We start from the raw sequence: 125,749 nt of genomic DNA, 5'->3' as shown, positions 1-125,749 counted from the left end.
TGAAAAATACATGCCAAGTATGACCAACTTCCTTAATCCAGAGTTTCTGTATTAAACCAGTGATTCTTGGTTGTAGGTGCATATGAAAATTTCATGCAGTTTTTAAAAAAGTGTACGTGAACCATGTGTGAAGCTTTTTCTAAATGTGCCCCTACCATTGAAGAGATTCAGTAAAGCTAGAGTGGGGCTCAGACACCTATGTTAGTTTTGAAAGCTTCCCAGGTTCTTCTGTGAGAATTCCCAGGTGGTCCAGTGGTCAGGGCTCGGCACTTCCACTGCAACGGGTGCGGGTTCAATCTCTGGTACCCTGGTCAGGAAACTTAAGATCCCAGAAAGTTGTGAGGCTTGGCCAAAAAAAAAGCAAACTTCCCATTATTCTAATAAGGCTAAAATTTGGGCACCACTGTGCTAAATCCAGAACACATTTACATTTTCCCAGGCTTTATTTTTTCCTGAAATGCCACATCCCACAAGTTTACTGTCGCATAAAAGAAATACTATCTTTTATTTATATCCCACCTAATCTTAGATTTTATTGTTAAATATTGTGGTAAATTAGGGTTCAGAGTTAACAGGTTCTATCAGTTGTAGGAAGGAGGTAATAGCTAAGACTTTCTTACATATAAGCCAGGCAGAGTTCTAAGTGATTTGCATAAACTCAATCTGATTTCCCTGAAGCCCAGGTTTTAGGTCCAGGGTTAAGGTATGAAAAAGCCTTGAATGTTGAACAAAAGAATTCTTCCTACAGACACTGGGCAAAAAGAAAGTTTTTGAGCTGAGAGTTATATCTGCAAAAAAACATGGAAGATTATTTTAATTGCAGTATATAGGATGGAATGAACATAGGTAGGGGACAGGAAGCTGGGAAACTACTTGGAAACTAGACTTTAAAAGCAAAGCAACTAAGACTAATTAGGTATGTACTGAAAGAAAGGTAATAGAATTGAAAGAATTTCACAGGAAGTGCTAACATCTTAGTGACTAGAAGTGATGAACAATAGGAGAAATATAGATGGAATTAGGGGTTTGGAGTTTTTCTAGTATGGGTGCCTGTAAGAAGTTATCTAACACTTCTAGAACATATTAATTGTCCTATGGTCTTTGGCAGAAAGGCTTTGCTTTCCTGATCTGTCCAGCTGATCTGAGTAACCTCAGTTTGATAATGTAAAGGGTATGTCTGCATCAAATATATGAACCCAGACTTAGAATTTTTTTTATCATTTATCATATTATTTCAGGATGTGAGAAAGTACAAGGTGGGGCTTGAAGGATGGGCTCACTTCTACACGGGCCTAAGAGAGTAGGCTAATGATGTAGAGGAGCACTGTATATTAAAACTATAATTCAAGGGACTTCCCTGGTGGTCCAGAGGTTAAGATTTGGCCTTCCAATACAGGGGGTGCATGTTTGATCCCTGCTCAGGGAGCTAGGACCCCACATGCCTTGCAGACAATAAACCAAAACATAAAACAAGCAATCTTGTAACAAATTCAATAAAGACTTTAAAAATGGCCCACGTCAAAAAAAATCTTTAAAAAAAGTATTCTTAATTAAAAATAAGTGGCTCAGCAGTAAAGAATCCATATGCAGTGCAGGATACATGGGTTCGATCCCTGGGTCAGATAAATCTGGAGTAGGAAATGGCAACTCACTCTAGTATTCTTGCCTGGAGAATTCCACAGACTGAGGAGCCCGGCGGGCTGCAGTCCTGGGGTCTCAAACTCATACACAACAGTGTCTAAGCATACACACATACATATAAAATGCAAGCCACATACATACATTAAATTTTCTAGAAACCCACATGAAAAAGTAAAAAGAATGTGAAATTAGTTTTCACATGGGGCATGGGCTGGATCCCTGGTCAGGGAACTAAAATCCCACACATTGCACCAAACAGCCAAAAAAATAAAGGTATCCAAATGGAAAAATACAACATCCTCAGGAGGTAGGGAGCAGCCTAATTTAACTGGAGCAGTGTTTATCCCTGACAACAGTGGGAGTGGCAATTGGAAAGGTAGGTTACAAGCCAAGGAGGGCCTTGAATGCCATGCTCTAAGGAGTTGGCACTTTCACTAAGTTAACAGTTGAGTAGCCTTAAGGTTATTGAGTCCTTTACTGTAACAGTTAAAGAAGAGCTTAAGGAGTACCAAGCATATAAACCCCCCACTGGGTTTTTAGGAGGACCCAAAAGCTCTCAAAACTCGGAGCATGAGTAATGGGTCCTTGATCAAAAGCCAGTGAATTCTTGTTGAATCTGAGATTGATGTAGACAGCAACGGGAGTTGTTGAATCCTTCTTGATCCTCCATGCCTTGGAGAGCTTCTTTATACCTCTTAGAGCTATGTGAAACAGATTTTGCATTAGACTGTGAATACCAGCCATGTTCCCAAATTCTAAGAATTGGTCCCAAAGATGTCTTCTTGTCACGTCTTTTTAGAAACTACCCCCTAAAGATTTCCCTGGTAGCTCAGATGGTAAAGCGTCTACCTACAATGCAGGAGACCTGGGTTCGATCCCTGGGTCAGGAAGAACCCCTTCAGGAAATGGCAACCCACTCCAGTACCCTTGCCTGGAGAATCCCATGAATGGAGGAGCCTGGTGGGCTACAGTCCATGGGGTTGCAAAGAGTTGGACATGACTGAGCAACTCCACTTTCACTTTTCCCCTAATGCAGCCAGGGCTTCCCAGTTGGTGTAGTGGTAAAGAATCCACTTGTCAATGCAAGAGATACAAGAGACATTTCAATCCCTAGGTCAGGAAGATTCCCTGGAGGAGGATATGGCAACCCACTCCAGTATCCCTGCCTGGAAAATCCTATGGAGAGAGGAGCCTGGAAGACTATAGGCCATGGGATCACAAAAAAGTTGGACACGACTGAGCATGCACATGGGGGCACACACACTAATGCATCCAACATTTACAGACATACCTCAAAGATGTTGCAAGTTCCACTCCAGACCACCATAATAAACAATAAAGCCAGTCACACAAATTTTTTGACTTCCCAATACATAAAAAAGTTATTGTAGTCTATCAAGTGTGTAATAGCATTATGTCTTGAAAAAAAGTATTGATACACATCTTAATTTAAAAATTATTGTAGAATATGTTAACCATCACCTGGCCTTCAGTGACCACAGTAGTAACCTCAAAGATCACTGATTATAGATGACCATAACAATGGTCATGTATGGATGTGAGAGTTGGACTATAAAGAAAGCTGAGTGCCGAAGAGTTGATGCTTTTGAACTGTGGTGTTGAAGAAGACTCTTGAGAGTCCCTTGGACTGCAAGGAGATCCAACCCGTCCATCCTAAAGGAGATCAGTCCTGGGTGTTCATTGAAGGGACTGATGCTGAAGCTGAAATTCCAATACTTTGGCCACCTAATGCAAAGATCTGACTCATTTGAAAAGACCCTGATGCTGGGAAAGATTGAGGGCAGGAGGAGAAGGGGACAACAGAGGGTGATGGTTGGATGGCATCACTGACTCAATGGACATGGGTTTGGGTGGACTCCGGGAGTTGGTGATGGACAGGGAGGCCTGGCATGCGTTCATGGGGCCGCAAAGAGTCTGACACGACTGAGCGACTGAACTGAACTGAACAAATACAACATAGGAAAAGTTTGAAATATTGTGGGAATTATCAAAATGTGACACGGGGACACAAAGTGAGCAAATGCTGTTGGAAGAATGACACCAATAGACTAGTTCAGTGCAAAGTTGCCACAAACCTTCAATTTGTAAAAACAAAAGCAGTACTACAAAGTGCAATAAAATGAGGTATGCCTGTGTTAGAATGATTGTAAATACTACTTTGTGCACCTCTCACCCATTTCACTTATCAACTGAATATATTTCGCCTAACTTGGAGGGAAAGAAAAAAAAAATGCCAATCTCCAAACTAGGCTTCAAATGTTTATTTGTCCAGTGCCTTACAATTTATAAAATACTTTCACATATATCTCATTTAATGATAAGTAATGACTGCTTTTTACACACCAGAGAACAAAATTAGATGCTATGGAATTAAAACTGCATGAAAAAGTATAATTTAGGCCTAGAACTTTTAATGTAGCACTCACTAGATTAGTATGGAGTAATGGAAAGAACATGGGACCCGTCAAGAGAAAACAAAAGACAAGTTCAAGTTCCCACTCTACTATTTCTTTTATTGAACTATAGTGGATTTACACTGCTGTGTTAATTTCTACTGTACAGAAAAGTGATGCAGTCATATATATTTATTCTCATATTCTGTTCCAGTACAGGATACTGAATAGGTTACCCCCACCCTCTACTTTTTAACATCTAGTGATCTTGGGCAAGTGGCCTCTCTGAAACTTAGTTTGATGTACCAGAAAATGATGATGATACCCCACAGAGTGTAGTGAGAGTCTAATGACACATGCATGTGAAAGGCATTAATAAACTGAAATTTATAAATAAAGCAATAAAAGTATTTCTACTAGTAGCATCTGGTCTAACCCTGCTCCATGCTACTACTAATTTGCTAACTTGAGTTATGCTAATTTAAGTTATGCTAACTTGATCTTAGGCTGATAGTTTAATGCCCCTTAATTCCCTCTTTTGGGCTTTCCAGATGGCTCAGTGGTGAAGAAGCCGCCTGCCAGTGCAGAAGATGTAGGTTCGATCTCTGGGTTAGGAAGATGTCCTAGAGAAGGAAATGGCAACCCACTGCAGTATTCTTGCCTGGAGAATCCCATGGACATACATGGATATAATTGTGTACACGTGGGGACTTTCTATAGAAAAGGTGTACGGGTTCATTACATATTCTAATGTATTATCTATAGATTATAAGATAAAGTCAAGCATGTATCTGCTGATACTTTTTAAGTTGACCTGTCTTTATACTTAGAAATGTCTCTTAAAAGTAGGCTTCCCTGGTGGCTCAGATGGTAAAGAATATGCCTGCAGCACAGGAGACCTCTGTTTGATCCCTGGGTCAGGAAGATCCCCTGGAGAAGGAAATGGCAAACCACTCCAGTATTCTTGCCTGGAGAATTCCATGGACAGAGAAGCCTGGCAGGCTATAGTCCATGGGGACGCAAAGAGTCAGACACAACTGAGCGACTATCACTTGCTCCAAAGTCATCCAGCTGACAATCTGGAGACGGAGATGGCTAAGGTATTGTTACAAGATTTGTCCAGGAGAGTCCCAGGTGTCTTGGTATAATTATGATTAGTACATTCTTTTACTCTCAACACTGTCCCTTTTTGGAGATATATATATATATATATATATTCACCTATGTAAAAGTTTGACAGGAGGAAAAGTCACTTTCTGATGAACAGAAGGTCTTAATGGAAATAGTAAGCTTCTTGACAATGATGCGCCAACTTGGTGGAACATTTTGCAGGGAGGTTTGAGTAAATACATATGTGAGTAGGAATGGTGGCCAGATAGATGACCTTAGATTGCCTTTTCAATGTTGAGATTCTAGTAGCCTGCATGATACCAGGAATTTAGATACTTTAAATCTGAACAGGAAAACAAAATTCCTCCAACTCTGCATTTTATTTCCTATCTACATTTCCTCCCTCAGTGAATCCTCATTCATTCCCATGGGTTTGTTTTGGTCTGGTATTTTAAATTATTTATTTTTGGTTGCACTGGGTCTTCTTTGCTGTTCTGGGACTACTCATTGTTGTGGTGGGTGGGCTTGTTGTTGCGATGGCTTCTCTTGTTGGGGAACACAGGCTTTAGGCATGCTGGCTTCAGTAGTTGTGGCATGCAGGCTCCAGGGCATGCTGGCTTCAGTAGTTGTGGCGCACATGGGCTTAGTTGCTCCATAGCATGCAGAATCTTCCCGGACCAGGGATTGAACACATGTCCCCCACACTGGCAGGTGGATTCTTATCCACTGTACCACCAGGGAAGTCCCTCGTGTGTTTAAATGTCATCCATGTTGCATCAATGTGTACAGACCTAGAGACTCTCATACTAAGTGAAATAAGTCAGAGAAAGATAAATACATGATGTTGCTTATAGGTGGAATCTAAAAAAAAAAAAACAAAAAACGAACTTATTTATGAAACAGAAACAGAGTGCCAGATATAGAAAACAAACGTATGGTTACTGGGGCAGAAAGAGAGAAAGAGGGTAAATTGGGAGACTGGGAGTGACACATACATGCTACTAAATATAAAATAGATAAGGAGCTACTGTATAGCACAGGGGACTCTATTCACCACTCTGCAATGACCTTACGGGAACAGAATCTTAAGAAGAGTGGATACATGTCCATGTATAACTGATTCACTTTTCTGTACAGCAGAAACTAGCACAACATTATAAACCAACTATACTTCAAATTAAAAAAAAAAAAAGTATCACCCATATACTGATGACTCCCAATTTATATCCCCAGGCTTGACTTTTCTCCTGGGAAGCATCCTTCATTAGCTTTTCTTATCCAAATCTAATGCATGAGTTAAGTCCTGGCAACTCTACCTCTAAAATATGCCCAGAATCTGTCTACTTCTTTCTGTCTCCACTGGTCCTAACCACCACCAACAGCCTTTGCATTAATTGTTGGCTGTCCCCCTCCCAGCCACAATCTGTTATCTACAAAGTACAGTGAAATAGATCAAGTCACTCTGTCACTTAAAAACCTTCATTATATCCTTTCATCACACTTAGGGGAAAAAAAAGAATCTAGGCCCTTTCCAGCCTACAACACGTTCTGAAGTTCAGTTCAGTTCAGTCGCTCCATTGTGTCCAACTCTTTGCGACCCCATGGACTGCAGCATGCCAGGCCTCCCTCTCCAACACCAACTCCCAGAGCTTGTTCAAACTCACGTCCATTGAGTCGGTGATGCCATCCAACCATCTCATCCTCTGTCGTCCCCTTCTCCTCCCGCCTTTAACCTTTCCCAGCATCAGGGTCTTTTCCAATGAATCAGATCTTCGCATCAGGTAGTCAAAGTTATTGCAGTTTCAGTTTCAGCATCAGTCCTTCCAATGAATATTCAAGACTGATTTCCTTTAGGATGGACTGGCTGGATCTCCTTGCTGTCCAAGCGACTCTCAAGAGTCTTCTCCAACTCCACAGTTCAAAAGCATCAATTCTTTGGCACTCAGCTTTCCTTATAGTTCAATTAGTAGCTCTAAAGTTACTAATTCAAATATTTACTATTTGACCTACTGCTGACCTTGAGCCTCATTAAAGGAGGTTGGGAGCTGACAAGTGAGCATATAACTCTGTGTTGAAATCAAATGTTATTCAAGAACAGAGGCCTGGCATGGCCAAGTTTTTTGGTTTTTTTTTTTTTTCCAAGAGAAATTGCAAGTCAGAATCATTTTTTTTAGTGAAATCTCAAAAACACCATGTGAGCTAAAGGTGATCCGAGGGACCCCCACTTTGTGAACTACTTTCTAACTTCATGTGCTACACGCTCCCCTTTTATTCTCTGTGTCCCAGGTCTCAGCAGCTAACCTTCTCTTCCTCAAACATGCCATTTCAGGACCTGCGCCTGGCCCTCTGCTCAGGACCTATCTCAAATAGTATGGCAGTCCTCTCATCATTCAGTTCTCAGTCCTAATGTCCCTTTCTCAAATGATGTGAACAGCCATCCCACCCCGCACCTCCTGTCATTTTAGCACATGTTCCCTATGAATTCAGTAAACTTGTGTGCTCAGTCAACTTCAGTCGTGTCTGACTCTTTGTGACCCTATGGACGGTAGCCTGCCAGGCTCCTCTCTCCATGGGATTCTCCAGGCAAGAATACTGAAGTGGGTTGCTACTGCTATCTTAAATTAGCTTGCTTATTGATACATAAATCTATATCTTCTCACCGGAATGTAAACTCCACAAGGGCAGGGAGCTCATCTGTCTTATTCACAACCTAAAATAATGCCAGGCACATAATAAGGCTCAATAAATATCTGTGGAGTGAATAATACTCATAAGGCAGGAAGTGGCTTGGAAAAGTGGTCAAAGGAGCAAACTGACTCATGGACATTGGAACCCAAACAGAAGTCAATTCAGCACTTAAACGAAGGGATAAGAAATCTTCTTTGGGACTTCCCTGGTAGTCTAGTGGCTAAGACTCCATGTTCTCAATGCAGGGCACCAGGGTTTGATTCTCCGTCACAGAACTGGATCCCACATGCTGCAACTAAGAGTCCATAAGCTGTAACTAAAGATCACACATGCCACATAAGACCTGGCACAGCCAAATAAATACTTGAAAAGGAAAAAAAAAAAAAAAAAGGAAAGAAATTGATCTGCCTCATAGGTAATCCCCTGGTGGTCCAGCGGTTAGGACTCTGCACTCTCACTGCTGAGGGCCAAGGTTCAATCCCTGGTCAAGGAACTAAGATCCCACAAGCCACTCAGCATGGTAAAAAGAAAAAAGAAAAAAAAAATCTTCCCTGTGTCTCCTTTCTCAGACATATGAAAGCCCTTATCTATACTGAGAGCGGCACCACAAGGAATGTATACACCATAGCCCCCAGAGTGTAATGTATCATCTCCGCATTTAGCAACTAAAACAAATTCTTCCTGGCACCAAACAAGCTAAGGGGGAAAAAGAATGCCCATATGGCAGCGGGAGCGGGCGGGCAGCCCTGATGGCCTGGAGGCCTCTCAAGTGGAGAAAAGGAGGAATAAAGTGATTCGGCAGCAGAGTTAAGACCAAAAAGTCAGCAAGTGCTCATTGTCTCCCAGCTGCTCTCAGCCCCTTCCCTGCTACCATCTCGTTTGGCTCACCCCTGTCACTTGGCAGTCAAAGCTCTTTCCCAGTGAGTCTTTGCACCAAGCCATCATCGTGCATTGAAAGCACTCCCAGCCTCAGAGGAGGAACAGCGTTCCATCTGGCTGCACCTCATTTGCCACGGCCTTTGGTGGGCTTCAAGCACCTGGGGAGCCAGCGGTCACCTTTAGGGGAGTTCAGAGGACCATGCTGGTTGGGTAGCTGATGCTGGTGGTTGTTGCTTTTGTTGTGTGTAAGTACTGTTTGTTTGTTGTTCTGCCAATGTGGTGATAAGAGAATATCAAACCAGGTTGTCAGGTTATTTATTAATAATAGTTACCATTCACTAGATTCCTACCATGTGTTTGGCATTGGGCTTAACATACACCATCTCTAACCCTCCCAACAACCCTGTAAGGCATACAGTATCTTCATCTTACAGATGGAAAACTGATGCTCAGAAGTGGGATTCAACCCTGCATCATTTCCCTGGTGGCTGAGCAGTAAAAAATCCACCTGCCAATGCCTGCCACTGCAGGACATAACGGGTTCAATCCCTGAGTCAGGAAGATTCCCTGAAGTAGGAAATGGCAACCCACTCCAGTATTCTTGCCTAGAAAATTCCATGGACAGAGGAACCCGGCAGGCTACAGTCCATGGGGTCGCTAAAGAGTCAGACACGACTTAGCGACTAAACAACAACAAATTATTAAATATTACCTTGTATTTGCATAGTGAGAGGTTTATTTACTTAGCAACCTTTAGACCGTGCAAAGTCACTTCAATCATGTCCAACTCTTTGCAACCCCATGGGCCCCCCATGGACCTCCAGGCTCCTTTGTCCATGGGATTCTCCAGGCAAGAACACAGGAGTAGGTGGCCATGTCTTCCTCCAGGGGATTGTCCCAGTCTAGGGACTGAACCCAAGTCTCTTATGTCTCCACATTGGCAGGTAACCACTAGCACCACCTGGGAAGCCCAGGTTTCTTCCAGTCTCAACACCCCCTAGAGAAAACAACTATTTTCACCTCCATCTTAAATGTCTAGTTATTTGTCTAAGGTAACTCAGCAAGTTAATTGTTAAAGTAAGTGTAGGTGTAACTTGATTCCCAGTCCAGTGTTCGCTATTTAATGATAAAATGTGGGAAATGGGAGAGGGTACCTGCAAATAGCAACAGATAAGATTAGGAAAGTTTACAGTCAAGGTTAAGGGAACTTGGTGCTGTTCAGAGACCTTGGTTGGGCTGGGAAGCCAGCGCTTTTTTTCTTTTTTCTTTTTTGCTTTGCAGGCTCTTTGCTGAGAGCACAGGCTTAGTCGCCCCACAGCATGTGGGATTTTGGTTGCCTGAGCAGGGTTGAACCCGAGTTGCCTGCAGTGGAAGGTGGATTTTTAAGCACTGGAATACCAGGGAAGTCCTGGGAAGTTCAAATATTTTGAAGTTTGCTATCACATTCTCTCCACATTGCCCTGTCTTACCTGCCTCCCCTTTCACCTGCAATAAATTGTACTCCTTAGTGGTCTCTGACCAGAGCAAGAAGGATGACTTCAGTTCTCAGACATTCCAACTAGGAAACAACAGATACACCAGGCCCGAGGTACACTATTTTTACAGTGGGTGACCTTGGTTAAGTTACTTCAGCCTTACTTTCTCAACTACAAAACACAGAGAATAATAGTTTCTATCTTCTGGGATTATGGAGAAGATTAATTTGACCTAATGCATGGAAATGTTTTTAGTACCAACACTCAAATAATGTTAGTTGAATAAATAAACAAAGACATGGTCCTTGGACTTGCCTTGTGGTCCAGTGGTTAAGAATCTGCCTGCCAATGCAGGGTAAACGGATTTGATCCCTGGTCTGGGAAGACTCCACACGCCACGGAGCAACTAAGCCCAAACAATGCAGCTTCTGAAGCCCACGCCTTGAGCCCGAGCTCCACAACAAGGGGAACCACCGCAATGAGAAGCCCTCACACCACAAGGATAGAGTAGGCCCCTCGTACCACACCTAGACAAAGTCCAGTCACAGCAACAGACCCACCACAGCCCAAAATAAATAAATAAAGTAATAAATAAAATTTTTAAAGTAAATAAATTTCAGACATGGCCCTGACCATCAAGAAAACTGCAACCTGGCTGTATTGTAAACAGTATAAGAAATCCAGCAGTTATATGTGGAATCTAGAAAAAAATGGTACAAATGAACTCATTTACAAGACAGGAAGAGAGTCACAGATTAAAAATAAACTTGCAGTTACCAGGAAGGAAGTAGGAGAGATAAATTGGGACATCAGTATTGACATATACATACTAAATATGAAATAGATAACCAATAAGGACCTACGGTATAGCACAGGAAACTCTTCTCAGTACTCTGAAATGACCCATACAAGAAAAGAATCCAAAAAAAGATTAAATACATGTGTACATATAACTGATTCACTTTGTTGTGCAGTAGACACTAGCACAACATTATAAGTCAATTATACTTAAAAATTTTTTTTAAAAAGAGAAAGATATCCGGCAGGACTTTGATCAAAAGTCTAGGGTCAGATTTCTCCCATTCACTAGTCATGTGCATCTGTGCGTGCTAAGTCACTGCAGTCGTGTCTGACTCTGTGCCTCTGTGCGACCCTATGGACTGTAGCCCTCCAGGTTCCTCTGTCCATGGGATCCTCCAGGCAAGAATACTGGAGTGGGTTGCTATTTCCTTCTCCACATTAGTTATGTGGTATCGATTAATACCTAGTCAGTTTCCTCCCCCGGCTTCCTTTTACTCTCTCTGGGTATTGTGCTTCACTCTCTCTGAGTCTGAGTACTCCCCGAGGACAGCCTCGCCTTTATTACTGTGATATTGTGATTTACAGTAAGAAATATGTATGTTGGCCTTCATCGCCATTTCTGGCACAGAGCTCCTAAAACCCTTGGAATTTCCTGTGATTAGAGAGAGAAGAGAGACAATGGTGTCATTTAAAAGTCCCTTTCAACCACAGCTAAGTTTATATTAATGAGGCCCTCAAGAATGGATTGGAAAAGAATGCACTAGAAAAAAGTTTGAGCAAACTCTGGGAGATAGTGAAGGACAGGGAAGCCTGGCACGCTGTAGTCCATGGGGTTTCAGAGTCGGACACGAATCAGTGACTGAACAAGAATAGATGCTATTTACATGGGGAACCGACCCTGATTAGAGGGTTAAAGCTTTCAGTCTCACTACCTGACTTCCAGGGAGGGGAGGGGACGGGGGACTACATTCAATCACCAGTGGCCCCTGATTTAACCTATCATGCCTGTATGATGAAGCCTCCATCAAAACCCAAGTATGGCATTAGACAGCTTCCGGGCTGGGGAACATAGGTGCTGGGAGGGAGGTGTTGGGAGGATGGTGTGCCCAGAGAGGGCATAAAAGCTCTCCACCCCTTCCTACATACTTTGCCCTGTGCATCTCTTTTGTCTGGCTATTCCTAAGCTACATCCTTATGGATGTAGGGGAATCTAGTAAGTAATTTGCTTTCCTGAGTTCTGTCAGCTGGCCTAGCAAATTAATCAAACCCCAAGGATGTGGTCTTGGGAAATTCTGATCTATAGACAGTCAGAAGCACAGATAGTAATCTGGATTTGTGATTGGCATCCAAGTGGTGGGAGGGGGCAGTCTCAGGTAACTGAGCCCTTAAACGTGAGATGTGACTCTAGCTCCAGATAGAGAGCATCAGAACTGAATTAAGCTACAGGACACTGGGAATTCCCTGGCAGTCCAGTGGTTAGGACGCTGGGCTTCCACTGCAGAGGGCGTGGGTTCAGGTTTGACCCCTGGTCAGAGAAGTAGGATCCCGCATGTTTTGTGACTCAGCCAAACACAAAAAATAAACAAAAACAATAAATTTCAGAACACTGAACTGGTGTCACAGGATTGCTTGACGTTTGCAAAACCCACATGTCTGGTGTCAGAATTAAGTAGTACCCAGAGAGTATTGTGTATAAAGTAAATGTAAAGAATAGAATTTTTTCCTTTACAATCTTACAAGGCAAGACTGAAGGCAGGAGAGGAAAGCACAGCAGGCTGCTTGGTCAGAAGGCTTCGGTAGGAGAGCTCGGGGGGAACCTTCCAGAAAAGAAGAGAAGAGAGCCTGGGGCTCTCCTGGTATGAAGGAAATGCCACAAGGGATAAGAGGGAAAGAACCCAGACTTCAGCCTCTGCTGCCCATCAGCACTGGAAAACGAGGGGTCTTCAGTGCCTATGGACCAGCCCACCGTCCAGTGGAGGAGAAATGACTTCCCAAACAGTCTCTCTTGGTAAAATCAACTTTCCCCTTGAAAATTGTTAACTTACCTCTTGAAAAACACAACCCCCATGACTTCATACTAGAAAACCTAACCAAAAGTTCAAAGAGGATGGGAGTAACTTTGAGTCTTCCTTGTTCTATATCTGTGATCTCAGTCCTGCCTAGAAGCCCTGACTCTGTGCAATGGATCAGCTTCCACCAAAGGCACTCTTGACTCCTCTCAGTTGTCCGGCTTCAACCTGGCAGCTGCAACACAGAGATGTTCAAAGGAAAGGGGGAAAATAAAAGCCCTCTGATTAAGAACCAACCTCCAGACACTCCCCTGGTGGCCCAGTGGTTAAGACTCTACGCTTCCACTGCAGGGGGCACAGGTTTGATTCATCCCTGGTCAGGGAACTAAGATCCTGCATGCCCCATAGTGCAGCCAAAAATAAAATAAAATGACTTCCACAGTCTTTATTGGGAATGAAAAGCCATGGGCCGATATGAATTATTACATCTTTCTACAGCTGTTCCCTTTTAAATATTTATCCTGGCAAACACCACCACCGTTTTTTACAACTTATTTTAATTGTGTGACTATTAAGCAAACCAAACCGTAAAATCAGCTCTCAGTGCTGAGATTTATGTGATTCATAGACCAGAGCTTATTAAAAAGAGAATCCAGAGAGAGTGCAAACTAGCTTCACGAGTGCCCCCACGCTGTCTCTAGGCAGGTGTGAAGCCTTTTCCCTGTTACTGCCTATAGCTTCCAAGCTTCCACAGTGGGTGGCATAAAAAAGAACAGTACACATTTCCCTGTGACTTTTTTTTCCCTCCTTCTGAACAATCCTGATGGGTGAAAACCAGAGGTCAGGGATGCTACAGTCCTAAAGGGGATGGCAGAAGCTTTAAGAGACTCTCAGACAGGATCACTGCCCTGGAAGATTCAGGATCAAGGTCTCAGGGAAGGACTTTAAGCATGGGATTTTGAATCACCAGCAAGCATCCTGCATATTGGGGCTTCCCATGGGGCTCAGAGGTAAAGAATTCACCTGCAATGCAGGAGATGTGGGTTTGATCCCTGTGTCGAGAAGATTCCCTGGAGGAGGGCACAGCAATCCAGCCCAGTATTCTTGCCCGGGAAATCCCATGGAGAAAGGAGCCTGGCGGGCTACAGTCCATGGGGTCGCAAAGTCAGACTGGACCTAGCAACCAAACAACAACAACAATCCTACATATTTGCTACCAAGGTCCTTCTTCTTTTTTTCTTTGACATGCTGCATAGCTTGTAGGATCTTAGTTCCCCCACCAGGTATTGAACCCACGCCCTCAGCAGTGAACGCAGAGTCCTAATCACTGGACCTCCAGAGAATTCCTGCAAAGTCCTTCTTGATTTGGATCATGGAACTGCTTTGAGACTCCAGTAGAAGTTCTCCCTCCAAAAAATGCACTACGCGCAAATATTTATATAAAACTGCAAGGGGTTCAAGGACACCCTTGAGCCTATCCACAGATCCCCTATGGGTCCATGAGCCTTCAGGTATTATTGCTTTCACTGTTTCCACCCAAGCTGCCCCCGTTTCTCCCTTTTACAGTAGAAACTAACTCATTTTCCAGTTTCTCAACACAGCAGGGAGAGTGACAGCAATGTTGTTAAAACCTAATCAGATCACGTTACTTCCCTGCTCAATGTTACCCACTAGTCTCTCCTTTCACCTGCAATAAAACAGCTTCTTTACAGTGGTTTACAGGCCAGGGTCTGTCTTCAGATCTCCTGCTGATCTCATCTCCAGTACTTCTCAGCCTTAACTCCTGATGCCCTAGACACATCCATCTCCCTGTGATCTCTCACCAGGACAGGCACAAGCTGGCCCTGGGCCTTTACTTGCTACTCCCTCTCCGCCTGGCTCACTCCTTCATTCCTTCCAGTGTACCCATCACTCTGTTGGCAAGGCTTTCCAGATTAAAACTCTGCAGTGCCATGAATGTATCCAGGCTGGGGAGTCAGGGGGAATGTACATCTTCTGAAATACCGCCAAGCGCCGAACAGTTTGCTGTGTCTGAAACACTGTACTTGAAACTGCGACCTGGAGGAACTCCCTGGCAGTCTAGTGGTTAGGACTCTGTGCTTTCATTGCTGAGGGCCTTAGTTTGATCCCTGAGGCCCTAAGGTTGGAGAAGGAAAGTACCACAAGCCATACTTCCCTGCTGGTCCAGTGGTTAAGAACCTGCCTACCAATACAGGGGACACGAGTTCAATCCCTGGTCCGGGAAGATTCCATGTGCTGTGGGGTAACTAAACCCCTGTACCACAACTACTGAACCCACCCTCTCGAGCCTGTGATCTGCGGTAAGAGAAGCCCCCACAACTAGAAGCCCCCACTCTCCAGTTAGAGGAAGCCCACAGGCAGCAAGGAATACCCAGCACAGCTGGGCATATAGCACTAATAATTGCTTATTAACTAAATATAATAATGATAATTTAATAACTATTAAATAATAAAATATTGTTAAAATTAATAATAATTCCAAAAACAAAAAGTCCCACAAGCCTACGCACTGCACAGCCAAACCCAGGAATCAAACTGGGATCTCCTGCATTGCAGGCGGATTTTTTACCAGTTGAGTCACTAGGGAAGCCCAATTTACAATATCAATAATATTGTAAATCAAAATATAATAACTTATAATATTAATTAATGATAATTTAATAATTATTGAATAACAAAATACTGCTAAAATTATAAAAAGTCCAACAAGCTGACACAGTGCAGCCAAAAAAAAAAAAAAAGAAAAAATAATAGTAATAATAAACGTGCAATCCCTATCCTACCCTGCCTGACACTCCTGTCCATCTCTTCTTTCTTTTTCTCCATAACACCCATCATCGTGCCCGACTCTTTTTTTTTTTTTTAATTTTTTATTTTATTTTATTTTTTTTACTTAGTTGGAGGCTAATTACTTCACAACATTTCAGTGGGTTTTGTCATACATTGATATGAATCAGCCATAGATTTACACGTATTCCCCATCCCGATCCCCCCTCCCACCTCCCTCTCCACCCGATTCCTCTGGGTCTTCCCAGTGCACCAGGCCCGAGCACTTGTCTCATGCATCCCAACTGGTGCCCGACTCTTGTGACCCCAGCCTGCCAGGCTCCTCCGTCCATGGGATTCTCCAGGCAAGAATACTGGAGTGGGTTGCTATGTCCTTCTCCAGGGGATCTTCCTGACCCAGGAATTGAACCCAGGTCTCCAGCATCCTTACTGCTGAGCTACAAGTGAATATGAACGTGCCTTTTCCTTTCTGTTTACTACCTATCTCCCACACTAACCAGTTAGCTCCAGGAGGGCAGAGATTTTTGTCTGCTTTGCTTCAGTGCTACATTCCAGTTCTTGGGATAGTGTCTAAGCCAGAGTAGGCACTCAATCAATACTTGACAGACTGATGACTTACTGAATGATTAAACTCTGCAGCACCATGAATGTATCCAGGCTGGGGAGTCCAGGGGAATGCATATTTTCTGAAATACCTCCAAGTGCCAAACAGTTTGCTAGTTAATATATGTCATCTCGTTTAATTGCGGCACACAATCCTAAGAGATAGTTTTATCCCTATTTCACCACGAAAACTGAGCCCCTGAGAAGCTAAAATAAATGAAAGTTACACAACCAGCAGTGGAACATAATTCAAACCTAAGTCTGGATGACTCCAAAGTCCCACTATTCCCATCACACATCACCTCCTTCTCCTTGGTGGCAGCTCCCACTTCTCGAAGGTCAGGCAACTGCCAGCTTTCACACCTCATTCAACTCTATGGCTGGCGTCTGAGTCAAAAGATCATTAAGGGGTTCCTTGGAGCTCTAATCAAGCTTAATATTTATTTTTTTAACATGTTCACATATTTATTTTTGGCTGTACTGGGTCTACATTGCTGCCAGGGGGCTTTCCCTAGCTGCAGTGAGCGGAGGCTGCTCTCTAGTTGCAGTGCATGGGATTCTTATTGTGGTGGCATTTCCTGTTGCAGAGCATGGGCTCTAAAGCTCTGCTGCTGCTGCTAAGTTCATCAGTCATGTCCGACTCTGTGCGACCCCATAGACAGCAGCCCACCAGGCTCCCCCGTCCCTGGGATTCTCCAGGCAAGAACACTGGAGTGGGTTGCCATGTCCTTCTCCAATGCATGAAAGTGATAAATGAAAGTGAAGTCACTCAGTCGTGTCCAACTCTTAGCGACCCCATGGGTTGCAGCCCACCAGGCTCCGCCATCCATGGGATTTTCCAGGCAAGAATACTGGAGTGGGGTGCCATTGCCTTCTCCTGGGCTCTAAAGCTCAGGCTCAGTAATTGTGTAACATGGCCTTAGTTGCCCTGAGGCATGTGGGATCTTCCTGGACCAGGGATGGAACCCATGTCCCCTGCACTGGCAGGCAGATTCTTAACCACTGGACCACCAGGGAAGTGCAAGCAGAACATTTACAGCCTAAGTCTTTTTGCACATTTATATCCAACATTGTCAAAGATACAACATAATGAACATCCTCCTGAGGGAGGTTTATTACTCTCAGACTCATTCACTCACAGGTTTCATTCATGTACTCATAAACACTTGCACAGTGCCTACTATGCACCAGCTCCTGTTCTAGGCACTGAGGATAAAAAGATGCATAAGGCACCAATGTCACCCTTCACAAACAGGTTTGTGAAGTCTGGGGTGGTGTTCTATTGGATAGCACCACAGAAGTGGTGTTGGGGCCACTTGCAATTTATTTTTGGCCACCCCAAGACATCTTAGTTCCCCAGCTAGGGATCCAACCTGTGCCCCCTGCATTGGAAGTGTGTAGTCTTAACCACTGGACCAACACGAAAGTCCCCCTCTTTTGCAGTTTTATATTCTCTCGTCACTGCATTTTCAAAAAACTAAACCATTAAAATTAATGTGAATAATATATCTTACTGGACCCAACATATCAAAATATCATTTCAACATGTAATTAACAACATATCTTACAGTCTTTTTTTGATAATATGTCTTCAAAATTCACTGTGTTTTACACTTATAGCACATCTTGATTTGGATTTTTTTTTTTTTTTTTTTTTTTTTGCCACACTGCTTGCAGGATCTTAGTTCCCTGACCAGGAATTGAACCGAGGCACAGCAGTAAAAGTGTCGAGTCCTAAGCCACTGGACTGCCATGGAACTCCCCATGGATTTTATTTTAATTGAAGTGCAATTGATTTACGTGTTTTGTTAGTTTCATGTGTATAGCAAAGTGACTCAGTTATAGATACGTGTTTTCTCAGATTCTTTTCCATTATAGTTCATTACAAGATATTGGGTATAGTTCCCTGTGCTATACAGCAGATCCTTCTTGGTTATCTATCTTATATATACTGTGGATATGTTCATCCCAAACTCCTAATTTATCCCCCCCCCCCACCCCCCTGCCCAGCACATCTCAAAAAGGACTGGCCACATTTCAAGAGCTCAACAGTGATGACAGCATCTAACAGCACAGGGACAGGGAAAAAGTCAGACGCAGTCTAGTGGACTTTCAAAACACTGTAGTAAATGCAGTGACATTATGTTCAGGATTGCTCAACCTCCAGAGTTGGACTTGAACCTCCAGTGACCTTCCAGCCCCAGACCTGTTCATGCTGCCAAACACAAGAGACTTTGCCCACTTCAAACAGTGACCTCATGGCTGGCCTCAACCAACCAAACAATACAACCAAAATAAAATTCATCCTCTTACTCCAAATACCTCCTGCTCTCTCATTTTCTCTCAGTTGATGGCACCATTATCTACCTGTTCATTCAAGTCGTCTATATTACATCTTCAGACAAATGAGCACTTTACCTAGAAATTTAAATGCTTATCAAACGATGCATCCATCCCAACTAACTGAGCTTGTCCAGGGCACTTACTTTCACATGCGAGTGTATGCTCCTCTGTTCTTTGTCTCGTCACAACAAGAGGGGGAGGCACAGAACCGAGGAGCATACACTCGCCTGACATCTATGGTGCCGTGACTCGGGTTTAACCTGGCTGAAACAACCTCCACGCGGAAGAGGCCAAGTGCAGCAGGAGCCCAACTCAGTGAAGGTCCCGCGGTAGAAGCAGAACGCGAAGAAAACCCAGCGCAGAGGAAGGCCCGTCGTGCTAGAAACCGGGGCAGCGAAAAACGAACTCAGCAGAAAGCCCACGCGGCTCAGCCTCAGATTCCAGAAGACCTCCGGTTAGGGTAGGAGGTCCTCGCTCCTATGGCTGGAAGGACATGCCTAACAATTACAGTCTCTTGTTTCTCCTTTCCTTGAACTCCCCCGCGAACAGGCAGGCGGCAGGGGGCGCAATTGAGGGACTCTGGAGAGGCTACTCTTCGGTGTGTTCCAAAGGCACTATCTGCTGAGCCCCAGTAGCGGTTACCCAAGCCGGTGGGCATTCTTCTGTCCTTACTCTTTGTGCCAAAAATCAGGCCAATGAAAACTGAGCACAGGTCAGATATCTAGCAAATTTTCCAGCAGGCTATGAAGGGGATTCCTTGGCACATTCTTCCCACTGCTTTTTCCTCCTGTCCTTCAGCTCTCTATCCCGGGACGCAAGCCCGACCAAAACCCAGGATGCCCGACTCAGGCTCTGAGGTCTTATTGCAAAAATTCAGTAAGAGACAAAGCGGTAAGTGGGAGGTGCATTTGTTAGGATTCAGAGAGAAGCACATGCTTCAGGGTGTGGGCCATTGCTGAGGGCAAGGGTTCGGGTCATGGAATGCAGCCTAAGTTTTGCAAGAGCGAGGTTAATTCATATACTAATGAGTGGGAGGATCATCCCAGCTATTGGGGAACCACCCACTTCTCCCTCTGTTGACAGTGCCTTAGGGCTGTTCTGCCACCTCTGGGTGTGTCTTTTGGTTTACAGATTTCATTGGACCCAATTGACTTTAATCGGTTTATGTTATGCCCTGGTGCTATGTCATTCTTTCAAAGGTTGTGCTCTATCCCCACTTCCTTCCTGTTTCATGCTCCTTTCCTCAGCCCCATCCGGGCCCACAATGTTGCCTCTACAATCTACTAGAGGGATAACCAGAAAATAGCTGGCCTTGGGAGGGAAGAACTGTATAATATCCAACCCCTTAGTCCTACCTAGCATTGGTCACACTGGAGATCTTGGGGACGCCCAAACTCCAGTCCGGAGGTCCCAGGAGGTCATCACGCCTTGACCTGCCTAGGGATCTGGTCCTCGAAAGGTTGTCACGCCTCAGCCTTTCGGGGATCCTCTAGTCCCAAGGGTCCCAGGAGGTCGTTATGCCTCGACCTGCCCGGGGATTCGATCTCTAGGAGGCTGTCACGCCTCAGTCTGCCTGGAGATCTGCATCCTGACCTGGGGACGCCTAGCTCTCAGGTTGCCACAGTACTAGGTAGGATGAGCTTACATCACGGTATCTATTCCCATCCACAGTGGACAAACTAGCAATGAGTTACAACCCCTTAATTCTATCCAGCACTGGTCACACTGGAGATCTTGGGGACGCCCAAACTCCAGCCCGGGGGTCCCAGGAGGTCATCACGCCTTGACCTGCCTAGGGATCTGGTCCTCGAAAGGTTGTCATGCCTCAGCCTTGCGGGGATCCTCTAGTCCCAAGGGTCCCAGGAGCCCGTCACGCCTCGACCTGCCCGGGGATTCGATCTCTAGGAGGCTGTCATGCCTCAGCCTGCCTGGACATCTGCATCCTGACCTGGGGACGCCTAGCTCTCAGGTTGCCACAGTACTGGATAGGATAAGCTTCAAAAAGCCTATTAGTTTTTTTCTTTTCCTTTTCCTCCCTAACATGACTGTTTTTCAGATGGGAAATAACCAATCCACTTCCCGGCAGACGCCCTTGAGATGCATCCTTGATAACTGTTCGATCCTCTAACTCTGAGGAGGAATCGTTTAAAATTCTTTTGTGCCACTGCGTGGCCACCGTATCCACTGGGGGCAGAGGAACACTGGCCCAAGGATGGGACTTTAAATTACAATACCATCCTGCAATTAGAATTCTTCTGCAAAAGACAAGGGAAATGGACAGAGATCCCCTATGTCCAAATTTTCTTCAGACTGAGAGATATGAAGGAACTTTGTCTTAAGTATGGGATTGTTGTACGCCCTAAAAGTGACCCCACTAGGCAAATGGTGTTAGGCACAGGCAACCAAGAGAAGGAACCTCCCCCCCCACCCCCCACCCCCACCCCGTGAAGGCTCATCTCCGACAGCTCCTGAGTTGCCTGGTGCTTCTTCCTTGTATCCAAGCGTGCCTGCATACCCAGGAGCACCCCCTCCACAAAAGCCAGCTCAAATATGTCCCTTAGTTGAAACTGGAGGAGAATTCGGACCAACCCGCATCCATAAACCCTTCTCCCTCTTAGAACTAAGATCAAACAAGACCTGGGAAGCTATACAGATGACCCAGGCAAATATATAGATACGTTCCAACATATTACCTTGGCCTTTGACTTGATGTGGAAGGACATCATGGTCATATTTAGTCAAACTTTATCCGACCCTGAACACACTAGGATCTTAAAGGAAGCCCGGAGGTATGCAACAGGGCTTCACATGTCAAGCGATAGATACCCAGGAGGGGAAACTGCAGTCCCCTCCTCCGATCCTAACTGGAATTATAATGACCCTGAGCACATCTGGGAAAGGGATCATTTTCTAATCTGTGTAAAGGCAGGACTGAAAGCAGCCCAGCAAAAAGTAATCAGCTATGCTCGGGTCTCAGCAATAACTCAGGAGTCCAATGAGAACCCCATTGCCTTTCTAGAAAGGCTAAAAGAGGCCCTCCAAAAGTTTACCAATTTGGACTTAGACTCTTACGAAGGACAGGTGATTTTAAAGGACAAATTCCTGTCCCAGTGTGCATCAGATATCAGAATTAAGTTACAACAGCTGCAGCAGCAGGACCCTGCTGCCTCTCTAGATGAGATGATCCAGCCAGCCACCAATACCTTTTATAACAGAGAACAGGAGAAGGAGGCCAAGGCCCAGGAGAGGGAGAGAAGGAAAGAGACAAGGCATGCCCAGATGCTGGCCGCCCTCCAGGGAAGCCCTATGGCACACCCCGAGTCCCTGAAGGACAAGGCAAGAGGCAAATGCCTAATCTGTAGACAGGCGGGGCATTGGGCCAAAGAGTGTCCTAACCTGACAAGTCTCCTAGAACAGCTTGCCACAAATGCCATCAACTGGGACACTGGGCGGAACTCTGCCCTCGGGACCCAAGAGCCTCAAGATCAAGCGCCAAGCCTTCCTTCACAATGGTTCAAGAGGACTGAAGGCCCGCTCCAGCCAGCCCGCCTGTCACAGATAACCATCACGGGGCTGGAGCCAAGGGTGCAACTGGATGTGGCAGGTAGGTCCGAGAATTTCTTGGTTGACACAGGGGCTACCTACTCTGTCTTGATCTCCTACTCCGGAGCCCTCTCCTCCCAAACCTGTACCATTTTGTGTGCTACAGGAAAAGCAACTACTAGAAGATTCACCCAAGCACTTCTTTGTTGCTGGGATGGACAGATATTTTCCCAGCAGTTCCTGATGGTCCCTGAGCGTCCTACTCCCTTAATGGGAAGAGACGTACTCACTAAACTGGGGACCACCCTTGTGATGGGAAGCTTTTCAGCCCCTAGGGCCCTATAGCTTCTGGTTACTACTGAGGAACCCATTACACCTCCAATAGAGAGAGAGCAAAGACTATGGGAGGACAAAATTAACCCCCAGGTGTGGGACCAGGGGATCCAGCCCACCAAGCTGAATCGGTCATCATTGTCCTCCGAGATCCCACTGGGTTTCCTAACCGGAAACAATATCCTCTCAAATGTAGGGAGGGACTACAGCCTTTAATAAATAAATTCCTTGCTTGTGGGCTATTGGTCCCCACCAGTTCGCCATGTAACACCCCAATCCTCTCAGTAAAGAAAAAAGATGGAACCTGGAGAATGGTTCAAGATCTCTGGATTGTAAATAAAGCCGTGGTCCCCCTCCATCCCACAGTACCCAGTCCCTATGTAATCTTGGGAGAAATCCCACCCAGTGCCAAGTGGTTTACAGTCTTGGATCTCAAAGATGCATTTTTTTTGCATACCACTAGCTAAAGAATCCCAATATCTTTTTGCCTTTGAGTGGGAGGCCCCAGGAGAAAGACACCAACAGATGACTTGGACAGTATTACCTCAGGGGTTCAGAGATAGCCCCCACTTGTTTGGACAGGCCCTTAGCCGGGATCTCCTAGATCTGGACCTGGGACCTAATGGGAAAATATTACAATATGTAGATGACCTACTAATCTGCTCTCCAGATGAGAGAAGTGCCCAACAACATGCAATTCGGGTTCTAAACTTTTTGGCAGAAAGGGGATATAAATTCTCCCGTGCTAAGGCACAGATGGTCGAGACAAAGGTCACTTACCTGGGAGTTCAGATTATACATGGGTCCAGGAGGCTGTCCTCTGATCCCGTACAAGGAATCCTCCAGTTGCCCTCCCCCACGACTTGAAAACAATTGTGAGCTTGCCTGGGACTAACTGGGTACTGTAGAATCTGGATACCCAACTATGGTCTAATTGCCCAGCCCTTATATAAAAGCTTAAAGGGACGAGATGATTCAATCCCACTAATTTGGGGAACTCCTCAAAAGAAGGCAGAGGCTACACTAAAACAAGCCTTAACTCAGGCACCTGCCTTGAGGTTGCCAGATCCAAAAAAGCATTCCAACTTTATGTCCATGAAAGAGAGGGAATAGCCTTGGGTGTGTTAACTCAAAGGTTGGGATCTGAGCCCCAGCCTGTAGCTTACTTATCCAAGAGACTTGATCCAACTGCCCAAGGCTGGCCCCCCTGCCTTCGAAATCTTGCAGCTATTGCAATCATGATAGAAGACTTTTTGTTTATGTCAATGACCTCTTTCTAGATCCAGAGGTTCAGACCCTCCAGTCTTATACCATGGCCTTTGGGCAATTCCAACAGGATATATGCTTGTGGGGTATGAACCAGGACCCAAAAGACGCTAAGGAGTCACCACTATATGCTCCAGGGACTCAAGTCCTAATTAAAGTCTGGAAAGATGGGTCCCCAAAGACTCAACTCCAGCCCACATGGAAGGGCCCCTACCCTGTAATACTTTCTACTCCCACAGCAGTCAAAGTGCCAGGACATGACTCCTGGATTCACTACTCACGAGTCAAGCAGTGGAAGAAAACAGAAGAGGACACTCAATACACCTGTGAGCCCCTGGGAGATCTCAGATACCTATTCAGAGCTACAAATGAGTGCCATTCTAATAAACAATCCCAAAATCTGGTCTCTGGGGATAAGATTTCTCAAGACAGCTCTAAAGAGCCAACACAGCTTGGCAGAGATTGTACTCCAAAACAGACAGGAGATAGATCTTCTCATCCCTGAACAAGGAGGGACTTGAGCCATCCTGGCAATGTGAATTTGAAATTGGCTAATGCCCCTACTAGTCCTTGTTATGCCATACTGACGCTGCTAGTGATTGTTCCATGTACTGTCAATTGTCTAACCTGTCTTGTCTCTGCCCAGGTCAAGCTACGGCATGCAGCGCCAGTTCAACAAAGATAGAAAACTACAGCCAACCACGGAAAATATCAGTCACCCTTAGATGGCCACCACTATAAGGACTCTGAGGCCTGAGACTAGCAAGAGGGGGAGGCCCAATGCCCCTTGCCATCCGAGTTCAGCAGGAAGTATCCAGAGAGACTTCGACGCCCCTATTCCCAAAGAATTGGGCCTCCCATCCCTTAAGGGGGGAATGTTAGGTAGTTAGAATAGGGAAAAGGAGTCCAAAATGGCGGTGGCTAAAAGACCTGGAAGGGAAAGCCCGCAAAAATAGAACAAAGGAAGGTCCAAGGACCTCTCTCTCTCCCTCTCTCTCTCCCTCTCTCCTCTTCCCGTCTTTGGATCGAAGTGCCCTCACACCTCGAAGATGGATTTTCCTGCTATCATCCAAATAAAAAGAGCTGTAACACTGAGCTGTAACACTGATTTATTTAAGAGCTATAACACGGTCTGTCCTCCGAGAGCTGTGACCCGTCGAGGGGCTTTAATGTCCGTCACTCCAAATCTTTGTTGTGACGAGACAAAGAACCGAGGAGCATACAATCGAGTGACACTTGTATCGTTCAGGCACTAAGTCTTTCGACTCTTTGCAACCCCATGAACTGTAACATACCAGGCTTCCCTGTCCTTCACCACCTCCCAGAATTTGATCAAACTCAGGTCCACGGAGTCAGTGATGCACCCTTGTATGGTGCCATGCTGATCTCTGTGTCATTCCATTTTCATGTTCTGCCCAAGCCAGCACTGGTTGACTAATTCCCTCACTGCTTCCTAAGGCCCTTAATAGCTCTCCATCCTCTATATAACAAAGGGCATGATCTTTTTAAAAAATTTTTTGGCTGCACTCCAGGGCATGCAGGATCATAGTTGCCCAACAGAGACCCAACCTGCACCCTCTGCTGTGGAAGCCAGGAGTCTTAACGACAGGATCTTTTTTACAGAGCACAGAATATTCCCCAGGGTCTGACCTTTGCTTACCTAACAATGCCCAGTTGCTCTACCTTTCCTAGACTGTGAACAAGTTCTCTCACCTCCTCTGAGTCTGCTATCCTTTTGTAAAAACAGCCGTTCCAATCTCTCAAAAAGTTGACCTTAAAGTTAACCTGAGGTTTAAAATAAATACACTTAAACAACACACCATCAAGGGTTTACTGTACCCATGACTCCTTAATACTGATACTGATTATCTGTATCTATCTGATACTGATACTTTATCTGTATCTATCCAGTGTCCCTTTTCAATTCAGTAATATTTACCAAATACTTACCATGTGCTAAGCACTTTGCAGGACACAAGACAGAGAGAATACAGAAAAACAGAATAAATCTTTGCTTTCCCCAAGCTTATTACAATATAGTCTCTCAACCAGTACCTTTCAGTTCAGTTCAGTTCAGTTCAGTCGCTCAGTCATGTCCGACTCTTTGCGACCCCATGAATTGCAGCACGCCAGGCCTCCCTGTTCATCACAAACTCCTGGAGTTTACTCAAATTCATGCCCATCGAGTCAATGATACCATCCAGCCATCTCATCCTCTGTTGTCCCCTTCTCCTCCTGCCCCCAGTCCCTCCCAGCATCAGGGTCTTCTCCAATGAGTCAACTCTTTGCATGAGGTCGCCAAAGTATTGGAGTTTCAGCTTCAGCATCAGTCCTTCCAATGAACACCCAGGACTGACCTCCTTTAGGATGGACTGGTTGGATCTCCTTGTGGTCCAAGGGACTCTCATAGAGTCTTCTCCAGAACCACAGTTCAAAAGCATTAATTTTTCGGCACTCAGCTTTCTTGACAGTCCAACTCTCACATCCATACATGACCATTGGAAAAACCATAGCCTTGACTAGACGGACCTTTGTTGGCAAAGTAATGTCTCTGCTTTTTAATATGCTATCTAGGTTGGTCACTTTCCTTCCAAGGAGTAAGTGTCTTTTAATTTCATGGCTGCAATCACCATCTGCAGTGATTTTGGAGCCCCCCAAAAATAAAGTCTGACACTGTTTCCACCGTTTCCCCATCTATTTCCCATGAAATGATGGGACCAGATGCCATGATCTTAGTTTTCTGAACGTTGAGCTTTAAGCCAACTTTTTCACTCTCCTCTTTCACTTTCATCAAGTACCTTTAAGGACTAGATAATCTCTGACATAAAGAGCAAATGAGGTAAATTGGCAGGGGGTGGGGTAAATGCCCAGAAGTTGAGAACAGTATGCGCCTCAGGGCACCCCCACATCCTGGCACCTCTGCTTTCTCCAGTCGCAGTGGCACTTCGCGAGCCAAGCCCATGGCCCAAGACCTAAGCCCTGGGCCTCATTCAGAGCACCCAGGCCACCTCCCACGTGGCAGGCAAGGGGCGGGGACGCGTGGCGCAGCGGCGAGGTGGGGCGGGGCCTGGGCCCCTGCGCCTGCGCGCTGAGGCCAGCTCGAGGACCCGGATTTAAAGAGACAGGCACTACAACCGTCGTGGCTGCGCGCGGCCTGTGGGCGCCTGGTCCGAGGCCTGAGGTGGCGCCGGAGCCGGGAAGGCAGGTGAGGGGGCGGCGCGGCGGGGCCTGCCTGCAGGAAAGGGGGGCGGCCGGAGTGCGGGGCTCGGCGCGGCCCGGGAGCCAGCCCCCGGTCTCCTCCCCCGCCCGCCGGCTAGCAGAGCCCCGGGGCACACCCTCCGTGACGTGGCGGCCCCCCGGGAGTCCGCGGGGGTTGGCTCCCGGGACCCCCGCGGCCCCACGCCGGGAAGGCAGGGCGCCCCCGCGGGGCTCCTCTGGCCGGGTCCGCCCAGCCGCCGCCCGAGTCGGGGCGCTGCGGACGGAGCTCGGGAGCCTCTATCTTCCCGTCGCGTCCCCTTCAGCCTAGCCCGGGGCTGTGCTCTGGCCGCCCCTCCGGCTCGCGTCGAGGGCCTCGCTGCGTCTCGCTCTCCCCGCGGCCCCGGCGGGTAGCCGGTGTCCCCTCCCGAAAGGGGAGGCCCCTCCGGGAGCAGCGGCCGCGGGGCTCTCACTTCCCGGCCCGGCTGCGTTCAGGCCTCAGCGGTTTCCCTTCTCGGGTCCCTCTGAGGAAATGCTGAGTGGCGGCCGAGGGGGGCCTGTGAGCCAGGCGGAGTTCCCCAAACGGCTCCGTGCCTCCTGGTGACCCAGCGCCTCCCGGACCCTGCGGAGGGGAGGGCGCGGCTAGGTGCCGTCCCCCCGGCTCCTGGAGTCCTGGGGGCGGCTTTTCATAAATCGCTTTACAGGAAGGTGGTGAACCCTAATTGTTTTGTTTTTTTTTTTTCTTGAGCGCCTCTTACGGGCCTGCTTACTTTCACATACTCTGTGGTTCAGCTTCTAGGGGTTTACAGAGCCCTTTGTGAAGTTTCATGAAAACGCTGACCGTTTCTCCCCCAAAACGAACAAAGCTGAATGCGCACCTTTTGTGTACATTTGCAAGGGAGTTCAGAGCCCTCCCCCCCCCCCCCCCCCATTCACCCATCCACAGACCCATTGTCATTTTCTCCCTTCTCTTGAGGTAGATATTTTGCCTGTTTTAGGAATAAGAAAGCGGACTCGGGAGGTGAAGGGAAATTCTCAAAAGATAACATAATCCCAGAACTGCATGGTCACACTTGTGCTCGCGTTTCTGATTCCCAGTTACCTGCTGTTCTCTGCATCACGTTTCACTTCAGCAAGTAAAGCCTGCTTTTCATTATCACCCACAAGCAATTTGACGACAAAGCCGGGTGCAGGCTGAAAATAACTTCCAGTCTGTTGAAAGTTGGAACTGGGAGGATACTTTAGAAAATAAGGATAAAAGAAAGTGGGGGATACTATGTGGATATGGTCCTTGTTTCCATGTAGACTGAGCGTTTCCTTTGATTCTTGCTGTCCAGTTACTTGAGCATTTCCAGATTGAATTTGCTGAGTTGTAACCCGGCTTATTGCACACAGGGAGCCTTTGCTTAAAGGATAATCGCTTCATTGACTATATAAGGGCTTTATTCTTAGAATGACAACTCTGAGTTAGATACTATTATTATCCACATTTTACAGTTGAGGAAATTGAGGAACTGAGAGATTAAGGGAATTACCAAGGTCTTATGGCCCGTGAGCTAGGATTTGAAACCAAGGGGTTAGGTTTTAGGCTCCATTTAATTGCTTCTCAAAATAGGGCTTCTGATTAAATCCCAGATATATATAGTGGCTTAATTATTTTCTGAGGATAACAAATATTTTATATTTCACATTAAAGAGTTCCTGAAAATAATATCTTTTTTTTTTAAGCTGCACCACTTGGCTTTCAAGATCTCAGTTCCTCCTCCAGGGTTTGAACCCTGGCCATGGCAGTGAAAGCACTGAGTCCTCACCACTAGGCCACCAGGGAACACCCAGTGTAATTTTTCTTGATGATTAAAAAGAAACTTCAGAATCTTATTATGCTGAAGGGTCACCATCCATTTTAAGGCTTAGGGTTTGCTGATGGCCTGAGAAAGGGTTTTATGTTACTTGAATTCTCTTGATTGTGATTTACTAGATATACTTTAGAATATATCTAAATGTTCAATTAGGTCATTGAATGTCCTGTTGTAGACTGAATTTTCCTGTACAGGAATTCTTCATCCTGTAGGCAATAAATCTTTCATACCTGGCCTTCCCCGGTGGTCCTGTGGTTAAGACTCCAGGCTTCCACTGCAGGAGGCGCAAGTACAATTTCTGGTCAGGGATCGGACAGCAGCCAAAAAAAAAATCCTTCATACTTTGGGAAATGTTTGGTTGGTCAGCATGGATTATTGTGTTAGGATGTCAGCCTTTGAGGAAATTAGAGGCCTAGCTCCTCTGTAACTCACTTTTCTGCCTCTCCCCCTTCCATGCAGCTCTATGACTTTGGCTTTTAAGATCCTCCTCCCACCAACCCTCCGTGCACTCAGGAAAAAAGAACTGTTCCTATTCCAAGAACATCACCGGCCTGACATAAGACACTTTGGCCAGTGGTCAGAAACAGTTCTTCGTGGACACCACCTCCTCCAGAGAAGAAAGCCTGTTCCGTCCTTCCAGAAAAGCAACCTAAGCCCACGTGCCACCTGCCTTGTTTTCTTGTCAGGATCGCATGTGGGACGCTGCAGTGGCCCCTGTGAGATGGCAGAGCAACGCTTCTGTGTGGACTACGCCAAGCGTGGCACCGCTGGCTGCAAAAAATGCAAGGAAAAGATTGTCAAGGGCGTATGCCGAATCGGCAAAGTGGTGCCCAATCCCTTTTCAGAGTCGGGGGGCGATATGAAAGAGTGGTACCACATTAAATGCATGTTTGAGAAACTGGAGCGGGCCCGGGCCACCACAAAAAAAATTGAGGACCTCACCGAGCTGGAAGGCTGGGAAGAGCTGGAAGAGAACGAGAAAGAGCAGATAAGTCAGCACATTGCAGGTGGGGTGGAGAATACTGCTTTCTCATCTTACTGGCTGTGAGAGGCAACGAGATGAGAGTAGAGCCCAATTTCTTTCTTCCTGTCTTTTTTAAGTTTATTGTTCAGAAATAACTTCAAACTCACAGGAATGTTGGAAGAATAAAAATAGCACATAGTACAAAGAATGCTCATGTTCACCTTTTTTTTTTTTTTTTTGCTGCGCTGTGAGGCTTGTGGGATTTTAGTTCTGTGACCAGGGATTGAACCCAGGTCCTCAGCAGTGAAAGTGCAGAGTCCTAACCCCTGGACCTCCAGGGAATTCCCTCAGATTTACCTGTTGTTAACATTTTGCTCTCTTTGCTCTATCATTTGTGTTCATGTTTGTGCTTACTCTTTTGCTCTCTTTGTTACTCTCTTCTTCCACACAGGTGACTTTTTTTCCCCCAGAACCATTTGGGCATGCATCATGGTCCTTTGCCTTTAAATACTTCAATGTGTATATCTTAAAAATAGGATATCGTGACTGTAATACAGCTATCAACCAGTAAATTTATCTTTGATATAATGCTTTAATCTACTATCTGTATTCTAGTTTTGTCAATTGCTCAGATAATTTATAACTTTTCTCTCCCTTCAGTATGAAATCCTGATACAATATCAAGTATTGCACTTAGTTGTCGAGTCTGGCCTCCTTTAATCTGGAACATCTCTGAGGTCTTTTTTTTTTTTTTTATGACATTGACGTTTTTGAAGAAAAGAGTACCTACACTATACTACTCCCTTTTCTCTCTCAACTTATTTTCTGTGTGGACTCAGATTACTACTTTTTCCTGGTGGCTTATCATTATCCTGTACTTCTTTATTAATTTGGTACTAAATTGTCTAATATTTGGTCAGTTGGGAATCCCTTTGAGCTAGTTTTTGTCCTTGATGTCCAAATCACTTTTTAAAAATTGTTTTAAAGTACTTCCTTGCCTTCTGGCCTAACAGTATGCTCGCTCTTAGGATTACCTATCTCAGCCGTGAAATCAGCCATTTCTCTGAAGAGTCCTTGTTCCTGTTAGTGGGGGAAATGGCATTAGAGACAAAAATGTTGATACTCTATGTCCTGGGTGCCATGAGATATCCTTGCTTTTGGGCCCTTTCAGCAGACAGAACTAGAAAATACATGTTTGTATATTACACAAAAACATATATGTGCACATACATGTGTATTCAAATGTATGCTATTTTAGAAATCTGACACTGATAAATCCAGTTAGTCCTTTCTGACCTTTTATGTCTTTGTAATATTCATGTCTTCAATTCGGTTTAATTCTAGTTAGTATAGGGGGACTAAAATGGACATCTGTCCTTTTTCTCTGAGAGGAAAGTTACTTCAGGGAGAAAACTAATACATTTTTTTTTCCCAGCTCCCCTCCTGCTCTGCCTAGCCTTAGCCGTTGGCTTCAGCCTTTGTTACTTCTGGACCCAGCTCATTCAGAGGAAGAAAAATGCAAGGGAGAGTTAAACTGTCACACAGCTCAAATAACTCAGCAGCTACAAGTTTTCCTGCACGTACCAGATCAACATGCTCTGTTTATCCAGCTTCATTTTACTTTCTTGTTTATCTTTAAATTGGGGCTAATTCCATAAGCTGAGGTCCTCACATTTTATCTGTTAACCCATAATTTCTGACTTCCTCTGAATAATCTGAAGGTTTTATGTGAGATAAGGGGTGGAGAGTATTGAGGAATATTTAAGTTACTAATAAAAGTAAAGAATAACTGGGTCTTTTGTCCCTAGAACACCCTCTCCCCAGTACCCTAATACCTACTACTTCCAGTCAAGAAGACCAGCCAGCCAACAGTCACCTTTAGGTTAATACCATGGTGGTAACTTAGCTAGCCAGGCTGTAAGAGCAACTGATAGAGTCTTTGAAAGCTTTCTCAGGGATTTTTCACTGAAAGATATTTCCCCTTCTTTTTGGGGCCCTACAGATCTGTCTTCCAAGGCAGCAGGCACACCAAAGAAGAAAGCTGTTGTCCAGGCTAAGTTGACAGCCACTGGCCAGGTGGCATCTCCGGTGAAAGGTGCCTCATTTGTCACCAATTCCAATCCCCGGAAGTTTTCTGGCTTTTCAGGTAAGATAGGTTAGGGCTACGTGAGCTGTTGTAGCCCTTCTTTTAATTAGGTATCCCAGGATACCAAAATTTGGTACTCTGGTTAAGAGTGACCATTCTGTGCCATCTAGCCTCCTTAATACAGTTGACTATTAAACATCACGGGCATTAGGGGCTCCAAATCCCCTGCGCAGTTGAACTTCCAAATGTCATTTATAGTCTGCCTTCCTTATCCGAGGTTCCACTTTATGCATGGTTCCACCATGCCCTCAGTTCTGCATCCCTGGGTTCAATCAACTGCCGACTGTATAGTACTTATTTGCTATTGAAGAACTCTGCGTGTAAGTGGACCCATGCAGTTCAAACCCATGTTGTTCAAGAGTCAACTGTAATTTGCTTTCATCTGAGCAGAGAGGTAATGGCCAGCTAATTCTCAGCACCCCACATGTATAGCACTTCTTTGTATATTTTAATCTCTGTTGCAGCAAAAAGATGTTTGTTCCGTCATGACTTTTTCCCCTTGAAGTAGTTTACCTGGATCAGACATTAATACAATCTGCCATTGACTTCCTTGTTTTGGGGTTTTGGTTTTTTTTTTTTTTTTTAATATTTATTTATTTATTTGGCTGTGCCAAATAAATAAGGTCTTAGTTGTGGCACACGGGATTATTTATCTTTGCTGCAGAATGCAGCATCTTTAGTTTTGGCATTTGAACTCTTAGTTGCAGCCTGTGGGATCTACTTCCCTGACCAGGGATCAAACGTCAGCCCCCTACATTGGAAGCATGGAGTCTTAGCCACTGGACCACCAGAGAAGTCCCACTTCCTTGCTTTTTGATAATGGAAGAATTGTGAGAAATTGCATCCCTCCACTTGCCCAAATTGGAGATGAAAGTAGAGAAGGGAGATGTCCTGCATGTCCTTGTGTAGCAGACAGCGTTGGGCTGGGGGCTTTTGCATGTGTGGTTTCATTTGTTCTTCATTTAACGTTGGGGAGTATTTTTATTAGGCCCATTTTATGAATGAGAAAACCAATGCTCAACGTCATTATGGAGTTTTTAATAGTTACCCTGAAGTCTGTTTAACTTCAAAACCTGTGCTTTTTTACTCTCCAACCTGTTACCTGTTTTATCATTCTTATGACTGCCTCAGCTAAAGAAAATAAAATCAAAACTCAGGGGCTCAGAAGTTGTTCGAGGAGGTTGCTCTGTTTGAGTAAAAGAAGCCCGGACTTGAGGTCAGAAGACCTCGGTCCAGGTCTGAGCCTCTGTGGCGTCATCTGTGAAGTGGGAATGGCAGCACCTACCTTGTGGACCCCATGGTATCTCACAAGGAATAAAGAAGAGAAAGTTGCAAAAACAATGCCTGACTCTATGATTTTTTATCATTTTTAAACTCTGAGGTGTGCTTGGTTTTTGCCTAGTGGTAAACCAAAGATAGAAATATGGAAGAGTTCAGGTGACAGTAAGGGCAGTGTATTTCTGGAAGAGCTTGGTTCTGGGGAGGGAATTTCAGGGAAGGCAGGTGTTCCATTTCTTCCAAGCTGCCGAACAGTGACACTTTGGAGATTTTGTCCCTTAAAGTCCTCTTTAAATGCCAGGTCAGAGATGAGGATAGATTTCTAATTTATAAACTCCAGGCAAGAAGATGCTTACATCAGCAGACAGCGTGGTAACGACTGTCTGCTGCAAGCTTTCAGGGTGAAATTTACTTTGTAAATGGTCACAAGAAGGTAACAGGATCACTTGAGAGTTGTTTGGGGTGTCTGGAGAAAAGTCCTCCTTGTTGCCTACCTTTTTTTAAGAAATTTTATGTATTTATTTGTTTGTGTTGGAATTAGCTGCAGCCTGTGGGATCTAGTTTCCTGGCCAGGGATCAAACCTGGGCCCCTGCACTGGGAACTCGGAGTCTTAGCCACAGGACCACCAGGGAGTTCCAAATCTAGAACTTTTTGTTATTGTTGTTGTTAGTCGCTCCATCGTGTCTTAACTCTTTGTGACCCCGTGGACTGTAGCCTTCCGGGCTCCTCTGTCCACAGGGATTTCCAGACAAGAACACCAGAGCGGGTTGCCATTTCCTTCTCCAGGGAATCCCTTCTGACCCAGGGATTGAACTCACGTCTCCTACAAGTCCCCCGCATTGCAGGCAGATTCTTTACCACTGAGCCACAGGGGAAGCCCCCTTTCGTTTTTGCAGGAAGAGAGAAGAAAAAGTGGTGCTGGGGGTGGTGGGGAGGGGCAGGGGACTAGTGATAAGCGACTGAGAATGCTTCTGTCCTCATGCCTCGGTCTCCTCACCAACAAGAAGAGGTTGAGCTAGATCATCTTTAAGGCTTCTTCCAGTTCCAACAATCTGCAGTAGCAGTAGTTTCAGAGTAACTAAGGCGTCCCTTGATTTCTTTTTCCTTCCTGATTCCAACTTTTCTGGGTTCAGCTTTGCAATTGCACTGAGATCATCCTGACCACTCTTGGCTTGAAAATGGCCCTTGTTCTTCGGTAAGCACTCATATAAAGAAATACACTTCAGCTGGTCCTTTGCTTCAGTGTGAGGCAGTTGTTTCTTTACTCTTAATAGCTGTGAGATTTGAGGAAATCACTTGACCTCTGTTTTTTCACCCACAAAATATGTATAATGATATCTGCTCCCAAAGGGCTCTTTGGGGAGATTAAGTAAAGCTACACATAGAGAACCAGCAGAGTGCCCATTAGTTTCTCTTGCTTCCTTTTCAGCAAGGCAAAATGAATTATCTCTCCCTTTTTCTCTCTCCAACAGCCAAGCCCAACAACTCTGGGGAAGCCCACTCCAGCCCTACCCCCAAGGCCCCTAAGACAAGTCTGTCCTCAAGCAAATGTGACCCAAAACACAAGGATTGTCTGCTGCGTGAGTTTCGGAAGTTGTGTGCCATGGTGGCTGAAAATCCTAGCTACAACACGAAAACCCAGATCATCCAGGACTTCCTTCAGAAAGGCTCAGCAGGAGGTGGGCCTCGAGCACCCTGGATGGGCTTCTCTCAAGAGCTCAGAGTCAGGGCCGGCTTCATGGGGACGTGAGCTGTACAGTTGCACAGGCCTCGTGCTTGGTTTGATGCTCTGCTATTTTGCTGTCTTGAAATTCATTGTGTAGCCAAATCTGTTCCAAACACATGGGCATCTTTCTTCCTTCCTTTCTCTGGCCCCTAGGAGGCCAGAAGAACCTCTCCCATTTGACCAAAAGGAAAATTCACTCTCCTGTTTGATTTGGGTTCTGTGAGCCACTTGCACAGCTTGGAATAGAATCTCCCAACTGTGTTCCTTTTCATTCGTCTGACAAATGATCGTTGAACATCTGTGATGTGCCCATCACTGGGAACACGACAGTGGAAGTCATGGCTCTGCCCTGCAGGAGTTCATCCAGGGGCTAACAGGGAGGCAGACTCACAGACCCCCAGCTGCTGAATGCCGTGGCCTCTGCCGTCATGGTGAAACACACACCCTCCCCTGAGGGCCTGTGCGGCGAGGGCAGCAGTGCAGACATCTCTCTTGGTTCTTTGAGTTTATGTATGTATTTGTTTAAGCTCCATGTCTCAAGAAAGGTTTCTTTCTTCTGTCTCCTCCAGATGGTTTCCACGGCGACGTGTACCTAACAGTGAAGCTGCTGCTGCCGGGTGTTATTAAGAGTGTTTACAACTTGAATGATAAGCAGATTGTGAAGCTTTTCAGCCGCATTTTTAACTGCAACTCAGATGACATGACACGAGACCTAGAGCAGGTCAGAGAAAGGGGAGGGTAGGTGGATTCCAAGTGGGGTTCTGCTGAGCCAGTCACCTGCACTCTCTTTTTTTCTTGGTGGAGCAGATACTGTTTCAGAAAACTGAAACCCACTTGAGCAAGCTTTCATTATGAGAGGAGTTGAATGGGAGGCTACAGCTGTTAGTTTCACAAGGTTCTGAAGACTGGACTTAACATTACTGCTGAGCCTGAGAGAAAGACCTAGACTTTGAGAGTGGATCTTGGACTTCGCACTCTCTCTCCAGGGACTTTTGTTCTAGACCTTTATTTGGCCACACCATGTGGCATGTATTAATAGGGTCTTAGTTCCCTAAAAGGGATCAAACCTGTGACCCCTGTGCTGGAAGCTCTGCGTCTTAGCCATTAGCAGGGAAGTCCCTCTGGGCCTTATTTTTTCCTTGCTTTTATTTCCCTTATAACTTGGGCTTGCCATTCAGTTTTGGTTTGTCCATGACTCCAGCCTTGGCACCTAGAAAGTTGCTGTCCAAACACCCCCATAATCTGATGACTGTGTCTGTCTCATAATTCACATTCTAACAGGACTCACATTGGCTTGGCCCTGCATTAGTTTTTACATCATTTCTCAGCTCAGGCAGGTGGCCAGATCCTGTGGTGGATGGAGGTGCCGTTTCTAGGAGCTGTGGGTGGGATAGATTCTCTAAGCAGTGAAATCAATATTTGTGAGTTTCGGACAGGAGCAGTGATTGAAATCTCTAATTCACCTGTAGTCATGAGGGCTTGGGGGTTACACACGGCCACTTTGGGGTTGTTGCATGGTATTTTGGTTTTTGGAGACAGGGTGACGTGTCAGAGACAATCAGAGTCTTCTTTGAGCAGAGCAAGTCTTTCCCTCCAGCTGCCAAGAGCCTCCTTACCATCCAGGAGGTGGATGAGTTCCTCATGCAGCTCTCCAAGCTCACCAAGGAGGACGAGCAGCAACAGGCCCTGCAGGACATCGCCTCCAGGTGGGGGCACTGCCCACTGAGGATGGGCCTGGGGAGATGGAATCACTAGGGAAGGAAGGTTTGGGAGCTTTTTAAGTTGAATGTGCCTCTTCCCTCTAGGTGTACAGCCAATGACCTTAAGTGCATCATCAGGTTGATCAAGCATGATCTGAAGATGAACTCAGGTGCAAAACACGTGTAAGTACCAGGTCCTCTGATGGTGGAAGCTGCCCATTTCCTGTGCTGTCAGCTGGTGTCAGGACTTGGAAGCCCCAATTTGGGTTTGAATCCTGATTCTGCTTTCTTCCTTCCTGTGGGACCCATCAGTTAACCTAGCTCAGCCTCCATTTTCTCATGTTAAATGGAGATAACAGTACCCTTTTCACAGAATTGTTAGAGTCAAACATAGGGGATATGTTCAAAAAGTATGGTATGAGTTGCTTGCCTACTCCAGCCCCCTCTTTGCTCGGGCAGCATCCAGGTAGCATGGTATCTCAAAAGAGCTGAGTTTTCCAAGATCTTTTTCTCCTGTGAAAGTCTTTAGACAGTAGGACATAACCACTTCCCCATATATTGGGATCCCAGCAGTTATGTCCTCTTGTTGCTGGACATAACATGTTGCAGCATATTGCTACTATCCAGAGCAATAAGGTCAAGAACAGTGGTGTTTGTTTCCTTGCTTCTATTGGCCTCGGCAGGTTAGATGCCCTAGACCCCAATGCCTATGAAGCCTTCAAAGCCTCGCGCAACCTGCAGGATGTGGTGGAGCGGGTCCTCCGCAACGAGCAGGAGGTGGAGAAGGAGCCAGGCCAGAGACGAGCTCTGCGTGTGCAGGCCTCTCTGATGACCCCGGTGCAGCCCATGCTGGTAAGGACCTTGCTCTTGCCCTGCTTCCTGCTCCTGTGTGAGGCTGCTACCCTTCCCTGGGAGACCTGAAAGGGTTTGATGCTGAAGGCCGTGCAAGAAAGATGGCTGGAAGATTTCGGGGAGGGAAGAGTAGAGTTGCAGCGGGTGTTTCTCCTGGGGGAGATAGCGTGAGCAGTGGAAAGACCTGAGAACTCAGCCATCTCTGCCCTCAGCCAGCTGTGGAATCTTGGGTGAGGTCCTCAGTCTCTCTTGATCCTTAGTTTTCTTAGTAAATGGTGTCTGAAGTGTCCACCCTGAGCGGTTCATCTGTCATCTCTCCTGAAGTCAGGTGGATGTGTGCAGTAACTCCCGAGTCTCTGTGACTTGCCCTAAAGTAGCTCTGAGAGTTGGTGACAGAGCCAGCCTTCCTGTGAGAGGGTACCTTAGGTCTCCTTTTTTTTTCCTGGAAAGAGAAGACGCTTAAGGAATGCAGACCAGCTCTCCTTGGGCCTCTGCTTGTTCCATGATAAATGGGATTTCCTTCCTGGCGTGGGTTTTCCTGTGTGACAGGACAGGCCACGCCTGCTGCTGTGCCTGCTCCGAGCGCCTTGGATTGTCTCAGTGGGGTGCACTGCTCTTTTTGGAAGCCTTGTGGTGTGTGCCTGAAGTGCTGGTCTAGGGTTCTGTGTTGGGATAGCCAGCACCAAAGTAGTAAGATCGCCACTTGAGGGACAGGACCAGTCACCTCCATTAGTAGACTTTCTGATTTTTATAAGAATTTTTTTTGGAATCTGTTCCACAGTCTCATTTGAAGCATGGCATAGCTTATACTGGGCTTCCTTGGTGGCTCAGTGGTAAAGAATCCACCTTCCAATGCAGGAGACGCAGGTTTGATCCCTGGGTCGGGAAGATCCCCTGGAGAAGGAGTTGGCAACCTACTCCAGTATTCTTGCCTGGGAAACACCATGGACAGAGGAGCCTGGTGTACTACAGTCCCTGCGGTCACAAGAGAGTCAGATACAACTTAGTGACTAAACAGCAACAATAGGTTACACGCTTACTGGGTAACCACCCAGGCTTTGGAGTTGGGTCTAGATTCACATCTCATTCCTGCCCTTCACTAACTGTGTAATAGAAAGTGAGCACTTAACCTCTGTGAATTTCAGTTTTCTCATTCATAAAGTGAAAACAATATATCGGAATATGACGCTGCCCAGCCTTTTCACTCCCTCCTGCCCTGAGGGCGTGCTCTGGCTAAGGGGCCCCGGGCTCCGCGCTGTCCCTGCCGAGCCACCTCTCTGGGAAGAGCACCTGTAAGTCTCCAGGCTTGTCCTCCCCCTTCCCCCGCCTCCAAGGCTGAGGCCTGCAAGTCCATCGAGTACGCCATGAAGAAGTGTCCCAATGGCATGTTCTCTGAGATCAAGTATGACGGGGAGCGAGTCCAGGTGCATAAGAAGGGGGACCACTTCAGCTACTTCAGCCGCAGTCTCAAGCCCGTCCTGCCGCACAAGGTACAGACCCCTTCCTTTCTGCCAGGACTCTTCTGCCTGTCTCTAAGGATCTCAAAGCGTGTATTCCAGTGCCTTTCCAGCTCTGGTGCAAAATAGAATCTGTTTTGTATTTGAATGGAAGGATGAATTGATTTACTCATTTTTGGAATCTTCGAATACCGTGGGGCTGCTCAGGAGGAGCAACCCAAGAGCGTAGCTGGGGGTCAGCCATCGTGGAGCCTAGGGGCAGTGACGCCAGGACAGCGAGTTCAGCCGGTGACAGCTTGCTGTGCTTGTCCTCTGCCGTTCTAGGTCCTGTGTGCTCGCCCTGAGCTGCGTCACGGCTCAGGTACAAAGAGCTGTTAGGCAGCCAGTCATTAATTCGTTCAGCTTCTTTTATTTTTACTGTTTTAATGTTTTGTCTGTGCCACACAGCATGCAGGATCTTAGTTCCCCCAGCAGGGAGCAAACCCGTGCCCCCTGCAGTGGAAGTACAGAGTCTTGGCCACTGGACTACCAGGGAAGTCCCCTGTTCAACAGATATTTATCAAGGGTTGATGCCAGGCACTGTCTAAGAGAGTGGGCATCCAGCATTTAATGAAAAATTTCAAAAAAGAATGGAAGTTCTGTGCCTCCAGAGGCTTACATTCAGACATAAACACAATCCCATGGGGGCTTCTGAGACCCCAGCTCCTGCCCTTAATCAGGGGGCACTGAGAACCTCACCCCTCGGCCCTTCTCAGCTCCCGGGGCCTCTGGGAGCCCTTGGGGGTTGCCCAGGGAAAAGCAGTGGGGACAGCTGGCTCCAGTAGCTGTGGGGTGGGTGGCCCTCCTGTCCCTGCTCCCTCTTCTGTCTTTGCTCAGAGTCCCAGGGGAGGGGACGCCCACACCCTTGCCTGGCCTCGCCTGCCTGGGCAGTCAGGCCAGGCCGTCAGTTTGGAGTGTTTCTGAGAGCTAAGCACGACCTCCTCGAGCGCACTTGGGGAAGACCCGCCTCATGTTTTCTCGCTGTTCCTAAGGGAGTTCATTTCTCTTTTTCCATCCTTTTTCCCACTGGTCTGTTCTGCACAAATCCCACCTGCCCACCTTCCCTGTCCACCTTCCCTCCCTCTGTTCCATGTTTGTCTGCCTCCCTTCTTCCCCTCATTTTCACTTTCAGACTGTTCCTTTTTCCTGCAAATGCGCTGCAGCCAATAGAAACTGACCCCAATGTGAGCTTGATCTCTTCCAGGGTCTGGGCAGAGGTCTTGAAACGTAGCTGATTGTTCTTGTCTGGCCAGCTGCCAAGACCTAAGTTTGTTTTGCACATCAGCTAGGCTGGCACATATTGGTGTTCTGTGTTCCCTCAGGGGCCCGGCTTTTGCTTTCTGTGTCCTGGCTCCCTCCTCTGAGTGACCCTTCTGCCTCCAGGTGGCCCACTTTAAGGACTTCATCCCCCGGGCTTTCCCTGGGGGCCACAGCATGATATTGGACTCTGAGGTGCTCCTGATCGACAACAGGACAGGCAAACCACTGCCCTTTGGGACTCTAGGAGTGCACAAGGTACTGGCTCAGGCCCAGTGAGTGAGCGTGAGTGTGTGCAAGAGTGTGTGCTTTCAGTCCAAATGCAGAGGAATGTGTCGCTTACTTACGGTCACGCTTATCTTCATCTTTGAATTGGTACTGACTTTAGCCCTAAGTTTAGACGTGTTTTGTTTCTGTGTTTTGCATAAAAAGACCTTATAGTGGCACCTGGCTTATAACTAGGTCGGTCTCCACTTAGGACTTGTCTGCCAAGCGCCCTTATGGCCCAGGGGCTCCACAGCACAAACACGCGTTATGCACCACACGCTTCAGAGGGTCTGGGAAGTGGGCTGCTTCTCCCGCATTCCATGCCCTCTTAGTTTTGTCCCTCGTGTACCTATGACCTCCTTTTCCCTTACAGAAAGCTGCCTTCCAGGATGCTAATGTCTGCCTGTTTGTGTTTGATTGTATCTACTTCAATGATATCAGCTTGATGGATAGGTGAGGAGTCTGTTTTTGATTCCTGAGTAGGGAGGTGGGGGCTTCAGATTTGAAAGGAGAGAGGGCAAGGGGCTGGTGCTGCAGCTCTGGGCCCAGGAGTTGCATCGGGAATGAACAATTACTGCACAGCCGGCTCCCCATTCAGTGTTAGGAAGAGCCAGTGTGTTGACTAGATCTCGACTCTGAAAGCTTAAGTCACAGAGGAAACCCTGCCATCCACAGCAAAATGGACTGTTTACGAGATACCAACTACGAGCACTGTAGGGTTTCAGTTTATTTCTTCAAAAGCATCTCCGGGTGCGTAACGCAGATGAATTTCAGTTCAGAGGCTTTAGTCTTGGGAGAGGCTGACAACCAGAAGCTTGCCATTGTCAGGCTCTGTGGTTGGGACTACCTTCGGGATAACTCACAATCTTGACCTCTTGAGTCCCAGAAACCATTTTGGCCCCCTCCTCCCTTAGAGAGGCATCCCTACCCCCACCCCAGCCCCCAGCCCTGAGTTTGGAAGGGGAGGGAGATGGAAGGAGACAGAACTGCCAGGGGAGGAGCTGGGGCTTGGGCTTGAGGTCCTGAGGCCAGTCAGCCTGCTGACCCACACACCGCCCGCCTGGGGCCTGGAGTGAGACAGTACAGCCAAGGAGAGTCAGGGCTATTCTTCAGAGGGGACCAGGGTTTATACAGTCTGTCTGGGCTGATGAGGTAGAGACAGGACCTATAGCAGTGAAGTGACTCTGTGCCGCAGCTCATAACCATCCATCTTTGGTCCCGATGGAGCCCTGGTCACCCTGGATGGGCAGAACTGAGACACGAGGGCCCGGAGCCATGGCATGCGTCTCAGGAAACCAGTCCATCCTTGTCCCCGTCTCTCCTCAGAACTCGGGGGGGTGGGGGAGCATCCAGGCCTGACCTCAGCTCTCCTGTCCCCCTCAGGCCTCTGTGTGAGCGGCGGAAGCTTCTTCATGACAACATGGTTGAAATTCCCAACCGGATCATGTTCTCAGAAATGAAGCAAGTCACAGTGAGTGAGGATCCCACCCTCGGCAGAGCAGAGTGCCCCATGGGTCAGACGTGGTTGGGAGAATGGGTATTAGTTATTTTCTTAAGAGGGAGGCTGATGTGGATACGAGCAGAAATTGGAGATATTGTGGGTTTGGTTCTAGACCATCACAGTAAAGCAGTATCACAGAAAATAAGTCACGTAACTTATGAATTCCCAATACATAGAAAAGTTACATTAACACTCTAGTCTGTTAGGTGTGCAATAGCATTATGTCTAAAAAAACAATGTACATACCTTAACTAAAAATACTACTAAAAAATGGTTACCATTATCTGACAACATTTTGTCAAAAAAAAGAAAACACAATATCTGCAAAATGTGGCATAGCAAAGCACAGTAAGACAGGCTGTGCCGGTGTTCATGAGTCCCACCGGGGAGGGCGGGGCGTGAGAGGTCCGTGCCAGGTGGGCGCCCCATCACAGCGGAACTGGCTCTCTGGTCGTCCCTGCTCTGCCGGTGTTCATGAGCCCCACCGGGGAGGGTGGGGCGTGAGAGGTCCGTGCCAGGTGGGCGCCCAGTCACGGCTGAACTGGCTCTCTGGTCGTCCCTGCTCTGCCGGTGTTCGTGTGCGAGCCCCACCGGGGAGGGCAGGGCGTGAGAGGTCTGTGCCAGGTGGGCGCCCCGTCACAGCGGAACTGGCTCTCTGGTCGTCCCTGTTCTGCCGGCCCTTTTGTTCTTGTGTTCAAGTCAGCGTGTTTGCAGCAGGCGCTTAGCTGGCGTGTGAAAGGGAACCACCTCCACCTCGCTGCCAAAGCCCTTCTCTGTTCTCCCGCAGAAAGCTTCCGACTTGGTGGACATGATCAACAGGGTGATCCGGGAGGGGCTGGAAGGGCTGGTGCTGAAGGACGTGAAGGTAAGGTGGTCAGGTCCTTTGCTCTCTTCGGCCCTGGCCAGGACGTGGCTGTGGCAGTTTGAGGTGCTCGGGGGGGTGCCGTTGCAGGATTCTGGTCTAAAGGCTGGGTTGGTGCTCGTCGCCTGAAGGGCCCTGATGGCGCGGGAAGGCACTGCTACAGATGCCGGCTGTCATGTGAGCAGGTGAGACGCCCCCGTCTCAGCGCCTCCATGCCCGTTTGTGGTCTCTCTTGCCTCCCCTCAGGGAACTTACGAGCCTGGAAAGCGCCACTGGCTGAAAGTGAAGAAGGACTATTTGAACGAGGGCGCCATGGCCGACACAGCTGACCTGGTGGTGCTTGGGGCCTTCTACGGGCAAGGGAGCAAAGGTCAGGGCAGCCTCTGGCCCCTGGGGTGGTGCGTCTTTCAAAGGCACCACTCAAGGCACAGGCCGGCCTTTTGCTGGCTGGATGTGCTGGCATGGCCAGTCGTGGCGTCCGGAGCTCATGAGCCGGCCTCGCCCATGCCGCCTCAGGCAGGAACAGAGGGCGCTGCAGACCCAGACAGGGGGAGGTCAGGCAAGAGTGCCCTGGGCTCGCCGGCCCAGAAAGACACCAGCCACTGTTTCTTCAAGGCCTGGTGGCTTTCTCCTCAGGGAATATCTCCATTTCCTAGTTGGAGGGGAAGCTGTGATCTGAGGAAGTAGTACTCACAGCATCTTTCTGGGTGCCAGGCACTATTCAGTTCCTTTTACCCAGCATTCAGTGTGATTGTCCCGAATGCACTGAAGTTGGGACTCCCAAAGGTTAACCTCACATGGCTAGTAAGAAGTGAATCCAGGAGGTGGTCTCCAGCACTCTGATGCCAAGGCCCGGGCCCCTTCCTCCGCAGGCTGCCTCTCACAGGGCCGGCGGGTGCCCTCCACCCCCAACCCAGTCCCTCCTCCCCCCAGGTGGCATGATGTCCATCTTCCTCATGGGCTGCTATGACCCGAGCAGCCAGAAGTGGTGCACGGTCACCAAGTGTGCAGGAGGCCACGACGATGCAACGCTCGCCCGCCTGCAGACGGAACTGGACATGGTGAAGATCAGCAAGGTGAGGGGGGCCCTGGGGCCCTGGCCTCTGGACCAACCATCATTTCTGAGACGGGCAGTGTTGTGGGGGGTGGGGAGGAAGCTGTAGGTCTCGTTTGTCTCCACAGAAAAGAGAGCTGCTGCTTGCATAGGAGCAGTGTTAGGCCCTCAGATCCTCTGAGGACCTGGCCTGTGTGCCCTCCAGGCCACAGCCTCTCTGGGCAGGGAGGATGCCAGGGGTGAGGGGCAGCCTTTTGTGATAAGTCACCTCTTCTCACAAGCCTGCCACCAAGAGCACATTTAAGTCCTGTTTTGGCAACAGCCCAGGACAGCATCCTTTCTCCTCTAGGATCCCAGCAAGATACCCAACTGGCTGAAAATCAATAAGATCTATTACCCTGACTTCATTGTTCCAGACCCAAAGGTATTATCCCATGGCCTGGGGTTCTCCAGCCCCCAAAGTGAGTTTGTACATTGTCTAGTGCCACAGAGACGTCATCTCAGCATCACTGACAGTCCACCCCGGGGTGGGGAGCCAGGTGACAGGCACAGAGATGACCAGTCAACACTGAGGGGTCATCCTCACCAGAGAGGAAGGGCCTCTCCCTCCTCGAGTCACAGAGGGTCTGTTCGAACGTGGCCTGGCCCAGTCGTCCTCAGACAGGGAAGCTGAGGCCCGGGGGAGAAGCGGGGCTCTCGAGGCCACACGGCACCAGCTGCGGGGCTAGAACTTGTCTCGATCCTGTTACCCACTGCTGTTTCGGTCCTAATTGTGCTCTGTTGCTTTTAGCTGGGCTTCCAGGTGAGGCTCAGTGGTAAAGAACCCGCCTGCCAAGCAGGAGACACAGGTTCAGTCCCTGGGTCAGGAAGATCCCCTGGAGGAGCATATGGCGACCCACTCCAGTATCCTTGTCAGGAGAATCCCATGGACAGAGGAGCCTGGCGGGTTACAGTCTGTGGGGTCACAAAGAGTCAGACATGACTTAGCAGCTAAACAGCAGCATCACCATTGCTTTTACCTGATTGGAAGGTGTTTTCTACTTACCCATTGAATGACCTGACTTCTCCTGACAGAAAGCTGCCGTGTGGGAGATCACAGGGGCTGAATTCTCGAAATCTGAGGCTCACACAGCCGATGGGATCTCCATCCGATTCCCCCGCTGCACCCGAATCCGTGATGATAAGGACTGGAAGTCTGCCACGAACCTCCCCCAACTCAAGGTGCCGGCGCCTGGGCTACGCGTGTGTCCTGTTCCCCCCTCCCAGCTCTGGCACCCAGGGCACCTGCCCTCCTGTGTCCTCGTCTTCTTTCTCCAGCGTGCTGAGAGGGGCCAGGAGGGCAGTTACTGGAAACGGGGAGCAGCACGTCCCCCAGGAGAGCACTCTGCCTGCATCAGGCGCCCTGGGCAGCCCTGGGCCCTGTCTCACAGCCTCCTAGGGGGGACTTCCCTCTAGGCTTCAGGCTCCACATTGCTGAGAGGGACTGGGGAACAGAGAACAGTGATCTGTGCAGATTACTGCAGAAACAGGGCCAGAGCTAGAAAAGCCCTGAGGAAGCCAGCTGCCTTTGCCTGCTGTGTGTCCTCCCGTCATTTTCCTCAGCCCCGGGCACCTAAAACAGACCACACAGGTTGCCTGAGCCCCGAGGCTGGGAAAGGAGGGATAACCCGACATTCTCCCCCCTCTCAGGAGCTGTACCAGCTGTCCAAGGAGCGGGCAGCCTTCGCCATAACGGCAGGGGATGAGGGGAGCTCCGCCACAGGGGGCAGCAGTGGGGAGAACGAGGGCACCTCAGGGCCGGCTGTGCCTCACGCGGCCCCGAGAGCCTCCCCCAAGCAGCCTCCCACCAGCGCCAAGAAGGCTGGGGGCAAGCCGGGCGGCTGCACCAACAGAGGTGGTAAGGAGGGAGGGAGGGGGCTGGGGCACCGAGGAGTGGGCGTGGGGACGGGGGCCCGTCTCCCAGCACAGCCCTGAGGCCCTGGGACCCCCTGTCCACTGCAGCCGGCGTTGGCTGTGTTCCTGCTGTGCGCATCCGACGGCCAGCCGCTGGTCTGCAGGTTCCCCTCCTGCTCTGCACAGCTGACAGACAGGGCCCCTGAGAGCCATGGGGGCTGGGGGTGAGCGCCTCTGCTTAGGGCTCAGCGGACAGCCCCTCCTGTCTCACCCGTGCTGATCGCAGAGGGGCCTGACTTCACAGCTTCTGCCCTCTTCTGGGTTCTCACCCCGAGCTCTCGCCTGCAGGCAACCCGCCAACTGCAAAGCCCTCCCCTGTGAGAGTGGGAGTGAAGCGGAAGGCTCCCGATGCGACCCCGTGCCAAGCCAAGGTGAGGGTGTGCGCCCCGCGGGCCCAGCCCTTTGCACTTGGCCTCTGAGCCATGAGCAAGGTGTGGTCGGGCTGACTGCCCACCCCCGCCCCTGCAGCTCCCCTGGCCTCGGGCAGGGCCGCAGTCCGCTGGCTCCACCCTGTGCCCTCTTGTTGCCTTGCAGAGGCAGCCCGCCAGCAAGCAGAGAGGAAGGAGAGCTGTGCCCACAGGCAGGAGATAGAACAGCGGGCCCAGCCGGCAGGCTGCAGGGACCCACCCAGCTGCCGGTCCCAAATCCCAGTTGACATTAAAGGGGAGAAAGCCCAGCCTGGGTGTGGGAGTGCAGCCGTGTGAGTTTGTGAACAGGGCCAGCCAGTGAGGAGCAGGAGAGGGCGCTGTTTCAGTGACCATCCTCCTCTCCTCTCCTACTCCGTGGTCAGTTTGGTGTGACAACCGCTACTGAGCGCTTACCAAGGCCAGTGACTCAGTTCTACCCTGGAGGCGCTGCTGGCTCAGAGGCAGACAGAGGTGTCGGCATCCGGTCAGGACAGGGAGGCTGTGCCACCCCGCCCCCGCAGTCAGCGTGGAGGTCGCCGTGGCACCCGGGGACCTTGCTGTCCTTCCCTTCCTGAAGCCCTGGAATCCATCAGTCTCGAGCAGGGCTCCTGGCCCCTCGGCGCGCACAGGGCTGCTCGTGGGTCGGGCAGCATCACTTCGAGCCCCACAGGCCCTGCCCACCAGTCCTTGGGTGGTTCCTGAGACGTGTGCTTCCCCTTTTCCAGGTGCCTGGTGGGGACCCGTCCCCTCATCCCTTTTCCTCTCAGCAAAGATGGAAAGGCATGTCAGTCATGCGTAACCTGGAGTGGCCGGAGGATGGGAGTTTTTGGTTTTTTGTCTTGACTTGGCTGCACCAGATCTTAGTTGTGGCACATGGGGTCCTTGTAGTATGTGGGACCTATTTCCCTAACCAGGGATCAAACTTGGGCCCCTTGCACTGGGAGCTCAGTCTTAGCCACCGGACCACCCAGGGAAGTCCCAGGATGGGGGTTTTAGGCCGTTACTTTTTCTCCTGTAAACCCTTTCCCCACGTCCTGACCACTAGTCTCCATCTCTCAGCTACTTCCCAAGCCGGGTCAGAGCCATCTGCCCCAGCCCAGCCCGGCCCTGACTGCTGTGCGTTTGCAGGTGCTGCTGGACATCTTCACTGGAGTGCGGCTCTACCTGCCGCCCTCCACGCCAGACTTCAGCCGCCTCAGACGCTACTTTGTGGCATTCGATGGGGACCTGGTGCAGGAATTTGATGTGGGCTCAGCCACACACGTGCTGGGTGGCGGGGACCGGAACCCCGAGGCCCAGCAGGTCTCCCCGGAGTGGATTTGGGCGTGTATCCGGAAACGGAGGCTGGTGGCTCCTTGCTAGGACTGCCGCCTGCCCCTCCCTCGGGTGTACTCCCCACTGCACTGCTTCTGGACTGGGCGCCGGGCGGGCGGGCGGGCAGGCGCCGGCCGAACCCAGGGTGGGGGCCGCTCTCTCCACCAAGCTATGCATCTTCCAGAGCCCACCAGCCACGCGTGCTGTCTTCCAGACTGGAGTGAGTTGCTGTGTACCACCAGTGAAGTCAGGTTCTCCTGCCAGTTTACATAGGTCTTTCAGATCTGGGTGCTGGTTTTGACCTTTTTTTTTTTTTTTTTCTTTGAAAAGAAGCTTTTTTAAAAAAAGAAAACTGGAACCCCCTCGGAGTTATCTTTGTCCTTCCCCAAACACCTCCTATAATTCTGGTGATTAAGGAATGGAGGGGAGGCTGGCTGTTGAAGTTCCCCTTCTACTTCCAGGCTCCTTTTAAAGTTGTATTTAAAAGAGTATCCTCAGAAATGCTTATAGTGGGCAAAACTTGTATTCAGCCTGGCCATTTTTGCCAGGAATGAAATTGCATCTGAAAGAAAACAAAATGGATTTTTATGTCTCGCTTCTCCGTGCTCTCCTGTTAAACAGTGTGTGGGTCCCGGTTTGAAGGGAGGGGAGCAGAACCAGGAAGGATGGACAGGGAGGTGGTGTGGGCTCCGGGGCCGTGGGCTCAGGAGCCCACCCCATCTGCAGACAGGACCGCTCTTTAGAAACCCACCTGAGGACAGATCTCCGCAGCCTGCTTATAGAGAACGCCTCCTGTGCCACTTGAGGTGGACTTACGTGAATAAAGGGAAACCAGCATAGACGAGTCCGGTTCAGAACTTTCTACGGCACCAGAAGCAGCATCCTGGCAACCTCCATTGGCCAAGGGGAACCAACCAATTCAGCTGCTGAGCATGTAGAACATGCTGGTGACACAACCGAGAGCTGGACTTACCATCTTCAGCTTCAAGTAGTCACGTGAGGCGAACGACGCTCACAGTGGACACTGCAGGTAGACAGAGCTGGTTCGAAGCAAGCCCTGAAAACTAAACGGCTGTCACCCAGAGGCACACGGACCGGAAGTGCACCTGAATCACAAGGTTGCTGAAAAGAGGAAGTGGACTGAAGGTGCGGCCGCGCACATGGTGATCGAGAGTTGGGGAACTCAGCCCAGGTGTGTGGGCCCTGGCCTCTGCCTTCAGGGCCTGCGAGACACCACCACAGCCTCACGTCTGTGCATTACTGTGTGCACTCTGGTCTGAGTGCAGGCTTCTCATGTCAGCATCTGGTTCTGAACTGGCTTCCATCTAGTTCTGAGGGGCCATCCTGTTTTTCCTTATCAATAGTCGGCAGGCTGCTTGTCCGACCCCTGGACGTGAGGTGACTGTGGAGTATACCTGAGTAAGAGGCTAAGCAGGGGCCACTGCCTACCCCCTGCCTTCCAGGGTAATCAGCTAAGGTCACTTCAGCCTGCCTGACCTGGGTTTCCACCTGCTGCTTGCAGTGTGTTAGGAGGAAGGGGCAGGGGGAGGTGCCCTGACGCTAGGCCAGGACATTTGGGGTTTCTGAATAGGCACCATTCAGTCTGGCTTCACTGTTGAGAATAAGACACTTTTTATTCTATCCTCTGTGGAGACAAAAGCTGCTGCTCCTCTGAGCACTGACCTACATAAATTTTCACCCCCTCTCCAGCCTCCTCAGGCCAGGCAGCTGGACAGAGCTCTCCCCTCAGGATTTTGCCTTTGCTTGGCTGGTCTCCAGAGTGCACCCACGCAACAGAGGGGGTCATTTCAGTCGTGAGCTCGGCCCCTCCCCACCTCGCTGGGTATGTTGCTTCAGCTCAACGTTCAGGGTGTCGGTTTCCTTCCCGTCTTTCTGATCCGTGTTCCTCTTTGCTGCTGAGATTATATACGATTTTGTATCTCACAGACCATAAGCAACATCATTTTAAACCTCCCCAGCAGGGTGCTGGAGGCCTGCCCTCCTTTGAGCCTTTGTTTACTCGCTGGTTGGCAGCAGGCAAGAGGTCACCCTGAGTGCTGAACGGGTCAGCCGCCCAGAACAATGAGGACAGAGTGCTGTGGCTCAGCCTTGAGCTTCTACGCCCTTCTGGCAAGATCCCTTCCTTCTGCAGTCACAGGGCAGATCTGCGCTCAGTCCGGCTCTCCCAAAGGCTGTGCTCTCAGGAGTCCCCTCCCCTGCGCACTGGTCAGACAGGTGTACCCACCTGCACGGAGACAGGGCACGCTGCCCTCGAGGAGGGGCCGGCCTCTGAGCCGCAGTCCAGCCATCTCCCGGGGTTGCCTGAAGACACCTGCGCACCCCACCCCGGCTGCCCTCAGACTCCTTTCCACCCACATCTTGAAGGTCTGCTCCTACCAGATCAGGGTCCATGTCTGAACTCACTTGATGCTGCTCTCTGGGCTTGGTCCTTTTTCCTGCCCAGTGCCCATCCTCTTCTGGGCTTTCCCATGCCCAAGGCCACATGACCCAAGCATCTCCAAAAACAGCAGTCTTGCAAGAGCAGGCCTGTGTGCATACAGCCTGGGATTAGCCTGTGGCTTGTGAACTCAGGTCAGTCTTAACTATGACACCTGGCGTCCTCACACCAGATTGGACAGGCATCTATGTTGAAACTTTATTACAAAATTATAAAGCAGAGCTCTGTAACAAAAAATACACATTTGGGTTTCGTCTAACACCCAAGTAAGTCTGAGAAAAATCTTAATATAAGCCACTTGAAATAACACATTCACGTCCAAAAGATTTCAACAAATTTATACAATATACATTGAGCACTAATTCCTGTACAGCTTATTCTTTCTTGTTTGGATCCAGCTATTCCAATGTATTATGAGCCAGTCAGCTGTCCTGTCTTTTAAAACAAGTCGCAACTGAAATCTCAGAACAATCAGCAAAAGCCATGGGATAATGGAAGAATTAGATGTTTCCATGGTAATTAAGACCAAGGATCCATGAGGGGCAGAAGAGAGTATCCAAGGATAAAAATCAAGTTTGCTACCTAAGTTAGATAGTAACTGAAATGGGATCTTAAGAATTCCCAGCCTTTATTTGGTGTAGTAATAAAGAAGATACAAAGCAGGAGTGGGGGGGGCGCGCTTAGGGTTAGGTTGTTTTAACACCTTTTCTCCTAAATGGAAACCTTCACCAAAAGGGATTAGAAGACTTAAAGGCAAGTTCTTTCTCCAAGATGAGTAAATGACATCAGTTCTGATTCTTACTGAGGTTACAAACCAACCATCAGGATATTGTTAACTCATGTCTAAGAGGGAAACTGGGAGGTAGGGAGTGGTAAGGCCTCAGCAGAGAAAGCAAGTTTTAAGCAGGGAAACAGCCAGCTTCTGCCCTGAAGTTATTGCTAGGTTGTAGCTGAGCTGCTATGTGCAGACCTGTTTCACAGTGGAACTAAGGAGTAGCTGAATTCTTTGTTAAACTGGTAGGCACCGTAAACTATAGTATTTACTGTCCAGCAGAAAGATGGTGTCTTTACAGGGAAATCTCCATTCCCCCCAGTTCCTACAAAGGCTGTAGCCCAAAATCAAACTATCTAGGACTTGATATAATGTCAAGGTAGGTGGTTTAGTGGTTGATGGAGAGAAAGCATTAAGTATATCCTGTACCAACCAACAGGTGCCCTTACAGGTTTCCCACTGCTTTCCAAAGTCGTGATTGGTTCTGGTCTGAGAGATCTCAGCTGTACGGGGTGGGAATAGGGGTGACTGCCGAAGCCCTCAGCTGTCTGAGGGTTTGCATGGCTCATCCAACGGTAATGGCGGCACACGCAGCTCTCCTGATAGTGCACAGAATGTATGTTTGGGCTTGGCTAAGCTTCTCCAGCAAACTTGAGCTCTTGCAGTGGTGAAGAGACCCTGAGAGGGCTCAAGAACAACACTCACTCATTGCACGGCCCTTCCTCAAGAGCCAAGGGAAAGCTTCTTCCTGACCTGCCCCTAAATCAGCAGGGTGAGAAAGGAAATGGGATTCGGGAGTCCCTCCCAACCTGGGGAACAGACACGGGCAGCTGTCTGCTCAAGGGCTGATACCTCTGAGTGCTCAGTCTTACATGCTTGTCTGACGAGTAGAATACGCCCTTTGCCTAAGTCTCTTCAGTGAGACCTTCAAGCGAGACCATGTTTAAAACCTCCATGGGCAAGAGGGACCTCGTACTCAGGGGAAAATGGTTTAAGGCTGTCCGCTGGAGAAGTCAAAGCCAAGCAGAGAGCCACTGCTTCCACCCAACGCTTTCCCTTTTTCTCATCAACTAAAACAGGATGGCACAAAGTCAGACCCCAGGAGAAGCAGCAGAGGTGACCCACGTACTGTCTTTCACAGACTGGAATCTCCCACCAGTCTGAAAGTCAGATGCTTTGCTGACTCCCAAGGTCAGCTCAGGAGAGGGAGAGCTTCCCAATCCAGCACTTCAGGAAGCAACTCTTAATGACTTGAGGTTTTCCAATCGCATTTGTGTTTCATTTCTCACCAGAAATAAGTTTACTGGTTCAAATTTCTGTCCCTAGGAGGATCACTATTGGTCTGGTAAGCTACCATCTTTTTGGTCTAAAGAAACAAATGAATTTTAGGTTAAGGTATCAAGATACTTTAGCAAAGGTCGGTTAAAGCACAGGGAGCCAGAGAGACCAGAAATGAATCCAGGTGTGCCGGGGAGGAAGAGAGCTGTCCCCACCAGGACTCCTAGTGGGTCAAACAGAGGCACGCTGCTCAGGGGGGTGGGCGGGCTACAGGAGGAAGGGTGAGACTGTTTAGGTTCGCAGAGGAAGGGAGGAAGATATGGTCGAAATTCTGTAAAGTCCTCTCCATCAGTTACCATCGTCACCCCAAGATCACCAAAACAGGGACTGGCCTGTGCGATCTGTACCAGTTTCCACTGGCCTGGGGCTCGGCCAGCCGCACGGTGTACCTCTGAAGCAAGACAGGCATGCCCAGAGGTGACAGCATCTTTGCTCGCCCTGGTCTTGGGAACACTGCACACTTTCTGGTTAGCTTGCCGTCTGCAAGCCGGCCCACTGTGGGCCCAGACACCTGGAGCTCTGTCCCCTAAGGCACTGCAGAAGCCCGCGCGAGCCCTCAGGACCGGAAGACGTGCACGGCTCGGATCACGTACTGCCGGCAGATGGGGCACTCGTTCATGCGCTTGCCGCACTTGGTACAGGTGACCATGTGGCCGCACTCCAGCAGAACGCAGTCGATGGGCGAGTCCATGCAGATCCGACACAGGTTCTCCTCCAGGCTGGACGGCACTGCTCCCCCTGGACACGGCAGAGGGAGAGTAAGGAGACTAAGTGTGTGCACCGGAGGCACAGCCCCCCAGATCCACACACCCCACTCAGGGACAAGGAACTGCCTCCCTAGGAACTAACTCCACCCGCTTGTTTAATCTGCACCTCCATAGGTTAGGCTATAGATATGAAGAGTCAAGTACTTATAGATCAAAGACATCCCAGAACATGAGAGTAAGGCAAAGGCCTCAAAGCTTAAAAAGAAGTAACGTTCAGACAACTGAGGCTGCAATAAAGCCAGGGAGTGCCACAGAGGGACTCGATATTCCCTGAGGCAGAACATGCTGAAAAGATATAAAGCTGGCTGAGAAGAGTTTAGGCATCAACAGAGTTGTAATGAACAGCTCGTGGAGGATCATGAGGCTCTGTAAACATACCCCCAACTGAATAAAGCAAGCCAAGGACTGCAGGGCCCCAGCTGTGCCACGGCCTGCTTCCTCAGGCTTCCTCGGAGGAGACTCCATGGTCCCAGAGCCCAGCAGAGACTATAGCTCCCTCTTCTCTGCTTCCCACACACACTTCACCCACACCCCGTGACTGCTCCTCAGCGCCTTCAGGATTGTGAGTTTGCCTGCTTGTCTCCCCACTAGATACGGACTCCTAAGTCCAACAAACAGAATCAATTTCTACTGAGGTAATAATATACTTAGCATCTGCTGTGTGCTCTGAGGTCTGACAGTCATCTTGAATCCCTGAAACCAGTCCCGAGATGAAAGTGAACGTGCTAGTCTGACTCTTTGTGACCCCATGGACTAAAGTCTGACAGGTTTCTCTGCCAATGGAATTCTCCAGGCAAGAATACTAGAGCAGGTTGTCACTTCCGCCTCCAGGGGACCTTCCTGACCCAGGGATTGAACCCGCGTCTCCTGCACTGGCAGGCAGATTCTTCACTACTGAGCCCCAACAAAAACTATGAAGTAGGTACTCTCGTTACTCATTTGATAGGTGAGGCAAGTGAGACCAAAGGGTTAAGTAGCTTGCCCAAAGATTCAAATCCAGGTAGGCTGGCTTCTAGGAAAGTGGCCTGAGGGCAGGGACTGCGAAGACAGTACTAACTGCTCAGCACACAGTTCTCAACAAGGCTAACCGGCTTATGCGAGTGGGAGACACTAGGCCTGAGCTACATCCTAGGTCAGCTGCAGGAACAGAACCTTCGTGTCCCCAAACCCAAGCCTTCCCAGCACGTTTTAAATGGCAGCATGAATCAGGCAGCCATAAACAGGGAACTGCTCTTACCACAGCCACCTCTACGGTCCCACAGGGGATTCTCATACTCCACTGCTTCTGCACTTCACCTGTTCCTTGGACTATTCATAAAGTCAAATCACTTCAGGTGGGCGGGCTGTGAGGCAGTGAAACCTATTTACTCCTGTGAGGAGTTGATGGCCCTAACAGGGAACGCTTGGAAACAACTGAACAATATAAACACCTATATATATAAATAGGAATACCTGTAGATATAATAGATAGTATGGGCTATATAAATAGCTCATCCGTAAATATATAGATGAGCTGGAGTAATTTACAGAATTTCATTACAGATTACTTCTGTCAAGATTAACAAATTTAACTCAGTTGCCAGCATTCTCCCAGGGAATCAGAAAGACCCCAAGTGGATGGCCAAACTTTGGTATCAGGTGAGGGTCTAGAACTCCAAATGCTCAACTCTCGGGAATGTATCAGCCAGAAGACCATGCCCCATCCTGAGCAATATGGTGAGAGCTCTTCCCCAAGAAAGGATGTTCTCAGAGTAGTGTAGGGGCCTGAAAAGCACTTTAAAACTTTTTCAGAAGACACTCCAAATTTTTCACTTAGTAAAACGGATGTATAGCCTTGAGGCTTTCACAAAAAGGTCTAGCATGTTTCAGAGTGATTGCATCTGCAGTCAGATTCCTGCAGTGCATTCTGGGGGTGCCCAGAGACCTGTGGGTGGTCTTTAACACACAGGTTGGTACATGGCAGCTGAGTGCCACGAAGTATGCTATACACACAAGGCTCTCAGCTCGCCACTCCTGCTTTTCAGCTGGTACCAGAAGCTGACGAACATCCCAAGTGATTTCCCTGAAGGTACACACAGAGACCCTCCCATACAGACCAAGACGGAGTGAAAGCTATGGTTCCTTAACCCCAGGACTACGGGCAATGCACCAGAAGTGCCACCCCTTGGCTTTGCTGAAGATTCTACAGAGGCTGGCTTCTGAGCTCTGACAACCAGAGGCCTGCAGATCAGGCTGCCCGAGGTGTCCGCCACTCCTGCCTTCACAGGGACAGGGATGGGAATTTTCAAAGATGCTGAGAAGCCCTGGTTCCCAGTGAACATCCCCCCCAGCACCGCTCCCCCGCCGGGATGTGGATATGCTCAGAGTTCTCAGACGGCTAATAGGAATCAGGGCTGAAGGGGAGGAAGAAGAGTGAAGGGCCTCAGCCCGACACGGAACAGTAACAGCTACGTACCGTTTTGGTCTTCAGCGCTGCACACTGCAAGGGAAGGAAAGAAGGTGTCTGAATACATGATGACGAGGAAAGCCTCCAGCCACCCTGGCTTCACTTCCGAACTCTGACCGCTCTCCTGCTGGGAGCCAGGCCACCCTCCTCAGACCCTCCACACATGGGAGACTCACCCACCGCCCCTGCTGGGGTGTCTGGTCTAGTCTTAGAAAAAGGGCTTCCACTGCTTTACCATGAACAAAACTGCCAGGCAGGAAGGAGAGTGCACAAGCACAGTGTCCTTTTTCTCTGTTGCCTCGGAAGCCGGCGTTAAAGCCAAGAAAGGAGAAGCAGCCTGTCCCGGTTGGCCAGGGCGTCTGGGTGCGACTCCCCAGAGGCTCCATCTCCTAGTCCCAGGCCCTTGTCCCTCTTTTGGGGAGGTTCTGGGGACCGTCCCAAAGGGAAGAGCCTGTGATCAGGTGACCAGGCAGATGTCCCCTAACTCTGATGAATCTAAGCTCCTGGGAAAGGAGAACCCGAATCTGACTTCAACTACTGTGAGCAGGCAAGTCAGCACAACATGGACCTGCAGGACCCCAATCAGCTGGGGAACGAATGGGTGAAGTCATTTCAGGAAATGCGGAGTTCCAGACAGCTAGACTCTCTCCTGCAGGGCTTTTCTGCCTTGACTGGTACAGTCTTCATCTTACCACGAATCGGCAGCATGGACATAACAGCAAGTTTTTTTCTTCCCCAAACTCATTTGACTACAGACCTTGTTTTACTGTGCATCACTCTAAATGATACCATGGAAAATGCTTTGGAAAATGAACAGCCCCAGGCAGACAGGACACACACAGCGTGCCAGCACCTGTGTACAGAGTTTGAGTATGTCCAGAGGTAGTGGTGAGTCTGACGGGGCGACCTAAGGCAGGAAAGGCCATGGACTTAGATGCAGAATTCCTCAGGGCCAATCTAGGCTCTCCAGTGAAGGGAAGATGCTAACAATGCCTATTTCACAGGCTGCCCTGAGGATTAAATACATATACATGATGCCTGACCCCCACCCGGGGAACTCAGCTCCAAAGGACCGTTATTATTAGAGGATGCAAATGCGTAAGGTGGCTCCTTCCTCAGCTAAAAGCACGGAAATCGAGTCAGGTCGATGTGGACCCTAAAGCGAGAGAGCAGGCGCTCTGGAGCTCTGCGCTGCTGCCGCCCACACGGCCCCTCACCCAGGTGCTGGAGTCCCTTCTGGTCCTTGTACAGCCGCGTCACCCTCTCCATCAGTTCCCACTTCTCACAGCAGCCCTTGTAGTTGACGAAGTTGCGAGCCAGGATCTCCTTGAGCTGTCGCACAGTGAGACCTTCGATGTCCTCCAGGTCGGTCAGGTCAGACAGCGAGGCCCTCCGGCCTGGGACAAAGCTGTCCTCTGAGTCGACGGACTGCAAAGGCAAAGATGGGATGGATGGGCTCCCCGCCCCCGCCCTCATCACTCCCAGGACCCCAGAGCTCTCATCACCCTGTGCTTTTGGTGACTGGCCTCAAGGCAAGCAGGAACAGGGGCACGTGGAGGATTATGTGGCCCCAGGCTCTGCATCGCCAGACAGACCTCCGTCTCTTCCTGCCCCGAGGGCTATGCTCAGGCCCAGCTGGCCACAGACCCACCCCCAGGCCAGGCAGGAGGAGCAGCAGCAGGCTGAGGCAGGTGGTTTTGGATCCCGATTCCTCCTCTGACTGATGCTGAGCAGTATCAAGCATGATGCTCACCCCTCTGAGCCCATCTGCCCCCCGTAAAGAGGCGGCAGCAGTCCCACCACCCGGGCTCCCCGTGGAGATGGAACGAGGCAGCACGAGAGACTGCTGCGCTCGGCCTGGGTCTTTCTCCCCTGGAGAGTTCTGCTTTCCCACAGAAGAAGCCCGCTTCCCAGGCAAGGATCCTCTCTGCACACCGGAGACCACAGCTCTGCGGCCCCACGGCAGTGCCCTAAATGCCCTCTCATTTTTCCTCCCGATTATCTGACCTCCTTCCCCTGACAATGGCCACCGTGTGCTAGAAGCAGAGGAAAAGAACAAGACTGGCACAGCGGCACCAGGAGCCTGCCCTCCGGCTGCTCCCCAGTCTCCGTTGTGACACGGACCGCTCCCGAGGTTCACCAGGAACGCTCACTGAACACCACCCCTGAAGACAGGACTTCAGAAGGACTGTCATCACAGCCTGCTCCTCCCCTCTCCCCCGTGAGGCCACCCAGAGGGTCCTGACGAGAACAGCAGCGGGAGCAAAGGCGGAGGCACAGGCGCCGCAGGGCCCACCTGGGTCTCGTCCTCAGCAGGGGCTCCAGCCGTGCGCTCCAGGTAGACGGGCTCCTCTTGGTCCTGAGACACATGGCCATTGGCCTGCGGGGAGAGAAAGATGGCGTCACATCCGCAGAACGGTCCCAGGGATGGCATGGGGCTCTTGCCAGCTCACACCATATCCAAACGCACTCCTGTCTCCCCGGGAACCTGGAGTCTCCCTTAATAGCATTTTAGAAGCCTGACTCTGTCAGGCAGGGAAGCGATACGCATAGATTTCAACTCTAGAACAGGATGGCATTAATTCTGCCTACTGCCAGGATGGCATTATCTGCCACTCACCATCGGTGTCGGCTCAGCTTGCACTCAGCTTGCGCACTCCGAGTGGAAGGAAGATCACACGGCCCTCCTCTGCCAGACCGCTGTCAAGTCCGTTCCTGACCCACTGACGCCAAAATGCCAACCCTACAACTTCCGCCCGCCATCCCTGGTTTTGCCCCCAGATCAGTGTCAACTCTTTTCTCCCCAACTGTTCAAACTATGTCTTCACTTCTGCCACATGAAATCTCCCCGGCTTCCTCATCTGGCCCAGATAAGATAAAAGTTTCCAGACCCTCACCACGCCCGCACCCCCCGCCTTCTGGCTAGTTACTGCTCTCATTAGAAATTCTAGAAATATGCTCAAAGCAGCAGAGTAGACTGTTACTAAGAGCTATCTTAAAACCCAGTCAAAACTTATTTTAAGGCATCAAAGAGTCTATTAACCTGAGACTATATAAGACTAATGCCTATGCTTAAGAAGTTTCATTCAGCTCAGAAGTCTAAACTCTCAAAAGGTTTCCCCTAGGTATTCCTTCAGGTTTTGCCACAGAGTAGTCAGAACTGGGAGCCACAAATCCCTCACCTAGATCGTTTCCACTCACAGCCCCCAAACAGGTGATGGGTCTGGTGTGAGCCCAGAGCAAAGAGGTGTCCGAGCTCACAGGCCTTTTCCACTGGACTCTTCAGAGAACCAGCAAAGGGACCACCTGGGAAACCAGTCACTCACTGCCCCCGCTGCTCACCTCAGGTCAGAATGCATAATATGGAGCTAATTAAGAAAAGGCACGCAACCACAACAGAAATGAAGAGCAGAAATAACTGTCACCAAAAATGCCAAGTGACAATAAGCTCCTGTACACAGCACACATGGACAGAGATGCTTCCCAAACAACGCCCAGATTTTTCTTGGCTTTACGTCAGCGTGGCACCCACTGGCCTCCTGGTGTCACCTTGGAGTTCCAAGAAGCTGTTAGGAGCCTAACCTCTTCCTAAGTAGCCAGTTTCTGTATGTCTTCTCTTTTCCACAAGAGAAACACGGTCTTGTGCTGCAGAGTACGCGCCTGTCTTTCCAGTGTGCCCACTGGCTGAACCCAGGTCTCCAGTGAGTGTCTGTCCGCAGCTAGCTCTGGTCCATGCGCTTCCTTCACTAGCAACTACTGCCGGGGCGTTACAGGCGCAGGGAAGGGCCCCGGTGGGCGAGCGTTGCCAAGCAGACGCGCAGCCTGTGTGCGGCTCGCTACAGACTGTCAGGCCGCCCTGCACAAGCTACTGCGCTCGCCCTGTTTTTCTGGCTGGCAAAATGCAGGCCTCACCAGAACAGGGGACGTGAGCTGACCTGAAGGCCTTCTGGAAACATCAGAGGAGAAGCACCCAATGAAGCTCTGGCACATGGTGTGACCTATGCGTGCAGTCTGCAAACTTCTGATTAATCAAAGGAACCCACTTGAAGGTTCTTTCAGGGAAAAAAAATTCCCTCGAGGCACTCTACTGGCTCCCCATAAACAGAGAGAAAACCCTGGACCAAGCAAAGGGAGGCAGTCAAGACAGGCGGCCCTGCCTGTCCAGCAGGCAGAGCAGAGCCGAGAGGCAGTGGCGTCCCAGGGCGCGTGAGGGGAAAGCCCGCTCAGACCACATGCGCTTCCTGCAGGGGAGCGTGCGGTCACAGCAGCCTTCATGGCCCAGTGCCCGTCAGGGCTGAGTCAGGGGCCCCGTCCCAGCAGAGGTGGGGGTCAGAAACGAGAGACGGCAGCCCCGCACGTCCTGTGTGGGGGACGACAACACTGGCATGCCTGCTCTGGGCAGCTCAAAGCCCTTCAGACGTGGGATCACGCCGCCAGTCAGTCCTCCCCACATCCTGGCAGGAGCCAAAGTTGTCTGGATTACTAACCTCATTGCCTTGTTAAAGGCTCAGACCTCCTGGAAGTGACCCGAGAGTCAGTGACCAACAGGATGTGGAAACTGGATCTTCTAGGTCCGAATCCTCCCACTGTTGCCCAAGTCAGATGACTAAAAGGCTCACTGACATACTGAAGGATAGCTACAGGACGTCACCACGCCCCGATGACAGTGATCCTGGCACTTCGGAGGTGGTTAATACATGCTCACTGAATAAACAAATGCATGGAAAAATAGCTCCTAGAGACCCAGCACCTGGAAGCTAGAGGCTGCCTCTTCACCCAACCCTCCCCTCTCCCCACCATGAGCACCTAGTCTGCAGAGCCGGCCCTCTGCTCACGTCCTGGGAGCCCACTTCCTGTCGGTCCTAACCTTACAGGGTCCCCTGGGGCTACACACACAGCTTCCAGCTACCTCCCATCCTCTGTCCAGTGCCTCTGCCACTGGAGGCGGGGGACCACTTCCCCCGTCCCCACCCCAGACCTCTGGCTGAAGCCTCCTGCCTTCCCGGCGCTGGGTCCTCCCCCGCTCCCCACCGAGTGTGTGGGTGTTTGCTTCCTATCTTATAACTTGACACCAGTCTTGCTGTCTGACACCCTATCCTTTCCTCTTTCACCCACCTCAAACCTCTCCTCAGTGATAACCACCATTCAGAGCATTGTTATTGTTTAGTCACTAAGTCATGTCTGACTTTGCAACCCTATGGACTGTAGCCCACCAGGCTCCTCTATCCATGGAATTCTCCAGGAAAGAATGCTGGGGTGGGTTGCCATTTCTTTCTCCAGGGGATCTTCCTGACGCAGGGACAGAACCCAAGCCTCCTGTGTCAGTGGGCGGATTATTTACCGCTGAGCCACTGGCATCACTCGAATCCAACAGTTGGTTTCCACACCTACTTCCCCCTCAGAGGGCTTTCTCAGCGTAGAAGCGACATAATCCTCGTTTCTGAGCTTTCCAAGCCTGGTTCATAATTCAGTCCAGGTGCTGCTCTGAGCCCACCACCCCCAGACCCTGCTGGGATGCTGACAAGGCTGCCTACTGTTCAGTAGCCCTCCAACCACACCCCAGCCCAGACAGCGCTGGCAGGGGCCATGCTCGTGTCTCAGTCACAGCGTTTCCCTCCTCTGCCTTGCCTCCACATACTCTTTTTTTTGGCCTCACCACACGGCTCGCAGAATTTCCCCAACCAGGGATCAAACCTGTGCGCCCTGCACTGGTAGCTCACAGTCATAACCCCTGGACCACCAGGGAAGTCCCACGTGGTCCTTTTTGCTCCCTTGCGCCTTGTGATGATCACTGAGGAACCGAATTCCCCGTTGGCCAAGGAAGACCATAGGGTGAGAAAGCAGGAGGGTAATCTGATCAGAACCAAATGTGGAGACCTAACAGTGAATTTTCTCAAAATGTTTCTAGAACAACCAATTTTTTTAAACTCTCTAAATGGGATAGGAACCTATTACAAAGAAACAGAAAAACACAAAAACCCAGTACCGTGCATCCATCTAAGAAAAGCCCAAACGTGAGTCTGCAGTCCAGAAAACACCCTCCGTCGGCGGTAGGCAGAAAGGCGTCCCGTGACCCACGCACTGAACCCCCTCCCATGGTGCGGGGAGAGAGGGACCGGAGCTCGCCCTGGAGAGATGGGAGGCCGCGCGTGGCTGTACCTGCTGCCGGCCCTGCGCCTGGCCGGGGGGTGCAGACGGGAGGCCGGGTGAGGTAGGCGGCACGGTGCTGGTGTGGGGCCGGGTGAGGAAGGCCTGCTGCTCGGGGAAGTCGGGGCCCAAGGGGGGCGCCTGAGTCCTGCCCTCCTGGGAGATGACGGGCTGCTGGCTGAGCACCAGGAACACCAGCTCCTCCTTCTCCCGGCACATGTCGGTAGAGATGTCGTGGAGGCTGAGATAGTCCCTCAGGTCCTTCACCTTCATCTTCATGAGCTCCTCCCGCCGGAAGCCCGTGGCGCAGACGCGCTGGCAGAGAAGGCAGAGCCGGGGACCGGCCCCCACTTGGCTCGAACAGGTGGTGCAGAAGTTCTTCTTACAGTCCAAGCAGGTCTGCTGCTTAAGAGCGAGAGGCAGAGAAAACCACATCAGACAGTGCAGACAAGACAGCATGACAAGGGCTGGGCACGACCGCCCATGACTCGTCCTTTCACTGGGGGGTCGGGCCACCGGGCAGAGTTTGGGGTCAAACCCCCGAGGAGGCAGCAGGGCCCGCGGGCAGGATTCCACTGGAGGCTCACGTCACTCATGCTACTCACTGGTAGAGAAACAGGCTGTTAAATAAGAGTGACAGCTTCAGGATAAGAAAAGCCCTGCCTTTTATGAAGTCTCCCTCCTCCGCTTCTTGTGGAGTCAGTCACCTTGGGGCTGTAACTCAGCCTCTCTGGCCCTCAGTTTCCTCATCTGTAAAGTAGGGGGTGATGAAAACAACTACTTCATGGGACTGTTGTCAAGTTAAGAGATAATGCGCTTAGCATATCGGACATGTGAGTCTTCCATAAGTGTTTAGTGTTTTAATTATTATTTCTAGGAAATACAAGCCAATGATGAGAGTCAAGATTCAAATCAGTATCATGGAGTAACTCTCCTCCAATAATTGTATTTTGTTCTATACTTCTCAATACTGTACAATCTTTGATAATTACTACTCCAAATATATATATATATATATATATAATTAAATGACTAAGGGGCTAATATGTGCCAGAACTGGACTTGGCTTATCATTTAGTTCTGAAAGCAGGTATTTTCCTACCTCCCTGCTTCCGGGACAGAACATTCGAGGCCTGGAGAGACGAAGGCACATCCTGAAGGGCAGGCAGGGGACGATGGGTCTGGGATTCACAGCTGAGGTGGGTCTGGGTTTGGTGCCCACACTCGTGCTCTTTCCACCCAGCCGCAGGACTGACTCAGCCCCATGCCAGACCCCGCCGTGCCTGGCCAAGGGCCTGGCTCTCCCTCTCGGAACTCCGCAGACACTGGGGCCCAGGCCCCCGCCCTGCCCCGGGAAGGCCCACTCCGCGTGCTGGGAGCACGAGGCTGCATAAGAGCAAACCCAAGACAAATATTTAGTCAGCGACAGGAGGCCCTCGGACACGAGGGGGGAGCTCTCGTCTGTGGAAGTACAGGGTGTCTCGGGCGGCTGACGAGAGTGCCGGGCAGGCGAGCTGGCACCGCCTGGCAGCAGCTACTCCCGGCATCACAGACAATACAGGGCACCAGGGCGTGCTCGGCCCCCAGAAGGCAGCTTCCGGCCCCTCGCCCCAGAGGCTGAGCAAGCGCAGGGACAGCCGATGAGCCCTGTTCCGGCCACGAGCAGGCCACATGCCACCACGATGGTGAGCCCTGGGCCCCCCGCGCTGGTCCTGAAGAGGCGCTCACTAACCCTTTAGAGAAATGAACAACTTTTCATCCTGGGGTGACTTCAGAATTAACCTAAATCTTTCTGCCCTCTCTTTTCTAAGTATAGAAAGCTGTTCAAGCAAACAAGAATGCCCAGGAGACTCAGATTCCCAGAGTCGAAATCACAGGCCCTCTGGTGTGGCGCTGAAGAAGTCTGCAGAGCGGAGGGGGTTATATTTAGTCTTTTCTAAGTGTCGTTTGAGCAGTAAAGGGAAGCGAACGTAAGGCTGTGACTGCTGACACTTGGAAAGACACATGTCAAGCTCCCTCACTCTCCACCCAGTGATAACCACACAATACAACGTTCACATGGCTGCACGCACTTTAGAACAGTTCTGGGACCAGTCACGCTTGGGTGGAAAGGAGATGTTTTGGAGTACTTTGGGGGTTCAGTCACATCTAAAGCTTTTCTAATGGGCGATAAGATGTGTTTAGGATGACACAGTGAAATTACAAGGCTTCCATGTCATAAAGCTGTAGGTCCTGACATGGAACACTGCTTACATCGGTACAGTTTGACAAGACCTAGCCTGACACAACTGAACAGCCCCGAGTTGCTCCATCAGCCAGATCTAAACAGCTGTCTTCTACGGTGTGCGGCGCACTGGATACCAGATCAGAAAGCAAAGACAGCAACCCACCCAGCTCCTCCGCACCCCCCAGGGGCTCTGAAGCCTGAAACACACCTGACAGGAAACAGTAAGTCAGTGCTCGCTTGAGGCTAAAACCCCAGTTTGAAGAGTCAGGAGAGAAGAAAGGAGAAGGAAAAAGCAACTGTCAACAAATGCTGGCAGAACAAGTAAAGGAAACACGTAAGTATAAATTCCAGCAAATGGTACACGCTGAGTAGCGAGGTGGCAAGAAAGATGACCGAGGGGAGCCCGGGTGCCCGAAGAGACACCCGGAGCACCGGCAGGAGTGCCTGCGTGTGGCTCCCCTCTGCCAATCCACCCTTCCTCTGCTACCCCCCACCCCAGCCCCGTTCCCTGGCACAGGCCAGGCCCATGTTCTCAGCCCTCCTCCTTGCCGTCCTGCCCAGAGGCAGCCCCTCCTAGGAGGGAAAGGGCAGCAGGGACACGGTAGGATTAAGTCCTGGCTGGCTGCATCCCCACAGGGGGAACTTTGCAAACAGACAACTTCCCAGAGCATCAGAGGCTCACCTGCAAAGTCGGTGCTCAAGACTTTCCTGGTGGCTCAGTGGTAAAGAACCTGCCTGCCAATGCAGGAGACACAGGTTGGATCCCTGGTCCAAAGAGATCCCATGTGCCGCGGAGCCACTAAGCCTGTGTGCCTACAAGTACTGAGCCTGAGCCGTAGAGCCAGGGAACCGCAACCAGCCCTCACGCCGTAGAGCCCGTGGTCCACAAGAGGAGCCACTGCCGTGAGAAGCCCAGGCACCGCAACTAGGGAAAAGCCCTCGCAGCAGCAAAGACCCAGCACAGCCCCAAACAAGAAAAAAACAAACAAAATGAAAGTCGGATGCTCAGCCTACCTCAAAGGACTACTCAGGTACTACATGAGCTAATGCACAGCGAACCTCAGCATGAGGTAGGCACCCCACCCAGTAAAAGGTAACACAGTCACCTCTAGTTCCCTTCCCCTTGGGCCAGGACCAAGGAGCCACTCCCTCTTTCTACTCTGAGACTTGATTATCTCTTCCATGTCTAAAAACACAACCTCCCTGCCAGGCCACCCTATCCTCCCCTTCCTCCACCTGGTCAACTAAAGAGGCTGGGCGCCAAAACCCCTCCAAAACCGTCAAGGCTGCTGCTAAACCACATGCAGGTATCACCAATACAGACAGGATATGTCACTTCCAGCTAGTCCTGTCCTGCAATTTCCAAGACTGGAAGCTCTGGGAAGCCAGGGCTCCATATTTCTTACGTCCTCTCTTATAAAGTCCTTAGTGCTCACTGGGTTTTGTACCAGTGAGCATTCAGCAAATACTGACCACAATGAAGAAAGGAAAAAGAGACAGGAGGATCCATGTCATCATTTCAATTCAAACACTTCAAGAAAAGACATTTTGAAAGCTTGCAGCTGTTAAATGCCAAACCCTTGAGATAAGATGCCGATCCACTCAAGCACGAAAGTACAAGTGCAAAACTCTCATAGGAGAAAACATCCTTAATATTCACAGAATTCACTGTGAATTACACAAAATTAATCCGTCCCTTTGTGGCAAGAAAATATTGTACCAATAACCATCTTTTACCTTCCAACTGGAACTTCCTTTCCGCCTACAGAAGCTCTTCTTGGGATTTGCCTGGTGGTCCAGGGGTTGAGAATCTGCCTGCCAGAGACACGGGTTTGATCCCTGCTCCAGGAAGATTGCACGTGCATTGGAGCATCTACTGAGGCCACGTGCTGCCAACAACTGAGCCTGCGCTCTCGAGTCTGTGCTCCGCAACAAGAGGAGCCCGAGCAACGCAACTGGAGTCGGTAGCCCTCCCCCAGCTGCAACTAAAAAAAGCCCAATCGCAGCAACAAAGAACCAGTGCAACTAAAAACAAACAATTACTTTTTTTTTAAGTTGTTCTTCTTGGTACAGAAGCTTTCTTCCCGTCTCCTCACACAGCTGCGCCTTTGCCCTCATCCTCCTGTCAGACTTTGAGCTCCCTACTGTGGAGGGATGACTCTCTTCATCTTTACCTTTCCAGCCCAGGCAATGCCTAACACACCTAACACGCTGAATATTTTTCACTAAATAAGAAAAAAATTACTTTATTTTTTAATTTTGGCCACACCAGGCAGCTTGCAAGATCTTAGTTCACCGAGCAGGGATCGAACCCACACCCCCTGCAGTGGAAGCTCAAAGTCTTAATCGCTGAGCCACCAGAGAAGTCCCCAGAAGTTCCTTATTTTACTCAGTGCCATGCCTCATTTTAGACAAGACTGATATCCTGGCTTCTTCGGTTTGACCTCCTCCTCCATTTCATCCGTCTTCGCCGCAGTCCCCTGTATCTTAGTAGCTGAAGTGCCTTTTGTGTCTGAGTCTCTTCCTTTTCATCTGTAAAATGGGTTGACAACCACTCCTTCACAAGGTCTGGCACAAAGAGCCGCTCAACAGATAGAAGCTACCTGGATCGGTCTCGGCCTCCCCCAGACCAGGCTCTGGGAACTTCCCACTGGTGTGCAGAAGTTGCCTCAGTGCCTCTCCTACGGCTCCGGCAAACCACCCTCCCCGTGAAGCCATGTCCGCCTGAAATACAATCAGTCCGGCTGTGGCTTTGTTCAGAATCCTTCAGCGCTTCCTTGTGGCCTGGTGGCTACAGGCTCCTCACTGTGGAAGCCCTGGGCCTTCACTACTGAGGCCAACTTTGCTGCCCTCACCTCCCCAGTACCCTGCATCCTGGTTGAACAGGCCACGCGCTCTTCCCAGGTCCAACCTGCATCTGCTCCACCTCTGGTGCTGTTTCCTCAGCCACTGCTTTGCAAATCAACAAGCCTTTCTCTGTGGCTAGAATGATCCCTTTACCAACAGTGCCTGATGCCCTCATACTTAACTTATGCAACTGACTCTTGTTAGTTCTTTGTAAATGGAGGCCTCCTTAACCAGACAGTAAGCTCCCCAGGGGAATGCCCTATGTCTTGGCCCTCTCTCCACAAAAGCATGACCTCTAGCTGCTACCACGCTGCTGGGACAGAACCGGGCCCTCAGTGAAACTCTTCAGCATGGAAATGCCAGCCATAGAGTGATGAAAGTAGAAACTCTCTGATCTACTTCCTCTTTTGCAAATTCTTCTCAACAGTCCATTCATTCATTGGAAAAACTGTATTGCCCACCTACCATGTCAGTCTAGATAGACACTGGGAAAAACTTGTAGGCAAAACCGACAGAATCCCTTACTCTGTGTACCATCTGAAAAGACAGGCAGTCCACAAACACATGTATGTTGGGTGGTTAAAACCACTATGAAGAAAATATAGCACCTTCCCATCCCCACCCAACCATCCCTCTTTCTTCTGGGGCCGGTTCCCTCATCCATCCACTTTCCCTCTTCTGGCTGACCAATGTCAAAAATGTGCTGGATCTCCTGATTCTCCCAAGTTGTTTTTTTTTTTTCAGTTAGAAGATACAGAAAGAATCAGGGCAAAGGCTAATAGAGTTCTGCCAAGACAACGCACTGGTCATAGCAAACACCCTCTTCCAACAACACAAGAGAAGACTCTTCACATGGATATCACCAGATGGTCAACACCAAAATCAGATTGATTATATTCTTTGCAGCCAAAGATAGAGAAGCCCTATATAGTCAGCAAAAACAAGACTGGGAGCTGACTGTGGCTCAGATCATGAACTCCTTATTGCCAAATTCAGACTTAAATTGAAGAAAGTAGGGAAAACCATTAGACCATTCAGGTATGACCTAAATCAAATCCCTTATGACTATACAGTGGAAGTGAGAAATAGATTTAAGGGACTAGATCTGATAGAGTGCCTGATGAACTATGGACAAAGGTTCATGACATTGTGCAGGAGACAGGGATCAAGACCATCCCCATGGAAAAGAAATGCAAAAAGATAAGATGGTTGTCTGAGGAGGCCTTACAAATAGCTGTGAAAAGAAGAGAAGCCAAAAGCAAAGGAGAAAAGGAAAGATATACCCATTTGAATTCAGAGTTCCAAAGAATACCAAGGAGAGATAAGAAAGCCTTCCTCAGAGATCAATGCAAAGAAATAGAGGAAAACAATAGAATGGGAAAGACTAGAGATCTCTTCAAGAAAATTAGAGATACCAAGGGAACATTTCATGCAAAGATGGGCTCAGTAAAGGACGGAAATGGTATGGACCTAACAGAAGCAGAAGATATTAAGAAGAGGTGGCAAGAATACACAGAAGACCTGTCCAAAAATATCTTCATGACCCAGATAATCACGATGGTGTGATCACTCACCCAGAGCCAGACATCCTGGAATGCAAAGTCAAGTGGGCCCTAGGAAGCATCACTACGAACAAAGCTAGGGGAGGTGATGGAATTCCAGTTGAACTATTTCAAATCCTGAAAGATGATGCTGTGAAAGTGCTGCACTCAAGATGCCAGCAAATTTGGAAAACTCAGCAATGGCCACAGGACTAGAAAAGGTCAGTTTTCATTCCAATCCCAAAGAAAGGCAATGCCAAACAATGCTCAAACTACCACACAATTGTACTCATCTCACACGCTGGCAAAGTCATGCTCAAAATTCTCCAAGCCAGGCTTCAGCAATACGTGAACCGTGAGCTTCCAGATGTTCAAGCTTGTTTTAGAAAAGGCAGAGGAACCAGAGATCAAATTGCCAACATCTGCGGGATCATCAAAAAAGCAAGAGAGTTCCAGAAAAACATCTATTTCTGCTTTATTGACTATGCCAAAACCTTTGTGTGGATCACAATAAACTGTGGAAAATTCTTCAAGAGATGGGAATGTCAGACCACCTGACCTGCCTCTTGAGAAACCTATATGCAGGTCAGGAAGCAACAGTTAGAACTGGACATGGAACAACAGACTGGTTCCAAATAGGAAAAGGAGTACATCAAGGCTGTATATTGTCACCCTGCTTATTTAACTTATATGCAGAGAACATCATGAGAAACGCTGGGCTGGAAGAAGCATAAGCTGGAATCAAAACTGCCGGGGGAAATATCAATAACCTCAGATATGCAGATGACACCACCCTTATGGCAGAAAGTGAAGAGGAACTAAAAAGCCTCTTGATGAAAGTGAAAGAGGAGAGTGAAAAAGTTGGCTTAAAGCTCAACATTCAGAAAACTAAGATCATGGCATCTGGTCCCATCACTTCATGGCAAATAGATGGGGAAACAGTGGAAACAGTGTCAGACTTTATTTTTGGGGGCTCCAAAATCACTGCAGATGGTGACTGCAGCCATGAAATTAAAAGACGCTTACTCCTTGGAAGGAAAGTTATGACCAACCTAGATAGCATATTAAAAAGCAGAGACATTACTTTGTCAACAAAGGTCCATCCTTTGTTGACAAGTCAACATAGTCAAGGCTATGGTTTTTCCAGTGGTCATGTATGGATGTGAGAGTTGGACTGTGAAGAAAGCTGAGCACCAAAAAATTGATGCTTTTGAACTGTGGTGTTGGAGAATACTCTTGAGAGTCCCTTGGACTGCAAGGAGATCCAACCAGTCCATCCTAAAGGAGATCAGTCCTAAAGAGTTCATTGGAAGGACTGATGTTGAAGCTGAAACTCCAATACTTTGGCCACCTCATGCAAAGAGTTGACTCATTGGAAAAGACCCTGATGCTGGGAGGGATTGGGGCAGGAGGAGAAGGGGACAACAGAGGATGAGATGGCTGGATGGCATCACCAACTCGATGAACATGAGTTTGAGTAAACTCTGGGAGTTGGTGATGGACAGGGAGGCCTGGCGTGCTGCGATTTATGGGGTCGCAGAGTCGGACACGACTGAGTGACTGAACTGAACTGAATTACTTTACAATACTGTGACTGTTTTTACCGTACCTCAGTATGAAGCGGCCACAGGCATACATTTGTCTCTCCATCCTGTACCCCCGCCCTTCCACACCCCAACCCTCCAGGTTGTCACAGAGCACCAGCTTTGGCCGCCCTGAGTCATGCATCAAACTCCCAATGGCGACCTATTTTACACATGGTAATGCATGTTTCAATGCTATTCTCTCAAATCAGCTCCCTAGTTACCACCACTATCTTCTCTGTGCTCTCTCCGTTTCCACTCCAGAGTATAACTGACTTTAAAAATAAGGCGGGGAGGGGGCAGGTGGAGGATCAAACAAACCTACTGCAAATTCATGCTGCTGCTTTTTTTTTTTTTTTTTGTCTGCACTGCATGGCTTGCAGGATCTTAGTGCCCCAACCAGGGAGTGAATGCACAGTCAAAGTGCAGAGTCCTAACCACTGCACCACCAGGGAATTTCCCATGCTGCTTCATTCAGACAAGGGTTTTCCCTATTCCTTTCTTGCCAGTTACTTTGCCACTTCTACTGATTGTTCCTAGCATTGCTCACAATGTAGCGATGAAAACAGCAGGAGCTCTGACCATCCAACAGACTCCTGATGTGCTTAAGGAGTCCTTGAAATGACTGCTTTAGATAAAGAGGACAATTCCTTCATCTGTTATATGGGAACACATAACAGTAGCACGTACGTCACAGAGTGGTGTAAGGATGCAGGGACACCACGCATCTGAAATGCCTAGCTTGGTGCCAGGCAAGTGAACAGGACCACACGGCCCCGAGTTCCTCCTCCTCTCCACCTCAGCCTCCACCTACGGACTGAACCCCTCAGTCCACGTGTAAGAGAAGGCCACCTGCCCACGCACCCACAGCGCCCTGGCTCTGGCAGCCTCTCCGGCTGAGTCCTCAGCGACTGGGGCAGCCCAGCGAATCACAACAGAGTTTGGCTGTGTGCTCTCCTCCCCGCACGGCAGTGAGGGACAAGCAAAAACCACCCACGAGGCCAACTGCCCGCCTCCCGTCTCACAGGCACAGAGGGTGGCTGGCCAGCACTTCGGGCTGCAGAAAGTCTGACACGCCGTCTTCAGGGAGAGGACCTGAGAGTCAGAGACATGTGTCTGAATCCTGGCTCTGCCTTTTAATAACCACGCAGCTGTGGGGCACCACCTAAGCGGAGGGGAAAGGACGAGTATTTTCTTTTTTTTTGTTCATTCATCTGTTGTTTTTTTTTTTTAATTTTTTTATTAGTTGGAGGCTAATTACTTCACAACATTTCAGTGAGGACGAGTATTTTCATGTCTCAGAAGCTATTTGTCAGGAACTTGACAGATACAGTTTCCTTTTTCTGTTAAACTTTAAGCCTTAGTTTCTCATATTTAAAGTGGGAGTTTAGGGCCCCTGAAACCTACATCATAGAACGTCCCTGGGGGTCCAGTGGTTAAGACTCTGTGCTTCCAATGCAGCGAGTGCAGATTCAATCCTCAGGCAGGGAATTAACATCCCACATGCCATGTGGCACAGCAAAAAGAAATCCAAAACAAAAAATCTACATCATAGAGGTATTGCGAGGATTAAATGAAACCAAAACTCTACAAATTTCTTAAAATAGTCCCTGGCACACAGCAGATGGTTTAGAAAGTATTTTTTCCTCTCAAATTTCCCATTATCGTCACTGGAACATCACATTCTGGGCTGCACACTTCTCATTCTGCAGAGTCCTTTCCCGGGTCAGGGCTCACCTTTGGCCCCCGGCGTGCTTGCCCAGACAGAGGGGAAGCCCACACCCATGCACACCATCGGCCGGCCAGCAACTTCACCTCCTGCTCACTAATCTGGAAACCGCTATCATGCATTTTAAATGATATGGCTACAGGACATAAACAAGCTCCAGTCTTCACCTTGTCAGGGTCCTGATGTATCTGAGATGTTCCTGACACTGCCTTCAATTAAAAGAACAAGATCATCTCGAGTCAGGCTTTTTACGACGGCAGCTAATGAAGGAAACAGCAAGTGCCTGCTGCACCCAAAGCACCGCGCCAGGCCCCCTGAACAGCTTAGCTCACTTTATTCCTAGGACACTGTGGGATGTGATTTACGTACGACTATGATATCCCCACTTCAGAAGCGGGAAATGAATCTCAAGAGGTGAAGTCATACAGCAGGGAAGTGGCTGAGCTGCCATCTGAATTCAGATCTAGCTGTGTCCAACTCTCTGCAGAAATGCTTTGATTTTGCTTGGTCAGTTTTCCGGCCATACCTTGCAGCATGTTGGATCTTAGTTCCAACTCTTTGCAAGTTCCAACTTAGCTCCAACTCATGTGGGATCTTAGTGCTGACTCTTTACGACCCCATGGACTATGGAATTTTCCAGGCCAGAATACTGGAGTGGGCAGCCTCCAGGGGATCTTCACAATCCAGGGATCGAACCCAGGTCTCCCACATTGCAGGCGGATTCTTTACCATCTGAGCCACCAGTCAGGGAAGCCCTTAGTGCCCCAACCAGGCATCAAACCCATGCCCCCTGCACTGGAAGCGCACAGTCTTCACCACTGGACCACTAGGGAAGGCCCCGGCTAAGTTAGTTCTAATACTCATGCGAAAGGACGGGTTGGGTCTGGGTTGCCAGCTCTGCACCGGCAAAGGGAAGGGCAGGCATCAAGGAGGGGAGGCCTGCCCGAGGGCCCTTAGCTACAGTGGCTGAGCAGGCCCAGAAGTCGACACTCACCTTCCTGGCCATGCTTGCAAAGTGGGCCCCACAGGCCTTGCAGCTTGGTTCTGAGCCTGTGGGGGAAGGGAAGGAGCTGTACCCAGGGTTGGAATAGGCCTGAGTCCTGGCACCCTGGGGCGGTGGGGCCTCCTCAGGCTGTCCATCCAGGCAGAACCAGTTGCAGCAGGTTGCCCACATGATGAGATCTGATTTGAGGAAGAAAGGGGAGAAAGGTCAGAATTAAAAAGACACACCCTGACTGGGTTCCCACCCCCCGAGGGCACAGGGGAACGGCCAGTATAGGTCCACACCTGCAGCCAGAGGCAAGGTGAGGACGGGCTTTCATGGGCCACATCCTGCACCTCCCCCCGGCTGCCCTTCTAGATAAAGGCGCACACGGACAACTGACTCGCCAGGACAGGCCAGCTCGATCTACTGAGACAACTTGCCATCCTTTTCAAAGGAAAGGGTGCTGATGTCTCTTTGGGTTTCTTTTTTTTTTTTTTTTTCTCTTTGGGTTTCATCTGAGATCTTCACTTCAAATAACATCTTTTGTCTTAGCGATTACACCTGGCCTGATAGCTCTGTCATTCAGGAACATAACCTTGCCCCTAGAGCTCAGACAGAAAGAACTCTATCCTACATTTCCACACTCAGACTGACACGGGGCAGAGGGATCAGTATTTCCTTTACTCAGATGAGGCAACCCAGGCCCAAAGAAATCAATGTCATATCTAATTACAGAGAACTGAGATTTGGAAAACCCAGCTCTTCTGACCCTTAACCTAACGTTCTCTTCCCTGTATGACGGTGCTCCCTGGTTTCTGCTCCCATCAGCCAGCAGAACTAGCTGACAGCTCTTAACATGTACCTCGGACTCGACATCAGCTTCTACCACGGCACCTGTGATACCTGTAATACTTGTGCTTTTTTCTACACCTAGGCCACCCGTTCTTTGAGGACAGGGACCACTTATTCACATCGGTCCTGTGCACACAGCAGACACTCCACAGATATTGGCTTCCTTGCTGAATCAGTGCCTCTGCGGACTTCAAAAGAACTTCTGGGTTATTATTCCCATTCTAAGTATTAAATATAGGAATTAGGGGCAAGGAAGTTGATGGTTTTTTTAAGATCACCAAACAAAGAGGATCCACTCTCTCAAATGTCAGAATAAACTAAATGCTACAAGGGGTTCCACTCAAATGCCAAGCGCTGCTGCGATAAAGTAAAATGCCCTGTTCTCAGTAGACCGAGGCAGTCAGGGTGACCTTGTAGGCCTGAACTCTCCACTCAAGGGGGTAATGAATGAAACATGTAGCGTATTCATTATCAGCTCACACAAAAGAATGGTACTTTCAGTTCTGCCTCCTTACTCACTGAAAGTGCCTTTGTTAGATTGGAGTTCAAAGACCACAGTGAGCTGGAAGGAACTACGAAGCCACTGGTTCCACCTTAGTTATTTTTTAAGAGGAAAAGAGGAAGGCCGAGCACAGTGAAGGTCGCAGATATGACCTTCGACCTCAAGATTACTCCAGAGTCTTTCCAGCTTCCTAACACTGCCTCCAACACAAGCATTCACTTCTGCAGGCATGTCCCATTAACACCTGTCTCAGCTGCCTGCCTATGACCCCCTGGGAAAGGGGACCATGACAGTCATACAGTGCCTGGCAGATGGGTGGCTCAACTAGGACTACTGAATGAATGACTCGCACGCAATATTTAAAGCTTAACTAACCACACATGCATTGTTTCCTGCACATCAAAAACATGTCTCTCTGGCTCACTGTGACTCGTCTGAAGACTCTCAGTTCCCAGAAAACAGACCTAACCTGCCTTGTGAATTCACATGGTATAAAGCAGCCAAGAGTAGTTAAATAAGCAAGCTATTTGTTGGCAAGAGACTGGAGGCAACAGCAGAGTATTGGCCCTTTGAAAGAGGAAGTTTGTAACTCTTCAAAAAAAACCACCTGTTGGGCTTCCCTGATGGCTCAGGGGTAAAAGTCCACCGGCCAATGCAGGAGAAACAGACTCAATCCCAGATCCAGGAAGATCCCATATGCCTCAGGGCAACTAAGCCTGTGCAACGCAACTACTGAGCCTGTGCTCTAGCGCCTGGGAGCTGCAACTACTGCAACCTGCACAGCCTAGAGCCCGGGGTCCACAAGGAGAGAGGCCCCCGCAGAGAGGAGCCCACGCACAGCAACTAGAGAGAGAGCCCGGGGTCCACAAGGAGAGAGGCCCCCGCAGAGGGGAGCCCACGCACAGCAACTAGAGAGAGAGCCCGGGGTCCACAACGAGAGAGGCCCCTGCAGAGGAGCCCACGCACAGCAACTAGAGAGCAGCCCCTGTTCGCCACAACTGCAGAAAAGCCCGCTCAGCAGGAAAGACCCAGCACAGCCAAAAATAAAAACGAACACATAAAATTACTTCTTTAAAAAGTCTAAGAAAAAGACCTAAAAAACATCCCAAAACGAGATGTTGACGGAAGCATCTGAAACAGTGTGGAATAATACAAAGATCATAAAACCTGGAACCAGAAGACCTGAGCTATTACCTACTGCCAACAAGTCACGGCCTTTCTGCGCTTCATGTTTCTCGTCTGGACATTCTTCAGTCTGGAACGCACTAAAGGAACCTCAGTGACTGCTACTAGCATTGTAACGATGCTTTCACTGTGATCTCTCTGGGAAGGCACAGGTAAAAAGTAAGCCTAGAGGGACTTCCCTGGGGGTCCAGTGGCTAAGAATCCGTGTTCCCAACTCAGGTGGGCCCAGGTTCAATCCCTGGTCTGGGAACTAGATTCCCCACACCGCAATGAAGATCCAGGATCCCATGTGTCACAACTAAGACCCAGCACAGCCAAGTAAATAACTAAAAATAAATATTTTTTTTAAAAGTTAAACCCAGTGATTTCACCACAATTACCATTTGGCTTTCCAGGCTTGTCCCAAATGTGGACAGATTTCTGACAGAGTCAGCAGGATGTGTCAGTTAACAGAATGAGGTGTGGGCAGGGGAGTAGCAGAACAGCCTGGAGACAAGGCTGTGGGTGGTTCACTGAACTTGTCAGAACTCTGCTCATTTGTGCCTGCCGCCTTTAGAGGGGCCAGTGCTTTGCTATGCTAGGTGAGCATGGTCGAGCGCCTGCCCTCATGGAGTTCATGTCTAATAGGGGAACGAGAAATGTAAAACCAAACACGGAAACTTCAGGGTGCTTTAACAGAGGTCTGTGTAGTGCAAGGCGGTGTGTGCATGCTCAGTCGCTTCAGCAGTGTCTGACCCTATGGACTGTAGCCCACCAGGTTCCTCTGTCCCTGGGGTTCTCCAGGCAAACCCTCTTTACTCAAGAGTAAACCCTCTGGAGTATTTACTCAAGAGGGTTGCCATGCCCTCCTCCAGGGGATATTCCTGAGCCAGCAATCAAACCCACATCTCCTCTATCTCCTGCATTGCAGGTGGATTCTTCACCCACTGAGCCACCTGGGAAGCCGGGGGGTGGGGGATTGAGGGGAGCAGGGGAAGGGTGACAAAGATAAGAACAACGATCAGCTCCTTCCTCCGGGGTGGAGGAATGACCAGGGAAGAGAGACCCTGTTGAGACAAGCTGGGACCTGGGACCCTGTGTCGCAATGCCTGAACCAGGATAAACATCTCCTTGAACCACAAAATACAAAGAAAACTGTAAGGGATTAAAAATAACCTTGTGCATGTATTGGGGCAAATTATGGACAACAAGACACAAAAAGACCAAAGACACAACTGCCACTTCTGAAAAGCTGGGAGCAAAAGCAGGGCACTGCACATGCCCTCTGCACACAACACCACCACACGGGTGGGCAAACCACCTAAGCCACCCCTCCAGCCCAACCCCAGGATCCACCCAGCCATTTAAGGAAGAGCTCTCATCCCCCTCAGCAAGCAGGCAAGGTAACCTGTTGCCTGTTCTCGCTCCCTCCTGCTGCAGCAGGGGGCCTAATAAAGCCTTGCTCAGATTTCTTGCCTGGTCTCTGATCAATTTCTATTAAGGAGACCAAGAACCCTGCTCAGTAACACTGTTACGGGCCAGAAAGTCAAGAGCAAAACGACTTTTGAAAAAAAAAAAAAAAAAACCAACAGCATGGACCAGGGCATCAAAGAAACTACAAAATGCTTGGTTGGGTCAAAGGTAAGGGTAGGGATGGATGAGAGTACAGTAAGTAAACAAGCAGCCACGCAAAACCTTGTATTCCAGGGCTTCCCTGGTGGCCCAGTGGTTAAGAATCTGCCTGCCAATGCGAGGGATGCAGGTTCAATCGCTGGTCGGGGACGATCCCACCTGCCGCAGAGCAACTGGGCCCGCGTGCCACAACTACTGCGCTTGCGCTCCAGAGCCCGCGAGCCCTAACTACAGAAACCTGCGTGCCTAGAGCCCCTGCTCCGCAACGCGAAGCCACTGCAAGGAGACGCCCGCGCGCACTGCAACTAGAGAGTAGCCCCCGAGCTCTGCAACTAGAGAAAGACCACGTGCAGCAGTAAAGACCCACAGCAGCCAAAAAAAAAAAAAAAAAACCCCACAAAACTTTGTATTCCTTGGTAAGGAGGCTGGAATGGTAGCGGGACACCATTAAAAGTTGAGGCCATACCAGGCTTTGTGACCTTACCTGCATTTTAGAATGGCCACTACAGCAGTCAGCAGTGTGGAGGACCAATCTGTGAGGGGCGGGTGGGAAGTGAGATATGAGGATATGGGTAGAAGAGAAAGGGACAGAGATCTGCGACAGACTCAGCAGGATGTGGCCATGAACCGAAGAGCTGGGGGCGGGGAGAGAGACCGGCTCTCTGAGTGACACAGCAAGAGCGAGAGTAGAACCCCTGACTGAGCTGCAGCCCTCAGGAGGAGCACACGTCTCCGGGAGGAGGGGCAGGTTAAGACTGAGTTGAGTTTTAGTACTTGTGGGGGCCTGCGGATGTACGCGCAGCACCGCGTCCGCTGAAGATACAGGCTTGGGGATCCTCGCCTACTGGAAAGTACCTAAAGCCAGAGAGGGGCAGGAAGATGGTTAGACCGTCTGGGGCAGGAGAGAGGACGGCCTGGGAGAGCTCTCAGGAACATGTGATCTAACGCGCAAGCAGCAGAGGACCAACCGGCGCAAAGGAAGGAACTATGCTCAGAGGTGGGAGAACTGGAAGACTGTGTGGAATTTCAAAAAGAAATGTTCGATGCTGGCAAATGACCCAGAGAGCAGAATGTGGAGAGGAACGTGATGGACCTAATTTTAGGAAACTGAGTGTCCTCCATGCCCCAGCCCTTTAGGAAGAGAGAAGCTGATGGATAACCATAGGTTGGGAAGCAAGTGAGAAGTGAGGACTTGCCAGACTCTAAGGATAAATTATTCTCTCTCGAAACTTTTGACAGTGAAGGGAAGAGAGAAGGCAGCAGGTCTCAAGATAAGAGAAAGGCAGACATATTCAGAGACCACAAAGGAAACCCAACAAAGACTCAGAGCTGATAGAGGAAGGGAAGGGAAGCTGGCAATAAATATAGGAACAAGGGCCATGAGGGAGAGAAAAGTGACCAAGACATAGGGGTGGACTCCCCCAGGGCAGGAGAAAGGTCACCTCTTTCCACAGAGACTGGAGCAGAGGTGAAGGCAGATGGAATCAAAACTAAGCTGACAGCACTAGCAGAGAGAGATGGAAGAATGAAATATTTAACCACAAGAAGAAAACAAAGGGTGGGACAAATTGGAGACTGAGATTTATATACAGTATTGATATTATGCATAAGATAGATACTTTGGCCACCTCATGCCAAAGAGCCAACTCATTGAAAAAGACCCTGATGCTAGGAAAGAGTGAGGGCAAGAGGAGAAGGGGGCAAGAGAGGAGGAAGGAGATGGTTGGATGGCATCACTGACTCAATGGACATGAGTTTGAGCAAACTCAGGGAGAAAGTGAAGGACAGGGAAGACTGGTGTGCTGCAGAGTCGCACACGACTTAGTGAATGAACAACAAGACAGATAACCAAGAACTTACTGTAGAACACAGGAGACTCTCCTCAATGCTCAGTGGTGACAAAGAGGGCTTATATGTACACGGATAAACGATTCACTCGCTGTACAGCAGAGACTAACATTGTAAAGCAACTACATACTGCAATAAAAATTAACTTAAAAAAAAGAAAACTTTTCTTCCGCACAAGGAATGCTGTAAAGTTTGTGCACAAAATTGCACATGCTACATTTTTTTCCTAAGAGGTAAGGACTTGGCCACATCATGGGTAGACCCCACTGGGTAAGGTACCATTGGGAGGGAAAAGTGGAAAGGTGGCCAGCTGTATAGTGTTTCAATTCCTGTGCTTTTACAAGTGCTTGGGAAGCACCAGAGGTGCTGGGCCCCAGGGAGACCAAAAGTGATTTCCACAAGGTCCTTGCCCCCTGGGGACTTGGCCCCATCAGGCATGATATATATAGCTCAGCTCAGCTCTCTGGGTACAGTAGCTAAGAAAGCTCTTCCTTTGCCGGGAGTCAAGAAGACCTGTCTTCCTCAGCACTATTTTCATCCTCTTAACTTTGGCTCTAATCTCAACTGCCTCCTCTGAGCAGCTCTGAAAGAAAAAGCTGTCAGCCCGTCCGGGTATTTGGCTGCACTTACAAGGAACTGCTTCTGTGGGAAGATGTGAAATTTGCCCCGTGGTTACTCCACAGGCCCCATGTGTGGGTGGAGAATGTGGCCTCATCCTGGGGACGTGGACGTGTGGGCAAGGGGTCACTGGGGAAGAGCCTCCAGTGCTAAAAATAACTGAGGCCTGCCTGGCCTAACAGAACAGGTTCACCAAGGTTAGCAGACAAGGCCTCGACTCTCTGTGACGTGTATTTAAATATCAAGACACATTTCTTAATGAGAGTCGTGCCAAAATGGAAAGCCATATAAGTCTAAATAACAACTATGATGTTGTCTACTAAGTCTCATCCGACTCTGCAACCTCATGGACTGCTCTGCATGGACACCTCCCCATGGACTCTGTGACCCCGCCAGGCTCCTCTGTCCATGGGATTTCCCAGGAAAGAATACTGGAGTGGGTTGCCATTTCCTCCTCCAGGGAATCTTCCTGACCCAGGGATAGAACCCACATCTTCTACATCCTGGGTGGCGCTAGTGGTAAAGAATCCGCTTGCCAATGCAGGAGACTCAAGAGATGCAGGTTTGATCCCTGGGTCAGGAAGACTCCCTGGAGGAGGAAATGGCAATCCTCTCCAGTATTGTGGCCAGGAAAATTCCACAGACAGAAGACCCTGGTGGGCTGTCCACGGGGTACCAGAGAGTCGGACATGACTGAGCACACACACACTCCTGCGTTGGGAGGCAGATTCTTCACCACTGAGCCATCAGGGAAGCCCAAATAACAACTATATCCAGGGTTATTTCAGAAAGGGAAAGCAAAAGGTTTATCATTTTAACACTGCCAAACAAAACAAACACTTTTCTCTGGGGAATATGTTTCATCCTTTAGCTCTTAACAGAGACACACATGTGGCATCCAATTATGTTCCTTAAGGACAAAGTGGAACCACCTGTGGGGTGTACAAAGAATTTTCCCCCAAAAAATAAAAGTAAAAAAGAATTCTCCCTGAATGGATACATGTATGTGGTTGGCTGAGTCCCTTCGCTGTTCCCCTGAAACTAGCACAACACTGCTAACCGGCTATACCCCTACACAAAATAAAAAGAATTTTCCCTACATTGACAACTTGAACAATTTCCCTCTGTGATCTGCAAACATCCTCCTGATCTGCAAAGAAAATTACCACCTCATCTTTGCCAAGGGCTTGAAAATCCCTCCCCCAACTTTCCTCACCCTCCTCAGAAAAAAAAGGACTTGGCAATTTAATTTTCAAATACAGTCTGACTGCTCTTTTACTAAGTTTGTTTGAAACCTACCAGGCTCTCCTCTTCCAATATGCCTAAAGGGTAAAAAAGGTGGGAGATGTAGGGCTGGGGTGAACAAGAAAATGTACCATTCCCTGTGGAAGAACCCTGTGGTCTGAGGCCAGAGTGGCTAGCTGGCACATGGGATTCTGTCAGCTTGGTAGACCGAACCCTGTTGAACAGGAAAATAACAGTGCTAATAACAGGGTAAGAGAAATGACCCATTCCAGGTAGGCTGAGTACAGCCACAGTTAGAGGTGAGAAGGCAGATAATGTGATTTGTCCCTGTTAAGTCCTAGAATCCTAAGTAATTTGAAAACAATCACTTCTCCACTTGTCCGCCCACCCAACACAAATGATTTTAACTGGATCAGGGGTGGCCATGGACTTTCCCATGGAAAAGAGAAGGGTCAGAATGTCAGTATCTCAGGAAAATCTCCAAGTTTGCAATGCAACTTCAAAACTATTTTGCTAACCCACCAAAATCCAAGGCACTAAACTTGAGGTCCCCAAGGTTCTCATCCAGTTTCTTCGGAGTTTAGTTAACTGCTCTGTGAGCCAAGGTACTTCTGCAACAACAGGCTTTACCCCGATACACAGACGGCAACATCTTGGAATTAAGATACTTACAGTGAACCCACTGTATGTTGTCACCACTGTTTAGTCACTAAGTTGTGTACAACTCTTTGCGACTCCACAGACTGTATCCCGCAAGCCTCCTCTGTCCATGGGATTTCCCAGGCGACAGTACTGGAGTGGGTCTTCATTTCCTCCTCCAGGGGATTTTCCTGACCCAGGGATTGAACCCTTGTCTTCTGAACTGACAGGCAGATTCTTTACCACTAACCTACCAAGAAGCCCTCTCGAACGCACTATAGAAGACATCGTAAAAAACCCTTTGAAAAAAAACCTAATTAAAATGCCCCCTATCCTCAAAGAAGTATTTTTTATTTTTTTCAATACGTACTTTTCTGACATGGCTTCCCTGGTAGCTGAAATGGTAAAGAATCTGGCTGCAATGCAGGAGACCAGGGTTTGATCCCTGGGTCAGGAAGATCCCCCAGAGAAGGAAACGGCAACCAATCCAGTATTCTTGCCTGGAGAATTCCATGGACAGAGGAGCCTGGCAGGCTACAGACAACGGGGTCGCAGAGAGTCAGATACGACTGAGCGACTAACACTTTCACTTTCAGACTCAGCAAATGAGAAAATGGCTAGTTGCAAGCCTTACAGAATCATCTCTTGTTTTCTGAGGGTGGTTTGCTTCCTATCACTACCGTAACGCTAGAATTATCAAAAGCATCTATGCTATTAAGTGTAGAAAGGAAAGTACCCCCACGTTCTGCATCATTAATATAGAATGGGCTTTGCTTCATCTTGTATACCATCCTTAAAAAGCAATTAACATACAACCGCAATGACTTTGAAAGAAAATGCTATGAAAAACCTGTCAATATGGCTTAGCCATACCTCTTTGAAATACCTGTAGAAGTAATTACATTTTCTAAGAAGTAAAGAAAGTACCATTCTCCACTGGAGGAATACTTCTCATCTCCAGGCACTGAGCTGGGTTAGGCAGTGCCTGGTGTTATCTCATATGGTCCTCACAAGAGTCTGGCAAGGCAGGTTGTGTTTTAGTCGCTCAGTAGTGCCCGACTTTGTGACCTCATGGACTGCAGCCCACCCACCAGGCTCCTCTGTCCATGAGATTTTCCAGGCAAGGATACTGGAATGGGTTGCCATTTCCTTCTCCAGGGGATCTTCCCAACCCAGGGATAGAACCCGGGTCTCCTGCATTGCAGGCAGATTCTTTACCAACTGAGCTACAAGGGAAGCCCATAATTAGTCCCATTTTCAGGTAAGAAAACCAAGGTTCAGAGAACATAAGTAACTTGCTTACCTAAAGGTCATACCCAGAAGGTAGAAAGCCAGAATGTGAACCTAAGTCGCTTAGACCCTAAAGCCCACACTCTGTAAATCACAAGGAAAGTTTTCTCAATTCCACCCCACCCCCGCAAAAAAAAAAAAAAAAAAATCAGGGCTTCCCTGGCGGCTCAGTGGTAAAGACTCCCTCCACCTGCCAATGCATGAGACAGAAGTTCGATCCCTGGTCTGGGAAGATGCCACATGCCAAGGAGCAACTAAGCCTGTGTGTGACGACTATTGAGCCTGTGCTCTAGAGTCCAGGAGCGGCAACTACTGAAGCCCCCAAGCCCTAGATAGAGCCTGTGCTCTGCAACAAGAGAAGCCACCGCAATGAAAGGTCTGCACACTACAAACTAGAGAAAAGCCCACTTTTTCTAGAGAAGAACCACTGCAACTAAAGAAAAGCCCACACAATAATGACCCAGCACAGTCATAAATAAATAAACTTAAAAAAAAAAATCAGTCTGTCTGCCCTGCTGCCCATTCCCCTCTGAGCGTCTGTTTTCTACGTCTACTGGAGATTTCGCATTAGCATACAGGCACTTTCCAGGACCTCTCAGTTTAAAAAACTCTTCCCTGTCCTAAGTAGAGATTACAATCACAAAGTGTTATCACCGAACACCTGCTGGAATGGCTGAAATGGAAAAGACAGATACTAGCAAGTGTCGACAAGGATACAGAGTAACTGGAACTCTCACACTGCCGGCAGAAAAGTGAACTGGCACCACCACTTGGGAAACACACACATTTGCACACACAGGGCTTTGCAATTCCACTTCCAGGTATACACCCAACCGGAAACATGTTTCTTAAAAGAAGTGGACAAGAATGTTCGTAGCAGTACTGTTGTAAGAGTCTCAGGCTGGAAAAGATCCAAACATCAATCCACAGTAGAAAAGACACGAAGGTCTACTCAGACAGCAGTGAGAGCAAAACCACTGCTGTGTGCAGTGGGCTGGAGATGAATCTTATAATGCTGAGTGAAAGAAGACAGGCACAAAAGAATACACATTAAGTGATTTGATTTACATAAAATTCAAATACAGGCAAGGCTTTCAGTTCCTCAAGGGCGCCAGGCTCGCTCCTGCCTCGGGATCCCCACACCTGCTCCCCTGCTGCTGCTACTCTTCCCAACCTCAGTCTTTGCTCAAATGTCGCCTGTTTGGAGGCGTCCTCCTCAGTCACCCACTTGATCGGTGCCCTTTCAGTTTCCTTCAGGAGAATGATCACAAGCTGTAATTACATCCGTCTGTCTACAGTGTAAACTCCAAAGGCAGGAACCTCATCTGCCTTCACATTTCTATCCACGTCAGCTAGCACAGGGCTACTTTATAGTAGGCCCCCAAATAACTTGCAGAATGAGCAAATGGGAGAAATAATCCATACTTTTATCAATACAATCTGAGAGACAAGGACTAGTTATCTCTCATTAGGGCCCAAAGCATTCTGCCAATATTTATAATGATATAAGGTGACTACAACAAAGTCCTTTATCAATTACAAAGGTAGCTTTTGGGCTTCCCTGGTAGCTCAGCTAGTAAAGAATCTGCTTGCAATGCAGGAGACCCTGGTTCAATTCCTGGGTCAGGAAGATCCCCTGGAGAAGGGATAGGCTACCCACTTCAGTATTCTTGGGCTTCCCGGGTGGCTCAGCTGGTAAATAATCTGCCCACAATGCAGGAGACCTGGGTTCTATCCCTGGGTTGAGAAGATCCCCTGGAGAAGGGAACAGCTACCCACTCCAGTATCTCTGGCCTGGAGAATTCCATAGACTGTATAGTCCGTGGGGTCGCAAAGAGTTGGACACAACTGAGCAACTTTCACTTTCATGAGACTTCCCTGGCAGTCCAGTGGTTAAGACGCCACACTTCCACTGCAGGGGGCACGGGTTCAATCCCCGCTCGAGGAACTTAGATCCCACATGCTGCACAGTGCGGCAAAGAAATTAAAAAGCAAAAAAGAAACAGGACTTCCCTGGCAGGTGCAGTGGATAAGAATCCACCTGCCAGTGCAGGGGAGATGGGTTAGATCTCTGGTCCATGAAGATTCCACAGGCCTCAGAGCAACGAAGGCTGTACACCACAGCCACTGAAGCCCGTGTGCCTAGAGCCTCTGCTTCTCAATGAGAGAGGCCACCGCGATGAGAAGCCCACGCTCACAGCTGGAGTCGCCCCTGCCCTCCGCAACGAGAGAAAGCCTGAGTGTAGCGATGAAGACCCAGTGCAACCAAAAAATAAGTATTTTTTCTTAAAAAAGAAACAACAAAAAGGTAGCTTGCCTTGGACAACAAGCTTCTTAAGTTTTTTGAGTCCGTTTTCTCACCTGTATGAGATGGGTAACACCTCCCCGGCTGGCAAGTGCCCAACCTACAGTATGTGCTCCACAAACAGCAAATCAAAATAAATGGTCATTAAACTGCACGTCATTACAAGTCTAAAATGGCAACAGCCAGGCTGTTCAATGGCGATTGTTGGCTGGCAATCCCAATGTCCCTCACTCCCTCTGGTCATACAAAGCCTGAGTTCCCCACCGCCCAAGGGACCGGGCTGGATGGGGCCTCTGACACAGCTGATCACATCACCCACACAACAAAGACATAATCATTATCTGGAGAACTCACCTGAAGTTTAAAATCATCTCTCAGCTTGGAAGGCTGCTAATTTTTAAAAAGAAGTTAGTGTAGAAAGAAACTCGAATTCCCTCAAAAACTGTTTAATGTAAAAAAAACTGGATCTTGGAGTTGCAAGTGGAATTTTCCAGGAAACCTGCCTGACCAGGGTCTATCTCAGAAGGGGAAGATTTAAAATGCTGGTGACAACACAATGCGCATAAAATAGGGTGACTGTGGCACTTGTAAGCAGGCAACCTGTGGGGTTAACCACGCTACAGACTGTCTGTCTCCCTTGCTGGGTATGGGATGAGGAAGCATGTTCTCTGTGGTACTGGGACTATCTCTGAGATGTTTATTTCAGAATGAAGAACTCAGAACACCTAAGTCACAGAGGAGACAAGTATCCTGTGCAACTTTAGAACTCCAAGATCTGAACGGGAGCAACAACTCTGCTGAGGTGGTGTACAGGCTGGTCGTAAACAGGAGAGACTTCAAGGCTGGAACATTTCCAAAGCTAATAGGGGTCTTCCATCCTCCAAAGCAGTCCTTTAGATGTGGGTAACAGAAAATGCATTTCCTAGATAAGAATTTTCCTTTCGGGCTGAATTTTTAGAAAATAGAAGAGTAAAAGTATATATATGAAAAAAATAAAATTACCAACTCTGTTTTACTTTGGTTTTAGACTCAGTCAGTGTGTACGTGCATGCTCAGTTGTGTTCAACTCTGTGCGACCCCATGGACCGTAGCCCACCAGGCTCCTCTGTCCATGGGATTTTCCAGGCAAGAATACTGGAGTGGGTTGCCATTTCCTTCTCCGAGGGGATCTTCCTGACCCAGGGATCGAACCCATGTCTCCCGCATCTCCCACACTGGCAGGCAGATTCTTTACCACTGGACACCTGGGAAGCCCAGACTCGGTCTGACCTTAAACCCTAGCAATAAGGAAAGGAAGAAGCTTGAGGAAGCTGCTTCTCTGAGTGTCACTGCAATGAATACACTTGCCTGAACCTCACAGGCTGGACAAAGAGTAGGTGCTCCATGTGGAAGGAGCAGACCTTATTGGGCTTTCAGTTTTGCACAATGGTGGAAGGCGGCATTAGCCATTCACTGAACGGCAGACACTAGAGTAAGGCATGAACTAATGGGGATCGCGCCTGTGCCTCTCCCCAGACCACTTCCGGAGCCTGCATCCACACAAGTCCTTCCAAGGCACCTGGGTCTGGCTCCCCTCTCCTCCAATCCCCACGCTACCCTTCAATACAAAATGATCGAAGCTTCCGGTGAGGGGATTCCCTGGTGGGTCCAGTGGTTAGGACTCTGCGCTTTCATTGCTGAAGGCACAAGTTCAATCCCTGGTCAGGAAACTAAGATCCTGCATGCCAGCACCACACAGCAAAAAAAAAAAAAAAAAAAAAGTTCGGGTGGGAGAGAGAATCTCCTGTGCCGTTATTTGAGGCACAGGCAAGGCACAGGCACAGGCCTGGGGGGAGGTATTCAGATTTGAGGGTCCTGAAGTCCCTTCTCAGATGATCCTAGAAATTTTTACTTTTTAAGGAAAAGGTAAAAACACTATAGAATACTTAACATGAACCAAGTGAGTTGTTATATTTCCATCTAGCGTCTCATTTAATATAATAATGCAGCCAAAAACATCAGAACTGAAATGCTCATTTTGTAAATGAACACTGGGCTCAAGAGGGACCAGGGTCGCACCAATGGAGGGCGATCGCATGTAAGTTCAGGTCCTTTGAGTTCTTTGTGGTCCTACGGAAAGTGGGGTAGAGGGGCTGCTTTCACCATCCACATTCCCCACCCTGAGCACCAGGGTTTCAAGGGCCTCTGCACTGGGAGAGGGAGGTGAACAATCAACTGACGACCAACCGGGAGAAGATTATGGACAGCCTCTCAAGGGGGCGGTGGGGAGAAGTCCATCACACTACATCCTGCCCCCTTCCAGGGACGCCCAAATGGGTACCTACGCACGAAGCCAACCTTCAGCACTCAAGGGCCTTGTGAGAGGCACTGTAGACAGAAAAACCCTCCCTGGGAAGCCAGCATTTTAATTTACACGTCCAGAAAGTCATCTTCATTTCCTGCTCACTACCACCTTTGGGGACCACTGCGTCACACAGACCTCCACTTCCTGAAGATAAAGCTCTTCCTTGACATTTGGAATGTGTTTCAGTTCCTACTCTTGCCCACCTGTGCTGTTCCCGTGGAGGACGGAGGGCTTTCTGACTTAATTGTCTCAAGTACAACCAATGCTCTATCATCTTCCCTTTTAAGAAGTGCTTTCACTGGTAACCACTGAATAAATGAAAACCCCTCATTGGTGCTCTGGGGCCTTCATCCCCCAAAGGCCAAGCTTACTGCGGCCTCGGGAACCTGCCCCCAGCTCCTCTCTCAGCCCCGGCGACCCTGCTCGCACCCCGCCTCCTCCAGTGGCACTTACTTCCTCGGGGGAACCTTCTGGGCCCCGTCTGTGCTCTCACAGAGTCTTGAACGCCTCCTGACAACTATCACGCGTTCATCTGCTCAGCCCTCGTCCAGCAGCTAGTGATTCCAAAAAGACAAAACCCAGCGCGGTCCCCAGGCGACACCGCGAGTGCATTCTCAGAGGGTGAGCGTTGCGGCAGCGCCGCGTTGAAGCACCTGGCTGACGATTTGTATGATTCTTTCTAGACTGTTCATCTCCCGTGATTAGGGAGTAGAAAGTGAAACAGGAAACAGAAGCGAGTCACTTTATAGCTGTATTCCCAACCTCAGTGCCAGGCAAATGTGATCATCAGGTATTTGTTGAAGTCTGACTAATGATAACGGCATCAGAGCTTTCAAAACTGGGGGGAAGGGACAAACATTCGCTCCTGAAAACTCCACCATCATAATTCCAGGGTGATGAGCAAATTATGGGTTTTCAACCCACAGAACCACAGCAGTCCCTTTAAGGAAAGCTCTCATGATAATGTGCCTACCTCACACATGCTGAAGATAATTTAGGCGTCTGCTAAGATTACTTGAAAAAAAGAAAAAAGAAGGGGAACAGACTGACCTTCGAAAAGTAACAGAAAAATGTTACAACTGGCAGTTATTACAGCATTAAAAAACCAGAAAGGGAGAGCCTGGAAGATAGACAAGTTCCTCACTTCCATCCCTCCCCTGCATCCCAAGGCACAGAAGGCATCAGTGCCCTCCTGGAGGCTGTGGTTTGAAACGGTGCTGCAATGAATCGGCAAAGAATACACATAAAGATGAAAACAACACATGGAGAAGATAACAGAGAAAAGAAATGAGACAGACTTTGACCAGACACGGTTCAAGCAGACCTCTGCCTGTCACTACTGAGCGCACAGCCTGAGCCAGGTGGGAGAGAAACAGAACAAAAGGCAGGTAAGAACCAGAAGAGCACCGGGTCTCAGGGGGAGAAAGGGTTACAATGACAACAGGAAGGGAAGAAGGAGTGGGAATTCACTTTCCACCAGTAACAAATGAGTTCTTTTTCTGAAGTGGTAACTGTCTGCTGTAAACAACAGAAAAACATACATAATAACCACAAGTTATAAATGTTCCTGGAAACTCCCTGGTTCCAACTAGTGGATGACACATATCTGCAGAGGGACCTCAGCAACTGCTCTGAAGTTCAGGGGAAAGTAATTCTAACCAATGGAGCTGCGCCAAAATAGCACCCTTGGGGTCTGACCGATTAGATGGCTGCTTCTCCGCCTGGCTTTCAGGAGAGATGACAGACTGAACAGTGCAACAGAGAAACCTATGCATTTAATTTCAGCCCAAGCATTCTGCCCCGAAGGGCGAGTCAATCAGGGAAGAAAGCAGTGCAGAGTGAAGTCTTCGACAACACTGAAAACAGAATAAACGGATCTGCGGTTTAATTACTGAGGATCCTTCTTTCCATCAAAACTGATGAAGACTATCAAGATGAAAAAGACTCTGCTTCTCCTTGTTCTCTCAGTGCAGGGGACAGGATTTACCAGATAAGCTGTTCTGCACCTTCTGACTGAAGAAGCTGCTTTCACTAGATACTGGGACAGCCACTGACAAACTGGTAATCAAGTTGAAGAACATTCACAGAGGGAGGGACCTCTGTAACTATGTATTGCACTCAAGTCAGATGGGATTTGGGGATAAAGGCAGGACGAATTCAGACCAACTCCTTAAGACCTTTGGGTGGTTCGATGTATATAATCTCAAACTGAAAATTATGCCGACTTTCTGAAATGTTGTCTGCTCACTCCAGGATGTGAAATGCCCAGTATCTATCCCAAAAAGCAGAAATGGAGATTTCCAGTTCACCTAGGACCACAAAGAAAACCTTGTATTCACTCCATACTATCTCCTTGTGAAGAAAACTGTGCTTACCTGGCCTTCGGGTTTTACTCTGCCTATATATCCCACAACACAGTACAAACTGCCTCATGTTCACCACTCCTTGACAGAGTGAAGAAACTGACATCCGTCCCGATACCAGGAAGAGATGCTGTTTACATGGATGTTAGGATGTGCTGCTACTTTTATCCATCTGCTCCTGGAATTATCAGTACAAAGTAGGACAGTCTTCTTTGCAATGTGGAAAGGATACAGGTTACACAAAATAATATTACCCAAAGCTTTACCTGCCCTGAACTCATTAGTTCACCAGAATGGTGCTGCTCTAAAATAACTCAAGCATTTTTTAATAATCCACAAAGACCCCAAAAGAGACATAATAAAGCAGATTTCACAGTGGGAAGCAATGAGGAATGGAGAATCAGAAAACAGGAGTTCCGAAGATTGTTTACCAGCTGAGTGACCCCCAAGCAAATTATTCCAGAAACTTGCTGAGGTGTAAAACAGTTCAGCAGTTACAATTAGATCCAGCCTCCACACTCAAGGAAATTTTGAAAGACTAAAAAGACCCTGGGGTTATTTGTAAACCACCTAACTCAGGAAACACTCAAAAGGAGATTTAGAAATCCTGGAATTCAACAAAAAGAACCTGTAACTTAAAAAGTGACTTAGAGGCTAAAATTTCCTATTGTTATCAAAAAATAAATAAATAACCAAATATAGCATGAATCTTGCATCTATCAAAAGTACACAGATTAGCAGTCAATTCAGGGGTTTCATTTTGTAAAACACAGATGCAATATGGAATAAGCTAGGAAGAACCACCGTGTGCCAGGAAGAGCGACCTGATCCCCAGAAAAAAAGATTGCACCTCTAATAAGGCAAGTATAGGTCTTGTTGCCTTAGCTCCTTTTCAAAGCAGAAACAGAGACTTCTTCAGCCAAGCTCAACTCTTGACTTATTAACCACACCAAGTTTCAAAATGCAGGCGTACAAGTCACAGTAAAGACAAGCACATCCTGTTTGCACTTGACTTCCTGTTCTGGGCCGCCTGATCGCTTTACAGGGCTGCTCCCCAGCCACAAATGGTAACCTTTCATATCTGCCAATGGTTCACTGGACAGCATTTCAGTGACAACAGAATACATAGTTCTAGGAGTCGGGTGAAAGATGCACCTAAAAAGCACCCAAAATCCATCATCAACCTCTCAGACACTTCCTGGATTTCCCAGGCTTCTTCATACTGACATCTGACTTGGAGTAAACAATAAAAACTTAACACAAATAGTGCTGAGATAAGAAAATTAAGCCTGGAATGAAACTTAGGATGTGAGGGCTGGGAAAAAGAACAAGAAAACTTGGAGATGTTTTCATTATTAAACGTTGGCTTATTTTCAAATGTCGAAGAAGCCAGTCTGTCGGCCAGTCCCCAGTGAGCTGATTCTCAGAAGGGAACTTTGCCGAGTGATCACAACAGTTAACAGGACCCTTCTGGTGAACTCAGTCCCTGATCCAACCTGCTACCAACCTCAGTCTACTTTTCAGCACTGCAGAAGCCTTCAGTTTGAGAGACCCGGAACCTCCACTTCAAGCCAAACTTCCACTGTTTTCAAAGAGCCCGTGGTTCCCCCAAGCCACATTCAGTGTTGGGAATAAACGCTGGACAACGAATACCCCAGTTTTTATGGACGAGTCATTTAGCTTCTTTGCATCTGCTTTTCCATCTGGAAAAGAGGACAATCGCACTACATTCATCTCTAATGTCTCTTCCAGCTGTGGAAAAAATGCAGGGATTCATCACTAACAGCAAAAGATTCCGTGGCTTCCTGCATTATTCCCTTGGTCAACAAGATGCCTCTAACATCCCATACCCCGCAGTGTGAATATACACCTTGATCTACCTCCTTAGCACCCAAGGATTTTTTATTGCGTTCCCTTGAAATGGATATCAGAAAGTTTCCCACTTGAAAGCCATATATTAACAAACCTTGAGGACTCTTCTTTACACACGGTCTTTTCATTAAGATCGGAATGTAATCACCACTTGGTTCCCATGCTGGTCATAGGATTCCTGGAGAGAATCTGGAGCCACAAAGGATGCAGAAAACTGACCAGTAACATGTGGTACTCCCTCCCACACAGTGACTGCTAATGGGGAAAGAATGAGGCAAATCTGGGTAAGAAAAGGGAGTGGTGAACACAAGTTCAGTGAGTCAGTGCAAAGAAAGAAAGAAGGAAAGCAAAGGAAGAAGAGAAGCAAGAGGGAAAAAAGCTACACCAGCAAGCTTTTTTTCTTAAATCTGAAATTCTGCTTATCCATTTATCCAACAGATATCCACTGCCTACCATGTGCAGGGAACAAAACTAGAGGAGAAACAAAGGTCAACCAGAGAGACCTGCTCAACGATGTTATGGTCTAGCAAGAGAGAGAAAGGCATGTACACAAACAACTGAAATATATGGCATAAAGTGTGCTGTGCCATAAAGGAGGCATAAAAGAATCCTCCACTGTGAGGCTCAGAGGAGGAAATGATTACTACCAGGGAGAGATAAGACAAGGCTTCATAGGAATGACATTTCAAGCTGAAAAGACAACAGAAACAAGGGCACGCAAGTAGGAAATCAAGGACATATAGTTTCGGCGAGTAACTAGATTTGTTTAGAGATGTAAGCGGCCATGAAGGGAAAGATGGTAATAACAATAATAGCTAAATGATCCAGTGAGCCGGGGCTCAACTGGACAGCTGGACTGGAGCCAAACTGAGTATTCCAAAATCAGACTCAGAATTTGAACTTAAACCCAGTGGAGAAGGGATGGGAGGGGGGACTGGAGCTCGAGGAAGCCCATAATTTAACCCGTAAAATTAAGATAATAAAATCATCACAAAATCAATGTGTGCAGATACCCGAAGTCCCTCCAAAGAGATGCAATGTCTTCCAAACCAAAAGCAAAGAAGAAAGGAGGGCAGAAAGGCTTGGATGATGGCATTCATATATTTAAACCAAGAATGTGGTCACATCAAAGTGTGGTCAATGAAAGAACCTAGAAAAAAATAGAAGGAGCCACATTGACTCAGGACCACCCAAGGCAGAGAAATACTGCAGTAAGGTAACATGCCATCCTCTCTGCAGTGGGACAAGGTTCTTTCATGAAGCTTAATGGGAACAGCATATAGCAGCAGTTACAGGTATGGGTTAGATAGCATCACCGACTCAATGGACATGAATTTGAGCAAACTCTGGGAGATAGTGAAGGACAAGGAAGCCTGATGTGCTGCAGGCTATGGAGTAGCAAAGAGTCGGACACAACTTAGCGACTGAACAACAGCAGGGGTATGAGTTTTTGGAGTCAGAGGGACTTGGTTCCAATCTCAGTTCAGCCTCTTACCAGTTTGAACACAACCTTGGTTTCATCTGTAAACTGAGGATAACTGTGTCTCCTTTGCAGGAGGATCACTGGGAGAGTTAAATGTCTTCCTTCAGGCAGCGTGCCATCAAGAATCTCAGCTTTTTTGTAACTGTGTTCTCTCCTACCAACTATTCTATCACATTAGTCCATGCTCATGAAAGCAAGCCTGCTATTATTAAACATCAGTTTTCAGATCTCTTGATATTGAACAGCAACGTCCCAGACAAATCCAGGATCCAGTCAACAGGAAAGGAATCCACTCTAAAATAAAAACTGGCATTCCACATTTCCTCGTAGCTCAGTCGGTAAAGAATCTGCCTGCAATGCAGAACACCCGGGTTCAATTCCTGGATGAGAAAGATCCCCTGGAAAAGGAAATGGCAACCCACTCCAGTATTCTTGCCTGGAGAATCCCATGAACTGAGGAACCTGGCAGGCTACAGTCCATGGGGTTGTAAGAGTCGGACACGACTTAACGACTAAACCACCACCACCACTCTGAGCTCAGTCACTCAAGTCTGAACACAATCCTGTCTCCAAAATCCTGATCATTTCCAGGTACAAAACGAAATTCATTTAGGAGAACCAGACCTAAATTGTAACAACCAAAACCCTCAGACGGCTTCCTGAGATGCTAGATGGAACTCAGCAGGCCAGTCCTATGTGATGCCACCTCCAATCTACGATGAGCCAACCTGGACAATACGTTCCCACACCTCTCCTTGCCTTCCACCTCTCTCACACGCTCCAATCACACACTGTGGTGAAACACTTTATCCATCTCCCTCTCTAACCTTCTACAGGTCACAGATCCTATCCGATCTTATTCATCTCTGCATTCTTTTGCTCCACATCCCAAAATACTGTGCATCAAACAGAACCATGATAAATATTTGTCATAAAAATGAACTTCAAACACGACTTTTCTTAGACCAATTTTGATCTGCCATTCCTGTATTCTGAGGCCCTCTTCCAATCTACTGAATTCTTATTCTACCCCTTTCTTCCCCCTCCTTCCTCAATCTCTCCACACCTGAGCTACCAAATGTTACAGAAAAGTCAAAAGACTTTACTTACTGGGTTTCCAACAAATTCATACAACTAGGACCAAGCCATCCTTGGGCTTGGAAATCTTTATTCATCTCTAGTTGATGTCTCATAGCATCTCTCTGAAGAGCAGAGCCATGCAGGATTTAGGACATGGGACCTAGAGTCAGACAGAACTCAAAGTCTTCCTATGCGACATCAGCTGAGGTGCTTAGCTTCCCTAAACTTCATCTTTCAGATCTGTAAAATGCAGGACCTAAATGAGGTAATGAACCCAAAGCCTTAACAACACAGTAAGACCTCAAAATATGGAAACCATTACTCTTTTCTCCTTTGTCTAAGAATCTTCCAACCCCTGTGCCCTCTTCCACTCCTTTGTCAGATAACTAGAAATCTCTTCTACTTCACCAAAACAATTCAGCTGGGTTCCATCCACTGGAGAGGCAATGGTGGTACAGTGGAGAACGCTGGGGTCAGGAGTTCATCTGAAGCCTCAGATTCCTCAAACTGCAGAAGTTATTTTAATCTGTTCCTTGTAGAATCACTGTCAGCATTAAATGGAAAAATATGAAAAAGCAGTAAGCAGATAAAGAGCGGGGAGAATAAGTGAAGTGATAAGGCTTTCAAGTAAAACAGATCCAGTTTCAAATTCCAGTTCTATCACTGAACTTGTGTGATCTAGGGCATGTTAATTTCTCTAGACCTCAGTTTCCTGTCTGTAAAATAGGGGAAATAACTTCACAGGGTTCTTAAGAGGTTTAAAACACTGTGTAGCCTAATTGGCAGGTTAATTTCCCATCCTTCTCTCTACCTTTTCTTTTTTTTCCATCTCAATCACCAGACCAGTAGAATCCACCATTTTTGACCACCGATTTAAAAAAAAAAAAAAAAAATTAGCACATCTCCAATATATCTATATTTAACAGCAAATTAGACAAGAACTGTACAAAAAAGCTCTTCAGGACCCAGATGTGTGGGTCTGGGTCATTGGTGTGGTCACTCACCTAGAGCCAGACATCTTGACGTGTGAAGCCAAGTGGGCCTTAGGAAGTATTACTATGTACAAAGCTACTGGAAGTGATGAATTCCAACTGAGCTATTTAAAATCCTAAAAGATGATGCTATAAAAGTGCTGCACTCAATATGTCAACAAATGTGGAAAACAGCAATGGCCACAGGACTGGACAAGATCAGTTTTAATCCTAATGCCCAATGGGCAGTCCCAAACAATGTTCAAACTACAGTACAAGTGTGCTCATTTCACGTGTTAGGAAGGTTATGCTCAAAAGCCTTCAAGCTAGGCTTCAGGGGTACATGAACCAAGAACTTTCAGATGTACAAGCCGAGTTTAGAAAAGGCAGAGGAACCAGAGATCAAATTGCCAACATTCGTTGGATTGTAGAGAAAGCAAGGGAATTCCAGAAAAACATCTACTTCTGCTTCATAGACTACGGTAAAGCTTTTGTGTGGATCACAACAAACTGTGGAAAATTCTTAAAGAAATGGGAATACCAGACCACCTTAACTGTCTCCTAAGAAATCTGTATGCAGGTCAAGAAGCAAGAGTTAGGAACCAGACATTGAACAACTGACTGGTTTCAAACTGGGAAAGCAGTACATCATGGTATATATAGTCACCCTGTTTATTTATCTTATATGCAGAGTACAACATGGGAAATGCCAGGCTGGATGAATCACAGGCTGGAATTAAGATTGCCAGGAAAAATAACAACCTCAGATATGCAGATGACACCACTCTAATGGCAGAAAGTGAAGAGCAACTAAACAGCTTCTTGATGAGGGTGAAAGAGGAGAGTGAAAAAGCTGGCCTGAAACTCAATTTTCAAAAAACCCAAGATCATGGCATCTGGTCCCACCACTTCACGGCACATATAAGAGGAAAAAGTGGAAGCAGTGACAGACTATATTTTAGGGTTCCAAAATCACTGAGGATGGTGACTGCTGCTATGAAATCAAAAGACTCTTGTTACTTGGAAGGAAAGCTATGACAAATGTAGAGAACGTATTAAAAAGCCAAGACATCACTTTGCTGACAAAGGTATGTATAGTCAAAGCTATGGTTTCTCTAGTAGTCATGTAAACTTGTGAGAGTTGGACCATAAAGAAGGCTGATCGCCGAAGAATTGATGCTTTCGAATTGTGGGGCTGGAGAAGACTCTTGAGAGTCCCTTGTACTGCAAGGAGATCAAACCAGTCAATCCTAAAGGAAATCAGTACTGAATGTTCACTGGAAGGACTGATGCTGAAGCTGAAGCTCCAATACTCTAGCCACCTGATACAAAGAGCCAATTCATTGGAAAAGAGTTGGGAAAACATCTCTCCCTGATGTTGGGAAAGATTGCAGGCAGGAAGAGAAGGGGGTGGCAGAAGATGAGATGGTTGGGTAGCATCACCGACTAAATGGACATGAGCTTGAGCAAACTCCGGGAGATGGTGCAGTCCACGGGGTCACAAAGAGTCAGACACAACTTAGCAACTGATCAATAACACTACACAAATAAACTGTGTTCCATCTAAAGCATAATACTAAAAAGAAATTTCAAAGGGTAAGATAAAAATATAGAAAAACTTAGCTCTAATAATTTCTTCCCATACTCCAAAGGAAGGTTATATCTGTCCCAAGAATTTGGAAATTTATCTTGGAGATCACCATACTTCTGTGGAAATTGTTTTGAGACAAAGGCAAACAGAATAGACTTAGTATAGCTCCCAGCACCGTGAATGACACAGAGTACATGCTCAGTAAATACTGGTCCATCACAGATTTTAGAAAACCTGCCTCTACACACACACTTCTCTCTACACACACATGTATGCACAAAGTAAGCTCTCAGTTCAGTCTTTCTTCCTCTTCAATCCCCAGCTTCCCCCCGATCCCCCAGAACAGATGGTGCTCCACTTCACTTCCACATCACACAGTTGTTCATGAACTCTGCTCCTCTCTGCTAAAAGCCCTTTCTCCAAGGTCATCAATGATCTTGTGATGACTAAATGTGTGGCTTTTTCCTACATCAAACCTCGACAACCTCCCAGATACCAATGACCTACCTACCTTCTTCCCTTTGGTTCCCACTGAAAACACAATAGTCTGGCTCTCCTTTGAAGACCCATTTTCCTCCCTGTCCTTCCCTGGCTCCTCCTTTTGTCCCCTAAATGTTCCCTGAGGCTCTGCACTAATCATTCTTGCTTTCCTTCTCTAGTGAATGCTATTGGATTTACTTTTAAAATATATCCTGCAAACATCCCGCCTGTGTCCATGGCCATATCATGTCTTCTATGTCATTATCTTTCTCAAGAACTAGAGCAAATTCCTCCTCACTGACCCCTTCTTGTTGTTGTTGTTTGGTTTTTTATATTTACTTATTCATTTATTTTTGGCTGCGTCGGGTCTCAGTCACCACATCGGGGCTTAGTTGCCCATCAATGTGTGGAATGTTAGTTCCTTCGACCCCTGCATCGGCAGGCCAATTCTTAACCACTGCGCCACCAGGGAAGACCCTAGCCCCCTCTTTAACACTCTATTCTCCACACAGTAGTCAAGGTAAATTTCTCTATATTAAAAGATATATTCTGGAAAAATAAATAAAATATAAAATACTGTTACTCTCCTGCTTGAAAGCCATGGTGTCCTTTTGTAAAGCCTAGACTCCCTGTATGGCCTACAGAGGCCCCAGGTGATCTGGACCCTGCCTGCCTCTCCCACTTTACCTCATGTCGCCCATTCCCATCGGGGCTTCCCTGGTGGCTCAAACCAGAGTCTGCCTCCAGTGTGGGAGACCCGGGTTCAATCCCTGGGTCAGGAAGATTCCCTGGAGAAGGAAATGGCAGCCCACTCCATTCTCCATTCTCTTGCCTGGAGAATCCCATGGACAGAGGAGCCTAGCAGGCTACATGGGGCTGCAAAGAGTCACACACGACTGAGCAACTAACACACACACCCACCCTCTTTACCTGCCATCACTCTCGTTCACCTCACTCTAGACCCTCGGTGGTCTCCTTTTATTTTGACTCCATCAAAAAAAAAAAACAAAAAACCAATTTTCATGTATTACTTGTGGCTCCTCTCCTGCCAGGAACATCCTCCAGAGCTCTTCACAAAGTCACGCCTTATCAGTCAGGCTTCAGCTCACCCTCCCGACAGTGCTGTTGTCTGGCACACAGTGGAAGCTCAGTAAGTATTTGTTGAACAGATTCCTCCGTCTTAGTCAGACAATTCCAAATCTAAGTATCTGGACTCAATCTCACCCTTCAGTGTTAGCAGCCATTTCCAAATGCCTGCTCGACATCCAGACCTCAAATCTAGCACACCAAGGACACTCAAAACCAAACCCTTCATCTTTCCCCAAACGAGTTGCTCCAATCTTCTGAAATTATATGGTAACATAACCCACAATTTCTGCTTCAGGAATGTGAATTTCCCATTCGTTTGCTACACCTGTCCAAAATTCTAATCACCCATGAAAACCAAATTCAAATCTCACTTCATTCATTCACGTTTTCAATCAACCACTTATTCATTCAACAAATAGTTACTGAGTACCTTTTATGAGACAGGCACTACATTAAGATACTGGAAAGCAAAGCAGACCTACTTTTGTCTATTATATACCAGTCAAATAATCACACAAATATTTCATTATAAACTAGGAATTGCTATGAAGGAAAAAGTGCTAGGAACTTTGAGAAAACACAAGCGAGGCATCAAGAAACACTCGTCTGGTGATCGCTGGCTCAGTGAGATGTAACTCACAGGCTCCAGCCTGGAAGGTGGAGGCTGCCAGGCAAGGGCGTCATCGGCCAGGTCCCAGAAGCACGGGGACGTCAGCAGGCCTCTGTTAGGGCGCCTACCATTCTTCTTCTTCATCCCCCATTTATGTGGCTGCTCGGAGTCTCAGTTGGGGCATGTGGGGTCTTCAGCTGCATCATGTGGGCTCTAGTTCCCAGACCAGGGATCAAACCAGGGCTCCTGCATTGGGAGCCAGACGTCTTAGCCACTGGACCACCAGGGAAGTCCCCACCTGCCGCTCTGCTTCATATACTATACCTGCTCGATCCGTCTTGTTCCCTCCCCTCACCCCAGCCTCATTTTACTGACAGTTACCTGAGAGAAAGGACACAGAATGTGTGAACACCCGCAGGAGATTCTGAGTCACATGTGTGATACCTAAGGAGACTAGGCTTATAAAAATCTCCCAGATGACTCTGATATGCAGCCGAGTTTGTAAAGCAAACGCCCAAACTATCTACTCAATAAATATGTATTGATACAATTATCTCACTTAAAATCTCTAAGGTCAGTGTGGTCAATTGTTTCCAAAACTGACCACGTTAACTCCAAGCATGCTGCATGCCCTTCTGCAGTGTGACTTGGACACTCTACCCTGTAAGAGGTGGCGTCCATGTCCCCTCCCCTTGGACGTGCGCTACATGCGTGACTTACTTTAACCAAAAATGGGGCAGAAGTGTCTGTATGAAACACGGGCCTAGACCTTGAGAGGTCCTGCAGCTGCACTGTGGCCCCCTGGGAAGCCAAATACCACATGTAAAAGCTGCCCAGTCTGGATTAATGAATGATGAGAGGCCATGAGAGAGAGGGACCTCATGGAGGACAACCAAAATGTCCCAGCCAACAGCACCAAGGCCCAGATACGTGAGTGAGGTCATCTTGGATCCTCCAATCTAATCAACATCAGTGGAGCAAAGCAGTACATCCTTCTCCTCTGAATTACTAACGCACTGAATCACAAACAAAATGTCATTTGAAGCCACCAAAAGTTTTAGGACACTCTATTAAACAGTCATGGATAACTGACAGTCAGAAATTCAACACTCTTTCAGCAGTCATTCAAAGGTTTCCCAACTTTGATGATCAAGAAACTCTTTCTCATATTCATTAAAATCACTCCTCCTTCAATTGAAGCCCATTTCCTCTGAAATCTTTGAAGTATAGGAAGACCAATTAATCAAAATCCTCCTGGCAGAAACTATTCTTGTACTTGAAGATGGTAATCAGCCACCCCTCAGCTCTTGCTTCTCTAGGCTAAAATCTTTTTTTTTAAACATATAACAATAAAGACTTTTTAAAAAACTTTTTAATTATTTTTATTCCTCTCTTAAGTATGGGAGGACCAAAATTGGATCCCGCATGCCAGTATAGACCAGAGGTTATGTCCCAGCCCCTGATGGTTCCTCTTTTTATAATCAAATTCCACAGTCCCACATATGGCATGTTAGTCCCCCAAAAGTTGTGAATAAACATAATCATTTACTGGAATTAATGTGAAACTCCTCCTGTTCTTAACACTCAGCTTGTCCCATTTTATGATGATTCCCTTCACTCCTCAACCTGGTCTGACACTCCACTATTGAGTAGATTTTAATAAATTCTAGATATCTGAAGCACAACAGAAAAGCCTGAGAGGCTGGAGTGCGCGTACCATTCCTTTCGAACAAGGTCTCCGACCACAGTCCAGGCCTCTTCAAGGCCAAGCAGGCTCTAGGTACCTCCTCCATCCACCCTGAAGATAAAGTGACCTTACAAAAAGATAAGACCTTTAGCACTCACCTATTGAGCAAAGGCACCTTTTCTGTCCAGGCTTTCCTCGTGGTCCAGTGGTAAAGAATACACCTGCCAATGCAGGAGACGGGTGCGATCCCTAGGTCGGGAAGATCCCCTGGAGAAGGAAATGGCAACCCACTCCAGTATTCTTGCCTGGAAAATCCCAAGGACAGAGGGGACTGGCAGGCTACAGCCCCTGGAGTCACTATATGGACACGACTTAGGAACTAAACAACAACAGCCTTCTCTGTAGAACCCAACAAGGTATATTTAACTACAAAGAGAGAAGCCACAGTGTAAAAGCATGTTTTCCCTCTGAGTCTTACCTGAATGTATGCTTCAATCAGAAGCAGTTTTACAATCACCGATAAAATAGGCATAATAAAGCCTACCCAACAAGGGTCTTATAGGTATCAAATAAAATGACACAGGGGAATAATTCTGTAAGGTACTCTACTACTTAGGTGATGATCTAGAACTAGGTTTCAGGAAGTCCTATCACTCTTCAAAATAACTTTGGATGGTTATTTGAGGGTTCCAGGTGACATATACGGAACAGGCACTATGGGCTCAAGTTCATTAAACAGGAACCAAAACCACGCTTTCTAACTAGAGAGCTTGTGGATTTTCTAATACTGCCGAGTCTAATAAAGATGTTTAGGCTAGTGGTTTGACCCTGGGGATCCACTTCAACCACTGTCTGACAGTGCTAAGCTTTAGGTCAAGGACCAGGTTCAGTGAAGGAATTCAACAATCCAGCAGAAGAGACAGGCAGGCTTTGCTGCAGAAGTTCAAATAAGGAAGAACTCTACCAGAGGAAGTCAGGGAAGGTGTAACATATGAACTAGGTCTCCTAGGGGATGACTAGCTTTGCCTGTCAGAGAAGGAGGGACCCCCTAGGAAAAGGCAGTGTCCTAAAAGGACATGGTATAATCAGGGACTGGAGAAATTAAAAGGTCAGTGAGGTTGGAGAAAGGAGAAATGGCCGGGAAGAGGAGAGGGAGGGAGATAAAACAAGAAAGAGTTGAGACTTCCCTGGTGGTCCAGTGGTTAAGAAAGACTCTGCCTTCTAATGCAGAGGGTATTATCAGTTCAGTCCCTGGTTGGGGAACTAAGATCCCCCATACTACAGAGTACAACCAAAAAGTAAAAAAAAGAAAAAGAAAAAGTAAAGAAAATTTAAAAATTAAAAATAAAACAAGCAAGAGTAACAGGTAGGGTAGGGTCAAACTGTAAAGGATTTTACCTCTCCAGCTAAGTAGGAAACAGGGAACCAACGGCATTCTGACATCCTGAGAATAAAAAGGTTAGATTTGGCCTTTAGTAACACAACTTTGGCAACAAGAAATGAGAGGTACTGAAGCAGAGGAAGATGTAGGGTGACATGACAAAAGCACATAAGGTTTGATAAGGCTCTGAATCACAAGTTACAAAAGCAAATTCCTAGAGGCAAAGTACATAAAATGTGACATCTTCATTGTGTAAGACCGGGGAGTATCTGTAACCCTGGCAGAGAGCAGGCCCTGCCTCAAAGTGTTCACACGCAAAATTTTAAGCTTCAGGGCTGGTTAAACAAAATATCTAGTTTTTGACCTCTGATAAATGAAAGCAGTACAGCGGGAATGAAGAAAAGACACACGTCAAACACTCTGATATAATCGAAAGGGTTGAGCAACCATAGATTTAGCATATTTAGAGATGTGAGGCATAAGAAGAATGAAAGAGGAAGATTTGGTGCATATAATCAACAGACTTCAAACATACAGCAACATGAGCAGATAACAGATACTGGGGAGGGAGAAAATGACTTGTTCTGTACGTGTTGAATTGAAAATGGCTTTTGAATGACTCTGGTAGTTTTGAACGACCCAGCTGGACAGAGCCTATCAAGATTTGTCAAGCTGGTGTTACTTAGTCATAAAAAGGAATGCACTTGATTCAGTAACTAATAAGGTGGATGAGCCTAGAGCCTGTTATACAGAGTGAAATAAGTCAGAAAAACAAACATCGTATATTAACGCATATATGTGGAATCTAGAAAGATGGTACTGATGAGCCAATTTGCAGGGTGGCAATGGAGATACAGACACAGAGAACAGATGTGTGGACACAAGAAGGGAAGGGGAGGGTAGGACGAACTGAGAGAACAGCACTGAAACCTATGTACGCGAAACTAGACAGCAAGTGGAAATTTGCTTATGACACAGGGAGCGCAAATCCGGCACTCTGTGACAATCTGGAGAGACAGGATGAGGTAGGAGATGGGAGGGAGGGGACATACATATGGCAGAAACCAACACAATATTGTAAAGCAATTATCCTCCAATTAAAAATAAATTTAAAAAATTTTTTAAAGGCTTGTCAAGTTGGAAATAAGGATCTGAAGTTTGGGAGACACAACTGGGCTGGTAAGGCACACTGAGGACAGACAGCTGAATTCATGGACCTATCTGAGGTCTTTAGAGGAAGTGGGCGGGAGAAGAGGGAAAGAAACCCAAGACAAGGCCCTGGAGCATCTCAACATTTACGGACTAACCAAAAGAAAATGAGAATAAACAATGGAAGGATGCTCTGGAGACTCAGAGAGACAAAGTGGCCTCAAAGCCACAGGAAGAGGGCTGCTGGGGGCGGGATAAAAAGAACAGTTCGATAGTGCCAAATGGTAGGCAGAGATTGAGTGAGATGGAGGCTGAAATCAGGACAGACACTGGGTCTGGAAATCAGGAGTTTCCTTGCAATCTTCAGGAAAAGAGCAACAGGGTGATGGGGATAGAAGTCAAAGTAACAAAGAGTTGCTAACAGGATCAGAGCTGAGGAGGTTCAGTGGAGGTTTGTGTTCATGCTCCCCTTCCTGAGAACTGTGTGCCAAGCACATTGGATATAATTCTAACAAAACTGGTGCTGCTTCTCAAATGTATCCTGTGATGGAGGGAAACACAGGGTTCTCCCGAGCACTCATCCAGTCTTGGTGAGTAAGAGGAGACCTCCCAGAAGAAGTGATTTCCAGGCTAGCACTAGTTGGCCGGGTTATGCTGGGTCAGGGTGTCTCAGAGAACGCTTGCTTGTGCAAAGGCCTGAAGTAAAAGAGAACACGGACCATCCAGGGATAACTGCAAGAAGCAGGGGCAAACTTGAAGGGATGGATGGATTACTGCCCAGTGATGAGGCCGAAGCTCTCTGAAGTTTAGAGGTGAAGAACAGGAAGGAAATAGGGCAGCAGTCTGAACAGAGTGAGGGAAGAGGGGAGGTTCTTCATAACACATCAGAAACGGACTGCTAAGATAGTGTTCTCTACAATTCAGTCATCACAGTCAGTAAGCAGGAAAGCAAATGCATATGCCCCTCTCTAACAATGGGTTAGTGTGACTAAACTATTTCTTACACAGAAAGAACAGAGACTACAAGGGCAAAAGACGGATGAAGCTGTAAACCTAACATTTTTTATTTCTCTGAGGTTATATAAAAAGCAGTCTTATTAGGTCCAAAACCACATCCCATACAAAATGAACTCTTCCCCTCACGTCCCCTCCGAAGAGCTCAAGGACTGACTTTCAGACAACCGAATCCATCTGGCATGGACTCACTCCTGAAGACCAAGGCTCACTCCCATCTCTGCTGCAGCTGGGTCTAGCTCATGGCACTCAAGAGAAAAGAGTCTGGGGTTACCTGATTTTGCCTGTTTCAAAACATGGCCAGGGCAGCCAGCCAGCTGCCTTCGGTTCCTGCCGCTGCTGAGGTCTTTGGAGCCCCGTTGAGATGAGATCATCTCGGGAGCCAACAGCAGTGGCTTTCAGGCAGTGAATGGTGCTGCCTGGGGACGTATCTTTGGTAAGCAAGATTGCAACAGAGCAGGCGGTTTACCCAGGGCAGTGCTGACTCATGCCAGGCAAGACTCTATTTCCCAAACAACTCAGCCTGAGCCAACCACAATCAACTGCAACCCAGAAAAGAAGAGGTGCCCCACTGATTCTTTTTTTAAATTGAAAGCTGGTTATTAGGAGGCAGGTGGACCTATTCCCAGGCTGCTGATCATCAGGGAAGCTCCTGTGGTCAGTCACCTTCTGAAATTTCATCTGAAAACAGCCTGGGGGCTCAGGACAGCAAGATTACTGAAATTCTGCAGATTACCCCAAGAAGCTGATAAGAAAGTCACTTCACGTTTACAAATTGGAGCATCTGGGTCAGAGGACTGAGGGAACGTGCCCAGTGAGTGAGGGCTGGCTGGTCACATCACTAGAGTGAATTTTGTCAGCTCTGACCAGGCCCACTGCTCCTTCCCCACCAGGCCTTCTTTGACCTCTCTGTTTCTGGAGACAACTCATGTTCTCTAATTAACACAGATACACGGGAGGGTTGCTGTTGTTGTTTCATCAGCTGTCATACAGTCTCTATGCTAATATCCACCATCACACCTGCTAGATGTTTAAGGAACCATAGGAGGCTGTGAAAATCACATTAATACTTACTTCGAAAAGAAAAAAGAATCCTTAAATTTATGGCAAGTCTCATTTATTGGTCAGCCTAAAAAAAAAAAAATCGATTCTAGAACTGGCTCATCAACAGCTATTAATTATTATTGAATTTGCCCTGGCAGGCTAGAACTGGCAGTGGTGCTAGACAAAGAAAACAAAAGATTAAGTCCTTGCTTCCCCTGTGTGTTCACTTGACAAGAAAGAAACTGGAGTACATATCAGATCCTTCTGTTCCCTGCTCCAAATTTCCCACGGTCATCAGCTATTGCTCAGCATGGACTCTCAAGGCCACCACACCTAGCCTTGTTCATCCTGTCAGGTAGGTCTCTCAAGGCACCGGACTCTGGATGTAGCCGCCAATCCAGTCGGTCCTTCAGTAAACGTTAGGATTCATTAAAATGTACACGTAGATTGTCAAAATTAGGGTTTCAAAAACTATGTTATTTAATTCCTTTTCACGGAGCTAGTTTAAAAAAAAAAAAAAGGTATTTATCCAACTCAATGTCCCTTAATTACATTATTCCAGCAGGATAACCATGCTGGGCTTTTAGAAGGTTTTATAAAATGTTCCCTCCTTTATTTCCTCCCCTTCGGTGTTTTTTTCTTTTTTCAGAAAATAGCTGTGTTTAAAGAAGTTCTCCTATGGTATGTGTTAATTAGTCTTTCCAATGACAGAAGCATCTTTACAGTGGCCGACAGCCATTATCTCACGGACCACACTTTAAAACATATTTCTGTTGCTGTTGATAAGTCACAAACATCCTAAGATGGAGCAGCTTTCAAGGTGCACAGAGTAGAGACGAATACAGAAACAAAGACGGAGTATTGTCAGAAGCTTCTGACTCATTCTATATCAGTAAACTTTAAATGAGGAAGAGAAAGTCCAGCTGGTTCTGTGCCCAGGAAATAAATGTAAATGATGTGAGGAGCAACAGAAGCATAGGAACTTCCTAATTCTGCTAAGATAAGCGCCGCTCAGCAGGTGAGGAGGGCTGTCTCAGATTACCCTTTCCCTCCGTGGGATTCTGCACAGTTCTGAACAGTTCCCCCCAAATATAACCGCGCTCCATCCGCGTTCCCTCTTTTAATCAGGAAAGGCTGAGGATTACAGATGGACAGCTTTAAAAAGATGCTACATTTGAACTAATGGCTTCAGGCACTTGAGATTTTATAAGATTAAATGGAAACTCTAAGAATGTGAGACTGGGGGACCTCGCTAGCCATCCAGTGCAGAGGGCATGGGTTCGATCCCTGGTCAGGGAGTGAAGATCCCACATGCTTCATGGTCAAGGAAACAAAACATAAAACAGAAGCAATATTGTAACAAATTCAATAAAGACTTCTAAAAAATGGTCCACATTTTTTAAAAAATCTTAAAAAAAAAAAAAGAATATGAGACTGTGTGAGAAATAAGCAAGATAATCGTGGCTTTGTGCTTAAGTTCTTTCAATACACTATCTTAAAACTCAGAGCAAAAAAAGTATATAGATAAATAAAAAATAAAAAACAAGTAATTCAGCACCCAAGGCTCTATAGGTTTACTTTTGATGTGCAGTCTTAAGAGGTATTTAATATATGCATGTGTGTATGTATGCATTTCTGTGTATGTACATACACACACATACACACACTCTTTCTACAAACATCATACCCATTGTTTTATGTGAACAAAAGTATGTCATGTCATTTATAGCCCACCTTTGGGGTTTTTTTCTGATAGATCTTAACATTTTAAACAAGCAGGTGTCAAAAGAAATTACTCATTTCTTAGGATTCTGTACTCTTTCAAATCCATAGAAAGTTACCAAATATGTACAGAAAGATATGGTAGGGAACTGAAATGGAAGCAGATCAAGAAGGTATTTTAGCTTTATCAATGTTTGAATACTTTTTTTTACAACAAGCATATATTCAAATATTCTTCGGCTGATCGCCGAAAAATTGATGCTTTTGAACCGTGGTGTTGGAGAAGACTCTTGAGAGTCCCTTGGACTATAAGGAGATCAAACCAGTCAGCCCTAAAGGAAATCAACTCTGAATATTCATTGGAAAGACTGATGCTGAAGCTCCAACACTTTGGCCACCTGATGGAAGAGCCAACTCATTAGAAAAGACCCTGATGCTGGGAAAGATTGAAGGCAGGAGGAGAAGTGGAGGACAGAAGATGAGATGGTTGGATGGCATCACCTACTCTATGAACATGACTTTGAGCAAACTTTGGGAGATAGTAAAGGACAGGAAAGCCTGGCGTGCTACAGTCCATGGTGTCCCAAAGAGTCAGACACAACTGAGCAACTGAACAACAAATTTAAAATCCAGTTTAAAGTTTTAAATTGTTTACTGTTTATAAACTACTTGAATCTTTTCCCCTTCTCTTTCCTCTCCACCCACCCCTTTTACTTGCTTCCCCATTTCTGGCATTCTAAGTAATACTGCACATTTCCTCTTTTTAACAAAATTAATCTTATTTATGTCCACATCCTTTTTCTATTTTTTCCCCCACATCCTTTTACCGATTGAGAAGACAGTGAATTGATAAACCAAAATTTCCAAGAATCAGTGGCTTTTCTACTTTGTTGATAATTAGAGACACTGCCAAATTCTAATCCTGGATGTTTAGGAATCTCATAACTCACCCCCCTTTTTTTCCTTTAAATTAGAGTACCTACTCTTCAAAAAAGACAATGAATGTCAACCAAATAGCAATCATCTAATAAACCACAGAAATTAAGCATGAAAAATGAAGAGGACTTTAGGATACTTGAGAATCAACTCTAGGGGTACTTGAGAATCAACAGGGGTGCTTACTGAAAAGTTATCACTTCCCAATCCAGTCTCTCAGACACTCTGAATTAGCAGAAGTGGAAGGAGGCCCCAGAATGGGAATGTTTAAGAAGCCTCTCCCTTTCCTAAGTGACTCTGGGTCAAACAGCCCTTGGGTCATGTTTTGAGAGACAGGTCATGGTTCTGTTCCCTAAGCGCTGTAAAATAAAGCATGTTTTCTTTGGTAGTACTGTTACCACTCCCTCCCCCAACCCCCCAACCCCACCAAAGACCCCCAAACTGAACAGGAGTCTCAGAGAGCAGGTCTTAGACATTAGTCCCCTCCCCCATGAGAACCGTCAGGAATATAACACCTGGACTTCCCTGGTGGTACACTGGATAATAATCTGCCTGCCAATGCAGGTGTTCCATCTCTGGTCCTGGAAGGTTCCACATGCCTCAGAGCAACTACTGAGCCTGCGCATTCTACAGCCCATTCTCTACAAGAGAAGCCACGGCAGGGAGAAGACCGAGAAGACCGTGCAGAGAGAGCAGAGAGCAGGCCCTGCTGGCCACAACTAGAGAAAACCCGTGCACAGCAACGGAGACCCCGCACTGCGAAAAATAATTTCTTTAAGAAGACTGTAACAACTGAACTGTATTTATTTTGGACCAGTATTTTCTTCAAGCCTCCAAAGGCAATTATCCTAACTACTCTTAAGGATTTTCGCTGTCACCCACAGCCCTGTTAGACCGAGATGTTTTCACAACTGGGATGCAATACAAGGGGCTTAATGGAATTTTTACAGCTGTGAAAATTAAAGTTCACTTGGCTCAACAGAGTAGTCAGATACAACAAAGGCGAGAACCTCCCCGAAGGCACGTGTTCAAAGGAGAGGCTTTCGATTTCCTCATGAGGCAGTTTTGCCCAGAAATTCAAACCATGGGGTGCTATAGAGCTCATATGTCTTGCAAGTACCCAGATGCCAACTTATCACCACAGCATCGGTCACCACAGGCTTGCTGTAACGTTTGGAAGCACAGCCCTGCCGGGATAAGATGGCCTCTCCTGGGAGTCAGAGGCTGTCGCCATGGCGGGAATCTTTCCATCTTGGGGCCAGAAGGGCCAGGCAGTCGGTCCCTTTAATCTTTAACGAGCCACTTTAGTGTCTGGATATAGGGACTGACTGACACTGAATGAGGCTCAACCCGCTTCACAGCACCCTGCTGCAAAAGCCCCCGCGAGCTGCAGGAGGGTGTGGATGTGAGCCAAGCCTGTCCCCCCACAGTCTGTCCTATAATGTAATCTGGGCACTTTACTGTCCACTGTGGCGTAATACTTCAAAGGACAGAAAGGTATCTGATACCAAGGGCGCTGCAACTGCCTACCTCGGGCACAGTGAAATACTGGGAACTGAGAGAGGAGCAAGACCACAGGAAGGAAGACTCCTAAGCTGCCGGGACACAGTCTGACGGCCCGATGACAAGACTGGCAGAAAGGAAGTCTGCAACGTGACCAAACTGCAACCCAGGCCAGCTCTCTTTAGAAACCTGGCAACAGAAATCTTGGAAATCACTGGATGGGTGTAATTTTCTATACAAAGCTATTTCTTAATTTTTTTCCCCATGAGCTGCTAATACAGAAGAAAGGCAGGGAGAAGGGCCCTGTCATCAAACTCCATCACCCAAGCAACCCCAACAGCTTCATAATGAAGTGACTGGTAAGCTCACGTCCTATTCCCCAGGAGCCACCCTCTCAGAACAAAGATCCTGTAATTCAACTTTGAAGATTTCCTTAATTCATAACTCACTTTCTTTTAAAGATATTTTTTGGGAACTTCCCTGCTGGTTCAGTGGCTAAGACTCCAGGCTGCCAATGCAGGGGACTGGGTTCGATCCCTGGTCAGGGAACTAGACCCTACATGCCTCAAGGAAGACTGAAGATCCTGCAGACCAGTACTAAGACCCAGTGCAGACAAATAAACATTTAAAAAAAAAAAAAAGATTATTTTGATGTGGACCATTTTCAAAGTCTCTATTAAATCTGTTACAATATTGCTTGTTTTATGGTTTGGTTCCTTGGCCCAGAGGCAAGTGGGCTCCTAACTCCCTGAACAGGGATCAACCCCCACTCCCTGCACTGGAAGGCAAAGTCTCAACCAGTGGACCTCCAGGAAAGTCCCCATAATTCTTATTTACTCTATAGCTCTGGATCCGTCTCTTCCCCAAATACACATCCACACATTCTCTCTCTCTCTTTCCCCTCCCCATCCTCTTCTCATTCTGTCTCTCCTTGCTCATGCTCTGCCTCCAGTAGGTCAAACTTCCTAAATTTTTCACCCGAGTTTCAACTAAAAATGCCACCAGATAAAGTTACCTTCCTTCAGCTTCCTAAGTCTAGAGGACATTTGTTGGTTCATCTTGATGGGTAATTGCTAAGCCATGCAGATAAGATTACCTGTTCACCTAAAGTTACTCTTCATACCGGCTTCTGTAGGCTATGGAAATAAAAAGGATAAGACTGCACAGCCCGAATGTCCCATCAAGGTAATCAAAGTAATGGAAGAGGCAGAGAAGACAGAAGGAGAGATTTCAAAATAAAAACCGAGCTGTGCATTTCAGCAGCACTTAAGAAAACACTCTATCTGACTAAGCAGCCAAAGAGTAGACAAATACCCAGAGGACTATACACTCTAATGATTACTGCACTCACAGTTCTTGCTTCCCTCAAGGCTCTGCAAGAGATCACATGATAAAGTCAGACCTGCATTATTTACAACAGACTGGAGAGACAGAGCCCAACACCTAGAATTCTAAGGATTTACTTGCAAATAAAGCCACACACTTATTTCAATTCAAACTCAAGTAACAAGGAGTAAAAGATATTATTTGGGTCTTTCAAAGTTATCACTCTCATCTTGTTTACAAAAGAACAAAAGGAGTTAGAGAAAGGAACCCAAAGTTTTGTGGTGGCTCAGACGGTAAAGCGTCTGTCTGCAATGAGGAAAACCGGGGTTCAATCCCAGGGTTGGGAAGATCCCCTGGAGAAGGAAATGGCAAACCACTCCTGTACTCTTGCCTGGAAAATCCCATGGACGGAGCAGGCTGGCAGGCTATAGTCCATGGGGTCGCAAATGGTCAGACACGACTGAGCAACTTCACTTAAACATTTAAAAAAGAATCACAGGGGAAAATACCCACAGTATACGATCCATGGGGGGGTGGGCGGGAATCAGGACAGGCAGCAGGTGGAGAACACACACACATACGCACACAGAATACATACACACATATGTATAGAGAGACACAAAACATAGTTCAAGAGTCTCTTGCTGCTGCTAAGTCGCTTCAGTCATGTCCGACTCTGTGCGACCCCATAGATGGCAGCCCATATTCCTGGAATTCTCCAGGCAAGAACACTGGAGTGGGTTGCCATTTCCTTCTCCACAGCTTTGACTAGACAGCATGAAAGTGAAAAGTGAAGTCACTCAGTCAAGTCCGACTCTTAGCGACCCCATGGACTGCAGCCTATCAGGCCCCTCCATCCATGGGATTTTCCAGGCAAGAGTCTGGAGTGGGGTGCCATTGCCTTCTCCAAGTTCAAAAGTCTAGAGCCACTCAATAGTAGTTACTTTTGCTAGGGGTGAAGGTTTACTTTTTGTTTTCTACATATACTTTTGTGCTATTTTAGTACTCAAATGAGCAGTGTAAGCTAATTAACATTCAGAAATGAAGTAAATAAAATACCTAAGATAACTGGACAAAGAAAATGAAATTTGAAGGATAAACTGAACAAGTTCAGAACAATTTGAACAAGTTCTTAGGGCCATTCTTGGCCAAATTTTCAGCATATTTAAGGCTGCATTCACTGAGGCAAACCTGTAAAGAATTAGCCAGAATTCAGTGTTAGGACAGCAATTGGTTCGTTTGTTTGTCACTCTGAACCAGATGTGGAGACGTGCCAGGTCCTGCCAGGTAAGGGGGAAAGTGAGTCTCATGCTCATGGTCCGTGCCTCCCCCAAGGTTAGTCTTGGTTAGTCTTCCCTCTCTTGAGGACACCAAAGTGAAAGTGAAAGTCACTCAGTCCTGTCCGACTCTTTGTGACCCCATGGATTTTATAGTCCATGGAATTCTCCAGACCAGAATACTGGAGTGTAGCCTTTCCCTTCTGCAGGAATCTTCCCAACCCAGGGACTGCACCCAGGTCTCCCGCACTGCAGGCGGATTCTTTACCAGCCAAGCCACAAGGGAAGCCCAAGAATACTGGAATAGGTAGCCTGTCCCTTCTCCAGCGGATCTTCCCGACCCAGGAATCGAACTGGGATCTCCTGCACTGCAGGCGGATTCTTGACCAGGGCAGAGGATTAAAAAGCAGGTCAACATAAAAAATAATAATAATAATTAAAAAAAAAAAAAAAGCAGGTCAACAGACCACTGACCACTGTCCCGAGACACAGCCACATGGAGGACTAACCACAACTCAAAAATCTCTGCTCTCTGTCAATCAAATCAGTTTTACAAGTAAACTGATGAATTTTAAAACCAGATATTCTACTTGTTTTAAAAAGTTAAAAAATGAGAATAATACCAAATGCTGGCGAGGATGCAGAGAAACTGGATCTCATACTCTGCTGGTGGGACAGACTGTAAAATGGTACAGTGCTGGGCAAAATAGTTTGGTAGTTTCTTTAAGAGACTAAAGATATACTTACTCTGAGACTCAGCAATTACATTCCTGGGCACTTAACCCAGAGAAATTAAAACCTGTACCCACACAAATACCTGTATACAAATGTTCATAATGGCTTTATCTGTAACAGCCCCAAACTGGAAACAACTGAAATGCCCTACAATAGGTAAGTGGCTAAAAAACTGTGCTACATCCAAGGCATAGAACACAAACTTATGGCTACAAAGAGAAAAAGGGGTGAGGGAAAGTAAATTAGGAGTTTGGGATCAGCAGATACAAACTACAACATGTAAAATAGATAAAACAAGGTCCTACTGTACAGTACAGGAAACTATATTCAGTATCTTGTGATGAACCATAATGGAAAAGGAATATTTATTTATATATATCACTTTGCTATACACCAGAAATGAAAACAACATTGTAAGCCAACTATACTTCAATTTAAATAAAATAGTGATCCATCCATCCATACTACTTATGCTATTTAGCAACAAAAAGCATTATTAAATACAACTAAATACAACATGACTAAATACAACTTGGATGGAGGGCGTCACGCTAAGTGAAAAATGCCAATCTCAGAAGGCCACATGTTGTTATGATTCCATTCCCATAACATTTCAAAAAGGATAAAATTATAGAGACAGAGCACAGATTACTGCCAAAGCTTAGAGATGTTGGGGGAAAGGGACGTATGTGACCATAAAGGTGCAATTACAATTACTTGTCCAAATATCCAACCACCATGGGGAAATAAGAGAGGCGAATAGTTTGTAAGGCAAGCACATTTCATGTTATTCTGCTATCCCTTCGACTCCAGAAATAAAAAAGAAAAAAGGACTCTTTAAGTGTGGGTTGGTTGCTGGCTCAACCATTTGAAGTGTATCTCAGGTATTACCTGTGCCCCATCCCTCCCGGGGTTTTCTCAGAGCTTCCCTGGGGCCAGAAGCAAAGAGCCAGGAGGCAGCAGAGGTAACCCATGCAGAGTGAACTCTCACCGCAATTTCAGCTCAGCATGTGGCCCAAAGTGCCCTGCTTGAACTCAAAAGCATCTGAAAACTATGGCGATTAGACAAATAAACTGTGAAAGATGTGGTTACCGGGGTCGGGTAGTAAAAATAGCTTTTGCTACAAAAGTCTCAGTAGTCGTCTCTAAAACATGAGGGCGAGGTTGGTGGGAAAAATGTCAGTGATGCTTCCTCTGTGATTCTCTCAGCCAGATATCACATGTACAGAAGCAGGACACATGCCTCAAAGGACACAAGCCTCAAGCTCAAAATTTTACTTTCTGTGCTCATCTGGGCTTCTTTCCTGAAGGTGACCTAGCACCATGACTCCACCATCACTTACAACACGAGGACCCCTGGGGTAAAATATGACATAAGGAGAAGTACCATAAGGTTATAACGACCCAAGTCCTCCGTAGGTGGGCACACAGCCCAACAACATGCTATTCTACTGAACAGTCACTAACTAGGAAAGAAAAGGCCCAGGGAATCAATAGTCTCATCATAACCCCCCTACCCATCCCCACCCCCGTGAGAAAGACGGAGTTTGTTCTAGAGATGCTTAAAGGAAAAAAAAAAACTTGACTTAACTTAGACACACGTAAGACACACGTAATACCATTCTCCCATTTCTAGGTCTCCCAACTAGTCAGGAACAACCATAGACATTCTGGAATCAGAAACACAAATTGTTTCCCAAAGTGTTAAACAATGCTTGTCCAAAGGCCCCAGTAGAGATAGTAGTTTAGACAGCTGTGCTAGGAACCACAGAAGCTGCATTTTGTAACTAGTACTGCTTCTGAACAATTGAAACTTTCTCCAGAGCAAAGTCCAAACACAGGGCGCAGTGTTCCTTGCAAACATCTAAACAGTTCCATTATTGTTTAACCTCCAAAATAACAGCCCTAATAATCTATCAAGTTTGACATTTCATCCAACCAAGCAATTAAACCAGGACGCAACGCATGGATGGAGAAGTTTTCTTCCCCCCCTGCTCCAAATCAACACTCATTTTTACATTATGGCCACAAAAACTAATAATGCTTGCTCCTATTTATAAAAGGGTTCTAAAAACCAAGCACTCTGAAGTGCCTCAAAGAAACAGCACACCCTTAAACATTATTTTCTGTCTCCCACCTTTAAGCATCTTTATTAACTCTAAGTCAAGTCACAGGCCAGAAAAGTTGGAAACGCCTTTCCAATATTTAGACAAAAGAGGTAAATATCCTTCCTGATATAGGTACCAGACGCAAGGTCTATCAATAGATTCTTAAATACATTAACATTAAGAGTACTGGGACTTCCCAGGCTTAAGAATCCGCCTACCACTGCCGGGGATTTGCGTTCAGTCCCTGCAGGGAACTAAGATCCCACATGTCTTGGGGCAACTAAGCCTGTGTGCCACAACCACTGAAGCCTGCTCGTCTAAAGCCTGTGCTTTGCAACAATAGAGGCCTGCACACCAAAACGAGAGAGTAGCCTCAGCTCACCGCAACTAGAGAAAGCCTTCGCACAGCAACAAAGATTCACTGCAGTCAGGAAAAAAAGAAAGGTGTGTCCTCACCTTTTCTGATCTAGCAGGCACCAAGTGGTGGAACTCTCTCCAGGTAAGGGAGTTCTTAGTTGGTTGCTTCAATTACACGTAACCTATCAAGTTCCTGAATATTCATTGGAAAGACTGATGCTGAAGCTCTAATACTTTGGCCACCTGATGGGAAGAGCCAACTCAATGGAAAAAACCCAGATGCTGGGAAAGACAGAAGGCAAAAGGAGAAGGGGGCGACAGAGGATGAGATGGTTAGACAGTATCACCGACTCACTGGATATCAATCTGAGCAAACTCCGAGGGATAGTGAAGGACAGGGAGGCCTGGTGTGCCACAGACCATGGGGTCTCAAAGAGTCAGACAGGACTTAGCAACTGAACAACAACATCATCAAGTTCCTAAGATGTTCTCAGAACTACCTAGAACAACGCTGCTCAAAGGGTGCAGGCACACATCGTCCATGGAGATGTAAGGTAAACACAAAAAATTCATAGTAGGTATACACTGCTGTATGACTTTCTGGTAATTCATTTTTCTTGAACTTTATAAAAATATTAGATGGCAATAGACTGGATAAGCACTTCACAAAGCTGGTCCTTCACCAGTTTCAGAAGCACTATGTTTTCACTTACAGAAATGCCAATTGTGTCATTTATTGTTCGGAAGGAATCAGAGCATCCCTGCCCTATCCTACAGCTTCTGGTTTAAGGGCAATTAGAGAAATCAATGTGCTTTCCAGGTGGTGCAGTGGTAAAGAATCTGCCTGCCAAGCAGGAGACTCGGTTTAATCCCTGGGCTGGGAAGATCCCCTGGAGAAGAAAAGGGCAACCCACTCCAGTATTCTTGCCTGGGAAATCCCATGGACGGAGGAGCCAGGCGGGCTACAATCCATGGGGCTGCAAAGAGTCAGACAGACAGGACTGGGCAAGCACACACACGTGAGGAGAAACCAATAAGGAGGTAAACCCTGGAGCAACCTCATGGAAACAGTATCCACTTAGACTCAACAGACCTCATTGCTGGTCTGCATGATCCAACTAACTTGGAGACTCTAGGTGAACTGGAGATTTTTTTACTTCCCTATGCCTTGAATTCCTCCTCTGCAGAAGTTTTAAAGGCAGCCCCCCAATATCAGCATTTCTCAACACTGTTCATTTTTTCTAATGTGTGGTTCCTTCTGACAGCAATATTTTTTTCAAGTGTGGTCTGCAGATAAACTACATCAGAATCCCCAGCTTCATCCCCAAATTCCCAGATTCTATAGCTGTGGGCTAGCAACCAGGAAACAGCAGTTTTTATAAGTACCCAGGAGACTCTGACACTTACGAAAACTCTGATCTACTGCAATAATAATCTAATGCCACTAAGAATTTAAAAAAAAAAAAAGGTCATGATTTGGGTGTGATCCCTGATAAATTACTTTAGGTAAAGTATTTTTTAAATCAGTATATTAAAACTTACAGAAAGCGGACTTCCCTGGTGGCTCAGGAGTGAAGAATCACCTGCCAATGCAGAAGACACAGGTTCCATCCCTGATCCAGGAGAATCCCACATGCCAAGGAGCAACTAAGCCTGTGCGCCACAATTATCAAGCCTGCGCTCTAGAGCCCAGGAACCGCAACTATTGAGGCCGTGTGCCACGACAACCGAAGTCTTTGCGCCCTAGGGCCTGTGCTCCGCAACGGGAGAGGCCACTGCAATGAGGAGCCCGTGCAACCCAGCTCGACAGTGGCCCCCACTCGCAGCAACTAGGGACAAGCCCATTCAGTAATGAAGACCCAGCACAGCCAAAATTTAAAAAACAAAAAACTTACATAAAGCATATTTTAACATGCTTTTATAATATCAGTAATACGTAACAACAAATTTCAACTTTTCCCCATTGGGGGAAGAAAAAAAGCTGGTTGGTTGGGAAGAGCAAATGTATATTAAAATACATATAAACATTTACAGGCTATGGTATCAAGATCTGCTTTCTTGACATGATACTCAGAACTCTCAAATTTTGTACCAGTCCCCTTCCAAACAAAACTAGTGACTTACTCTTATGTCTGTGCTGTTTCTGAAAATCTGAGAAGAAAGATTTCAGGTGGCTATTTCTGACTGTTTCCACAAATAACAGTGCAGGTGTGGATAGTTGGTATCTCAAAAACCAAATTAGATGTAAATGTCAATGTGTTTTCATTTTTAATATTAGTTTTAATATTAGTATTGGTAGTACAGGAGACATGGTGATGTGCTATACAGAAAAGTTTATTCAGATAAATAAAATTTAGGAATCTGGTGACGAGCATCTGGGGGTGAAGCTGCAGAAGTGTCTAATACCTCACTAATTGGCTGGTTCACGTCACTATTCCTCAAGCTGCCAGTCTGCAACTCTGTCACCAGTCCAGACAGTTGGGAAACACTGAACTAGATCAATGGGCGTGGAAGTGATGACTCAGGGTCACCTGGAGTGCTGGGTCCAACCATACGGTGAGGGAAGTAGGGAGGGTGGCCCTGGCCTTGTCAAGCCCTCTGGGAGCACTGGGGTAGCCCCTCCCCACCCGCTCTGCAGCCAACACTGGTCAAGGTAAACTTCAGCTGTGACACACGATGACTACGCAGGTTTTTCCATCAGTATAGGACAAAATGACCAAGAATGGCACCTAAATCTAATCACGCTCAAGAGGTAGAGAGGCAGACAGAAGTGAGAGAAGGCCCAAGAATTCTCCTAGTCCCTCAGTTATTCCTTCCCACCCCACACTCCCAGCACAAAATTTTAACCCCTAACTGTTCCTCTTCACCTCCATAAAATCCAAACTGCCCAAACCACGGCTGCTGGTCTGCAAAAATCAATCCCAAAGCAATTCCGCCCTCTTCCTGAGAGCCATTCTTGACAAGGATTCCTCAAACTGGATGAACAAAGCTGCCCCCACTCCCTCCAAAGCTCTGGAAAACGCTCCACCCTCTTTCCCCAAATCAGAAGATTCCTTTCATCCAGCATTTTCAAATAAAGGCTCACCCTCTAGTGGATCTTGTTCCATGCCTTGAAGATAATAATTCAGCATGATCAGGAGGGGGTGTAATTCACTGGCTACAGAACCACTGACTCAAGACCCAGGAAAAGGTTGGAAGACAACATAAGATGAGGTCTGGTTCTCAAGCAGATTTCTTAATCAGGAAGAAAGTTTGTTTTTTATTTTTTTTTAAGGGAGGGGGAGGTGGAATTCACAGAAATTGCTGGAGGAACAAGAAGCTTTCTTATTGCATAAAATATACTGATTCATATGCCTTATCAGGACTAAGACTGGAAAGATTTTTCAAAGTAAATGAATAGGGGAAAACAAGAAAAAGCCAGGATGGGAGAGGAGGCTGCTCCATTTCCTTAAGAAAAGCTTTTCTTGCAAGTCTTTTAACATAATCCAGCAGTTGCAAACAAACAATGGTGCTGATTACAAACTAATTATGTTTAACCACTGGGGGTGGGGGTGGGGGCAGCAGGGCCTCCCGGTAACTAACTAACTTCCTGTAAATTTCAGGATGTCTAGGCAGTATTTCATCAAAGTGAATCAAGACAGTTAAAATGTTTCAGCAAATCAATCTGGCTTCAAGTAGTTCAAATGGGGTGGGCTTCCCCTACCCTGAGAACTGGCCTGGTGGAAACAAACAGTTGTCCCTAGGAGACCTGACCACTGCATGCATGCTCAGTTGCTCAGCCCTGTTTGCGACCAGTCTCTTTGCGACCCTATGGACTGTAGCCCGCCAGGCTCCTCTGTCCATGACCATTCACTCCACAACCCAGAGATAATGAAACCGTGTTCTTACATGCCGTTCGAGAAAAACCATGTGAAGGTCAAACTAGGAGATGTAGGCTTAATCTGTAGCACTGGAGAAGAGGCAGCTTTTAAAAGTCAAGTAACACCAGCTCAAAAAAATTCTGTAAAGTTCAAATTCAGCACATGCGTGCTGAAAGAGGCTGAGAGAGCCAAAAGGTTTTGCTTATCTTTTTACAGGAGAGGACAATGGAGAAATTACCAGACCAACGTCACTTTCCCCTCCCGAAAAAAAAAAAAAAGTTAGCAGGCTTAACCGAGGTAAAAACCTCCATAGGTCATAACTCCATGAAATCAGCAGCCTAGTGAGAATCTCTCCAAGAACGCTGTAGGAAATTAAGTGCGGATTAGAGTAATTAAATGTAAAGTCTCCTTGAGAGCGACTTCTGCTCCTGAAGACTACAGCCATCTCTGTGAAACGCATCACAGAAAAAAATTGTGAAGAGGATTTGCCAGGCATCACAGCCTTTTCACTTTCACATCAGGTCTGCACACGCTATGATCTAAAAAGAACAGTGGTGATTTGAGGAGAGAATTAAGTAATACAGCTTATCAGGGAAAACCACTCCATTCTCTAGCCTTTGCAAAAGTTCATGTGCTCATGTAATATACTGTAACTGTAATATACTTAGGGGTTTCCAAAAATTACACACATTTCCTCAAAAGAGATATAGGAAAATATAGAATCACGGGGTAAAGGCCAAACATTGTCTCTTCTGAATGCTTGAATAGCCAATTATGGGTCTTAACACATTAATTCTAAGAGAGAAAAAGAGACTATTACAGGAATGTTGAGTAAGACATCTTCAAAACTGTACCCTCGGGCCTAAGTTCGTTGGACTCACAGTAAAATCACCCCCTCAAAAAAGCAGTTTTATGCAAAATCTTGTATTTTAATTTCCCAGCTGCCAAGAGAAATATATAAGGAGCAGAAATTAAACTAATTATGTCAGCAGCACAGTGAACAAAACTTTAATTGTATTATACACAAGTTAGACATTGCCGAACAACACAAAAGCCCTTAAGGGCAGAAACTTCTTTAGAATATAAATGATTCCCAATCAATATGACAAAAATCAGTCTGTCTGGGCAATAAGCAGATTCACACATGGAAAAATCCAGCCAACATCCTAATTCAATATAAAAAAAATGGACGTCGAGTATAAGAAACAGATCTCCAAATGGCTTAAAATCACTCGGTCATTTACATATGTTACGTCATTAATAGGTCCTTTAAGCCAGTATTGTACTAATCAGCTTTTTTAACCTCCTGCCCACAAAAGATCCTATTCATTTAGCTGGGCGGACAGGTGTTAGCAACCAGCAACCTTTTTTAGCCTCAGAGTTCCAGCGGTCCCATCTGTGATTACTGTGGCCATGATTGGCAAGTCGAAAGGACAGGCAGTTTAAAAAGAGGGAAAGGGAGGAGAGAGGGAAAGAAAAAAAACAAAAAGGGAGGGGTGGAGGAAGACGAGAAAAGAAAGGGCTGTCAGGTGCTATTTAATGAGCACCCTCCCCCCAACCCAAGCCTGGGAGCCTGAGTTGAGCTCCCAGGCTACGGCCCAGACACTGGAGGCAGAATTTGGATAATGTCATGAATTTATTCCCGCAGAAGGTCATTCTGGATATATGCCTACACTCCACTCGTTCTAAGAAAAAAAATTTTTTTTCAAGTATCTGTGACTCATTCCTCTTTACCATATTCTCTCGTTCTTGAGTCCTCACTCTTTCATACGTTTTCTAAAAGAGCTGACCGAGTAGATATTCCTGGAAGGAGACAGGGGGAAGGCCAGATTTAGAAAAATATCTGAAGCCTACGGAATAAAAATCCTCTGAGAAAGTGGGAGAAGAGAACGTTCATTGAGCTCCATACAATGTACAAAGAAGAGATTTGCTCGCTTTTCATCCACTGATCAATGCCACCAGGTATTATTTTCATCTGGCAGATGAAGAAAAGGAAGCCCACAGAGGTTAAGTGACGTGTCTAAAGCAGCCCCGGGTTTGATCCCTGGGTTGGGAAGATCCCCTGGAGAAGGAAATAGCAACCCATTCTAGTATTTCTGCCTGGCAAATCCCATGGACAGGAGCCTGGCGGGCTGCAGTCCATGGGGTCACAAAGAGTCAGGCATGATTTAGGGACTAAACAACAACAAAAGCAGCCCAGCCAGGAGGTGGAGGAACTGGGACTCAAAGCCAGGTTTGTCTCTTTTCTAAACTGTTACATTTTCCCCAAATTGAATTCCCAAATTAAGTGCCCCATTCTGCTTTAACTCAGAGGGTTCTGGATTTCACCTTTTCTTCCTTCATGAACTCGGCAAAGGACCTGTGACTAAATTTTATTGCCTATTAAGCATCCATCATATCCAATAAGTGCTTCAGTTAATGTAGAAATGAAACATCTGGCAAACTGGCTTTATTTTAAAATCTTACATACAGAGGATGACCAGGCAGCTCTCCTATGCAACACTGATCAGAACTAGATTTGACTACCCGTTCAGTCCTCCAGTGGTTTCCACATTATCATTCATTTGTCCACTCAGGAAATACAGGAAGCTACTCTCACCAACCCTCACTCATGACTCCTGACAGATAATAAGGCAGACAGGGCCCCTCTGGAAAGTAATTTACATAAAAGTTATAAAAGCTCTTTGTTATCTGTCATGACTCGGAAATGGACTATTCTAGCAAATCAAACATCCTGAATAACATAATGACGCTTTTAAAGGGACTACCAATTTATAAAGAATTTCAAAGCAATGCAACACTGGTTCCTAAGCCCAGTTGCAGATCAGAATCACTCGGGGAGCGTTTTATAAGTAGCTGCCCAGAGTGGCTTTTAAAATACTTATCCACGCAAAATAAAAACAAAAAAAACACTTCAGGAGGTGGAGCTGGGAAATCTGTATTTTTAAAGAACCCCTCAGTGACAAAATTGCTATGTAGCAAATCTTTTAAGGAGTGGCTGGCTTTGGGAACTCCTTATAATAAAACTCACTTTTGAGTTACAAAAGGCTAAAGCTACACTGAATATAATGTGTAGCTTTGATGATTTGGGAGATCTTGGGTTTTCCCGTGCCTCTGGATCATCATTCACTAGTCACTGTACTGGTAAAACCAGAAAAGAAAAGGTTAAGAACAATCAATTGTACTTGTAAAAAGCTGGAAAAACCAGCTTTTGTTTTCCTATTAGATTTTTAAAGAGCTGATTTTCCCCAGAGGAAACTCAAGATTTTTATGCTTGCCTTGAAAAAGGAGAATGTTTAAAAACAGGTAGATTCTCCTAACCAACTGCTCCAATTCTGAACATTAGTGGGCCCAAATGCATCAAACATGTGGAACCTGAACTAGAGAAAACTAGAGAAAGCAGAGAAACTTCATGACAGTCTTAACAAAGATAAAGGAGGATAATGGGTTTAAGCTAAGAACGGCATCATGAGGATTAGATAAAACCACTGTCCTAACCACAGCAGATAAATCCTGGAAACTGGGAGAGCTGAAGTCTTTCAACACGTAAGGCCAATGATTCCAACCCATCTAGGACGGCTTTCATGTAGGATACAACAGGATACTCTATTAAGAGTCCAACAGGTTTTAGGGTTTTAAAACTCCAAGTAATATAAACTCACAAAACAAGAAAAGGGGCCTCACCACCTCCCTATTGAAGGGATGGGAATTTGTGATTGCATAGAAAAAGACTGTCCTTCAGATTGCCAGAATCTTTCTTACAGAAACACAAGTCACACCTACCAAATCAGTAACCAAACAAAAATAATAACTGGTAACCATTACCAAACAATAATAAGGAAGCTCACACCTTGCGGCTTCAGCAACAGCAATTTAAACTATGCATTCTCATTAAACTCTAAATTATAACTCAGTTCAGTATTGCAGAGGTTATGAGATTTTAAGGTGCAGAGGTTAAATCTTTCCTCTCAAAACATAAACCCTATAGCCAGTACAAGTTTCATACAAAAGTCTCTAATCTTTTAAAACAACAGCAGTATTTATTACAGGTTCTAAGAATAAAAAATCTAGGTGGAATTAGTTTCCTTAACACTCCTTAGATTTACGAGGGTGTTTTCAGAAAGTTCTAGGCACAACACATTTTGTGTACTAAACATCACAATGGACAGGTAATTAGGGAAGAAACTGTACCCTTTCTTTGTTATTGCTGTTTTTTGTCTTTTTAAATGTTGGTCACAGAAAATGCTTTTTCCACTGCTATCTTAAGACAGTGTTAAGCAGAGTGGTATCAACTGGCTTGATCGTGAGAAAGTTTTGAAAACAAATTAATTTCTAACCTTTTTGTGAACAGCTCTCTTTTTGTGCATGTTATCTTAGCAACGGGTTAAATTAAGTCGATTTCAAAGATTTACAATCCCTGACCCCAAGGTAAACAGTCGGGATAACAGCTGTCTTCCTGATCAATATGGAAGTTTCTAGTGGGCTGATCTTCCTAAACAGACATCAAAATGTGTGTGTGTGTGTGTGTGTGTGTGTGTGTGTGTGTGTCCAAGATTAATGCCTTCTTCAGTTAGGCCTGCCACATCAAACTATAATTGTCATACCCAATTTTCAAACTTAAGAAAATAACACCTCTAAATAAACTGTAATTTATGACTTGTACTCTGAAGTCCGGAATTATTAGGAAATACGCTATAGAGTTTCAGAAATGCTTGCCATCATCTATTTCCTTGAATGTGAGGCAAAACACAATCAAGAAAAAAGGATAAAGAAGTCGTCAAACCTGAAATCCCCTGAACTAGCTCCCAACCCTAGAATTCCATACACAAACTCGGCCAGCACCGTGTCCCCTGCCTGCTTCCATCCCTAGAAAAATGTTCCTGTAAGTGGACAACCTTGGCCTCACTATCTTGAACTGTCACTGGGAAAACAACTGCTCCCCACACAGTTGTAGCCAACGGGGGGTGACAGGGAGTATCTGCCCTCCAAACCATCTGTAAAACTGGATGGGCAAGAAACTTACTTTCTTAGAAGGCCACATAACACCTGGGGATGTTTATTCCTTATGTTCTGGTGGCCTTTAGCCTGGGGGCAAAGTGACAATTGTGGGTGAAGCCCTCAGTCGGAGCTAACAGTAATTCTTCCCTGGGGTGGACGGGGAGGAGCATGGGACACTCTTCCTTGATTACACAAGCAGTTTTTCCTCTAGAACAAATGACAGGCTAACAGAAAGGGAAAAGTATACTGTTGTTTCTATCTTCAGCCAGCCTGACATCAAGCTCTGAGCAGACAGAAGCCTGCGAGGCTGTGCCTCCCCGGGCCCAGCACTCTTCCCCATGTCTAGTCAAATGTCTCGTGGGCAACCGGCTGCAGAGGCCCCCCCCGTTCCTCTCCGTCTTGGCCACTGGCGGCCCCATACAGGTTACCTCAGGGGAACAGAAGACAACTTCCACCAGGGGCCCCTAGGTGGGGAGGGGGGCACGTGGTTGGGAGAAGCATATCCCCAAACTTCTCCATCGAGCCTCCGAACTCCTTCTTCCGAGCAGCCCGCGGGGCTCCTGCCCTGGAAAGTAGGGTCAGGCTAGTTGCTGAACGCAGGCCGCCGCGCGCACCTGCCTCAGTTTCCTCTGCTTCAAAAGCCGCATCTTTCCCCCCCACCCCCACAAGCCAACTGAACCTGCCGATCGGGAAGGGCGTTTGGAGATATATGATAACACACGGCTCCCGTTAGTGCTCCCACAGGTGAAGTGCTTCCGTGAGGGGCACTTTTTAATGGGACAGGTGCGGGCTATCGTGAATGCGCAGACTTTTCAGCGACGGAGGGCTTCCCCCCCCCATCCCCTGTGGGCAGCGAGCGTCTCAGGCCGCGCCCCGCACAGAGGAGGCGCCCCCCGCCCCCCACCCAGGACCACAGCCTGGCGAGACCCTGAGGCCGAGCCGCGCTCTCCCACTCCGGTCTCCCCCAGAAGCCCAGCCCCAGGCCGGGCGCCCCGCGGACCCCAGCGCGGGCGCCGCTGCCTCCTCACCTGTCGCGGCCGCCTGCCCGGCCCCGCACCTGGGAGGGGAAGGGGAGGGGAGGGGAGGGGCCGGATCCGGGCCGCGGGCGCCTCAGGCAGGGGCGCTGCGGGCTGCGCCGCGGCGGCGTCTCTGGGGCTGAGGGGCGCCGGGGGGCGGTCGCCACATCCTCGCGGGCGGCCCCAGGAAGTTGGCCCCCCCGCCCCCCCTCAGCCATCCCCAGCCGCCGGGGCCGGTCCCTCCCGCCCCTCGCGCAGGCCCCGCCCCTCGCGCAGGCCCCGCCCCGGCGCGGCCCCGCCCCCCCGGGAGCGCGCCGCCGCCGCTCCTGCCGCGCCCGAGCCACCATAGAGAGGCGGGAGGCGCGCAGCGGACCGGAGGGCGGCCTCCGCGCGCGCGCGCCCCCTGGCGGAGCCCCGGGCCGCGGGCGGCCGACCCCCGCCCACGAGCCTGAGCCCGGGTGTGTGGCGGCGGTACTCCGCTGTCCCGGCATCTGCTGATTCCTAGTCGACCGGGGTCACCGCACTCTGCGCGGGGAGCCGAAGGGTCCAAACCGTGGTCCAGCTTGGTGACCCTAAGCAAGGCTGTAACATCTCAGAACTCGTTTCAAAAGAAAATTTTGAAAGTTGCCTCACTTCCATATCCCATTGTTCCTCACCACAACGGCTATCAGCAGGTGATGGCTCCCCCAAATTACAATGAAAGAAACCCAGGCCCATCGGGGTTCACTATCTAATTCAAAGTCGCATGGTTAGGAGGTGTTAGAAGCCAGATCTGAAGGACATCAAAACCCATGTTTGTCCCATGCACTTTATGGCACCTCCCTCTCAAGCATTTCCCAGTCTAAGGCCGCAGTGTTAGCTAATTTCACCTTGAGAAAGTGAGGAAACTGCTCAGAGGGAGGCCCTGGTAGAATGAAGATGACTGTAGGGAGGAGCCCACCCCAGCCATTTTCATCAGCTGTGTAGCTTTCAGCAGGTACTTAACATTTCTGAACTCTTCTTGCCTCATCGCTGAAGAAATTGGTACCCTTGGTGTCAGGCAGGTTGGTATGAGGACTAAATTAGCCAATACA

At 47.5% G+C, this 125,749-nt stretch overlaps 2 protein-coding genes across 9 annotated transcripts; one reads left to right on the top strand and one right to left on the bottom strand.

Annotated features, from left to right (window-relative positions):
• The first annotated feature begins 27,007 nt into the window (after positions 1 to 27,007).
• On the top strand, positions 27,008 to 50,565 carry LIG3 (DNA ligase 3). 4 transcript variants are annotated; one of them, XM_043903032.1, is made up of 20 exons: positions 27,008 to 27,118; positions 29,427 to 29,974; positions 31,934 to 32,077; positions 34,829 to 35,035; positions 35,652 to 35,803; positions 36,622 to 36,788; positions 36,888 to 36,965; positions 37,466 to 37,634; positions 38,969 to 39,124; positions 40,514 to 40,645; positions 41,028 to 41,107; positions 42,038 to 42,125; positions 42,943 to 43,020; positions 43,264 to 43,387; positions 43,951 to 44,093; positions 44,421 to 44,495; positions 45,146 to 45,292; positions 45,761 to 45,968; positions 46,313 to 46,395; positions 47,560 to 50,565. In XM_043903032.1, exons 2-20 carry the CDS (start codon positions 29,431 to 29,433, stop codon positions 47,791 to 47,793), a joined length of 3,009 nt encoding a protein of 1,002 aa, XP_043758967.1. In that variant the 5' UTR covers positions 27,008 to 27,118; positions 29,427 to 29,430; the 3' UTR covers positions 47,794 to 50,565. The 4 variants fall into 4 exon arrangements, with proteins under 4 accessions (XP_043758967.1, XP_043758970.1, XP_043758968.1 ...); XM_043903035.1 differs by lacking the exon at positions 47,560 to 50,565 and adding an exon at positions 46,559 to 46,707; XM_043903033.1 differs by having other exon boundaries at positions 27,014 to 27,114.
• On the bottom strand, positions 50,388 to 124,936 carry RFFL (ring finger and FYVE like domain containing E3 ubiquitin protein ligase). Of its 5 annotated transcripts, XM_043903042.1 has the most exons (8): positions 124,689 to 124,936; positions 124,089 to 124,225; positions 72,595 to 72,782; positions 61,686 to 62,078; positions 57,823 to 57,906; positions 56,744 to 56,954; positions 55,536 to 55,559; positions 50,388 to 53,051 (listed from the first exon to the last, which is right to left on the bottom strand). In XM_043903042.1, the coding sequence occupies exons 3-8, from the start codon at positions 72,772 to 72,774 to the stop codon at positions 52,870 to 52,872; spliced, it is 1,074 nt and encodes a 357-aa protein (XP_043758977.1). In that variant the 5' UTR covers positions 72,775 to 72,782; positions 124,089 to 124,225; positions 124,689 to 124,936; the 3' UTR covers positions 50,388 to 52,869. The 5 variants fall into 5 exon arrangements, with proteins under 5 accessions (XP_043758977.1, XP_043758975.1, XP_043758973.1 ...); XM_043903040.1 differs by lacking the exon at positions 124,089 to 124,225; XM_043903038.1 differs by lacking the exons at positions 124,089 to 124,225; positions 124,689 to 124,936 and adding an exon at positions 104,069 to 104,203.
• Between the last annotated feature and the right edge of the window lie 813 nt (positions 124,937 to 125,749).

This window comes from Cervus elaphus, chromosome 5 (assembly GCF_910594005.1).
Source record: "Cervus elaphus chromosome 5, mCerEla1.1, whole genome shotgun sequence".
Taxonomy (NCBI): domain Eukaryota; kingdom Metazoa; phylum Chordata; class Mammalia; order Artiodactyla; family Cervidae; genus Cervus; species Cervus elaphus.
This window is presented reverse-complemented; position numbering and strand designations above follow the sequence as displayed.

Coding starts and splice junctions, on each gene's coding strand:
- LIG3 (XM_043903032.1), top strand. CDS start 29,431: ATGACTTTGGCTTTTAAGATCCTCCTCCCACCAACCCTCCGTGCACTC. Junction 45,969..46,312: donor CGGCTGCACCAACAGAGGTG/GTAAGGAGGGAG, acceptor TCTCGCCTGCAG/GCAACCCGCCAACTGCAAAG. Junction 46,396..47,559: donor CGACCCCGTGCCAAGCCAAG/GTGAGGGTGTGC, acceptor GTGCGTTTGCAG/GTGCTGCTGGACATCTTCAC.
- RFFL (XM_043903038.1), bottom strand. CDS start 104,168: ATGATCTCATCTCAACGGGGCTCCAAAGACCTCAGCAGCGGCAGGAAC. Junction 72,783..104,068: donor TTTGAAACAGGCAAAATCAG/GTAACCCCAGAC, acceptor TCCTCAAATCAG/ATCTCATCATGTGGGCAACC. Junction 56,955..57,822: donor CTGCTGAGGACGAGACCCAG/GTGGGCCCTGCG, acceptor TTGCCTTTGCAG/TCCGTCGACTCAGAGGACAG.